Source organism: Schistocerca piceifrons, chromosome 6 (genome assembly GCF_021461385.2).
Source record: "Schistocerca piceifrons isolate TAMUIC-IGC-003096 chromosome 6, iqSchPice1.1, whole genome shotgun sequence".
NCBI classification, from domain to species: Eukaryota; Metazoa; Arthropoda; class Insecta; order Orthoptera; family Acrididae; genus Schistocerca; species Schistocerca piceifrons.
This window is the reverse complement of record NC_060143.1, coordinates 77,596,141-77,740,319: the sequence shown is the minus strand read 5'-3', so window position 1 is coordinate 77,740,319 and position 144,179 is coordinate 77,596,141. Positions and strand designations below refer to the sequence as shown.

The 144,179-nt window shown below is 42.1% G+C and overlaps 1 protein-coding gene across 1 annotated transcript; it reads left to right on the top strand.

The window, feature by feature from the left end:
• Window positions 1-35,105: 35,105 nt before the first annotated feature.
• On the top strand, window positions 35,106-135,355 carry LOC124802946 (vesicular inhibitory amino acid transporter). Its single transcript, XM_047264034.1, has 2 exons — window positions 35,106-36,158; window positions 134,158-135,355. The coding sequence occupies exons 1-2, from the start codon at window positions 35,697-35,699 to the stop codon at window positions 135,322-135,324; spliced, it is 1,629 nt and encodes a 542-aa protein (XP_047119990.1). The 5' UTR covers window positions 35,106-35,696; the 3' UTR covers window positions 135,325-135,355.
• Window positions 135,356-144,179: the final 8,824 nt, after the last annotated feature.

Below are 144,179 nucleotides of genomic sequence, written 5' to 3'. Positions count from 1 at the left end.
AAATTTTTACACTGCGAAAGGACCGTATAGCTTACTGCGTGACGTACGTTTGGACTTGATACTTCAGCTGGTTCCTGAGAAAAAGTTTATGTAACAGTCGGACCGACAGACAGACGGACGGACAACAAAACCATCCTCTAAGGTTTCCGTTTTTACAGGTCGGGGCACAAAACCCTAAAACTTAAAGAAAGCGATATGATTTCATAAATGAAGAAAAACAACTGGATACGAAATTCCTCCCGTTGTTCTAGTTTTAAGCTGGAATGCTACTTCCATAATAACACTCCGATGCAATATATTCTTCTGTATTTCCAGTTGATATTCTCGCTCTAATGACATTTATTCTGCTTTACAGGTCGCCTACATTCACTTTACTTTTTTATTCACTAATAGTTAACTTAATTCTGTTCCTCAAAATTCTGTTTACATCCACTAGAGTCAGGGGCGGCTGACTACTTGAAAAACTCGCATTGTCGGCACGATAATGGCCAGCGAATGTCCGTTTCCCTAAGAAATTGGTCCCCAGTGAATATGGTAGGACTTACAAAATCAAGCGTGACTCTTCCTCTCTTCATTATTTTCCATTTCTTCATTCCCCTTTCTGCAAAGTGTTGGAGTAATTTATCAATATAAAGAGAGTCTCTTTGCTACGACCTCTAGATTACAAACGTTGACAACACAAGTTTTTGCTTTCCTAAAACCGTTCTGCTCTTCCAGGGTTGTAAATTTAATATAATACTCTGCCGGAAAAAAATTACAACACCCTTTTAGAGATTTCCAACTCACTCAAGATTTATTGTTGCAACAGTGCATATGGAGTACATCAAATAATTACATCTGCAAACCAATAGCACCAGTGGTTCTCAGATACCAGGTATCGACCCAAGCTGAAACACCCATATAGGTACATACGAGGGGCGTTTGAGAAGTCCATGCAAAAATAAAAACTACTTACGTGTTTGAGGGTAAACCTTTTTTGTTTTTCGATGTAGTCTCCTTTTAGACTTATACACTTTGTCCAACATTGTTCTAATTTGTTGATCCCTTCCAAATAATAGGAATTGTCCAAGTCTGCAAAATAGCTATTAGTTGCTGCAATCACCTCCTCGTTTGAACAAAATCTTTGTCCCACCAGCCATCTCTTCAAATTGGGGAACAAATAGTAGTCCGAGGGAGCCAAGTCTGGAGAATAGTGGGGATGTGAAAAGAGTTGGTATCCTATTTCCATTAATTTTGCGACCACAACTGCTGAGGTGTGTGCTGGTGCATTGTCATGATGGAAAAGGACTTTTTGCCGTCTAATCGCCGGCATTATTCTTGCAGCTCGGTTTTCAAACTGTCCAATAACGATGAATAATATGCACCTGTAATAGTTTTACCATTTTCCAGATAGTCGATGAGGATTATCCCTTGCGAATCCCAAAAGACAATCGCCATAACCTTTCTGGCCGAAGGAATGGTCTTCTCATTTTTGGTGGAGATTGTTTACACTGTTATCTGGTCTCAGGAGTATAGTAATGTATCCATGTTTCATTCACTGTGATGAAACGAGGCTTAAAGTCCTGTGGATTCTTCCTGAACAGCTGCAAACCATCCTTGCAACACTTCACACGATTCTGTTTCTGGTCAAGCGTGAACAATTGCGGAACCCATCTTGCGGATAGCTTTCTCATGTCCAAATGTTTATGCAAAATATTACATACCCGTTCATTCGAGGTGCTCACAGCACTAACAATCTCACGCACCTTAACTCTTCTGTCATCAATCATCATATCATGGATTTTATCAATGATTTCTGGAGTTGTAACCTCCACAGGGCGTCCAGGACGTTCAGCATCACTTGTGCCCAAATGGCCACTCCGAAAATTTTGAAACCACTTATAAACTATTCTAATCGAAGGTGCAGAGTCACCGTAATGATTATCAAGCCTCTCTTTAGTCTCCTGGGGCGTTTTGCTTTTCATAAAGTAATGTTTAATCACCACAAGAAATTCTTTTTCGTCCATTTTTTTTACAATCACTCGACTTCCTTGATTCAGACGAATGCCAAACACAAAGAAATAGACTAATATGGCTGAAACTTGATGTGCGTTTTTCCAAAGATGCTACTAACTAAACATGACCTTGATACGCGCCGGCGGTGCCATCTCTCGGACTTTGCACGGACTTTTCAGACGCCCCTCGTAGTATAGCTTCCATGGGTGGCAATGCAGGCGCTGCCTCTGGCGTCCAGTCGATCGTACAGAAGGGGAACACCGTTCTGGAATAGCTCATGCCACGTCTGCTTTACCTTTTCACGTACTTCTGTAACAATTGTTGGTTGACGAGTCGCACGAGTCACATCTCATCCCATCGTATCCCACAGGAGCTCTGTAGGAGACAAGTCTGGAGATTTTGCTGGCCATCTAAGTTAGTGCATGTCTTGCAGAGCACGTTGAGTTGGACGGCCAGTGTGTGGGCGAGCATTATTCTGTTGCAACAACACGTCATCTTACTGTTGCAAGAAAGGGAAAAGAACGAGTCTGAAATTACTCTGCACGTACCGATTGCTGGTTAGCGTCCCCTCTGGAAACACCAAAGCTCAACGAGAGTTGTAGCTTATAGCACCCCAGACCATGAGGCCTGGGGTGCGGCCAGTGTGTCTTGAACGAATGCACGCTACGAGACAGTGCTTAAGCTGTTAGCACACGGACCGTGCTGTCGAACGTCAACGTTGAGCGTGCCGAGTTCAACGTGCTGCTGAACGCTCAGGAACGATGCCACTTGTGCATACGGTGCGTGGGCCCCAACTTATTACACTCGATCACAACGCACTCCAGCGGCAGTTGCGGGATGGTTCTAGCTCGTAAATTACACTGTTAACTAAACGGGTGCGCGTAAAATTCCCACATTAACTCTAACAAAACGTACATTTCCTCCATTGCCCATAGGCTAGTCACGATGTTCTATATGTAATATACACAAATAAAAACTTCAGTATCCATGTACATGTTTTAAGACGAAAAAGAAAGTACCATGTCCAATAAGTACGGACACAGGCTTATAAAAGTTCTATTACAAACAGTGCGATACAAATTTGCAATAGTTCTCCGCATAAGATAAGTATTATTCACCATTCCCACATTTTAGTAAAACCCTAAGGTCATCCTCACTTGATCACTGTTCCTACCCAGTAGCAGAATTTTTGCAACATGTGAATTACGAACCGTAAAAGAAAAAGGAGTAAACTATCGTTATACAAGTAGCGCAAGCTGTCCTGTGGATTAAGCCAATCGAACAAACTCACTCCTCAAAAAAGGTGAACTTATATTAACATAACATCAAATACTATAGTATATACTTATATTAAACTAATAATAATGCGTCAGAACCTATTACGCGAATGTTAGGAAAAAAAGTTTTTAGACGTGCCGAGATGTGAACCTTCTGTATTTTATGTAGTTTTTTTTTCAGTATAGTTCGTTGCGTTTGGTCTGTGCGGATGTTCAAGTTGATCGTTGATTCCTGTACTCCGTTCTTTTTTTTTATTACAGAGGACAATCGGCCCTCTGACCGAACACGCTAAATGGCTCTGAGCACTATGGGACTTAACATCTGAGGTCATCAGTCCCCTAGAACTGAGAACTACTTAAACATATCTAACCTAAGGACATCACACACATCCATGCCCGAGGCAGGATTCGAACCTGCGACCGTAGCGGTCGCGTGGGTCCAGACTGAAGCGCCTAGAACCGCTCGGCCGCATCGGCCGGCGAACGCGCTGAGCTACCGTGCCTGCAATGTAGTTCGATGGAAGTCGGAAATATTACTGACTACGCTAAACTGACAACAAACCTCCCACAGCCAATCCTAATATATTACCGCTTGCTAAAAGCTTTAATCGTAGCTATGTTACTAATTGAAGTTTAATTATAACAAATTGTACCAAGAAAAATGCGTTTTTGGTGGATCCTCAGTGAGTCGTTGCCTTTAAATGGCATACTCTCATAACACGCAAGTTCCAATAATACTTTTGCCACGAATAAGATGTTTCTCATTATTTTTTTGCAACGAATCACACAGTTAACAACGGGTTTTCTCAATTTGCTGGTGCTCAGAAACGGCATATATACGTATAGGCTTGAAATGAATGCCAATATGGCGCCTCGCAACTCTGAGCTGAAGGGAGATGGCGTGCATGTGACGTAGGTGGCGTTGTGCCATCTCATTGGTCAACGCTCAGACGGACGCTCAGAATGTCTGACCTGCTACACTCCTGGAAATTGAAATAAGAACACCGTGAATTCATTGTCCCAGGAAGGGGAAACTTTATTGACACATTCCTGGGGTCAGATACATCACATGATCACACTGACAGAACCACAGGCACATAGACACAGGCAACAGAGCATGCACAATGTCGGCACTAGTACAGTGTATATCCACCTTTCGCAGCAATGCAGGCTGCTATTCTCCCATGGAGACGATCGTAGAGATGCTGGATGTAGCCCTGTGGAACGGCTTGCCATGCCATTTCCACCTGGCGCCTCAGTTGGACCAGCGTTCGTGCTGGACGTGCAGACCGCGTGAGACGACGCTTCATCCAGTCCCAAACATGCTCAATGGGGGACAGATCCGGAGATCTTGCTGGCCAGGGTAGTTGACTTACACCTTCTAGAGCACGTTGGGTGGCACGGGATACATGCGGACGTGCATTGTCCTGTTGGAACAGCAAGTTCCCTTGCCGGTCTAGGAATGGTAGAACGATGGGTTCGATGACGGTTTGGATGTACCGTGCACTATTCAGTGTCCCCTCGACGATCACCAGTGGTGTACGGCCAGTGTAGGAGATCGCTCCCCACACCATGATGCCGGGTGTTGGCCCTGTGTGCCTCGGTCGTATGCAGTCCTGATTGTGGCGCTCACCTGCACGGCGCCAAACACGCATACGACCATCATTGGCACCAAGGCAGAAGCGACTCTCATCGCTGAAGACGACACGTCTCCATTCGTCCCTCCATTCACGCCTGTCGCGACACCACTGGAGGAGGGCTGCACGATGTTGGGACGTGAGCGGAAGAAGGCCTAACGGTGTGCGGGACCGTAGCCCAGCTTCATGGAGACGGTTGCGAATGGTCCTCGCCGATACCCCAGGAGCAACAGTGTCCCTAATTTGCTGGGAAGTGGCGGTGCGGTCCCCTACGGCACTGCGTAGGATCCTACGGTCTTGGCGTGCATCCGTGCGTCGCTGCGGTCCGGTCCCAGGTCGACGGGCACGTGCACCTTCCGCCGACCACTGGCGACAACATCGATGTACTGTGTAGACTTCACGCCCCACGTGTTGAGCAATTCGGCGGTACGTCCACCCGGCCTCCCGCATGCCCACTATACGCCCTCGCTCAAAGTCCGTCAACTGCACATACGGTTCACGTCCACGCTGTCGCGGCATGCTACCAGTGTTAAAGACTGCGATGGAGCTCCGTATGCAAACTGGCTGACACTGACGGCGGCGGTGCACAAATGCTGCGCAGCTAGCTAGCGCCATTCGACGGCCAACACCGCGGTTCCTGGTGTGTCCGCTGTGCCGTGCGTGTGATCATTGCTTGTACAGCCCTCTCGCAGTGTCCGGAGCAAGTATGGTGGGTCTGACACACCGGTGTCAATGTGTTCTTTTTTCCATTTCCAGGAGTGTAGATATTGCCCTGCACGTTCGGTCTAACTTGTGTGGCAATTCTCCGATAGGACCATCCTGCCACTCGGAAGGCGACAGTTTGACCCCTTTCAAACTCGCTCATTTGACTGCAGGAAGCACGAATGCGCCTCTGTGGCATGGTGGTCTGCCTGCTTCACACGTTGCACCACACTGAGCCTTCTGGCAGTGAGCATTGCGTATCAGAGGGTAGACATAGACGGCGCTCTGGTAGGTACGCCACTACGCTATCTGTTGGTGGACGACGTTGAAACCATTGTGAGTACATCTACTGTCCCGAAGATACCATATGACATCATAGGATCTTTCCAGGTGTACTAAATATTTTCTGCAGTGTACGAGGGTGAATCAAATGAAAACCTTAAATATTTTTTAAAAATATTATTTATTGTGCAGAAGGGGTACAAAGCTGTATCACTTTTCAACATACTCTCCCCCACGCTCAATGCAAGTCCTCCAGCGCTTACAAATTGCATAAATTCCTTTAGAAAAAAATTTTTTCGGTAGTCCGCGCAACCACTCATGCACCGCGTGGGTACCTCTTTATCAGAACGGAACTTCTTTTCTCCCATTGCGTGGTTCAAATAGCTCTGAGTACTGTGCGACTTAACTTCTGAGGTCATCAGTCACCTAGAGCTTAGAACTAATTAAACTGAACTAACCTAAGGACCATGCCTGAGGCAGGATTCGAACCTGCGACCGTAGCGGTCGCTCAGTTCCAGACTGTAGCACCTAGAACCGCACGGCCACTACGGCGGCCCCATTGCGTCTTTGAGTGGTCCAAATATATGGAAATCACTTGGGGCAAGGTCTGGTGAGTATGGTGGATGAGGAAGACACTCAAAATGCAGATCTGTGATTGTTGCAACTGTTGTACGAGCAGTGTGGGGCCTTGCATTGTCATGTTGCAAAAGGACACCTGCTGACAGCAATCCACGTGGCTTGATTGCAGGCCGCAAATGATTTTTTAGGAGATCTGTGTACGATGAACTGGTGACTGTGGTCACTCTAGGCATGTAACGCTCCAAAATGACGCCTTTTTCGTCCCAAAAGAGTGTCAGCATAACCTTCCCTGCTGATGGTTCTGTTCGAAACTTCTTTGGTTTTGGTGATGAGGAATTGCGCCATTCCCTGCTCGCTCTGTTCGTTTCCGGTTGGTGGAAGTGAACCCAGGTTTCGTCCCCAGTAACGATTCTTGCAAGGAAGCCATCACTTTATCGTTCAAAGAAGTTCTTCACAACCATCAACACATTGTTCTCTCATTTCAGGAGTCAGCTGCCGTGGCACCCATCTTTCAGACACTTTGTGAAACTGGAGCACAACATGCACAATGTGGTGTGCTGAAGCATGACTAATCTGTAAACATGCTGCAATGTCATTCAGTGTCACTCGGCGGTTTTCCTTCACTATGGCTTCAACTGCTGCGATGTTCTGTGGAGTCACAACTCGTTGAGCCTGACCTGGACGAGAAGCATCTTCCACTGAAGTCACACCATTTGCCAATTTCCTATTCCATTCGTAGACTTGCTGCTGTGACAAACATGCATCACCGTACTGAACCTTCATTTGTCAATGAATTTCAATAGGTTTCACACATTCACTACACAAAAAACCTAATAACAGAACGCTGTTCTTCCCTAGTGCAAGTCGCAACTGGGGCGGCCATCTTCATACTGATACTGCGACGGTATGTGTGCATCTGCACTATGGTGCCACGTACAGGTCATTCTGCACGCTGTTTGTAGCACGCTTACCAACTTACAGGATGACGACGCGATATTTCGATTTGTTATTACAAATTTAAGGTTTTCATTTGACTCACCCTCGTATTTTGCATTTTGGTCCGTGTATTGGTGTGAAATTTATCAGCCGCGATTAGTCGATTTACTCCCCAATACTCCTCGCACAAAATTCTGCCCCTTCGTAAAGTCCAAGAAAATTCTAGACAAGTATTTAAGAAAAAGTCTTTCCTATAGCGTTTCACTGTGTGAGCCGATTGTAACCGTGATCTCCCCCACACACTTCTCGTTAACACGTCGCGTGGTCTGCCTGCCTCTCTCTGCTGTCGAGGACGCGGGACGTCGCTTTTCTCGGATCTCCTCCGGACGCCTAAGTTTAGGGGGCTCTCTGCTCCGGCTGCGGCTGGCGTCTTCGACCGCGTAATCGCGGCCCGCCAAGCCGTTTGCGGGTTCCGAAGCCAAATGTCGACCTTCCGTAATTCACCTGTTGAAGCTCTGAATAATGGATGTGCTGCCGATCCGATTTTGGCGAGCTCTGCCGATGGGATGTGGGCTACCTGAATAATTCACCCCTTCCAGGAGGACCAGACCGGCACCGTTGACAAAACGCGCGAGGTCGCAAAGACCAGGCGTCACACACACTGCACAGCCATTTTTGAGCACGGCGAGACACCGTCGCTCGTGATTACTTCGTACGTGTGACTTGAGCGCCTCCAAATGGACGGATGGTCTCTTAGCGGGTGAAGTAATGCTGCATGGGGGCTTAGTTATAAGAATAAGATGCAATAATTTTAGTAGCTGTGTGACCGGTTACGAAGTCTCGTAACCGGTTGGCCCTGACTAGTATTAGCACGCAATCTGACTGCATAAAATAAAAATAAAGAATGACAAGGAATTTCCATTAACACTATTGATTAATTAAGTCCCCTGCAACTATAAAAGCTACGAAACAACAAAGCACAAATGTAACTGTTCTGTGTGTGGTAGTGTGACTCAACGTACATGTATCTGGCTCGGTTCTATCTCAAAACAACAAAATATTTTAAACACCATTTACAATGAACTAATTGAAAAAACAGAAATACTATAATTGCACTTAGAAACCAGAATTACAAGTCTAATACATGCACACGAGCCAGATGCTTTGTTGACTGTACCTGTGACCAAGAGGCAATGTCATTAAAGAAATCTGTAATACCTTTTTACCTCTATATATTGACGAAAATTTTCCATTACACCAGCATCATACATCAAAACCCATCTCCTTTCTCAAATACACTGTGATAATTGCAACATCTTCCATCTATACATTACACCAACCGAACAGCATCTACTCTCTCGCCCAACAGAACAACAACTGCCCTCGACATCCTCTGAACTACTACTACCCCAGTGGAGGCGGCGGAATAATAATCTTTGGCGCAATCTCTGGCGCTGTGACTCAGTATAGCCACCTTTCAATGCTTCGCTGAAACACCGGATTAGCTTTTGGGATGATTTGGTTATGACTACAGTTTGCCTGTCTCGATTTAGGTTATCAGCGATTTTCCGAAACCTGCCCAGTTGCATGGTTGAGTACAATAATTATTCCAGTAGCGTCATAGACTGCCTCTACTGCTGCTGTCGACAGCCTTATCGAAGGTCGATATGATCAGCTCATTTACGAGGGTTGCGATATTTTTGGAAGTCACAGTTTCGCGCCAACTGTCGGGGAATCCAAATTAGGCTGTACACAGAGACCAAGGACTGAGTCAATCGGTGGTGGTCAAGAGTGATGATCGGGCTGCGGCCCAGAAACGAGGACAAAGGATTAATTTTCAAGAATAAATACACACATCAAAAAAAGTTTTGCATCACTTCGGTTCCGAGAGTTCCGGAACCTGTACAGAAAATTGGAATAGAGATCAACATAATTATCATTGCAATTTTGTCATATGATGACATGGTTGGAGACCGTGGCTGTTATTTGAAGACAAATGTTGATGGTGTTGGGATTATCGTGGTGTCGGAATTATCATTTCCTCCCTTTTTATTGCTCATGAAAACCACACACTGCATGTTGTACTACCATGCAGCGAGACCTTCAGAGGTGGTGGTGCAGATTGCTGTCCACATCGGTACCTCTAATACCCAGTGGCATGTCCTCCTGCATTGATGCACCCCTGTATTCGTCGTGACGTACTATCCACAAGTTCATCAAGGCACTTCTGGTACAGATTGTCCCACTCCTCAACGGTGATTCGGCGTGGATCCCTCAGAGTGGATTGTTCAAATGGTTCAAATGGCTCTAAGCACTATGGGACTTAACTTCTGAGGTCATCAGTGCCCTAGAACTTAGAACTACTTAAACCTAACACATCCATGCCCGAGGCAGGATTCGAACCTGCGACCGTAGCGGTTGCGCTGAGAGTGGTTGGTGGACCACGTCGGACGTAAACAGCCCTTTTCAATCCATCCCAGGCATATTCGATGGCGTTCATGACTGGGGAACATGCCGGCTACTTTAGTTGAGCGATGTCGTTATCGTGAAGGAAGTCATTCACAAGATGTGCACGACGGGGACGAGAATTGTCGCCTACGAAGACGTATGCCTCGCCAATATGCTGCTGATGTGGCTGCTTTATCGGTCGGAGGACGGCATTCACGTGTTGCACAGCCATTACGGCGTCTTCCATGACCACCAGCGGCGTACGTCAGCCCGACAAATGCCACCCGCTACCTACGGATTATGCCTCCACCTTGCTGCACTCGCTGAGGATTGCCTCCAAACACGTCTCCGACGATTGTCTGGTTGAAGGTATATGCGACACTCATCGGTGAAGAGAACGTGATGCCAATCCTGAGCTGTCCATTCGACATGTTGTTGGGCCCATCTGTACCGCACTGCATTGGTGTCATGGTTGCAAAGATGGACCTCGCCATGGACGTCGGGAAGAAATTGCGCATCATGCAGCCTATTGCGCACAGTTTAGACGTAACACGATGTCCTGTGCTGCACGAAAAGCATTATTCAACATGGTGGCGTTGCTGTCAGGGTTCCTCCGAGCCATAATCCGTAGGTAGCGGTCATCCACTGCAGTAGTAGCCCTAGGGCGGCCTGACAGACATGTAATCGACATTTCCTGTCTCACTGTGTCTCCTCCATGTCCGAACATCACTTTGGTTCACTCCGAGACGCCTGGACATTTCCCTTGTTGAGAGCCCTTTCTGGCACAAAGTAACAATGCGGACGCGATCCGACCGCGGTATTGATCGACTAGGCATGATTGAAGTACAGACAACAAGAGCTGTGTACCTTCTTCCTGGTGGGATGACTGGAACTGATTGGCTGTCGGACCCCCTCCGTCTAACAGGCGCTGCTCAAGCACGGTTGTTTACATCTTTGGGTGGGTTTAGTGACATCTCTGAACAGTCCAAGGGACTGTGTCTGTGATACAGTATCCACACCAACGTCTACCTCCAGGAGTTCTGGGAACCGGGGTGATGAAAAGCTTTTTTTGATATATGTATTTTGAAAGTGACGAGAAGAAATATTTGAGTCGTGATAGTAATTGAATATTCATGGGAAGTAGTTTTGTGAAGCTAATTCTGAAGAAATGTGTGTTATAAGCAGGTTGAAGATTCAAAAGTGATCGTGTATTGAAGCCATTAGTACAACATGGTAAACTAATGTCTTTATTTGTGACACTATGTAAAAGATGGCTATTGTAAGGAGTCGTAAACGACTTCGGGCGAAGTAACTAAATAACTGAAACATTCCGAACACGAGTTAAATGATAGAAACAAACTTTCGTGGGTAAGCAGAATCAGTTACGTTGCACTTATTGAGAATGATCAAGGCCCATAGACTTGGTCTCTATGAGAAATAAAACCATGTTTACGTGGAGTGATTTTTACCGTTTCAGAACAATAGTTCCCAATAAGCATACAATGCGGTGTACAGGCACTCGTTTCACTTTTATACTTATCCCCGTATCTGATGTAATGAATCCTTTTCATTCGTCTGAGTGCCGCAAAATCGAGTGAATGTTATTACTATTCGAAAATATGTAGAATCCTGCCTCGGGCATGGATGTGTGTGATGTCCTTAGGTTAGTTAGGTTTATGTAGTTCTAAGTTCTAGGGGACTGATGACCTCAGATGTTAGGTCCCATAGCGCTCAGAGCCATTTGAACCATTTTTTGAAAATATATAGGGGATTTACACTCTGAATCAGCAGCCAGTTTTCAACAACTCAATTCTAATTCTAATGGTGGACTCACATTCTGGAGGAAGGGAGCTGAAGTCAATTTGAATGTCCTGATTTACGTGCTCAGTTTCCCTAAGCCATTTCATGAAAATGGCGAGATATTCTTGGAGAGGTTAAGCTAAACTAACGTGCTCTGTCTGATGACCATGGCGTCGACCACACAATCTAAACTAATGTACCGTGCTTGATGGCCACACAATATCTGACTTACGCTCCTACAAACTACAACGAAAACAAGCTCTCATTCTCGTATATACAGTTTCTTCACCCGCGAGGTAGCTAACGCGCGTCTGGCTTGAGGTGGAAGAATTTTTCAGTCATCTTTTCGTCATCAGGGGAAGGAAGTGCGATGCCTTAAATTTCTTGAACTCCAGGTTTGGCGCCAAGCCAGTTATTAAATTACAACACCTCTCGGGAGTAGCTGATGGGGTCTGAGCATGCGACACGATTGGCGGTGACGAGCGTCAGATGGGACTGTTAAGCCCAGCGGCCACCCTGGTGCTATTCGAGAGCAGAAGGCTACGTACCGGCACCGGTTTTCACCCTCTGCCTTTTCCCATCATCATCAAGAACACAAGCTGTGCTCTCCACTGTACGCACGCCCGTTGCAGTCACCTAGAAAAGGTAGTTTCACTTAAGGTACAACTCTCACTCTTCGCGAAAATATTGTGCACGATGGACGGAAAATATTGTTATTCTGTGTTTCGGAGCACACTGCTCAGTGCCCAAGATTCAACAGAGACTCCGTAACAGGCAACCCCCACATCGCCCATCCAAAACATTCCAAGACTTATTTCATTCCTGGCGTTTAAGCGAAATCAGCGCACTGACTCCAGGAGCAGCTAGGACCAACGACTGTAGACAACAGATGTGCATCCGACCAGTCAGTTGCGTGCAGAAAGTGTTCAGTAGTGGACGTGCGGCCGACTGTGTCAACGTTGTGCCACAAATCGCAACCGAGTAACATCTCTCAATCAAGTGTTCGACAATTTCTCCAGAAGAAGAGATAAGTGTGTGCACAACTTGCCCCACATACCTTGACTCCCGAACAAAATCAACGATCCATGGACACCTGCCGCGACTTGATTCAAATGCAAATCACGGACAATTCTTTTCTGCGAAAAAAAATTTGGTATCATCGATACGAACCTACCACAAAACGAAAAAGTGCAGAAATTTACACAAAGGGTCAACGCTTTGACGACGTAACTGACAGTCAAGCCAATGTGACGCTCGATATGAACAACATCGCAAAAGATTTTTCTGTAGTTTTGCTTGATTGCATGAAAGTTCTATGCGGTTGTACTCTAGTGAAGAGGGGGAAAGGGGGAGAGACACTGTAGAAACTGTAGGACACCTGAAACATTAAAAATCAGTGTCTTAACTCTCTATTGCATGACTTTTTTCGGAAACTATTTTCAGTGAAAAAAAAAATATCTGGGGTAGTGTCTGACACACAAAATACTATGTAATAGGTTGAACATAGAAATTTTGATTTATTCAATGTTTTAGATTTATTGCCATACGACAAAAAATCAAAAATATTGATTAATTTTTAACTGTTCAGTTACAGAAACATAATCTGTGCTATAATTTAGCACATTGTACACACCTTATAAGCCTAAAAAGATGTGACCTATGTGGCAGAAATATTTCACTCTTTCAGCTGTTTTCGCGTGTGCTTACGTACACTCGACCTGCAACAACGACTGTCGATTTTGAACTGTTTATGTCAACATAATAACGCTAAACACAGACTAGCTCGATGCAGCCAGACAGTGTGTGTTGCAACATCAGGCATACGGGAGTGGTTTCCTTAACATTATAGGTAAATTTACGATTTGTTGCCAAACACCAACACTGCAACAAACGATTAACTTTTCTCTATTTAGTTAATCCTATAATATCCGATAATTGATATCTATTAAATTAATCGAATCTCGATACTTTTAGGACTGATGGTAAAATAATGGCCCTGGTATACAATGAACACCAGGTTTAGTTGAATTAAGAGAACGCAATTAAGAGTATGCAATTTTTTCATCTTTGCAAGAACTCTTAAATATTTACGAACAAAATAAATTGTGCTTGTTTGAACACAAAACAGTACTGCAGGTAGAAGGCCTGGTATTGGAGAAAGCCGGCCGGAGTGGCCGAGCGGTTCTAGGTGCTACAGTCTGGAACCGCGCGACCGCTACGGTCGCAGGTTCGAATCCTGCCTCGGGCATGGATGTGTGTGACGTTCTTAGGTTAATTAGGTTTAAGTAGTTCTAAGTTCTAGGGGACTGATGACCTCAGAAGTTAAGTCCCATAGTGCTCAGAGCCATTTGAACGATTCTTTACTGGAGAAAACAAAAGCTCTGAATTAAGTGATTGGTGCACTTAGTGCAGAAACAAAGTCCGAATGGAATTAGTTTGAGTCAAAGTTCACAGTGATAAAATATTCTGAGTCTATTGAAGGTGAATTAAAACAAACACTGAAATGTTACAAGTCTGCTGGTCTGTCACTATGTTGGGGCCGCATCTTCTTCTGGACGGCCACTTTGCAGTATCCAGCACGAAAGGACTGGCTCGGACGGCAGTGACAGGGCAGCTATCGTTCAGGAGTGAGCTCATAAGTGAAGAAATGCATAAGCATTTTACGCCTGGTCCAGGAAGCCCACGCGAAGTGAACTGCCTTCTCAGGGCAGTGTGCTAGACTAAGTACAGACCTCGGCTTCAGGATACAGTCGGTCCTGCTTCCTGTCACGTGGCAGGCGTAGGAAAGAGATTTGTGAGGCCAGCAACCTCTGCTGGTGCCTCGGTCGCTGTATGATGGCCATGTGTAGCATGGCGATCCTCGAGGGTCAATTAATTGTAAGAAAGCCGGATGCCTGCATAACTTGGAAGTAACGTGGGTTGCAGGCAGAGTAGGCGTAAATGCCTGATACTGCAAACAGGACAGGTGATTCCATGTTGACTCATCAGTATTGTTAGTTACGACTGCCGAGTGCATGGGGTCATCGAGACTGGTCTGTGGCTCAATGGAAAAGTGTCGCCTCTTCAACGAATCATGTTTCTTGTTACACCAGGTCGATGACTGCTTCCAGATACGCTATTATCCAGGCGGACGGCCGCTCAAAACATGCAATTCACCACAGATGAAGGCTGGTGGGGGCAGTTTTATACTATGGAAACATTCACCTGATATCTCTCCCGGAGGCGATGGCATCCTGTAGCAGGATCACTATCCATATCACACGGAGTGAATCGTGCTACAATGCTTTGAGGGGCATGATAGTAAATATGCGTTGGCGTCTTCCCCACCAAAGTTGCCTGATCTAAATCCTAGGCAACACGTATGGGACACTGTCAGGTGCCAGCTCCGTCCCCACCTACAAACGACAGGTCCATAACTTATGGGAGCTGCATGAGCTTTGCTTAGCCATGTCGTGCTGAGTACCCCTAAGAACTTCCCACGGACTTGTATTGCATTCCAGTGGCTAACCAACACACTTTTCAGCAAGTGCTAATGACGTTTTGTCTCATCAGTGTAATCCTTGTGCAGTTACGAGACAACTCTGATTCATTATTCACGAGTGAAACTCCATTTTAACACCTTGAAGCAACAACTTCACACGAAGTTTGATTAGTATGCTAGCAGAATACCCAGTGGCAGATTAAAACTGTGTGCCGGACCGAGACTCGAACTCGAGACCTTTGCCTTTCGCGGGCTAGTGCTCTAATGTAGTTAGTTGTCGATTGATTTCACATCTCCAGTCCATCATGTGTACCAAGTCTGATTTTTAATTCCTACAGGCGTTCTGTAGCATACGCAGACATACATCCATTTATACATCCCATTTAGGAGAGAGCAAGGAAAAGTAGCCATGGAGGGCAAAGCGGCTACTGAGGTCCCGGGAGCTATGAGGAGTCGGCATAGCGTGGGAAATACCTCAACTTATTCCCCCTGGAGGTCTCAGTCTCTTCGTGAAGCCTAATCTGTCTGCTGTATCGCTATTCGGAATTATAATAATTTCTGTGAACTTGAGCTATCCTGATGTAAGGTAAGTGGTCACTGTGTATTTATTATTGAGAGGGCATGTCCCTTATGACTTTTTAATGAAATTGTGTCGAAAGTGTCCTATCTTGACTTCATTATTATTTATTGAAAGTCCGGTCATGCTATTAGAGGGTACACAGATTTTGTGTAAAGGCGTCAATAAGAGGAAAATGGCCATATGGGTGGTAGTCTGTGGCCACTTTGTGTAGGGGGAAAACGTAACAGCAGCGGCCGAAAGAAGGGCTCCGCGGCGATTATTATACGAAAGTCCTTATAAGAGTAATCTAGAAGTTGTAAAGTAAAAAACAGAAGAAAAAGAAAGTAAAAAGAAGGAACAACGGAAAGCAGCCGTAGAGAGGAAGGGTGTGTGTTGTGGTCTTCAGTCCAGAGACTGGTTTGATGCAACTCTCCATGCTACTCTACCCTGTTCTTCATCTCCAAGTACCTACTGCAAACTACATCCTTCTGAATCTGCTTAGTGTATTCATTTGGACTCCCTCTACGATTTTTACCCTCCACGCTGCCCTCCAATACTAAACTGGTGATCCCTTGATACCTCAGAACATGTCCTACCAACCGATCCCTTCCTCTAGTCAAGTTGTGCCACAAACTTCTCTTCTCCCCAATCCTATTCAATACTTCCTCATTAGTTATGTGATCTACCCATCTAATCTTCAGCATTCTTCTGTAGCACCACATTTCGAAAGCTTCTATTCTCTCTTCTTGTCTAAACTACTTATCGTCCATGTTTCACTTCCATACATGGCTACATTCCTAACAAATACTTTCAGAAAAGACTTCCTGACACTTAAATGTATACTCGATGTTAATAAACTTATCTTCTTCAGATATGCTTTCCTTGCCTTAGCCAGTCTACATTTTATATCCTCTCTACTTTGACCATCATCAGTTGTTTTGCTCCCCAAATAGCAAAACTGATCTACTACTTTAAGAGTCTCATTTCATAATCTAATTCCCACAGCATCACCTGATTTAATTCGACTACACTCCATTATCCTCGTTTAGCTTTTGTTGACGTTCATCTTCTACCGTCCTTTCACTGTCCATTTCGTTCAACTGCTCTTCCGGGTCCTTTACTGTCTGACAGAATTACAATGTCGTAGGCGAACCTCAAAGTTTTCATTTCTACTCCATAGATTTTAATTCCTACTCCAAATTTTTCTTTTGTTTCCTTTACTGCTTGCTCAATATATAGATTGAATAACACCGGGGATAGGCTGCAACCCTGTCTCTCTCCCTTCCCAACCACTGCTTCCCTTTCATGCCCCTCGACTCTTATAACTGCCATCTGGTTTCTGTACAAATTGTAAATTGCCTTTTGCTCCCTGTATCTACCCCTGCCACATTCAGAATTTTAAAGATACTATTTCAGTCAACATTGTCAAAAGCTTTCTCTAAGACTACAAATGATAGAAACGTAGCTTAATTTATCTTCTAAGGTAAGTCGTAGAGTCAGTACTGCCTCGCGTGTTCCAACATTTCTACGGAATCCAAAATGATCTTCCCCGACGTCGGCTTCTACCAGTTTTTCCATTCGTCTGTGAAGAATTCGTGTTAGTATTTTGGAGCCGCGACTTATGAAACTGATAATCCGCTAATTTTTACACCTGTCGACACCTGCTTTCTTTGGAATGGAATTATTATATTCTTCTTGAAGTCTGAAGGTATTTCGCCTCTCTCATACATATTGCTCATCAGATGGTAAGTTTTGTCATGGCTAGCTCTCCCTAGGCTATCAGTAGTTCTAATGGAATCTTGGCTACTCCCAGGGTCTTGTTTCGATTTAGGAAAGGTAGTAAAACTCAACTGCGAAGAGCAGGAAATCCAACCTTAGAAGAAGCCTTTTGACGACAACGACGAAGCAAGAGAGCGCATATATTGTGGGGAAAAATTTCCAAATTCAAGGCCAGAAGGGCAGTGGATTAAGTGCCGATTGTGCTCCCTCTGTGCTCAAGAACTCTGTACTGGAGTCGAGGTATGCAGTTTGACTTATATTTGTGGAGAATGTAATTTGAATCCTGTTCCACAAGAAAATATATTTATTTCTTTGTTAAAACAGTTTTTTTATCCCTTATTTTTGAGTTAAAAAGCTGAATGGCCACTTTGTCCGCTCACGTCGAGCAAAGTGGCCGTTTTTCCAATTGAATTGTTTAAAGTACTTAATTTGACCCTAAAATGATTAAACTATTCCGTATTATGCTTCAATAGTTGTAGTTTATAATCACCGATTTCATGCATTTCCGTCTACTGCTACTCAGCTTAGAAACAGGATTACCATAGCCTGGCCACTTTGCCCGGCTCTCCCCTATTTTACCTGTGAAAATACAGTCTTGGTCCAGAACTTCAGTACCTTGTAGATTACTCCAGCTACAAGGTGTTCATGGAGTCGTGTATAGGACAGCTCAGAGAGGTTTTGAATCTCGTATGTCCACCTGTTGTGACAGTCGGACACGCGATGTTTCCGACGCCTTGAACAAAGCTTTCCACCGCCGCATCGTGTCCCACAAGAAGTCCATGAATGGCTGCAAAAGGTACCCAAGTACCCGAATGTAGCCACTTCCAGTCAATGATCGGTTCAGTTCGACCAGAGGACTCAGTTCATTCCACGAAGACACAACTCACACCATTATGAAGCCAACATCAGCTAGCACAGTGCTGTGTTGACAACTTGGGCCGATGGCTTCGTTGGGTCTGCGCCACACTTGAGCTCTAAGCTCAGCTCTTACCAACCGAAATCGGAACTCAACTGACCAGGCCAAGGTTTTACAGTAGTCTAGGGTCCAATCGATGTGGTCACCAGTCCAGGAGAGGCGTTCTACATCTGCATCTACGTGATTACTCCGCCATTCACAATAAAATTCCTGGTAGAGGGTTCAATGAACCACCTTCAAATTGTCTCTCTACCGTCCCACTCTAGAATGGCGCTCGGGAAAAACGAGCACTTAAATTTTTCTGTGCGAGCCCTGACTTCTCTATTTTAACGTAATGATCATTTCTGCCTATGTAGATAGGTGCCAACAGAATGTTTTCGCAATCGGAGGAGGAAACTGGTGAATGAAATTTTATGAGAAGATCCTGTCGCAACGAAAACCGCCTTTTTAAAAATGATTGTCAATCCAATTCACGTATCATGTCTGTGGCACTATCTTCCCTACTTCGCGATAGTACAAAACGAGCTGCCCTTCTTTGCACTTTTTCGATGTCATCCGTCAGTCCCATCTGATGCGGATCCCACACCGCACAGCAATACTCCAGAATAGGGCGGACAAGCGTAGTGTAAGCAGTCTCTTTAGTAGACCTATAGCACCTTCTAAGTGTTCTGCCAGTGAATCGCAGTCTTTGGTTAGCTCTACCCACAACATTATATATGTTATTGTTCCAATTTATGGTATCTGTAATGGTAATCCCGAACTTTAACTTTACAGCCTTCAGATTTGTGTGACCTATCGCGTAATCGAAATTTAGCGGATTTCTTTTAGTACTCATGTGAATAACGTCAGATTTTTCTTTACTCAGGGTCAATTGCCACTTTTCGCACTATACAGATATCTTATAATGTTACTTAAAATCCGTCTTGATTGCAATTTTTTTTTTATTCATATGACCGGTTTCGGTTCATTCAGAACCATCTTCAGATCTGTAAAAATAATGATACTAATTTACTATTTCACGGAAGCAAATCTTTTTCATCCTATCTAATCAACATCAAATGTACCAGAACGTACCTGATATTTCAGTTACAGGAGTAACCCGTCCAAATCCAGCAACTTTCACATGCTACGTCACATAAAATTGGTTGGCAGAGTGCACGTCATTTATATTAATTATAACACTATAACCGACAGGTGGTGTCTGGTACCAGACACTCTGCCAACCAATTTTATGTGACGTAGCATGTGAAAGTTGCTGGATTTGGACGGATTACTCCTGTAACTGAAATATCAGGTACGTTCTGGTACATTTGATGTTGATTAGATAGGATGAAAAAGATTTGCTTCCGTGAAATAGTAAATTAGTATCATTATTTTTACAGATCTGAAGATGGTTCTGAATGAACCGCAACCGGTCATATGAATAAAAAAAAAAATAAAAAAATTTGCAATCAAGACGGTTTTTAAGTAACATTATAAAATCACTGATTGCTGTTATCCCATAAGACATTATGTCTATTTTTGCAAATACAGATATCTTACCTAAATCATTTCGCAATTCGTTTTGGTCATCTGATGACTATACAAGTTGGCAAATGACAGCATAATCTGCAAACAATCTAAGACGGCTCCTCAGATTGTCTTCTATGTCGTTAATGTAGATCAGGAACAATAGAGGGACTATAACACTTCCTTGGGGAATGCCGGATATTATTTCTGTTTTACTGGATAACTTTCCGTCTGTTACTACGAACTGTGACCTTTCTGACAGGAAATCACGAATGCAGTCGCACAACTGAGGCGATATTCCATAGGTACGCAGTTTGGTTAGAAGACGCTTGTGAGGAACGGTGTCGAAAGCCTTCTGGGAATCTAAAAATATGGAATCAATTTGACATCTCCTGTCGATATCACTCATTACTTCATGAGTATAAAGAGCTAGTTGTGTTTCACAAGAACGATATTTTCTGAATCCGTGCTGACTACGTGTCAATAAATCGTTTTCTTCGAGGTACTTCATAATGTTCGGATACAGTATATGTTCCAAAACCCTACTGCGATGTTGCAGCCGATGTCGTGCTATTAGCAAAGGCACTTGCGTCGGCCGTCTGCTGCCATAGCCCATAAACGCCAAATTTCGCCACACTGTTCTAACGGATACGTTAGTCGTACGTCCCACACTGGTTTTTGCGGTCATTTCACGCAGTGTTGCTGGTCTTTTAGCATTGACAACTCTACGGAAACGCCACTGTTCTCAGTCGTTCAGTGAAAGCCGTCGGCCACTGCGTTATCCGTGGTGAGAGGTAATACCTGAAATTTGGTATCCTTGGGACACTCTTGACCCGGTGAATCTCGGAATATTGAGTTGCCTAACGATATTCGAAATGGAATGTCCCATGCCTCTAGCTGCAACTACCATTTCACGTTTTCAGCTAAGTCCCGTCGTGCGGTCATAATCACATGGGAAACCAAATGAATCACCTGAGTACAAAATGGTTCAAATGGCTCTGAGCACTATGGGACTTAACTTCTGAGGTCATCTGTCCCCTAGAACTTAGAACTACTTAAACCTAACTAACCTAAGGACATCACACCTGAGTACAAATGACAGCTCCGGCAAAGCACTGCCCTTTTACACCTCGTTTAACCAATAGTGCCTCCATCTGCATTTCGCTGCCCCATGAGTTTTGTCACCTCAATGTAAATTCCAAACATCTCTGCAGTGCGCCGTGGAGTGAGGAAACGCCACACTGTTGATAGCTTATATGGATATGGTCTATGTTCTTTCGGACATGTCCGAAAGAACAGACACCATACCCATACAAGTATATAGCTCTGGCAATACCGGCCATGACCTTCTGCTTCTGCAGGATGCACACATATTCCTCGAACCCTTACGGGACTTGGTAAGAATGTCTTCCACGAGTAATGAGTGTGTTGGGGTGGGACACTACGAATGTAGTGTGTGTACATACATGTGAGTCTCGCGGGAGGCGTGCGCGAGATAGTCCCTGCAGTCGCACTGTCCTCTGTGGCTCAGATGGATAGAGCGTCTGCCATGTGAGCAGGAGATCCCAGATTCGAGTCCTGGTCGGGGCACACATTTTCACCTGTCCCCGTTGATACATATCAACACCCGTTAGCAGCGGAATGTATTAATATAATTCTAATTTCGTTAAAACTGTTGATAGCAGTCCGCCCATCGGATGGGAACCTTATGTCTGGCGCTATCCTTGGTGCTCTTCGAGAGGCTTTCCCTGCTCTCGTCGTCATTTAACACAAACATGACAGCTCACTCCACACACACATCCGTTACGCTCACTCTCAACAAAAAAATGGCTCTGAGTACTATGGGACTCAACTGCTGAGGTCATTAGTCCCCTAGAACTTAGAACTAGTTAAACCTAACTAACCTAAGGACATGACAAACATCCATGCCCGAGGCAGGATTCGAACCTGCGACCGTAGCGGTCTTGCGGTTCCAGACTGCAGCGCCTTTAACCGCACGGCCACTTCGGCCGGCCACTCTCAACACTTTCACGTAATACACAACCCTCGTACACTACGTGGAAAGGGGACAGTGCGTTCTGAGGAAGATAGACATTTCCCGTTAGACTGCTGAGCAAAACTACCGCATCGTCGCATCGTCCATCCGAAAAACAGCACGACTCTTTCTTTCTCTTTCACATAATATAGGAAAATGCTTTATTACAAAAAATGGTTCAAATGGCTCTGAGCACTATGGGACTTAACTTTTAAGGTCATCAATCCCCTAAAACTTAAAACTAATTAAACCTAACTATCCTAAGGACATCAAACACATCCATGCCCGAGGCATGATTCGAACCTGCGACCATAGCGGTCGCGCGGTTCCAGACTGTAGCGCCTAGAACCGCTCGGCCACCCCGGCCGCCGATTTATTACAAATTTTCTGATGCACACACTGCACAGTCACATACTGATAGCCGGCCGCGGTGGCCGAGCAGTTCTAGGCGCTCAGTCCGGAACCGCGCGACTGCTACGGTCGCAGGTTCGAATCCTGCCTCGGGCATGGATGTGTGTGATGTCCTTAGGTTAGTTAGGTTTAAGTAGTTCTAAGTTCTAGGGGACTGATGACCACAGATGTTAAGTCCCATAGTGCTCAGAGCCATTTGAACCAATTTTTTGAACCACATACTGATAACATGGATCAGACAGGCCAGTAAATTACGTCTGATAAACAGCAGTCTGGCTATTTGAAAACAATGGAAAAACTCCCAGAAGGGCTAATGCAAATTGCAGCAATAGCTGTGAGAGAACTTCATTCGCTAGCACGTACTACGCGGCTGGTCAACGCCACGAAACAAATACGTACACTAGGCACAATTTTGCAACAAAAATCACGAACTCATTCAATTTTACAACAAAGGTTTTACTATGTTTGAGATTACAATCCCAGTGACCATAACAGTAATAGACAAATTCTCTTTCTCCTATCGATCATGTTGTTGCTCAGTCATTCCTAACAAAGGAAGAAAGGAAAGTCTCAAGACAAAGTGGGAACCCATTTAAGAGAAATGTTATATACCAGTTGTCTCTCCTAACAGTCGTCAGGCGCATTTTCTCTGGTGTTTCTGCAGTTATTTTACAGTTTCGTTTTTGCATGGTGTAGCTGTAGTCAGCCAAAACAAATAGTAGTCATCACGTCATCCATGCGACACCAAGTGGACGGAAAGCGTCGGTTTGTTTCCCGTTACAAGCAAAATGAGTTTTAAAGCGGAATTTTGCATGCCCATTGGATAGAGCGCTCTCAGATTCGTCTAGTCTGATATTCGGTTTGTCCATATGCCTTAAGAGAGACAGTAAAACACAAAGAATAAACAACATTTCAGCAACGGCTCTCCAGAGCTGCGTGTTTGGCGGCAGCGGTCAGTGCGAACCAGCGCAGTGTTGTCACTGCTGGAGTGCTGATTATTCTTTGCATCTTACTCGTCCTGTTAATACACGTCGATAAAACAAATATCACATTAAACTAACAAGGGACCGCTCCATCGAACGGGCAAATAAAGTTCCGTTTTAAAAATAATTTTGTTTGTGATGGGAAACAAGCCGGCGCTTCTCGTTGACAACGGGGCGTCGCATGAAAGACGTCATCAGCACTATTTCTTTGGGTTGACTCCAGACACACAGCGCAGGAGTCCAAATATCTGCTGAAACACCAGAGAAAATGCTCCTAACGGCTCTTAGGAACTACAGTCTGTATAAACTAGACAAATATTTATGGGAAGATCAAGTGAATACTGTTGGTTTGATCCAAAAGGTATACTCAAGCGTGGCGTATTTCTAAGCCACATCACAAACAAAATATTTTAAAATAGGGTAAAAAGTGGAACCAACTATGGGACGTAAATATGGGATGAATAATATGACTAAGGGTGAAAAAAGAAGGAAAAAATCAAGAATCATCAGAAGTATGGGAGACAGACCGGACAGACTACATTGGTACTACTTGCAAACGACAAGCGCCACCACTTCTCGCCCAGCTGCGCTCAACCACCGGTTCCGGAAAGGTAATTCAGGTCCTGAGCGCCCCCTTGACCTCAGTGAAAACTCTGCAGAGCGTATTCCAGTTTGTCAAACGTACCAGGTGGCCACAATCGACAGCGATGTTATACGACACGGCTCAGTGACAGAGATAAATAGACAGACAGATAGATAGATAGATAGACAGGCAGGGAGAGAGAGAGAGAGAGAGAGAGAGAGAGAGAGAGAGAGATGCAGACAGACAGAAGCAGAAACATACTAACTTAAATAAAATAGATGAAATTAATGAAGCTGACTCCATTTGTGGTACTGACTGCTACACTCCAGTAGTTGGCGTTGTCCTCTTCATACCATATGGGAAAATTACTATCAATTCCACGAAAGCAAGTCATCACTAAACACAGCTTTGCGCCATTCATCTTTCCAGTTCGCCTTTCTCTAGCCACTGGAGCCGGGCAGCACGGCTGGTCTGTGAGAGGAAAGCTGGTGAACAGCTGAGCAGCGATGTACCTGGTGATAAAACTTCCAACAAACGCTCTCGGAGGTTAGCTCTGGGAGAAACACCGGTACCAAACGTAAAATATTGTAGGTGGTAAGCCGGCGACATGTTCTTATTCAGACATCTGACACAGTACTTGGCGATACGACTCCTCTTTTGGGATCTTTTTACAGGAAGCTTCTCGTGTATAATTAGCTTAACTCCCCAACCAATCGGCTGAACCATAAGATTCCTGAAGAATATCCTAGCAGTGGAGTCGAAACGTCTCGTACAAAAGCAAAAGATTGAAGAGATACACGAAGCGCTCTAATCGTCCACAGGATTGTACTCATGGCAACGAAATTGTGCAGACTTGAAATTATGTGCCGAAACATTATGACCGCCTGCGTCATGGGATGTTTGTCCACCTTTGGAACACAATACAGCAGCAATTCCACTTGACATGGCATTCGACCAAGTCCTTGGTAGGTTTCCGACGGTATGTGGCCCCAGATGTCTGTCTATAGCTCACAAAATTCCCGTACATTACGGGCCGGTGCTTTGTGAGTACAGATGCTGGTGCCCTGTATCATCCCAGATATTTTACGTCGGGTTTTGATCGGGCGAATTTGGTGACCAAGACATCGACGTGAGTTCACTGTCAAGTTTCTCAAACCACTGTAGCATGATTCCGGTTTTGTGAAACGGACAGTTTACAAAGTACGAACTATACTGAACGTAATTAAGCCATAAAAATTTTAAAATTTTTGATGAAACTATACATCGAAAAATATCGATATTGTCATGGTGCAAGATGCTACTGTCTTTGGAACCGCTTAAACGAATGTTGACGATATAAACTGAAATAGAAATTAGAATATAGTACAAACTGTTATTATAAAAATGTTAGTGACTGCAATACTGCCAGGGAATTGAAGTCCGTTCGCACAGAGGTCGGTTTGCACACGGCGTGGACGTGGCTCGTTCTCGGTTCTAGGCGCTTCAGTCCGCAACCGCGGTGCTGCTACGGTCGCAGGTTCGAATCCTGCCTCGGGCATGGATGTGTGCGATGTCCTTAGGTTAGTTAGGTTTAAGTAGTTCCCCCCATGCCAGAGGAGCCGGTCCGGGGCAAGAGACGGGCTCCCAACTTTTTCACTCGTCAAACAAATCATGGCTGACCAAGAGACGAGTGAGTCGAGTGTTATTTCGAGGTGTTCGACACTTACTGTTCCCACCCCTGAAGAGGGCCTGGGGCAGAACGCAGAAAACGTGACAGAATGGCATACTAAAATAAATCAATTGTTAGACAATAGTATCAAAAATGGTAAAATAAGTAACACAGCAGTACTCTCAATTAAGAAGGAGCTCGCCGCCTGGGCTATCGCTAGCGCGAAGCTCGAGGGACGACTCGAGGAATTGGAAAAGGAAAATGAACGACTGCGGAAACAGCCCACCAAAACGTGGGCAGGAGTGGTCGCACAAGCGGCCACCAAAACACAAACCACAAAAGAGACTATTGAAAAGGTATCCAAAAGGCCTGACACGGCTGTCTTCTTAAGACCCCTGCCAGGCCAGGATATCAAAAAAGTACAGGAATTATTTACAACTACTATAAACCCGGCAGCAGATAAAATAAAAATAAATAAGGTAAAGGCAACAAAGAACGTTGTTATAGTAGATGTTGCCACTGAAGAAGACCGGGACAAAATACTAAATCATGAGAAACTCAAAAAGGTTGTTAAGTGTGAACCGCCCAAAAAGCGGAATCCCTTAGTAATCCTATACGACGTGCCCACTGTAATAAATGAGAACGACATCTATGAGACAATAAATCAACAAAATTTTGAGAACATGAGTCTGGACAATTTCAAAAAAGAGTTCAAATTACGCTTTAGAACTGGACCCAGAGAGCGCGATGTTGTACACTATGTAGCTGAAGTTTCGGGGAATATGTGGCGTAAGCTCACTACTATGGGCAGAATCTACATGGGGTTCCACTCGATAAACGTTAGGGACTACCTTGTAGTTCCCCGGTGTCATAATTGTGGAGACCTCGACCACGTTCACAAACACTGTGAGCGAAAGCCGGCTTGCTCCAGGTGTGCCGCAGAAGATCACACCAGGAAAACCTGTGGCAAAACAGGGATATGTATCCCTTGTACAAGACGAGGAAAAAAGAACTGTAATGCCACGGGAAGACATTGCCCCACATATAGGTTATTAGAACAAAGACTTATCTCGAGAACTGATTATGGCTGAATCCATATCAGGCGGCAGGAAGCCTAAGAGAAAGTCTCCGAGCAAAAGGGTGAGGGATGCACTAAGGGCCAGCAGATTTAGGGAGTTCTTACAAGGAGCTACCAATATCCGAATCATAAAAGTAGATACAAAAGATGCTGGTGTACAAACGGACCCCTGTGGTTATATTGGTGCTTCCTCTCCCCTAAGACGGGGACTAAGGTCGCTTAAAGAGCTAGAACGACCAAAAGGGCATCCTGTGGCAAATCAACAGACGAAAGCACCAGAAAAACAAGACATACAAGTCAACATAATAAACAGTACATCTTCCTCTACCAACTCTGGCATACAAAAAGGTTTGGGCGTAGATCCCAATAGGGTATACCCCAACCTAGAACACGCTCTGCAACTAGCACGCCTGGAGGAGCCGGCGGTCCTCACCACAGCCCTGAGGCACGTGGTACGTGTCGGTCACGAGTACGGCAGAGACGTCACCTTCTCGGTGATGGAGGCTGTCGACAGAATACAGCTGAAGACAATGAATCTCCCCACCGACTTTGGAGCCCTGCGTGACCTGATCAAAAAAGTATTTGATAGACGAAATGAGAAATTCGATCTAGATGAACTTTACAGTCAATCTGTCATAACAAATGGAAGAATAGCTCACGACTGGAGCAAGAACTGGCCCGAATCGCATATTCGAACATATTATGCACGAGACCCATTTAAACGTAGGACAGATTAACTCACATAACAGCAAATTAGTCATGCAGGAACTCCGTGGAGGAGAGGAGTCTGGATGTGCTCTGTTTGCAGGAACCATACTCCCTGGCTGGGCGAATCCCATTTGCGGCAGCTAGCTGGCAAGTCATTCATAGCGGAGTAGAACCCAGAGCAGCTATAATGATCATCAATAAAGCGCTAAGAGCCACAGTTCTCTCCCAGTTCTTCGATGACCACTGCAACGTCGTGGAACTACAAACACCAGTTGGAGTACTATATATCATAAACATGTATTTCCAGTACGGCCGGACAATAGATGAGTTCCTAGACAAGCTCACACAAGTAACCACGGCGTTGCGAGGACGTCGATGTGTTATTACAGCAGACATAAATGCCAAGTCCCCCCTGTGGTTCAGCGGCACACGAGATGACCGAGGAGAAAAGGCTGAAGAGACCATCATGGCGCTACAGCTAATGGTCGCCAACAAGCAAGGAAACCCGCCCACCTACGCAGGAGGAGGGGGCGAGGGTACTAACATTGATGTTACACTGGTCACGCCCAATCTCGCCACCAGAGTAACAAACTGGATGGTCTGGGATCAGGTAACAACCAGTGATCACAATCTCATCACATTCTCATTGGGAGACGAGGAATGCCGCTGGGACATGGGGTGGGAGATACAGCTAAACTACAACAGAGCTGACTGGGATCGCCTGGCGAGGGAGTGTGAAATACCGACATTGCCCGACGGTGACGAAAATATCGAAGGATACGCAGAGGAGCTGGTGAAAGCAGTCGTAAGGGCGGTGAAGGCCGCCGTACCAACCAGGAGGAGAGCCGTAGCGGCCTCTCCATCACCATGGTCAACCGAACTGGGACAGATGCGCCAGTCGGTCAGGAGAGCCAGGAGGTACTACAAGCGGAGTGTCATCTGGGAAGAAAAGCAACAATGGCTGTTGAGATATAGAGAGGCTAAGGAGCACTTCCAGCAAGAGCTTAAAGCAGTGAGGCTACAGAGCTGGGAAAAATATGTACAAACGCAACTAGCTACAGACCCATGGGGTGTACCATACAAGTTAGTACGGGAAAAGATTAGGTCACCCATGGTGTTGTCCACCGTCAGGGATCAGGGCAGGATGACGGAAACCTGGCAGGAGACTGCTGAGGTCCTCCTCCGTGTCCTGCTGCCTGACGATGGCGAAAATGATGACTCTGCAGCACAACAGCAGATTCGGAGACAAGATCTAGAGGAATACCGAAACAACAATATGGTATATCCCTTCTCCGAGGAAGAAGTAGCTACACAAATAAAAGCCCTTAAAGGAGGCAAGACTCCAGGCCCAGACGGCATCACCGCAGAGGTGGTGCAATTCCTGGCTCCCCAATTGGTGGCACCTCTCACAAAGTTGTACAACGAGTGTCTGCGGCTCGGGAAATTCCCCCAAATATGGAAAAGGGCTACAGTTGTAATAATCAAGAAAAGTCCAGACAAAGATCCACGAGAACCCAAATCCTACAGGCCCATCTGTCTATTAGACACACTGGGGAAACTTTTTGAGAGGTTGCTAGCAGACAGACTGGCAGCACATCGAGTTTTGTGCGGGATGAGTGACAGACAGTTCGGCTTCAGGACCGGGAGATCGGCGTCTGACGCCATCGCCCTGGCTGCGGAGGTCTGCGCCTCTACCCCGCACAAATACGTGGTCGGCATCATGGTGGATATCAGTGGCGCCTTTGACAACCTGTGGTGGCCCTCGCTCTTCTCTCGACTGCGAGAGAAGGAGTGCCCAGAGTCGCTATATGGCTGTCTCAGGAGCTATTGTGAGAATAGGGAGGTCTGGCTATCGTCCCCTAGCGGAAGAGTAAGCAAAAAGATCACCAAGGGGTGTCCACAGGGGTCAGTCCTGGGGCCACTCTTTTGGGATGTTAATATGGAACCTCTTTTGGACAACCTTCAGAACAGTGACGATGTGCTAGAGGGCATAGCCTACGCGGACGACCTCCTCCTGCTGGTTGGTGGCCGTAGCCGCGAAGACTTAGAGCCAAAAATTGAAAGGGCCATAACAATCCTAAGTACATGGTGCCACCTGTCCAAAATGAAGATTTCTCCAACAAAATCTACATATCTACTCCTAAAAGGACAACTAGTTAGGAATCCAACTGTGAGGATAGACGGCTCACCAGTTCTTCGACGCCATGAAGCGCGATACCTGGGCGTAGTCGTCGATGAGAGGTGGACTTATGCATCACACATAGACACTGTCACACAAAAATCTTTAGAAACATTAAATCATCTCATTGCAATTGGACATAAGCGATTCCACTTACCACCAGAACTAATCAAATTATACCATAATAGCATATTGACTTCAATTGTAGGATATGGATCAGGAATCTGGGCCCACAGACTCACGAGGGTTATGCCTGCCATGGCTGTGAGAAGAGTGCAGCGGAGCATGTTACTAAGATCAGTGGGAGCATACAGAACTACACCTGGAGGAGCCCTAACAGTGCTGATGGGGCTCTGCCCACTCGACATTAAAATTCGGGAACAGGCCGCATGGTACTGGATAAAAAGGGGAAACAGGGACAAAGTAGTTGACTTGATGGGGATATACGTGGGGAACAAAATTGAAATCAAACGAAGGGGGGAAGAACTTTGGCAAGAACAATGGGATAACGAGGAAACCGGTCGGCGAACACATGAACTGCTGCCCAATATTAGGGAAAGGTTACAACTAAAACACTTCACACCATCACGAGGACTGCTGCACTTCCTCACAGGTCATGGACCCTACCCGGCATACCTATGCCGGTTCGGGAAACAGGCGACACCAGCGTGTGACTGTGTGGCCACACCAGGCACCCCGGAACACGTGGTGTATGAGTGCCACCTCTTCGACGATGTAGCCGCGCAATTTCGTCAGCAATTACCAAACCATGACACGTATCACCTGCTCAGGCATGAGGACCACTTTACAATCCTGAATAAATTAGCCAACGAAATTTCACTTAAAGTGATAAGGGACTATTTAAGGGACAACAATTAAGATCTAACTATTCCCAAATTAGACTCCGCGCACCTGACCTGTTCCGCCGAGGCGAGGACTTGGCCAGCCACTTTACGGCTGGAATCCGCCATGCCTAGGATTAGGAGGTGGGGTGCGCCCAACTACCGATTTGAGACACTCACTAACTTTGACACTAGGTTAAGATAGAGTAGACGTAGGATAAGCTAGGATAGAAATCATTAGTATAGTACTGCAGCGTACCATAACTTCGGCCAGCCCGGTGCCAGGGGCACGTTCACCGGGATTAGCTCGGTGAACAGGGCCAACAATGTAGGTTTATACTATTCTGGCACAAATGTGAACGCTGCAGGTAGAAGTAGCTTAGCATAAGTAGAATAAAACAACGTAGGAAGATAGACAGAAGTGCCCATAGTGTGAGCAACAGAGAAGTAATAGATTGTGTTAGCTGTAGTACTAATATAAAATATAAATGTATCAAATAGGACCCACTAATTGCATAAGGTGGTGGGTTGTTTGTATCACATAAAATATTGAGAATAAAGATTTTTTTTAAAAAAAAAAAGTTCTAGGGCACTGATGACCCATAGTGCTCAGAGCCATTTGAACATTTCTGGCTTGTTCTTGACGCGATTCCATGCCATTCGACTGCCCTTGTAAGTAAATGGTTGGCTGCTAGCAGGTCCCCTTGCAATCGTCTCGTAATCGTCTCTAAGCCGTTGCGGGCGAAGGTCGTTTCTTGCGTCCTGAAGTGCAAGGAGAATTTGGAGGGTGACAAGCGGATCGCACGTCATGAAGGTAATTTACCTTGTATTTGACCACCATTTTCTTTGCATTTCGAATGCGTAGAACACTTAATAGATCATGAGATCTACGTGCAATGACTGAAATGAACTTTTAATAAATAAACAAATAAGTATGTATATAATATATAATGTCATGAAGCAAAAGCACAAATTTCCTCAGAATCAACAAGCAATAGTTTCATTGAATATGTGCCAACAGAGTCAAATCCCACGGTGAATAATAACTATTCAACAATTACCATCAAGTTTCTACACACAGTGTTCAGAACCGCGGAATTATAAGGTCAATAGCAATAGAAATGAACTTCTTCTTCTTCTTCTAATGGTTCAACACCAGTTTTGTGGGAGAAGTGGAGAAACGTCTTAAGCTATACCATTACACCCTCCAAGAATATTCATGGAGGGATTTTACAGGTAAAACGTGGTATGAGGTTCCCAAAGAAGTAAACTTATCAGGTATTTATATACAGCTTTAATTTCACTGTATACTTTTTCAAAAAATGGTTCAAATGGCTCTGAGCACTATGGGACTTAACATCTGTGGTCATCAGTCCCCTAGAACTTAGAGCTACTTAAACCTAACTAACCTAAGGACATCATACAATCCATGCCCGAGGCAGGATTCGAACCTGTGACCGTAGCGGTCGCGCGGTTCTAGACTGAAGCGCCTAGAACCGCACGGCCACACCGGCCGGCTATACTTTTTCCATGGCCCAGTACGTAATTAAATAGAAACAAAGCATATACAAATAATGACGATTGAAATAAAAAAAAACAATCGAGCACGATGAGCAAGCACTTAAACCCATACGTATCTGTGAAATGCAACCCACTGCTGAGACAGTGGTAACATTGAAGTCAGAAAATAATTTGCTAAATAACCTCTAATAGAATTAGTGATAGAATGGTTGTTTATTGTGACTCGAAGTGGTACGTAAAGCCAGAGGGATTTGCAGAACCAGTGATGTTGACATTTTGGTACACTTGTAGCACAGTATACTGACACCCTTCTCTCTTTCCAACATATGTTTCTTATTTCTCAACAACACAGATCACAAAAAAATTTCAGTATTATTTATTTTAGGCGCACTATGTTACGGCGTAATGTGAAACGCCGGCATGCCAGTCGGGAACCATAGAGAAGAGATGGCCGTGAGAAGACATCAGCCAATTGCATGCTGACCGACCCATCTCCAGGACGGCAACGCGACAACAGCGATCCCTATGGAAGAGGACGTAAGTGCCACCACCGAATAGTGACGGCCCAGTTCCATAGCAGCTTCAAGATTAGCGAGTTCGGATAGCAGCGTCAACTCTAAATCACTTCGCTTGTACACTCTGCGTCGCACAGACTAGGAATTGCTAGGATGAAAAAGATTGCTTATTTCGTGTGTCGCTTTGCTTCCGACACATCTGCGTAGTTGCAAAAGTTAAGTACTGGAATTCACTTTTTGTAATAAAACTCATTAATACGACTATTTGATTGTTTGTCTAGCGAACGGAGTATGGAGGCTTCCTAGACACCACACACTGAAGTCACAGTATAATTTTTATTTGGCACGAACTATCATAATACAGACAGACACAGACAGCTGCAGAGATTCGCACCCAAGTACCCACGTAATTGTGACTTACTTAGTTTCATAACCGAGAAAAGGCCTCTCAGACGAATATGTCGGTCGAAATATTGTAGCACTTTTGGAACTTCATTAGGGAGAATTGGAAAATCTACCTGAGGAAAGCAACGTCGACGTCCTGGGTAGTTTTGAAGTAAAAAGATTTGTCATTGAAACTGGAATTACAGTGCAGATCAATCACTTCCATCTGCACATGCGCTGTGTGCTTTCAACCGAAACGGCAAATAGTCTGGAAAACAGCCCGAACAGATGTGAGATTCCAGAATGAGATTTCCACCCTGCGGCGGAGTGTGCGCTGATATGAAACTTCCTAGCAGATTAAAACTAAGAGACTAGGTACTGGCGGAAGTAAAACTGTGAGGACGGGCCTTGGCTCGTGTTTGGGTAGCTCAGTTGGTAGAGCACTTGCTCGCGAAAGGCAAAGGTCCCGAGTTCGAGTCTCGGTCCGGCACACAGTTTTAATCTGCTAGGAAGTTTCAGATGTAAGATTGACAGTGTCCTCAAATCCTTCATAAAACTATCCTTGTTATTGTTTAAGGCCACAATGAATTCTTCAAACCTCGCTTTTTCTTTAACGCCATTAAACATAGGGGCCCCATGACTGCAAATTTAACACAAAGTGCTTTTTGACGCACAGAACAATGAATCCCATCTGTGGTTCTTTCACTGACAGCTAAATCTTTAAATGCATGATATTGTATTGTCGTTTAGTAGCAAATATGCAGTACCCAGCGCTTATGCAAATTGGGAATTCTCATCCCTCTCTTCTGTCATTCCCAAGTATTGTAAATAATTGTGACGATAGATCGCTAAACTGCTGTTTTTGTACAAACAGCCACTGAAGCTGTGAACGTCTTTCATAGAACGAACAAATAGTGGACGGTAAACAGCGCTGACACCAGAATTCTGTCGAGTTTAGAGAGTTGTGCCGAGCGAAAAATGTCGCACCGGATTGCTAAATGAAATGTATCGGATGATCAAAAAGTCAGTATAAATCTGAAAACTTAATAAAGCACAGAATAATGTATATAGAGAGGTAAAAATTGACACACATGCTTGGAATGACATGGGGTTTTATTAGAATAAAAAAAAACACCCAATATTGCTAGACGCGTGAAAGATCTCTTGCGCGCGTCGTTTGGTGATGATCGTGTGCTCAGCCGCCACTTTCGTCATGCTTGGCCTCCCAGGTCCCCAGACCTCAGTCCGTGCGATTATAGGCTTTGGTGTTACCTGAAGTCGCAAGTGTATCGTGATCGACTGACATCTCTAGGGATTCTGAAAGACAACATCCGACGCCAATGCCTCACCATAACTCCGGACATGTTTTACAGTGCTGTTCACAACATTATTCCTTGGCTACAGCTATTGCTGAGGAATTATGGTGGACATATTGAGCATTTCCTGTAAAGAACATCATCTTTGCTTTTTCTTACTTTGTTATGCTAATTATTGCTATTCTGATCAAATGAAGCGCCATCTGTCGGACATTTTTTGAACGTTTGTATTTTTTTGGTTCTAATAAAACCCCATGTCATTCCTAGCATGTGTGTCAATTTGTACCTCTCCATCTACATTATTCCGTGATTTATTCAGTTTTCAAATTTATACTGACTTTTTGATCACCCGGTACTTGGGAGACGACCGCGCAAAGTCGAGTGACAGGCCGGGCCTGGGTCCGCGCGCGCTGCACGCTCGGCCGGCCCTGGTATAGGGTGTAATGCCCGCTCGCGAAAAGGGCAGCGTGTGCGTTTCGGGCAAGTATGGGGGTGGTTTGACGCGTCATAAGGGTGACGCAGACCGGGAGAGCGGGGGCGGAGCTACGCCACTAAATGGGACTAGCAGGGGCGCGTGGGCGTCCGCGGACGATTAACGGCGACAGAGATTGTGGGTTTTGGTGGCGCTGGCGATGAGAGAAAGAGGTGGCGCGGGGGTAGGGGCTCGGAGGGGAGAGGAAGTAAGAGAAAGGGGCGGCGTAGGAGGCGACGGGGTTGTGTGGAGGCGGCGGAAAGAGGGCGAAAGCGAGGGGGGGAGGGCGCAAGTTGCCGGTCCAGCGGCCAGGCGGCGCTGGCGGCGCGGCGGCGGCGCCATTGATCGGCAGGCCCGGCTCCACAGGAGAGGCGAGAGGCTGCGAGGCGCGAGAGCAGCTGCAGCCGCAGTGCCGTCCCGACGTCCGCGAGCTCCGCCGCCGGCCGCCCCCGCCATTCGCGCCGCCCGTCACCTCGAGCCGTCACCTCGGCCTGCCGGTGGTCGGGGAATCGTCCAGGGGTCGCCCCTGCCGCAGGCGAACGCATTCAGTGAGTAGCAACGTAACAGTGCCGGCGCCGCCGTCGGCCCCCGGTGCGCGCTAACGGCTGCCTCCGCCGCTTAACCGCCCCCGAGCGCCACCGCAGCCGCGTAGAAATGGGTCCCGGTGTGGCGGACGAAACGAGGCCTAACCGCGCGCTGTCCTCGGCCGTCGAGCAGCAGTGAGGAGCGCGCGAGAGCGAGGAGCGGCAGCGGCCTATCGATCTGAAAAAGGAAGCCGGCACCGCGACCGTTTGTCGAGGCCACGGCGCCGCACCGCTTGCCGTTCGTGTTTCCTCCCGCTAACCCTCGACAAATCGATGTATCGACAGCGGAGGAGGAGCAGCGGCGCGTTTAAGATCTCGTCAGCCGCGCCGCAAGCAGCAGGCACTGACAGGGAGGCGGCTCCACAGCAGTGACAGCCGGCACGAACAGTAGCGAACCTCGCGGAAAGCGACCGACACGACTGTAAGAGGAGGAGCTGGGAGCGAAGAGGACGGCCAAGACAGGTGGAGGAAGGTAGCGGAGCGCGCAGATGCTGACGTAGACTGCCCGAGAGAGACCGGTGAGCGCTACGCGGCAGGATGGCGCAGTTCGGCAGATTCCGCATCCCGACGCTGGGGGCGGCCGTCAACGTGGCGTGGGAGACGCTGAAGGCGACGGTGCCCGAGTCGAGCCCGTGCCTCGACCTGATCCGCGGCGGGGGCGGCGGCGCCGGGGGCGGCGGGGGCGCCGACCGGAGGGGCGGCGGCGGGGGCGGCGGCGGGGGCGGCGAGCGCGTGCGGTTCGCGCAGTTCGGCGGCCCGGGGGCGGCGGCCGGCGCCGAGACGACGGAGCTGGCCACCATGTCCGGCGGGCCGCAGGCCGACGGCGCCGCGCCCGCCGTCGCCGAGGACGGCTTCGGCTACCAGCGCGCCGACAGCTTCGCCAGCGTCGACTTCGCCGAGGGCGGCGGCGGGGGCGGCGAGAGCGGCTACGAGGGCGGCGGCGGGAAGCACAGGATCAACGAGTGGCAGGCCGCCTGGAACGTCACCAACGCCATACAGGTAGGTAGGCCGCTGCCGCTGCCGGCGTACCTGTCTCTGCCCTGGAAGTCACAATGCAGCTTGTCTCTGTCTCTGATATTCTGACCCTGGCGGCAGCACAATTCTCCAGACATTTACTTCACCACTACAGCAATTTATATACCAACACAATACACTTTTACCTCAGATCCCTACACCCACACCTACGAGCGACGATCAATAAGTAATACAACACATTTTTTTCTTGGCCAGTTTCTGTTGAAAGGTGCTGAATTAGATGTGGGACATCGTGGAATATTCCCGCTTCAGCCCCCATAGTTTCATGAAGTTCGGACAGGTCGCGCCGCTGTACGCAGCCTTCAAAATGGCGTCTGTGACGGAGGTGCGTTTCAAGCATTGACTTTCTTTTGGCGGAAAACCAGAGCATCACAGATATTCACAGGCACTTACAGGACGTCTACGGAGACCTGGCAATGACCAGAAGCACAGTGAGTCATTGGGCAAGTGTCTGTTTTCATCGCAGCGAGGTCGCACAAACCTGTACGATTTTCCGCGTGCCCGTCCGATCTCCCGCTTCCGGCCAGCCGCTCGCAGCTGTGACTCCTGCAATGTTCGAACGTGCGGATACTCTCAATCGAGTTTGTCGACAGATCACAATCACACTACGCGCTGCGCAACTGGGGAGGTTAATGATGCAGAGAGACGTTCGCTGCGACGTCGACCAGCAGAGTGGTACAGGCCTTCCCTGTAAGGTGGCGCTAGGCTGTCGCATTGAACGGAGATTATGTTGAAAAATAAGGTTTTGTAGCGAAAAGAATGGAGAATAATGTGGCTTATTGGAATCCCAATTAAAACGATCCTACTTTCAGAAATAGATACGTTGCGTTACTTATTGAAAGGCCCTCGTATAACTCTTTCCTTCATTTCAGTACTAACACAATGTTCTACACGTCCGCCGAATTCATCTTCACTTGTGTCATCCTCTCTGTGTGATGCAGTACCACAACTGTTTGTTCACAGTCCATTATTGGCCAGAACATTCTCGTCAATTTTTTAACCTGACTGAATAATTCTCGTTCTGTCTGTCACGCTACTTTCTTGTTACACAACACTTCGTCGCGATTAATTTCTCCTTGTGTAAATCACTTCTGAAATTTTTATTTTAGGTTTTTGATGTCGAAATTCTGCAATCTCCTCTCTTGTTCCCACGAACCGTGGGCCTTGATTAGATGGGTTGTGTGCCTCACTGTACGGACAGCAGTATAGCAAATGCAACAACATCGGAGGAGTATCTGTAGAGACAAACACGTGCTCCTTGAACGAGGGGCAGCAGACTTTTCAGAAGTTGCAGAGACAACAGTTTGGATGATTGAGCTGATCTGGGCTTGTAACACCAACCAACATGGCCTTGCTGTGCTGCTACTGTCCAAGGCTGAGAGCTAGGGAAACTACAGCCTTTACTTTTCCCGAGAACATGCGGATCTTCTGTGTGGACAAAACATCAATGAATCGTCTTGAGTAAAATATTCCAGAGGTAAAATAATACCCTCCATTTGAGTCTCTAGGTAGGTACTACTCAGGAGGAGCCTTCATCAGGAGAAACAAAAATAGCACTCTATGCATCGGAGCGTGGAATATTAATTTCGCTAATTGGATTGGTAGATTTCAGAATTTAATAATAAAAAAGACAGATGTAATGGTAATTAGTGAAGTGACGTATCAAAATCTATAGCACTTCTGGTCAAAAGAGGGTGTTCTAGAAGTGACTCTAATAATGAATAAGAAAATTGTAGTGGAGATAACCCACTAAGAAATAGCACAGTAAACGCTTTATCGTGATCAAGATAGATACAAAGCCAACACCCACAATAATTGCTAAGGTCTGTATGCTAAGTAGATCCACAGTTGATGATGAGATTGAAAAAAATATATCCTTCGATAACAGAAATCAGCCAGATAGGGATTAGAAGGGAGAAGAAAATTTAGTTGAGATAGGGGACTGGAATTCGGTACTAGGAAAAGGAAGAGAAGGAAAAGTTGCAGGTGAAGATGGACTAGGGGAACGAAATGAAAGACAAAATCGCCTGGTAAAATCCGGCGCTGAGTACAACATAATCATCGTTATCACTTACTTTAAGAATCATGAGAGAAGGATGTATAAGTGAAAGAGACTTGGGGACACCGGAACGTGGATTCTGACCATAATTTATCGCTCATGAGCTGCAGAACAAAACTGAACAAATTGCAGAAAGGGGAGGAATTATTGAGTTACACCTTGGATAGGTTGAAAGAAGCAGAGGTTTTTGAGAGTTTCAAAGGAAACATTTGGCAACTATTGACTGAAACAGGAAAAAGGAATTCAATGGAAAACGAATGGATAATTTTTGAGAAATGAAACGGTGAAGAGAGCACAGGATCAAATAAGCAATAAGACAAGGCCCAATAGACATCTTTTGATAAGACACTAGATATTAAACCCAACGGCGAAAGGTGAAATTATAAAAACGCAGCAAACTGAGCGTGCAAAAACAAATAGGTACAGATGTTTACAAAAATGAGACTGCCAGAAAGTGCAAAATGGAAAAGGAAAATAGACTGGAAGAATAACGAAAGGCATGAATGACTGGCGGAAACATAGGTGCTGCCTGTAGGAAAGTTAAGGGATAAAGAGTCCTTTAGAATATTGTGCACATTAAGGGGACATTGTAAGTGAAATTCGTGGAAATTTGACATTTTATGTTTTCTACTCTATAATGTACTTTGGACTTTCCTGAACATTTTGGTATATAATACATTAAAATCAGACAATTGTGAAACCTTCAAATAATATCTTGAATGTTGATGCGTGACTCAAATTTCGCGGCTATGCATATACTGCCACAGTTGAGCAGTCATGTCTTGGGAACTACACAGTCTAGAAGGCTGTGAATTACTTTGTTTTGTGCCTACTGCTACGTCCCAGAAGTTGGCATTGCGAATAAACAAATCAGTCCTTCGTTTCTGATGCTAGTTTTCGTTAAAAGTAGCGTGATTATCGGCTATTTTTGCAGTAAGCTAACTTCTATTGCTTTTTATGCGTCAATAAAATGACTAAGCGAAAAAGTAACTTCAAGAAAAGCTAATTTGCGGGTAACAGATATGTGAGACCTGTATTTTCTTCTGAAGTACTTGAAAACATGGATACTAGCAGTGAAGGAAACCACGATAATGTTTCTGAAGTGATCACGCCCCCTAGTGCATCGAAAAGGAAAGTAACTTTAGAAATGGGTGACAGTGGTAAAGGTAATGATATTATCTACAACGTCATTATTGATCTGCAAATCCTTGCACAAGTTCTTGTTGAAACTGTCTCTTGCTATCTTTGTGGTGGTGAAGTTACACTTTACGAGGAATTGGAGCTAGAACAGATGTTGTGTCTAAATTAATTATTAAATGTCAGAAGTGCTAAAACGGAAAATCATTTCATACTTCAACAAAGTGTTCAGGTAATGAATTGTATGAAACCAATGTGAGACTGTTTATGGCCGAAGAAGCATGCAAAGGCTGTTAATGTTCTCTGCACTGTGTTGAATTTGCCAAAACCACCTTCTAGGTACACGAAATATGTAACAGCAATTGGGGACTCTGTAAATGCTGTGGCTGAAGATTCAATGGTTGCTACTACATCAGAAGCTGTTGAAAAAATGAGGGTGACGCAGACATCAGCACTGCTGTGGATGGGTCCTGGCAAAAGCGTGGGTTTAGTTCTAAAAATGGTTTTACATCTGCAGTAAGTATTGACACTGTAAAAGTTTTGGATTTTGAAGTTCTCAGTAAGTATTGCCAAGGTTGTACAGTGAACCAGAAGAACAGACTACTTCATAAGCAGCAGTGTATAAAAAATTATGATAGCACAAGTGGAGGAATGGAGGTAAAAGGAGCAGTTAACATTTTCCAGCGTTCACAGGAGAGGTGTTAGATATGTGAATTACAGGCGATGGAGACAGCAAGTCTTTCATTGCAGTACAAAACAGTAAGCCATATGATGTTCGTATACAAAAACTTGAGTGTGTAGGACATGTCAAGAGAAGGACGGGAGCACGTCTGCATAACCTAAAAATCAAGCTGGGTAACACAAAACTGCCTGATGACAAGACAATAAAATGTGCTGGAAGACTAATGGACAAAGTAATTGATGAATTACAGGAATATTATGGCGAGGCCATTAGAGATAACTGTGACAATTTGGAGAAGATGAAAAGAGCTGTGTGGAGCACTTTCTTTCATCGAATATCAACCGATGAAAAGACATGTCATGCTTTGTGTTCACCTCCACCAAACATTTGGTGTAAATATAGGCAAGCTGAATTTTCTGCCATCCTGCGTGAATTTACACATAAACATTCTCTTCCTTTGGCAGTAATGGAGGCAATCAAACCTATTTACGGAGATTTGGCAAATCCTGAGCTACTAAAGAAGTGTTTACATGGGAAGACCCAGGATGTGAATGAGTCCTTCAATAATGTTTTGTTGCGCCGTGTGCCTAAAAATGTATTTGTTGACCTTCTGACTCTAACGTTAGCAGTGTCTGATGCTGTAAGAACTTTTAATGCTGGGAACAATGAAAGACTTAATATTCTGGAGAAGATAGGGATAAGATCTGGAAAGAACACAGCTAAAGGACTGCGGGTACTGGATGAGCTTCGCGTACGTGAAACAGAGTTAGCTGCTCAGAAAATGACAAAAGAAGCAAGAATGAAAAGGAGGAGGCAAGCACTGGGCTGTTGTGACACTGAAGAAGACATGAACTATGGGCTAGGGCAATTCTAGTGTATAAAAGACGCAGAAATGTAAGTCTGTATAAGAATTTGTAATAAAAAAAGTATTAAGCCTCAGTATCTCTGAACTACATTTTTTCCAATAAATGACCCGTTTTCTAAAAAAGTACTGATGTTAGAGACATGAAATTTTCTTAGCATGCCAAGTGTGAGATTCAACACATATGTAACTAGAATAATTAAAATATCCTGAGTTGTTTTGTTTTTATGTTCAATTATTTACAAAATTCTGTCAAAAATTTGAGTGCTGGAAAAAAAAGATAACATGCCCAACAGTATAATTTTAATAATAATTCTGTTTCAGCGTATCTAGAAATGTGAATTCAATAGTTATGGAAAATTGTAAGTTGGTGTCTTAAAACGTTTCCAAGATAATGGCTCACAAAATTCTATAATTTAACATTGGCGCCATAGGACATCCAATGTCCCCTTAAAAGATCAGAGGGAAAATCAATACTAAGCGCAGAAGGGAAGGCTGAAAGATGTAAGGAGTATATCAGGGGTCTATATAAAGGAAATATATTTGAAGACAATATTGTTGAAAGAAAAGAGAAAGTAGACGAAGATGAGGGATATGATACTGAGAGAAGAATTTGACAGGGTACTGAAAGAGCCAATTCGATACAAGTCACTGGAGTAGACGACATTCCTCTAGAATTATCGACTTCCTTGTGAGAGCCAGCCATGACAAAACTGTTTCACCATGAGACAGGCAGAATACCATCAGACTTCAATGCGACCATCGTCTTTGTTCGGCGACAACGTGCAACAACCTCTCACAGGCGGCAGCTGGCAGCACCAGCAGTGGAGGGTATATAAAGCGTGTCGGGGAAACACGGAATACAGCGCAATCGTTATTGTAATGAGGGAATGGAACGTTTTATCTGACGTCCAAAAGAGCATGATGATTGGCTTTCGCGCCTTGGGTGGAAGTACTTGGGAAACGGCCAGTTTTGTAAACTGTTCTCATGCCGTCATGATTAAAGTGTACCGTGCATGGTAAAATGGCGCTAAGCAAAACCGGAACCGAGGCAACTGTGGTACATTATAGGTCGTAGGTGACAGGGAGGAATGATCGCAACGGAGATGCATACGCACGAGTAAACGTGCAACTGTTGAGTAACTGACTGCGCGGATGAACCGAGGGGCTAACAACAGCGTCTCCTCAACTGTTGTTCAGCGCCCATGCTGACCATTGGCGATGAAGGCTGGTATTTGCACGCCAATATTGCAACTGGACGTCCATTAAGTGGCGACAGGTTTCCTTTTAGGGTGACAGATGGCCATTGGCGTGTACGGTATGAAACGTCTGAACGCAATCATCTGCAACAATCGTCTGAATGATCCCAGCTAGAGGAGGGAGCGTTATAGTCTGGGGAATGGTTTCGTGGCATTCTCTGGGTGGTCTCGTCATACTGGAAGGTACAGTGGATCAATAAATGTATGCTCTGTCATTGGGGGCCATGTCCATCCCTACATGCAGATTTTTTTTCACTCGACACGATGGCATCTACCAGCAGAACAGAGCAACGTGTCACACAGTTCACGGGGTGTGTGCCTGCTTCGAAGAGCACCAGGATGAGTTCACCGAATTCTCCTGATCACTAAACTCCCTATATTTAAAACCAATAGAGAATCTGTTGGGATCACCTCACTCGGGCTGTTCGCACCAAGAGTCCTCGACCGAGAAGCCTAGCGCAGCTGGCCGGGAACGCCCCAAATCCCTGACGATACCTTCCAGAACCTCTTGACATTCTTCCCGCATGTTTCGCCGCGGTTTGCACTGCAGAAGGTGGTTATTCAGGTTTTGGACAGGTGGTCACATTACTCTGACTGGACAGTATGTTATACTGCAAGGTAACAAGTCTTGGTCAGTTCAGGTGTAGGCTTTACTGTGAACAAGAAAATTAGAACCATTTTTACAGATACTGAAGTAAATCAGACAAAATAAAGAGACTTTCATTCAAAATAAACATAAAGATATTCCATGGAAATCATTCAAATCCGTGCACTAATGTGCTGTAATCTGAAAAGAAGGTAGACATTGTCTACGAAGAGTTACAGAAACTTACAAATAGCAGAAAATCCCTCAACAAAATCTCAATGGAAGATTGTAACTAGAAAGTAAGATCCTTCAGGTGAATAATTCGAATATGTTATGAGAAGTAACGCTGACCTTACGTTTGTAAAAGTTGCCAAAAGGAGCAACATACTTTCCTTAAAGCTTTTTCTCATAGGAAAAGTGCTAGAAATTAGGCTCGCCAAGAAACAAACGGAAGTTAAAATGAAATTAACTTGTTTGTATTAGACAACATAGGAAATGGTACAGGATGCGATGATCTTAACCTGTTTTAAAACATAATGTGATCATAGAGTCGTAAACAACAGAACAGAAACAGATAAAAGTAACACATTTATTAGGTAGGAAGTAAGAGATGGAGATTATGAGAATTCAGTTAAGCAAAAACCTCAGCATCTTAGGAAATGAAAGTTATACACAGACAAAAGCAGCAGTTGTTTAGTGAAATTACTTATGAAGGCAGTGAAAGATGTTGCATGAATAAAGAAAAGAAAATCTCGAATGGAAGAAGGCTACGACTGAAGAGAAGGTGAGAGTTTAGAGCAGTCCATAAGAGGAACACGAAACAATATGCTAACTTAAGAAGAACTATTTGATAGTACCTTCGAAAGAATGCAAGAAGGTGTAATGAAGAAAATTTGGCAATAGAAGTAACCGAATACAATGAAACGTTTTTCTGCAGCCTCTTCATCTCAGAGTAACACTTGTATAGGAAGCCCTCAATTACTTGTTGTATATATTCCGATTTCTGTTTCCCCTCCCAATCATCCTGCCTCTTCCCGTAATCAGTGTTTCCTACACATTTCTTTCCTCGTCTTTTCTGCAAAGAACCTACTCATTCCTCATTTAATAAGTTCATTTAATTTTCAGTATATTTCTGTAACTTCATCTTTGGATATGTATCGGCAACTGGATGGTTGCGACCACATGACATACTTCACCCCGTCCATCGCTATGATATTAGGCATTCAACGTTCTTCTGTTACACAAAGTCTCAATCCTTCTAGCCTCTTACTTCCCAGTTTGCCCACAGTCCATGAATCACTTTGACACAGCGGTGAGTTCTATATTTTCAGAAATTTCGTCCTCAGATGAACGCCTAAGTTTGACACCAGCAAATGCCCTCTTTGCCTGGTTTAGTTTTGTATATCCCCTGCTTTAGAGGTAGCAGAGTTTCTTCAGTTCGTTCTAAGTAGTTCCCAATTTTGGTGTTAAGTTTGTCTGTAATCTCTCTTTTACTAATCTTGATTACTTTCGTATTTCTTCAGTTTGCTCTCAGTCCATACTCTGCGCTCATAGGACTGTTCGTTGTGTTCAATCCGCTGCAGAATTATGGAACATGTTTTATGCTCACGTACTGTGACGTTTTTGGAGAACGAAAATTTCCCCTGTAAAAGTCACCATAGATTCCGAAAACACCTACTCCGAACTTTGCTTCTGTTTCCTTTACTGCTTGCTCAATATACAGATTGAATAACATCGGGGAGAGGCGACAACCCTGTCTCACTCCCTTCCCAACCACTGCTTCCCTTTCATACCCCTCGACTCTTATAACTGCCATCTGGTTTCTGTACAAATTGTAAATAGCCTTTCGCTCCCTGTATTTTACCCCTGCCACCTTCAGAATTTGAAAGAGAGTAATCCAATCAACATTGTCAAAAGCTTTCTCTACGTCTACAAATGCTAGTCTCAGTATGCTGTACAATCCGGTCCTCCAAATCTGGTGTACGCACAGTCCCCGCTTCCCTACACGTTCGTCTGTCTGAAAGGTTCCATGATCACACAAACGCCCAAAAACGACTTGAAATGTTGTGTGATGTGGTTGGTGTCTGTGAGGGTACATGTTTTGGTGCAGCCTTGCTGCCTCTCTATCGATTCCAACTGCTTGGCCATAGACAGACACCATCTCGGCTTGTTCCCGACGCGAATACCAGACCATTCTGATGCTTACAGTACGCTGCATCAATCACAGAGCCTGAAACATACAAGGAACGCAGGGCACGTAGTCAGAGGAACTGTCATCCGTCAGGGGCGCTATCTACCGTGGCAACGATACGTTTCCGGACCTACGTTCATAGGACCTTTTTTCTTCCATTTCCAGTCAGGAATCCGTCTCTGCAATGTGTCGGTTTTATTAATGTTCACTCTGCGTATGGCAGTGCTGAATCTGGATAGTAGGAAATTCAGAATTCAAACAGAAGTCATGCACGGAGGTATTCTATCATCATAACTATTCTGAGAAGATGTACAGGGACGTTTTACGTTCTTAAATTGCAAAAACGAAGGAGAGATACATGCTAATGGAAAGTACCGGCAGCAGTTTCATTTTGCTGATGAAGCAGCTAATACCATGTAACGCCACCTCTAGCTTTGATAAGCGTCCGTTCGACGAGAAAGAGAACAGACTAGTTTCCTCAGGTATGCCACATCCAGCTGAATCTATTCACTGACGATTAGATATTGTACAGCCACCAAATTGTGGGGATGTTGACTGCCATGTTCCACCCACTGTTCAGAATAGTCCCAGATATATTCCATAGAGCGGATCAGTCAGCGGACCACTCGATGGGCGTTAGGGTGCCTGGGCATTCGTCAAACAGAGAACATCGTGGTCCATGTCCACAGTAACATGAAGAGTGAGCCCAACCACGAAACAACAGAGAACTATACTCATGCTCATAAATGAAGGATAATGCTGATACATGCTGTGGTGGGCGGTTTGCGGGTTTAAATCACCTCGGGGATGACCATGCGGTGCACCTGACCTGCGGTCGTGTCACGGTGGCGCTGGCAGCAGTCCACAAACGTAGAGGTGTATCGGAGCATGTCAGAATACGGTGCAGCGAGTAAGTGTGCAGACGTTTTCAGACGTGCTAATGGTGACTGTGTGTTGAAAATGGCTCAAAGAACACATATTGATGACGTTATGAGGGGTAGAATACTAGGGCGACTGGAGGCTGGTCAAACACAGCAGGTCGTAGCATGGACCTTCCTTGTGCCACAAAGTGTTATCTCAAGATTATGGCAACAATTCTAGCAGACAGGAAACGTGTCCAGGCGCTACAGTAAGGGACGTCCACAGTGTACAACACCACACGAAGACCGATATCTCACCACTTGTGCCCGCATACCGCCACGGAGTACTGCAGCAAGCCTTGCTCGGGACCTTACAGCAGCCACTGGAACAGTTGTCTCCATACAAATAGTCTACAGACGACTGAACGGGCATGGTTTATTCGCCCGGAGACCTGCAAGGTGCATTCCACTGACTCCTGGCCATAGGCGAAAAGCCTGGTGTCAAGAACACAATACATGGTCATTGGAACAGTAGTCCCAGGTTACGTTCAGGTATAGTCTGAACAGTGATTCTCGCCGGGTTTTCATCTGGCGTGAACCAGGAACGAGATACCAACCCCTTAATATCCTTTAAACTGACCTGTATGGTGGTAATGGTTTGATGGTGTGGGGTGGGATTATGATTGGTGCACGTACATCCCCGCATGTCTTTCACAGAGGAACTGTAACAGGTCAGGTGTATCGGGACGTCATTTTGCACCAGTATGTCCGCCTTTCCAGGAATGCTGTGGGTCCCACCTTCCACCTGATGGATGATAACGCACGGCCCCACCGAGCTGCCATCGTGGTGGAGTACCTTGAAACGGAAGATATCAGGCGAATCGAGTGGCCTGCCTGTTCTTCAGAGTGGAATGTCCCGTTTCATGGCGCGATCACGCATTTGAGGAGAGATATACCAGCGCACTCGCATATTAACTGCCATGAGTCGTGCAAGGAGGAGCACATTATAACCTACCTACCTGAAGCACTGTCAATGCCTCTTTAAGAGTCTCGCGTTCAGGAAGTGTTTGAATCATAGCATTAAAGTCTAGTTGCCTTGCCAAATTATATTCAGTTTCCAAGGTTCCTGAACATGTGAGATGTTGCTGATGTATAGTCGATCTGAGAAAACTTTTGCCACGAGTCAGAGTGCTGAAAGACCTCTCTTCACTGAAGAGTGTAAAAGACGCGCATATATACACATACATTCGGAAGCAAGCTTACGATTATAAGCTTGTACATCTTATTCATGAGACCTAATGGTTCCAAAGTAATGTATTCAGAGTTTGAGGCATGAGTTGTTTTCAAATATTTAATTTCCTCTTCTGAGTCTCTTGTGACATAATGTAATTCACCGATAAATAACTTGCATGCCTCAGCGATCTGATTGTCAATCGTCTTTAAGTATTTCCATAAAGCCAAAATCTTTCATCTAAAATCTTCATCTAAAATATTTACTGTTTCGTATCGGGCTTTCAAGTTAGACACTATATTGTCAATAATGGCATAAAATACATTTATCTTGAATATATTTTCTGAATTCACATCTGCTACTTCATTCCTGGCTTCAGTATGAAATGACTTTCTCTTCTTAGTGCGTACCTGCGGAAATCAAGGATCGATGTTAATTGCATTGGCAACAACTTTAGATCAGGGAAATGGAGTTCCAAGTTTCGCGAAGACATTTAAATCATTTAACAAGCTCTCAAAATGTCTTAGCTCAACATGAACAGTAGTATTTCGAGCCTATACTGACATGCTTCTGTAGTCAACTGATACCTACAACTTTAGCTAAACTGATGCCATGGTTAAACACTTGAATGATATCAAATGATCCAAAACACTCCATACCACATAATGTGTTTCCGCTGACAAATTTAGCTTACTGAGAATTTCAGCGGCGGTGGCAATCTCATCCAAATGAGTTGCAGTTGGTATTGCTGCGACAACCCAAGCAATCCAGCGGGTATCAGACATCGAATACAAAGAACTTCAACACTGTTTCGGAACGTGTGGACTGCTACTAAACAGATTGTAAAGAAGTTGAATTACTCCGAGAAAGGTATCTGCTTCACGACAGCTCTGGACTGCACGTACTCCACATAACGCTACAAGTACACAATTTTCTGAGCTGAACATCTGAAGGCCAAGACTCTTTGACCAAGAAATAATGTCACATCAAGTCACATGAAAGCGCCCATGTCAGTTGGCTATTATACGGACGAACAAAAGAAGATTACCGGTACACCTTTTCTCCCGTGCATCAACATGGCCAATCGACATCTTTCATGTCATTTCATTTCTTCAGTTTCGCTGTTCATTCAGGAGAACTATTTACAAACAGAAATGTTTTACGTTGTGTTTACTCTTGAAGGCAGAATATTTTCTGTGTGCTACTATAAAATCATCATGTGTTGGAATCGGAACTACGTTACGTCTGAATTATAACAACGTCCACAGATGTTTCCGTGTACATTTTTTGGGGAAACGTTTTGGTAGGGTTCCCAGCGACGTTTAAAGATAGCGCATTTTCGAATCCATCAGCGAGTAGTTTTAGTACACCATTCTAAAGACGGTATTGTGCATTCAAGATTGAACATGAAATAGAGTTGTATACAGTTGGCCTATGTGGGTCATAAAACTGAAGTGGAAGGGAAAAGCTGGAATGGTTATGCTGGTGCTGGGGTAATGTTCATTAATTTATAACATGATGCAAAAAATGGTTTTACAGTAGCATGTTGATTTTTACCAACGTAGCACCCTGGGGGATCCGAACCATTGAGAGACTTCCCCAGGAGGCTTGGGCCTCGGGGATTCCCTCCCCCCCTCGCTGCCCCCCTCTCTCGTCGTCTATGCCATATACTGGTAAGCATCTGAATCGCAGGCGACAGTTGCTTTGAACAGGGTGTGGTGGTGCAGTAATCGGTGATCTCGGAGTAACGTCGTCAGACATCCTGCTGTGACCAGGTCCGGCCACATCGACGGCCAGGTCTCAACGACCCGGCACTTGAGGTATATACTACGTGCTTCCAGTCGTGTCCATGTCCTGAGGCTACACGCCAGCTCGACCGCCTGTTTGTTGGCTCGGGCAACAAGACCAAGAATGACTACAGTACTCGGGGAACTCTGCATCGAAGAGCTCAGTACTGGGTGGTTCAGATTCCACAGCGGATCGATGTGGCACAGTGTAGAAAGGCGACTCGTCATTTCAATGCAGAACAGTGATAACAGGTAAGTAATGGCCCAGTTGACACCTCCTCCCTCCGGAGTATAGGAGAGGTGTACAGTATTTCGATTTCATCTGCTAGCTACACGTTAAAGAATTTACAGATATCTCCTGGAACCACTGGACCCTTATTCTGGGAGGCATTTAGATTCCCATCACGCCATAGGATTTGGAAATCCTGATTTCCGTGGTTACTTGAAACCGCTTAGGCCAGAGACGGGGGTAGTACCTTTCCCTTACTTTCCCAATCCAAAGTCCCATGTGTAATCACCTCGGCGGGAGGCTAAAGCCTAATCTTCCTTCTTTGTCGAATGCTTGCGCCGCTCCCCCTCCGCCTTCTAAAGGATGAGTAGTGCGAAAAATCACGTCGACTGATGGTGCCCTGTGATGGAGGAGTACGTGTGTTGAATATCACCTTACATTCTCCATTCCTCCTGCCAGAAATGCACATTTCACATTGCCAGGAATTAGGAGTATGCTCGTACGGAGAATGTGTACGTGGCGTCTACATTTACATATGCACTCTGAAAACCCTAATGAAGTGCATATTTCACATTCACCTGCATGTGAGGGTTTCTTCCCGTTTGCTTGGCCGTACGAGGAACGACTGCTTAAATGCGTGATTGAGCGCTGTAAGTAGTCTGTTCTTCTCCTCATGGTCGTGGTGTATTAACATTCCAGATTCCTCATTTAATAATGTTAATACTCGTTCTATGACTTTGTAAGAAGGATTTCACAAGATATTTGACACCACTCTTAAAGCGTCTGCCAATTTGTAGGAAGTAGAGGCAGCAGGCGGTAAAATGGTGAGTGAACCCCAAGAAATACTGAGAAGATGGGAAGAATATATAGAGTGGCTATACGCTGCAGACAGCCGACGAAGTGAAGAAGACCTTGGGATAGAAGAAGAAGATAAAGTTGCAGATAATGACAAAGGAAATGCAATACTAACTAATGAGATTGATGAATCTATGAATGTATGAAGGAGATGAAAAATGGAAAGGCAATGGGAATTGATGAGGTTTCTTCGGAACTGTTAAAGTTATTGGAGAAAGAAGGGAAAAGGGAGTTGATTGAATTGTGTAATCAAATATACATGACAGGAAAATGGCCAAAGGACTTTACAGAAAGTATCTTAATACCTATATAAAAGAAAAAGAACAGCAAAAAGTGTGAGGAACGTAGAACAGTGAGCCTGATATCGCATGCAGCCAAAGTCTTGCTGAGGACGCTCGACAGAAAGCTGAATTGCGTAATAGGAGATGGTTTCAGGCGAGAAGTGGGAACTCGAGGTGCCACTGGGCTAATGAGAGTGATAGGGGAGAGGTACATGGAGAAGAAAGGAAGATATATGTTGTGTTCATTGATCTTGAAAAGACTTTTGACTGTGTCAGATGGGACAAACTGACGGAAATCCTGAGGAAACATGGAGGTGACTGGAGGGATAGACGGCTAATTAGAAATTTATATTTGAACCAGAGAGAAAGAGTAAGAATAGTAGGTGTGATGAGTGAAGAAATAGAACTGGGAAGAGGTGTAAGACAAGGTTGTTGTTTATCACCAACACTATTCAATATATATCTGGAGGAAATCATTAGTGAAGGTTTTGATGGAAGGAGAGGAGCTTGTATAGGGGATCGGAGAGTGGAGTGTATAAGATTTGCAGACGACATGGTTGTGATGGCAGAGAGCGCAAGAGAAATGGAACAAATGTTAGATGATATAAACATAAAAATAGAAGAATATGGAATGAAGATTAACAAGAAGAAAACGAAAAGTATGGGAATTGGAGGAAAGGGGAAAAAAATGCTGTATGAAAATATTGGGAGAGGAAATAGAGCAAGTGAATAACTTCAATTGCTTGGCGCCCGAAAAGCCCCCTCTTCAATTACTTGGGAAGTGTAATAATGGATGATAAGTATTGCTCAACAGAAATTAGGAAAAGAGTTGAATGGCAAAAGAAGGATTCAAGTGGAAACAGAAATTATTTTGAGGACCACTAAACAAAGACCTGAGGAAAAGACTTGCCAAATGTTACTTCTGGAGTGTTGCACTATATGGTGTGGAGACCTGGACATTGAGGAAGGAAGATGAAAGAAGACTGGAGGCACTAGAGATGTGGATATGGAGAAGAATGGAAAAGGTGAAATGGGAAGACCGAGTAAGGAATGAAGAAGTATTAAGTAGAGTTGGAGAAGAAAGAAACATACTGAAAGTTATTAGAAAGAGAAAACGGAACTGGATTGGACATTGTTTGAGGAGGGACTGTTTATTGAAGGAAGGAATAGAAGAAATGGAGGAGGGAAACAGGGGAAGAGGAAAAAGAAGATATTAAATGTTGGACAATATAAAAGGAGACAAATATTCAGACATGAAAAGACTGGCTATGGACAGACAAACGTGGAAGAGGCTTAACCCGTGACAAAAGCTGCCGTAAGGCAGTATACCATACTACTACTACTACTACTACAATTTGTAGCTTAGAGAACTTTCCTGATCCGATGCCGTGAGTCAAACAAACAGGCGACACCATTCCATGTATCTTTGTGCACCTCCTATGTCCCTTTTTAGTCCTATTTGGTACAGGGATAAGCCGCATGAGAGTTTCCTGAGCGACCTCATTTGTAGACTGACTGCACTTTCCCAGTATTCTACCACGGAACCGATTTCTGCCACCTGCCTTACCTACGTGTGAGCCTATTGGAGAGGGACTGCCGGTAAGTGAGAAGTTGTCACTGGTAGGCGGGCGAAAGGTTGGCAGACCTGCGAGCAGGTGGAGCGGCTCCTCTCTTCAGGTACTGCGTGCCAGTAGAGTGCTGTACCTAAGACAAGAGAGTGCGACGCGAAATGTTTGGGAGAGCTTTGTTTGCGTTCGCCCTTCTCGTACTTGCCTGCCCCGCGCCGTCAAACAACCTAAGTCCCGAGGAGAACATCTGGGTCGGCGGAGAGAGGTACTCGCCCTGTGCGAGCCTTGAACGGCTGAGCGGAATCAGCCAGGGATTACGAGGGCAGCTGCCAGCGCGTTTCGTCCGGTCTGGTGGGGCCTCAGAACAGGGGACAACAGGTGGCCGCCCGACCTCCGCTGGCGCCGCAAGGGACCTGCTGCTGCTGCTGGCTCTGTGTGTCTGCCAGGGCTGGGTCAGTGTGGCAGAGAACGAAAATCCCTACAGGACAGCGACGGTGTTGTAGCGGTCGTCAGTCCAGAGGCTGGTTTGATGCAGCTTATCCATCCTGTGTGGGGCTCATCAACTCTACATAGCAGCTGGAACATACATTCATTTGAATGTATTTCGAGCCATCTTCCTCCCCCCTCCCTCCACTCCCTGCCACACACACACACACACACACACACACACACACACACACTCTTCCCTCTGTTAAAAATGTTTCAGGATGTGAAATGTCAACCGATTCCAAAATGTCTCAACCTTCTTTTACTAAAGTTGTGCCATATAGCCTTTTCTCCTCAATTCCATTCAGCATCTCCTTGCTAATTACTGTATTCAATTTACCCATCTAAGACATCCTGAGTCATGTTAGTCAATCTTCATATAATACTATAACATAATGTCGTGTGACTATGGCCTCCCGTCGGGTAGACCGTTCGCCAGGTGCAAGTCTTTCGATGTGATCTCACTTCGGTGACTTGCGCGTCGATGGGGAAGAAATGATGATGATTAGGACGGCACAATACCCAGCCCCTGAGCGGACAAAATCTATGACCCAGCCGGGAATCGAACCCGGGCCCTTAGAATTGACATTCTGTCAACGAGCATCAAAACCGAGTCAGGGATTAGTGAACACAGTGTTGTCGTAGCGAGATTGAATATTTAATCCCCAAATCCTCGAAAAATAAGCGAAAATTATACCTATTCAAAAAAGCAGATAAAAATTCACTTGATCCCTTCCTAAGAGACAATCTCCACTCATTCCAAATTAATAATTTAAGTGCAGACCAGATGTGGCTTAAATTCAAAGAAATAGTATCGGCAGCAATTGAGAGATTTATATCAAATAAATTAACAAACGACGGAGCTGATCCTCCTTGGTACACAAAACGCGTTAGAACACTGTTGCAGAAACAACGAAACAAACATGCCAAATTTAAACAGACGCAAAATCGCCAAGATTGGGGATATTTTACAGAAGCTCGAAATTTAGCGCGGACTTCAATGCGAGATGCCTATAACAGTTCCCACAACGAAACTTTGTCTCGAAACCTGGCAGAAAATCCAAAGAGATTCTGGTGGTATGTTAAGTATGTTAGCGGCAAGAAACAATCAATGCCTTCTCTGCGCAATAGCAATGGAGATACTATCGAAGACAGTGCAACCAAAGTAGAGTTACTAAACACAGTCTTCCGAAATGCCTTCACAAAAGAAGACGAAGTAAATATTCCAGAATTCGAATCGAGAACAGCTGCCAACATGAGTAACGTAGAAGTACATATCCCCGGAGTAGTGAAGCAACTTAAATCACTTAATAAAAGCAAGTCTTCTGGTGCAGACTGTATACCAATTAGGTTCCTTTCGGATGCATTAGCTCCATACTTAACTATCATATACAACCGTTCTCTCGACGAAAGATCCGTACCCACAGACTGGAAAGTTGCACAGGTTACACCAATATTCAAGAAATGTAGTGGAAGTAATCCACTAAATTACAGGCCAATATCGTTAACGTCGATATGCAGCAGGATTTTACAGCATATATTGTGTTCAAACATTACGAATTACCTCGATGGAAACGGTCTATTGACACACAGTCAACATGGGTTTAGAAAACATCGTTCCTGTGAAACACAACTAGTTCTTTATGCACATGAAGTTTTGAGTGCTATTGACAAGGGAATTCAGATCGATTCCGTATTTCTGGATTTCCGGAAGGCTTTTGACACTGTACCACACAAGCGGCTCGTAGTGAAATTGCGTGCTTAAGGAATATCGTCTCAGTTATGTGACTGGATTTGTGATTTCCTGTCAGAGAGGTCACAGTTCGTAGTAATTGACGGATAGTCGTCGAGTAAAACAGAAGTGATTTCTGGCGTCCCCCAAGGTAGTGTTACAGGCCCTTTGCTTTTCCTTATCTATATAAACGATTTGGGAGATAATCTGAGCAACCGTATTCGGTTGTTTGCAGATGACGCTGTCGTTTATCGACTAATAAAGTCATAAGAAGATCAAAACAAATTGCGGAACGATTTACAAAAGATATCTGAATGGTGCGAAAAGTGGCAGTTGACCTTAAATAAAGAAAAGTGTGAGGTCATCCACATGAGTGCTAAAAGGAACTCGTTAAACTTCGTTTACACGATAAATCAGTCTAATCTAAAAGCCGTAAATTCAACCAAACACCTAGGTATTACAATTACGAACAACTTAAATTGGAAAGAGCACATAGAAAATGTTATGGGGAAGGCTAACCAAAGAGTGCGTTTCATTGGCAGGACAGTTAGAAAATGTAACAGACCTACTAAGGAGACTGCCTACACTACGCTTGTCCGTCCTCTTTTAGAATACTGCTGCGGAGTGTGGGATGTTTATCAGATAGGACTGACAGAGTACATCGAAAAAATAAAGGCAGCACGTTTTGTATTATCGCGAAATATGGGAGAGAGTGTCACAGAAATTATGCAGGATTTGGGCTGGAAATCGTTAAAAGAAAGGCGTTTTTCGTTGCGACGGAATCTTCTCACGAAATTCTAATCACCAACTTTCTCCTCTGAATGCGAAAATATTTTGTTGACACCGACATACATAGGGTGAACGATCACCACGATAAGATAACGGGAATGAGAGCTCATACGGAAAGATATAGGTGTTCATTCTTTCCGCGCGCTACGAGATTGGAATAATAGAGAATTATGAAGGTGGTTCGATGAACCCTCTGCCAGGCACTTGAATGTGATTTGCAACGTATCAATGTAGATGTAGATGTACTCAAGTCGTGCCATAAGGTTCTTTTCTCCTCAATGCCATCCAGCATCTCCTTACTAATTATTCAGTTTGCCCATCTGCCGGCACGGTAACTCAACGTGTTCGGTCAGAAGGTTAGCTGCCCCCTGTAATAAAAAAAAAAAAATGAGTTAATGGATCAATGACGAACTGAAACGGGTGTCTTGCGACGTCCGCTCCTAGCAGATACAACGAACGAAAACGAACAAAATGAGATTTGAAAAAAAGTGTTCAGCGCGACAGACTGTCAATCCTAAGGGCCCGGGTTCGATTCCTGGCTGGGTCGGAGATTTTCTCCGCTCAGAGACTGGGTATTGTGTCGTCCTAATCATCATCATTTCATCCCCATCGACGCGCAAGTCGCAAAGTGGCGTCAGATCGAAAGGCTTGCGTCCGGCGAACGGTCTACCTGACGGGAGGCCCTACTCACGCGACATTTACATTTTACGTCTGGTTGATAGGCTATGGAGACTGAGTAACGTGATGCAGTATGAAAATTTATTCTGTTTGACGCCACAATAAGATCGTTGCTATGCAGGCTTTTTTGTGATGCCTGAAGATAATCACTAGTTCGAAACAGACAGTAAGTATAGAATAATTTTATCAGCATCTCTTGTGATACGACCTTCTTCAAATATTTACTGGTCTGCGTCCGCAGCTCTGTTGTCAGCATTTCTGGCTGCTACTCACAGGTTGCGGGTTCGATTCCCTGCACTGCCAGGGATTTTTTCCTTGGTGGGAGGGGTGTAACGGAGTTTGCCTCGTGATGCAAAGTGAGGAACAGCCTGAGTGAGAAGCAGCGGGTTGAAGCTCAAGAAAGCCGACAACGGCTGGGTGAGCAGTGTGCTGACAACACGCTCCTCCATACTGCATCCAGTGATGTCACAGGCAGAGGATGACACGGCGTTCGGTCGGTCCCAAATGGTGCACAAAGCGAAAGGGCGGAGCTTTGCTTTGCAAATATTTACGGGCTGTGGTCCACCAATTGTCCAACACTGGCCGAAATATTGGAATAGCATCGGAAGACAATATAAGATTAATAAAAGCTCACTAGATTACACGCTACGATTATAAATCAATCTGCTATTTTTAAAAATATTTCATCTCTAAATAGATGTTTTAGCGTATTAGAAATATGAGCATGAGTTTATCCACGATGAAGTTCATTGACGCACTGATAAGCGTAACTCCCTTTTCTCTCCTCAATAAATACCATCAACAGCCAATATATTTCTCCGACTGCCTTTCAGATAGCGGAAAGATGTTTGCTATAATGCTTCACTCTAAGGTCGTAGGAGACATGCGGAAAACAACGCTACAGCAATAATTGCATCCTTCATCCAGAAAGGGCAACGAAAGTCGAGAGTGGATGACAACATTTAGCGCCAAGTTGCAGACAGGTAGTTTTTCAAGTCTACATCTCGATAACCCTGTTACACAAACTTTGCAGCAATGAGTCCCGGTATCTTCAACAACTCGAGTTTGGAATTTAAAGAAGCTGCGTCGCTCTAGCAAGATACTGAGAGGACTTCCTCATGATGCACTAGAACGGGACAAAATCAACTATCTTATACTGCAAGGTGGCACACTATTACTGCCAGCAACTCAAGTACTGCATGCGCCCGAAACTCTGGTCGAAACGCAAAACTAACACTCGACTGTGATGCGTATGATGGTGTCAAAAATGTAGCTTATTTTTTCAATGTGCACCTTCAAGGCAAGCAACTTAATTTATTGGACTAGAAGATAACAATCTAAAGTAACAAAATGGCATTTCCGATATCGTCCGAGTGGGTATATGGAACTATGATTTTCTTTTCATTCATCATTTTTGCAATACGGAATTACGAACATTAAGTAAGCGAAGAACTTTTAGGAGGCAAGAAAAATTAGCAAAGCGACCTTTTTAAATTTTTGGGCAATGAAAGGTAGCATCAAACTAAAATGCAAGATTTCACTTCCAAAAGCCAAAAATATTTTTCAGCAATATATCCCAAATCTCAAGCTGATATGTAGAATGGTTTAAGCGTTACCTTACGTTAGTTGAACCTTTTCTCGTTCTTTTAATTAGGGAACGACAATCGTTCGTTTACTTTGGTGTTGACCACATTCTTCTGTAACCCGCAAAACGGAGGCTAAAACTTCGACAGAAGCAGTCACAAAATTCTCCAACACGCTATGTTGAATTCCCTGGGTCCAATGGAGAGGGGGCACTGTGTTTTGCAAAGAAGTCATGGTAGCACATTTTGCAAGTGCACTATAGTAAAATTTCTTAACATTATGAAATATTAATGTATTACAGTATGAAATAACTGAAAACATTAAATTTAACAGATTCTGTGAAGAGGTTGTTTAGTGAAGTAGAAGCAGTTATCCAACAGAAAAATCCCTAATTCCGTCTTAAAGCTCCACCACATTTCTCACGAGATATTTATTATTACCAGGCAAGTGGTTGAATATACAGGGTGGTCGGAAATTCCCGTTACTTCTAGGACTTGTAGAGGCGAGTGAGTACATCGTATTTTGAATAGGAATCCAAGTCCGGAAACGTCATCCAACGAGACTACAGACCGTCAAAGTTACAGGCGCGGGCGTCTGTAAATGTACTTATAGACTGGGTGATTCCGTGATGATGTTACAGACTTTCTAGGATGATGGAGGACGATAAATGTATTAATATGAAGTAAGGATCCCTGTACCGGATACGAAGGAGTCGAAAGTTATAAACGAAAACCGTTCTGATAACTCTGACAGTGGAATACATGTACCGGTTCTTGTGTTGCGAAGAGTGTAGCGCTGGTAACTTTCAGTGGTGGTAGTGTGGAGAAAAACGAAAAAAAATGTCCAATAAACGTGGGCTCTAAATTGCAAACCTGAAGAGCTATGAACATTCGTTCATCTTCGCTAACATGAAACACATCTCCTCTACTGAATAAGTGTTCATAGCTGTTAAGGTACGCACTTTAGAGCCCACGTTTATTGGTCATTTTTTCTCGTTTTTTTCCACGCTACCACCACTGAAAGTTAACAACTGTACACTCTTCGCAACACAAGTCCTAGAAGTTTGTAACGGGTATTTCCGACCACCCTGTATGGTGCCAAAGTTACTCTTTTCTGCACGCGTGATAATCCACTGAAGTCGTTGTAGAGATTGTTTCTGACCCTAGTGTTATATTCACGCTTTGCAGTACTGTTTTAGAAAATCCAATGTTGGCAACGACGCAGGACTTAAGCGACTAAATGTATTGTGAGGCAGCTACCAATACATCAAGTTATTTTAAAATGTGTGTGGAGGATGTTCTAAAATTAACGCTAGACATAGTTCTTGTAGTACCCCTCGGTGTTCTGAAAGTATTATCAGTGTATACTGTATTTCCCCAAAAACTTATTCTGTAACTCATTTGTGAATGGAAATATGAAGAAGAAATTAGATTTTTCATTTTTAAATCGCATGTAGCAGTAATAATGTGTACTGTAAATGTGTCTGAACTAACGTCCTTCGTTAATTCCAGGATTTGTGTTTTCTAATTGGGTTCGAAATGCTTAACTCTTTCTGTTTCTTGTCTTTCACTCTTTGAGTGGACGATTTTTGTAGATTGTGCAGAGTTTTGTCGAAATCCAATGATAATCCACTTGCCTTCAACATACTTTTGACGTATTCGTCTATTTCGTTAGCTGCGTTTGCAGTAAAGTACTTTTACTACTTTATTGTTCCTACACTTGTATAATTTGCAAAAATGATGAAAGTTAAGCTTTCTGTCAGTGCAAACTGAAGAACATTTATGTATGTCAGAACAACAGAGGATCCGAAGTGGAACTCTGTGGTACACAATGTGGGTTTGCTTCAAGTAATAAGCGCCCATTGCTATGTGATCGATATGGAACTAATACATTATGCTTTCCCTGACTGCAAAGCTGCACATCAAAGCAGTCCGGTAGATGTATTATTATCTGAATTGTGAAGAGCACTTGGCTCAGTACCATGACAACCATTACTAACGAAAGAACGATTATATTGGGCTTTCAAACGAAATTCGTGACTAGATAGTGGATTTCGTAGTATGGACGACACAGCATGTTATTTTCGATTTTCCACAAACGTGGAAGCAGCTTCAGGTGTGCCCAAAGAAAGTTTATTGGAACACTCAATGTTCATATTGTAATGACCTGCCGCACAATATTAATAATAAGTTCAAACACTTTGCAGATGATGCAGTTGCCTGGAATGAAGTACTGTATGAAAAAAAGCTGCACAAATATCTAGTCAGATCTTGTTAATATTTTAAATTAGGGCAAAGACTGGTAACTTGCGTTAAATGTTCAAAAATATAAGACAGCACTCCTTGCAAAATGAAAAAATATTGTGTCCTTTAATTACAATGTCAGTGAGTCACAGTTTGAATCAGTCAACTCGTACAAATCCTTGGGTTTAACCATGGTCTGTCCCTGAGTGCGTACCTGCCCCTGATGTAGGCAACGTGCACTAACAAAATGTGCCAGAAACCGCCTTGCCCCCCTACTCATAGGCTCAGTCGTGGGTAAAACAGGTGGCTGAATTTCGTTCATCGTTAGAATTCATAGAAGGGAAAATGCAGTGAGTCTCAATAGGAGTGTCTTTACAAGACACTCGTACGAAAAATCGTTAATATTGCTCAAGTTTTCAGGACTAGCAAAGGATATTGAATGTATACACAGAAGGGCACCACGAATGGTCACTGGTTTGTTTGATTCACGAGAGAGGAACACTGAAATGTTGAAAGAGCTGAATTGGTTAGATACTGAAGAAAGACACCAATTATCCCGTCAAAGCGTATTTAGAAAGTTACAAGATGCAATTTTAAGTGAGATGTTTTGAAGTGTACTGCATCTCGTACATACCACTCCACAGGGAGCGCAAAGGCAAGATTAATTAGAGCATGCTTATAATCGATCATACTTCCAGAGTTCCATAAGCGAATGGAATGGAAACAAACCCTATAATGTGGTAGCATGCCAAATACCCTCTATCATGTACTTCACAGCGGATTGCGGAGTATAGACGTAGATGTAGATAAGACAAAGACGAGAAACCTGCTGTGTCTACTAGTTCATCAATATTTTACCTTTTGCACGAAGAAATCAAAGTTCACACTAACAGAAGCATCATCTTAGTCACAAAATGTTCAACATAAAATTAACTTATGATTCGTAGAATCTAAAACATCGCCTGCGAAGGTAAATGCAGCCTATTCAGTTGACTGTAGCTTTTGAAAGCCGAATTCATTGCCAGTGACTCTTTTCCTGTACTAAGTGTGTAGAGTGTGAGGCAGCTAAGACAGGGCGCCCCAGAGCTGTTAGTTTCCATGCCAAAAGGAATACAATCGAGAGCATTCTTGCCCGTGACCATTGCCAGTGACTCTTTTCCTGTACTAAGTGTATAGAGTGTGAGGCAGCTAAGACAGGCCGCCTCAGAGCTGTTATTTTCCATACGAAAAGAAATACAATCGAGAGCATTCTTGCCCGTGGGGGTCACACCTCAAACTGATCTTTGTGATAGACGACAATCGCGAATTTAATGAAAGTTTAGCCATTCACGAGGGCTATTCAGAAAGTAAGGTCCTATCGATCGCGGAATGGAAACTGTGGTGTCACCGCCAGACACCACACTTGCTAGGTGGTAGCCTTTAAATCGGCCGCGGTCCGTTAGTATACGTCGAACCCGCGTGTCGCCACTGTCAGTGATTGCAGACCGAGCGCCGCCACACGGCAGGTCTAGAGAGACATTCTAGCACTCGGCCCCAGTTGTACAGCCGACGTTCATAGCAATGGTTCACTGACAATTACGCTCTCATTTGCCGAGACGATAGTTAGCATAGCCTTCAGCTACGTCATTTGCTACGACCTAGCAAGGCGCCATAGCATTTGATAATTAATATTGTGAAGCATGTACAGTAACGAGAGATGTTCTACAATTGTGGATTAAAGTTAAGTATTACATCCACTACGTACTTTATTTGCTACTATACATTCCCTTAACTGTTCCAGACCTCACGCCAATCTGCGTGAGCTTAACGCGTGCCTTTCGGCTATCTCCGAGTGGCTTGGCTGTCTTGTCACGCCACTACAGAAACTATAGTGAAACTCCAATGAAGCTTTGCGTGGACGTGTTGGACAGTGTCTTTAGTATGCCTGTCGATAGCGGCATATTGCCCTTTTTAGTTCTGAGCGCGCAGTGAGCACGTAAGGATGCCTAGGAAGCAGTATCTCCCGCCAAGTATGAGAGTCTGTGAGAGATTTCGCCCGATTTCATGCAGCCCACACAACATAACTGTCATGCATTTCCTCCTTCATCGCAGTTGTCGACCACACACTGCAGGGACAATGTGGACGCTCCTGCAGCGTTTTCGATGTGCAGTGTTTGATCGCCTACCATACAGCCAGGATTTCGGTCCCTCTGATTTTCATCTCTACTCAGATAAACCGCTGGCTATGAAGACAACATTTTGGTATAGATAACAAGCTGGTGATCAGCGTAGAAATTGGCAAAAAGCACTGGCGGCTGCCTCCTATGACAAGAGTTGGATGGACCGATCGGACCTTACTTTCGGAAAAGCCCTCGTAATACTCGTTTACGTGATGAGCATGTAGACAAATGCTTTTTGATGTAACATTTTCGTTTCCGTCAGTTTATTTCTCTGTCAATACATCTGAATTTTTTTTATTTTTGACGCATATTCCTTAAGAGGAAGGTGATTTTACAGGGAAGTCGTGGTACGGGTCGGTAACAGAACACATCCTAAGAGTAACTCAATGTACGAAGAGCTTAAAACATGCTCAGAATACTGTGAGGCAGGGATGTCTCGTCCACAATAATCGACAAAGTTTGGGAGGCCAAGACGGCTTATGAAGGAGGTCCAGGGCAGTCTAAGAACTGTGTACAGCTGTGCTTCTTTCCCTTCTGACCGTGCTAGTGGCCTGTAACAAGTGTGGGACGACACCTGGGCGCGCGGTTCCGCCCTCGAGGCTGCGTCGCTATGGCGACGCCTGCTGGTCTGCAGGCGGGAGGCGCTGGCGCTCCGTGTCGCGCCGTGTAGAGCGCAGCTACAGCTACAACTGCGCCGCTGTCTCCGGTCGCATCCCTCCGTATTGATCCACCCGCGGCCACTGTCTCTCATGCGCTCACCCTTCATCCCTCAACTGATACTACGCTTAATAAAAGCGTCCAGTCTGTGTCCGCAGGTACACTACTGGCCATTAAAATTGCTACACCATGAAGATTACGTGCTATAGACGCGAAACTTAACCGACAGGAGTGCTATAGACGCGAAACTTAACCGACAGGAAGAAGATGCTGTGATATGCAAACGGTTAGCTTTTCAGAGCATTCACACAAGGTCGGCACCGGTGGCGACACCTACAACGTGCTGACACGAGGAAAGTTTCCAACCGATTTCTCATACACAAACACCAGTTGACCGGCATTGCATGGTGAAACGTTATTGTGATGCCTCGTGTAGGGAGGAGAAATGCATACCATCACGTTTCCGACTTTGATAAAAGGTCGGATTGTAGCCTATCGCGATTACGGTTTATCGTATCGCGACAATGCTGCTCGCGTTGGTCGAGATCCAATGACTGTTACCAAAATATGGAATCGGTGGGTTCAGAAGGGTAATACGGAACGCCGTGCTGGATCCCAATGGCCTCGTATCACTAGCAGGCGAGATGACAGCCATCTTATCCGCATGGCTGTAACGGATCGTGCAGCCACGTCTCGATCCCTGAGTCAACAGATGGGGACCTTTGCAAGACAACAACCATCTGCACGAACAGTTCGACGACGTTTGCAGCAGCGTGGACTATGAGCTCGGAGACCGTGGCTGCGGTTACCCTTGACGCTGTACCTCAGATCACAGACAGGTGCGCCTGCGATGGTGTACTCGACGACGAACCTGGCTGCACGAATGGCAAAACGTCATTTTTTTCGGATGAATCCAGGTTCTGTTTACAGCATCGTGATGGTCGCATCCGTGTTTGGCGACATCGCGGTGAACGCACATTGAAAGCGTGTATTCGTCATCGCCATACTGGCGTATCACCCGGCGTGATGGTATGGGGTGCCATTGGTTACACGTCTCGGTCACCTCTTGTTCGCATTGACGGCACTTTGAACAGTGGACGTTAAATTTCAGATGTGTTACGACCTGTGGCTCTACCCTTCATTCGATCCCTGCGAAACCCTACATTTCAGCAGGATAATGCACGACCGCATGTTGCAGGTCCTGTACGGGCCTTTCTGGACACAGAAAATGTTCGACTGCCGCCCTGGCCAGGACGTTTTCCAGATCTCTCACCGATTGAAGACGTCTGTCAATGATGCCCGGGCAACTGGCTCGTCTCAATACGCCAGTCACTACTCTTGATGAACTGTGGTATCGTGTTGAAGCTGCATGGGCAGCTGTACCTGTGCACGCCATCTTAGCTCTGTTTCACTCAATGCCCAGGCGTATGAAGGCCGTTATTACGGCCAGAGGTGGTTGTTCTGGGTACTGATTTCTCAGGATCTATGCACCCAAATTGTGTGAAAATGTAATGACGTGTCAGTTCTAGTATAATATATTTGTCCAATGAATACCCGTTAATCATCTGCATTTCTTCTTGGTATAGCAATTTTAATGGCCAGTAGTGTATTATAATTTCAAGCTGTGCGGGGCACAGTAGGGGGCGATTATGACTTTTCCAAGATCACTAGCTTTCTCACATGCGTAGGATTTCTATTCGTTTACCAACCAAAATAATTAGTCCTTGTACAGTTGACGTCCTTTACAATGCGAAATCACGTAGCATAGATTATAATAACATTTAATGTTTCATGCTTCAACTCCCCACTACCACCGCCACCACCATCATGATCACCTTCATAATGCTCCAGTCATAGGCCAATAGTCCCGTTCCTTCTTCAAGGGATGCTATCCTCCCACGTACTGAGTGCTCTTTCTTCATTTTGTTCTCCTCTTGGCATTAACTCCTTTAAGCTCCTTGAAATCCTGCTGTAAATTCGTCCAGTGTGTTCTTGCCGTATATAAATGGTGTTTCAAAATGAATAAACGGATTTTAAAGCTTTGTAACATTTATGAGATGCAATTTACAATTATGAACAATACAGCAATTGAAAGAGCAACTCAAACAGTTTTGTCTGAATACCTGGCGCAAAAAGAAGAGTATGGAATGGCCAAGAGTCTTTCATGCGTAGCCCAAGAAATCATTTCGGGAGGTCAGTTCTGAATTAGCAACTCCAATGATGTCTGTGTGAGACTTTTAGGAAGTCGCTTACAATTACTTGTCCTTGTACAATTTACGTCCTTATTTGCAGCTGTTACAAGCTCTAATGCCTAGAGACTACGGTTTACGTGCCAACTTTGCAAACGAAATGTTGCTGCATGAGGATGAAGATCGTGTCGTCTTCAGTAGTGAATCGACATTTCACCTAAATGGGAATATAAACATGCATTATATGCCCATCTGAGTGTCACAAAATTCCTCCGAGATGCTGCAGTTGCAGCGAGACACCCCGAAATCAAATATTTTTTGTACAATATCCCTGCGGAAAGTTCATGAGCCTTTCTTTCTCAGTGAATCATTTGTGTTATTTCTTATCTCGATGCGCTAGAAATATGGCTCTTTCCTTAATTGGAAGAAGCTAAACCACAGAACGTATTTGGCAACAAGATGGAGCGCCGCCTCAATGGCATAAATCAGTATACAACTGGTTAAACGACGTTTTACCCGACCACTGGCTTGGCCGCAGGGGGCCGGATGTCAGAGCTTGTTTTACATGACTTCCACGTTCACACACAACGTGACGCCATGTGATTTTCGCCTTTAGGGCTTCATAAAGGATCATGTGAATGTGCTCCGTGCCAGCTGATCTATCCGACTTTTGGAAACAGCATTGTTGCAAAAGTTTCTCCAGACATACTGATCAAGGTTTGGGAAGAACTCGCCTATCGACTCGATCTGTGACGAATGATGCTCACATTGAACACTTGTAAACTGAATGTACTAAATGCTATAAAGCCTTAAAACCTGTATCTTCATTTTAGATCATACTGCATTTTACGGCTAAGGATCTGTATTTTGGTTTTTCAGATTTTTATTTCTGATGCCTATTTCAGAGAAAAAGTTTTTTCGTTAGGCTTCCAAATATCACTGGAGCCTTCTAATGTTCTTTTGTCTGATCTGTTTAATGTCCAGCATTCTCTGCCGTACGTTAAGAAAAGGGTTGCCACAACTTATAGAGCTTTATCTGTGCTGATTTCTAAGTTTTCCCAATTAATGTCCATTCTCTGAAATTTGTTTATTTTATTTGTAAGGAAAAACTGATAGAAACCGACATCGGGGAAGATGGGTTTGGTTTCGAAGAGATGTACGAACACGTGAGGCAGTACTGATCCTACAACTCTTCTTAGAAGGTAGATTAAACAAAGCCAATCCTACGTTTATAGCTTTTGTAGATTTGGAGAATGCTTTTGACAGTGTCGATTGCAACACACTCTTTGAGATTCTGATGATAGCAGGTACAAAATATTTGGAGCCACAGATCACATACAGCTTGAGGGGAATGGAATGGAAGCGGTGGCTGAGAAGGGAGTGAGACAGGTTTGCAGCCTATCCCTGATGTTGTTCGATAAGCACACTGAGCAAGCACTAAAAGAAAGCGAAGAAAAATAAAACAAAAACGTTGAGGTTTGCCAATGGCATTGGAGTTCTGTCAGAGGCAGCAAAGGACTCTGAAGAACAATTGAACGGAATGGACAGTGTCTTGAAAGAAAGATATAAATGAACATCAAGAAAAACAAAACAAGGATAATGGAAAATAGTCGAATTAAATCAGGCGATGCTGGAGGAATTGGATTAGGAAACGAGACACATAAAGTTGTGGATGAGTTTTACTATTTGGGCAACAAAAAACTGATGATGGCTGAAGTAGAGAGGATATAAATGAAGATTGGTAATGGCAAGAAAAGAACTTATGAAGGAGAGTAATTTGTTAACTTTGGATATAGATTTAAGTGTTAAAAAATCTTTTCTGAAGGTATTTATCCGGAATGTAGCCTTGAAGAAGTGAAACATGGACGTAGTCAGTTCAGACAAGAAGAGAATAGAAGCGCTTGAAATGTAATGCTGCAGAAGAATGCTGAAGATTACACAGGTTATCATGTAAGGAGGTACTGAATAGAATTGGGGGGGGGGGGGGGGAAATAAATTTATGGCTCAGATTGACTAAAAGAAGGAATCGGTTGATAGGACACATTCTGAGACATTGATGATTCACTAATTTATTACTGGAGGAAAGTATGAGGCATAAAAATTCTAGAGGGAGCCCAAGACATGATTACACTGAACAGGTGCAAACAGATGTAGGTTGCAGAAGTTATTCGGAGATTAAGGGGCTTGTACAGAATAAGAGTAGCGTGGAGAGCCGCATCAAACAGTCTTCGGACTGTAGACTACAACAACAACATGCAGCTAATCCCTATTCTCTCGCAATAAGAAACATTGTGTACTAAGTAACTGAATTTGAGTACATGGACTATAATTTTGTCAGTATAGCTACTTTAGTTCTCAATGTTTGTTTCTCGTGTAAGCCAAATGCACCGATATTTTTCAGTCCACCGTTGAGTCCTGTATAATGAAGTACCAGTGGACACAAGTGACATGTATCGTAAGGGCCAGGAATAATGAATTTCACGTCGCCAAGGCTTGAGACTCAGCCTTCACGGCAGTTGGTGGGCAAGTTATCGAGCTAGCTTTATCCTAAATCCCAAATGAGACGCCTACAAACTGCCAGTGCGGCAACCCGTAACACAGAGCAGCACCGCTGGGCAGTATCATTAACAGCAGGCGTTGGAAACATCATGATGCTTTCCTGTAGCTCTGTGATTTCATGTTACACACATCCGTTACTCATTATCACTATTAACATGGATATGGATAACGCAAGGTAAAGCACGGACTGTTCAAATCCCCATCCAGTATCCCAGATTTAGGTTTTCTGTTATTTCCTTAAATGCCTTAACGCCAGTAAATTTCCTTAATAAGGACGCCGTCGATCTGCTTCCCTGTCCTTCTGCTTTCCGAGCTTGTGTTTCGTTTTTAATGCCATTAAATTCTACTCACAAGGGTCTTTAGTTCTAGTGGTGTACCAAAAGTGCGTTAAGCATTGTTGTGAATTCTGGAAAGTGTTTTATTTTGACCCCCTATAGCATTTGTTCCCTTTCCAGTCAATTAGACTTTTAATGTCCCTCGACAACTCAAAATATCAAAGTATCTTTTCGACAAAACTTATCTTTTTTGCATTAAGTGTTGCACTTCGACACACGACTATTTAGAAAAACATCAAAGTATTTGCAGTTTTATTTTTAATATGCAACATGAAGATTTTATTTGTTTATGATTTAATTTATCCCAAACAACACTTTCCACCTTAAAATTGCTTTTGATCATCCCACACCGTCAAAATAAATCAGTTTAACGTCTCATTGATATAATGAGTATAACAGAATGATCTCCTCCATTCTAATCAGCAAGGATTACAAAAACATCAGTTTTGCGAAAATCGTCTAGCACTTGTCTCGCGCGGCGTGCTTAAGTCCATGCATCTAGACAATGACTTGTATGCAGTATTTCTTGGCTTCCAACAAGCATTTGACTCGATACCACGACAACAACAAAAGTGCAATTATTGCGGTGTCAAACGAAATTTGTAACTGGACTCAGGATTACTTGGCAGGAAAGGAGCAGCAAGTAACCTTGGACGGAGAATTCTTGACAGAATAGAACTTCAGGAGTGTCCCAGAGAAGTGTGTTTAGCACTTTTGCTGTTCACTGAGTTTACTTATGACTGGGTAAGCAATATGAATGAGAAACCTCTGGCTTTTTGCAGATGATGCACCTTTCGGTAATGAAGTATTGCCTGAAGGAACCTGCACAAATATCCATTCAGATGTTGAAAACATTTCGAAGTGGTGCAAAGACTGTAAACTTTTTTCGTGTTCAGAAATGTAACATTGTGTAGTTCACTGAACGTGGTAACGTAGTATGGACATCTGCATACATACTCCGCAAGCCACCGGACGGCGAAGGCTACCTTGTACCACTGTCATTTTCTTTCCTCTGCCACTCTCAGAGCGTGGGAAAAACGACTGTTTCTAAGCGTCTGTACATACTCTAATTTCTCTCATCTTATCTTCGTGGCCCTTAAGTCAAATATACGTTGGAGGCAATAGAATCATTCTGCAGTCAGCCTCAAATGCCAGTTCTCTAAATTTCGTCAATAGTGCCTCGTGAAAATAATGTTTTCTTCCCTCCAGAGATTCCCATTTTAGTTCACGAAGCATTTCCGTAATACTTGGCTCCTGATCGAACGTACCGGTAACGAATTTAGCAGCACGCCTGTGAATTGCTTCAATGTGATCTTTTAATCGGACATGGTGGGAGTCCCAAATACTCGAACAGTACTCACGAATGGCTCGCACTAGTGTCCCACGCGCCGTCTCCTTTATGAATAAGCTGCACTTTCCCAAAATGCTCACAATAAAACGAAGTCGAACATACACCTTTCCTAGTACCAATCTGACGTGCTCATTCCATTTCATGTCGCTTTGCAACGTTACGTCTAGATATTTAATCGATGTGGCTGTGTCAAGCAGCACACTACTAATGCTTTATTCAAACATTATGGTATTGTTTTTTCTACTCACCTGCGTTAACTTACATATTTCTACGTTTAGGGCTAGCTGCCATTCATCACACCAACTAGAAATTTTGCACAAGTTATCTTGTATCCTCCTACAGTTACTCAATTTCGACGCCTCACTGTACAGCACAGCATCATTAGCAAATAACTGCAGATTGTTGCTGCCCTTCTTGTTCGCCAAATCATTTATGTATACAGAGAATAATAGCGGTTCTATCACATTTCCGCGCGGCACCCTTGTCAATATCCTTGTCTCTGATGAACACTAGCCGTCGTCAGCAAGTACTATGTGCTATTACTTAACAAGTCTTCCAGCCACTCACAATCTAAGATTCCAGTCCTTATGCTCGGATCTTCGTCAGCAATCTGCATATATATATATATATATATAAATCTCATTTTCTTAACTCAAAACATATTGATACAAAATCCTCCTTAAATCATGCTGCCTCCTCTAAATGGCATGCCAGCTTCCGAATACATAGCCAGACTGTCTAACACACACTGCCTGCCACTCTCTTCATAAGAGGTAACCCCTCTGACCAACATCTGTGGTCTGGGACGTAGAGAGAATATGGATATAACGATACTGCGGAGGTTGAGTATATTTATCAAATTCTTAACTTCCTTTACGTTTATGGTCAAAACTTCTTGAAAATCGGCGTGTCAAATAAGGTAGACCACTTTCACGCTATAGAGCATTGACTGGCATCAAGCATTTTGGAATTCAGTGTGTATAAAAGACGAGAAACCTCAGACCGAACAACAGCTCAGTTAGGCACGTTCCGCACGCCAGATGAGCAACACCCTCCTGTCCACACATTACGATTTGTCCGCGCTGGTGTGATTTGCGCCCACAGATTTTTAGCGATTTTTCTGAAACCTCCAACTTCAACTGCCAGGTTTGCGCACATCGTACGTCTGTGCAGATTTTAGAACCATACGCTATGATTTGGCTGTGTAGACGTGATGTCCGCAAACATTTCCTCAGACAAATCGTAGTGTGTGTTCCGGCCTTTAGCCATTCGGATTAATTAGTCTGTTATCAGCTGCCAAAAGTATTTGTACTTTAATTTTGGTAGCAACGGCGGGGTTATTTATTTTGCATAAAATGGATTAGAAAATTTATATAAAATTATGTTGTACGAAGTGATAAAGTATATCAAAGTTTTAGAAACGTTAAATATTTATTTTGGTGTGTCTACTATGAGGTAAACAAGGGTTTAAGAATGGTACAAGCGTTTCAAAGATAGCCATGAAGACGTTGAATATAGCGAGCGTCCTGGACGGCGCAGTACATCAACCAATGAAAACCTGGAAAACGTGAAAGAAGTGATTATGAATAATCGACGAATCACAGTCAGAGAAGTCTCTGATGCTTATAGCATATCAGTTCGCTCACGCCATGGGTCTTTTCGGGTGTTTTGGATATGTAACGAGTGACAGCAAAACCTGTCTCAAAACAGTTGAATTTTGAACAAAAACGGCGGGGAATACAGCTTTCCCAGGAGTTACTAGATGAACAGTGATGTAGAATGGCTGAAACGTGTCATAACAGCTGATGAAACATGAATTTACGGATGTGATATCGAAACTAAGGTTCAATCGTTCCAGTGGAAGAATTCTAGATCGCCAATCACGGAAAGAATCTGACAAGTGCGGTCGAAAGTGAAGGTTGTACTCACTGTGTTCTTCGATTTTATCGACATAGTACATCATGAGTTCTCACCACTATGCCGAACGATCAGCAAGGAGCACTGATTAGAAGTTCAACACTATTTGCATGGAGCAATAAAAAAAAAAAACGGATTTGTGACGAAACAAACCGTTGCTTTCGTGCCACAATACTGGACTTCTCACACGTCGTTGCTTGTTTACCATAATTTGGGCAAAAACAATACCGTAATGTTGCCCCAGCCTCCATATTCGCCAGCCTTGGCTCCATATGAGCTCTTTCTGATTTCAAAAAGAAAGAAAATCTTTAAGGCCCGTCGTTTTACAAATAGAGAAGGGATTAAAAACGCATAGCAGAGAGAGCTAAAGCTATCCCAAAAATCGTGTTCCATAGGTGCTTCATGGACAGGAAATGTCTGACGTAAGTGTATAATAGGCCTACGTAATGGGCACTGTTTTGAAGGGGATAACATTAATATAGACCAGAAAACAAAAATCCCCATTATTCCTTGAACACACCTCACACCTCACATATAAAGACGTAAACGTTTCTACAAGTATTTGCTGGGTCATGATCTGTCCTTTCATGTAGTGAGTGTTTTAAGTGTGCACTTCAGTTTCAGCAGTGTTCTGCAACACCTTATCATAAACGCTTCGATTCTCTTCTCGCGTTGTTTTACCGCGCTCTACGATTCACCCCCACCCCCACACCCCAATCAGTGCTGTGATCCAGACGTACTTTCTCAGAAATTTCTCAAACTAATTCCAATGTTTGATATTAGATGACTTCTTTTGGCCAATAATGACGTATTTGCCTGCGCAAGTCTGCTTCTGATATTCTCCTTGTAACGCCTGCAGTGTGTTACTTAGCTTCCACGCCAGCAGAATTCCCTCACTCCGTCTACTACCTAGTGCACAATGTTGATGCTAAGTTTATCGCTAATCTCATTTCTGCCATTTTCATTACTTTCGTCTTTCTTTGATTTACTCTCATTACATAGTTCGTTCTTCTGAACAGGTCCTGTAATTTCTCCTCACTTTCACAAAAGATAACAGGATCGTCAGGTAATCTTATCGCTAATGTCCGTCCACCCTGAATTTTAATCGCTCTTCTGAACACTTTCTTTTATTTCCTTTGCCACTTCTTTGATGTGCAGACTGAACAGCGCGGGAGACGGACTTCATCCGTACCTCACGCCGTTTTTAATCTGAGCACTTCTCCTTTGGCCCCCGACTCTTAGTTCTAGTTTATTAATAGAAGTTTTTAGGTACGTCTTGCCTTGTTACAACGAATAAAAGACGCGCTTGATACTTTATTTCCTCTAGCCGTAATTAATGGGTGATGGTTGTTGGACGATGTATGGATCTGTTGTTTTACCTACTAGCGATGTATCTGAACATGCCGGCCAAAGGACGGGAGCCACAGCGGTTCTATGTTTGAGCGAGATCTTGCGTTATCTTGCGGGAATGCAAGATTCTTAATTTATTGTATGTGTCTAAAACAAACAATTATCAACGAGTCCAGCTCGAGGTAACATGCCGTAACTATAGTAGTTTTTCTGAGGATTCGTTAGTGACCAACGACTTCCAGGTAGTGTACTCTGTCGTGCTAATTGAGGTTCGCTCTCTGATCTGTGATTCACCAGCCTCCCTCTCTAACCCATTTTTCTCTATGAGAGCGCGATACTACCAAGAAAATCACCGCTCGTAGGTATAATCATTACTCGAAACACAGATATTTCTACCACACTTCGTAAGTTTTATTCTGTAGAAAACTCATAATTTTTGCCATGATATTAAATGCACGGTATGTAATGAGACTGGAAACAAGGTAAAAATCACGATTGAACCTGAGGCTTAACTTTGAAAGGGCAGAGGAACGTTTTGATTAAACTCAGTAAAATGTTCTCTACATGGATTACCAAGAAAATTTATAAAAGTCACGTTCCCGAGGGTAATGCTTCCATCTCCTGTGTGGCACTGTAAATTCGTTTTCGTAGGTAATTTCAAAGAAGTACTGAGATCTTCCTGAACCATCGATTACTTATCTTGAACAGTCGACTGAAATTAATATCGTGCAGCGAAATACGGCACTTAAAACGTATCTCAGTTGTCGCCTGCTACTAATGCAACTGTCGCTGATGAAGTTTGTGATAGATCTTTGATCACTGTGAAGTCAACAATCTTCCCGATTGCCACTCTCGTGCTGCTTTGTCTTGTTTGTTTTAGCCTCAAACATTTAGCAACAAAAATGCCACAAGGACATCTGCGCTTGCATCTGTTCTCTGCAGATACCTGCGAAGGACGCAACAGTGGATACTTCTCATATACCCAACAGTGTTAAGAACTACTGTGGTTGCACCTGCAAGCAGAGCGTGTTTATCCGCGAACTGTGTTTAATCTGACATATTTTTCCGAAATTCTTGCAATACAGTTGTAGATACTTGACAAGAAAAGTGTTTTACAAATTTTGAACGCTTTGTTGTTGTGGACTCCAGTCGTAAGACTGGTTTGATGTGCTCTGCACGCAGGCCACTTCATCGCTGCATACCCACTGCGACCTAGCTAAGCGACTGAACCTGGGTTCGATTCCCGGCCGGGTCGGAGAGTTTCTCCGCAGGGGGACTGGATGTTGCGTTCTCCTTACTATTGTGTCGTCATAATTGACATTACAATTGAGATGAGTCAATGGGCATTGCCTGGAAGTCAATTTAAAAAAATCAAAGAGATACTGCGACCTAAATCAATTTCAATCTGCTTTCTGTAGTCAATCTGTGGTCTCTCCCTACAATTTTTAACTACCCTCCTCAGACACACACCACTACATTCCATTGCATCCATTACTGACTTATCGATCCCGTGACGAAAGGCACTGCTCTTCGCTGGTTCTTCTATCTCTCTCTCTGTCTTTCTCTTTCTTTCTTCTATTAATTCTACTAAGTAAGGACCCCAGAGTGATGAGTAATACTCAAGAATCAGTCGAACAAGTGTTTTGTAAGCCACTTCTTTCGTGAATGAATTACATTATCTTAAGACTCGTCTTATGAATCTCAGTCTGGGATCTGCTTTCTCTAGTATTTGTCTTATGTGGTCATTCCGCTTCAGGTCACTCTAGACGATTACTCCTAGGTATTTTACGGTAGCTACTGTTTCCAGCAATTTGTCACCAATAGCGTAACTGTACAACAGTGGACTTCTTCTCGTATGTATGCGCAATACTTTGTATCTACGTAAGTTCAAGGTCAACCGCCAGCCCCTGCACCATTCATCGATCTTCTGCAGGTCTTCATGCGGTTCGCTACAAACTTCTGGCGCTGCCACCTTCTTGCATACAACCACATCATCTGCGAACAGTTTTAAAGAGCCTGGACGTTATCTAGTAGATAATTTATGTATATTGTTGTGGTGTGTGTACTGTAAGACCTTCGGTACACACACCATCAGATTATTTGACTTGTCGCTCTAGCGAAGTAGGCGAGTGTCAGCAATATGTCTCGTGGCCTTATCGTCGCGTGTTTATCTTCTGCCGTTAGGTCAGACGATAGAAATGCCACTTGCACGCTTAGAGTAGCAGATTGACGGTGACCAACTTTAAACAGAACTTGACTAATTTTCACAGACATTTATTAAAATAATAAAAATCATAGACATTACGTGACTTGATTCTGGATGCTGTTTACAATTGACAATCTGAAGTTCCTTTGGTCTTGGTACGTTAATCTTATTCTCATATATCCCTGATACTTGACAAAGTGTCTAGTCATTTATCTTCATGGCTATGTACAGGAATATGGTAATCTTATTAGGCGCAGACTGAAACTTGACTATAGACTGGTACAGACAAATGTAGACTAATGCAGACTGACAAGTCGGAGGTCTGTACACTCGTTATAATACCTCGAGCGTTCAGGTATCACTGCGAGAGTGTGACCCGTGAGGAGAAAAGGTTCTACGTTAGCAGCTATCTCATTGGCTGCGTTACATATTAATACGTGGATCGGCGGAAGCAGAATTTGGTCCGTCTCTAAGACAGCGCCATCTCGTAGTGCGGAGACGGAGCCGGCCGGAGTGGCCGAGCGGTTAAAGGTGCTACAGTCTGGAACCGCACGACCGCTACGGTCGCAGGTTCGAATCCTGCCTCGGGCATGGATGTGTGTGATGTCCTTAGGTTAGTTAGGTTTAAGTAGTTCTAAGTTCTAGGGGACTTATGACCACAGCAGTTGAGTCCCATAGTGCTCAGAGCCATTTGAACCATATTTTTTTTTTTTTTTTTTTGCGGAGACGGACGAGCGCTGCGCCTGCGCTGTTGTGCTTAGCGGGGCGCACTCTAGTGGGCAAGTTGCGTACGCGCTGACTACGCGGAACTATGTACACAACAATTGTAAACAGTAACTGCCCTATCACACTTCCTTGGGATAATCCGGAAATTACCTTTATATCTATCGATTTAGTTCCGTTAAGGACGACATACTGAGTTCAGCCCGCGAGGAGGTCTTGAATGGAGCCGAAAATCTAGTCCAGTACTCTATAAGCTCGTTTTTTTCACTAAACGGTAGTGCGAGAATGTAGCGAATGCCTCTCTGAAGTCAAGGAACACGACATCAACCTGAGCGCCGTTGTCTACAGTGCTGTGGATCTCATGAAGGGACAGAGCGAGCTGAGATTCGCAAGTTGCGGAATCCATGTTGATTTTTATGGAGGAGATTTTCTTTCTCCAGGAACATCATAATTCTTGAGCATAAACATGTCCCAAAATTCTACAACAGATTGATGTCAGCGGTATAGATCTTTAATTACGCGCGTCTGTCCTACGACCCGTCTTGAAAACGGGAATGATCTTCGCTTTTTGGTCGCTAGTCACCCTTCGCTGCTCCAGCAACCTACGATAAAATGCTACTAGAAGGGAAGCAAGTACTTAGGCATAATATCTGCAGAATCTTACAGGTATCTGACCTGCTCCAGATGCCTTTCCACTACAAAGCGATTGTAGTTGCTTTTCTATTTAGCGATAACTTAATATATGCCAATTTGGTGTTCGTGCTTTGATTGAAATAAGGGGCCGTATTAAAATCTTCCGCGCTGAAACAGTTTCGGGTTTCGAATTCAGTGTTTCGACCTTCCCTCTGGTACTGTTCTGGTACCAGTATGGTTACCGAGTGACTGAATAGATGATGTATTTAATGATTTTACATGAGGGCAGTATTTCTTAGGGTCTTATTTTTGGCAAAATGTTACTCTCATATCCACTGATAGCCTCTCATATTGTTCCTCTAACTCTAATTTTCACGTAGCACAAAAAAATGGCTCTGAGCACTATGGGACTTACCTGTTGAGGTCATCAGTCCCCTAGAACTTAGAACTACTTAAACCTAACTAACCTAAGGACATCACACACATCCATGCCCGAGGCAGGATTCGAACCTGCGACCGTAGCGGTCGCGCAGTTTCAGACTGTAGCGCCTAGAACCGCTCGGCCACCCCGGCCGGCTCACTTAGCACAGATTTTGTTTGTCAACTAGACATTGAGTTCCCTGAAATCTGTGATGGAGCTGTCTTTGCTTCTGCAGCAGCATTCTAAGGCCAGAGATGTCACATTCGCATGAGAAGGCTTCACACTTCACAGATATTGGTCGTTCGTCTTTGGGGCATACGTTCTTACTCTGTGACAGCATCAGTCCAGCCACACCTCGAATACTGCTATAATGTATTCAGTTCGGTTACAGCTGTTTAAATAGCACATCAACAAAACTTCAGACATAAGAACCGAAGTGGTAATTCGAAGACTCGAGTGCTGCCGAATTACGTAGAATCACTTGACAATAGTTTAGTGTAGCAATAAACGTAGTTGTAGAGAACTGCATGATCCCCAAGCTTGAGGAATCCCAGGACTGCTGTTGCAGAACAAGGCAGAGGCTGTTCTGGTGGTAGTTTTTTCTTTCAGTTCTACTTTACTCTTCTTCCTCTTCTTTTATTTCCGCAATTTTCTGTCAGTAAAGCTGTGCAGTTTACCTGTAGACGTTCAATACTATGCAGTGTCGTATTGGAAGAAAATATGAAATGTTTAGATTGTAACTACTCACCTTAGAATTATAAAACGACAGAGCTGGTTGTAGCAGCAAGAAATAAATAAAAATACGAAGTGCGTGAGACAGCAATGGGACTATTTACTTATCTACCAAATTTTTTATTTTTTTTATTTTTTCAAAGCAGTCCCCTTCGGCAGCTATACAACGTGGGGGTCGTTGTTCCCAGTCATGGTAGCAGCAGTGAGAGGTTTCGCCTGGTGGGGTCTTTAAAATGCCAATCACATTCTTCTGAATGTTCTCCGGAGTTCCAAAATTACGTCCTTTTAAGACGGAAAGTCATCGAATAAAACAGAAGTAATATCCGGCGTTCCCCAAGGAAGTGTTGTGGCCCTTTATTGTTCCTGATCTATATTAAAGACACAGTAGACAATCTGCGTATCCCTCTTAGATTATTTGCAGATGATGCTGTCATTTACCGTCTTGTAAAGTAATCAGATAAACGAATTGCAAAATGATTTAGATAAGATATCTGTATGGTGCGAAAAGTGGCAATTGACCCTGAACAGCCGGCCGCTGTGGCCGAGCGGTTCTAGGCGCTTCAGTCCGGAACCACGTGGCTGCTACGGTCGCAGGTTCAAATCCTGCCTCGGGCATGGATGTGTGTGATGTCCTTAGGTTTAAGTAGTTCTAATCTAGGGGACTGATGACGCAGATGTTAAGACCTATAGTGCTTAAGATCATTTGACCCTGAATAAAGAAAAATGTGAAGTTATTCATTTGAATACTAAAAGATCCGCTAAATTTCGATTACGTGATAAGTCACACAAATCTGTAGGCTGTAAATTCAACTAAATACTTAGGGATTACAACTACAGATAACCTTAATTGGAACGATCACATAGGTAATGTTGTGGGTAGAGCAAACCAAAGACTGCGATTCATTGGAGTTAGAAGTTGCAACAGATCTACTAAAGAGATTGCTTACACTACAGTTGTCCGCCCTAGTCTGGAGTATTGCTGTGCGGTGTGGGATCCGTATCGGGTGGGACTGGCGGATGACATCGAAAGAGTTGAAAGAAGGGCGGCTCGTTTTGTATTATCGAGAAATAGGGGAGATAGTGCCACAGATGTAATACGTGAATTGGAGTGGCTATCATTAAAACAAAGACTTTTTCGTTGCGACGGGATCTTCTCATGAAATTTCAATCACCAGTCTTCTCCTCCGATTGCGAAAAAATTCTGTTGGTTCAAAAGGTTCTGAGCACTATGCGACTTAACTGCTGAGGTCATCAGTCGCCTAGAACTTAGAAATAATTAAACCTAACTAACCTAAGGACATCACACACATCCATGCCCGAGGCAGCATTCGAATCTGCGACCGTAGCGGTCGCTCGGTTCCAGACTGTAGCGCCTAGAGCCGCACGGCCACTCCGGCCGGCCATTCTGTTGGCACCCTCCTACATAGGGAGAAATGATCATCACGATAAAATAAGAGAAATCAGGGCTCGCACAGAAAAATTTAAGCTCTCGTTTTTCCCGCGCGCCGTTCGAGAGTGGAACGGTAGAGTGAAAGCTTGAAGGTCGTTCATTGAATCCTCTGCCAGGCACGTAATTATGAATAGCGGAGTGATCACGTAGACGTAGAAATTTTTCAGTTTGGGAAAAGAAAAAGTCACAAGGACTCAGATCAGGTGAATGTTGGTGAGGGGGGTCTAGGTTCACTCGATTCGCCCTTTGCCTGACCCTTTCAAGGACATCTTCGTAAAATACTGGTTTGACAGTTTGTCCTGGAGGAACAAATTCTTTATGCACGATACCCCTAGCGCCAAAAAAGGAAATCAGCATTGTTTTGATCTTTGATTTGCTCATTCGAGCTTTTTTCGTTCGAGAAAATGTCTCGGTGTGCCATTCCTCACTTTGCCGCTTTGTCTCAGGAATCTATTATTCATCACCTGTGATCACACGTCTGAACCATTCGTGGTCATTGGCAGTCCTCTCAATAAGATCAACGCAGATCTTTCTTTGATTACCCTTCAGCTCAGTTCTACATCTAGATCTATACTCTGCAAATTACCGTAAGGTGCATGGCAGAAGATACGTACCATTGTACTAGTCATTAGGGTTTCTTCCCTTTCCATTCGCGTATGGACTGTAGGAAGAATGATCGTTTGCACGCTTCTGTGCGTGCAGTAATTATTCTAATCTTATCTTCACGTTCCCTATGTGAGTGATTCGTAGGGGGTTGTAGTATACTCCCAGAGCATTAAAGTCTGTTCTTGAAACATTGTTAATAGACTTTCCAGGGATAGTTTACGTTTATCTTCAAGAGTCTTCCAGTTCGATTCCTTCAGTATCTCTGTGGCACTCTTCCACAGATCAAACATCTCTGTTACCGTTCGTGCTGCCCTTCTCTGTATACGTTGAATATCCCCAGCTGGACCCGTTGGTACAGGTCCCACACACATGAGCATATTCTAGGCGTTTGTGAAACTTTTCAGCACTGTTTTGGCAGAAACCTCTCACATGTGCAAATCTTCGGTCTAAATTTGATGTGCATGAAAGTGTTTAACATGTCACACATCATTCTTATCTCACAACAGCGCGTACACGTTCGACGTGTTCGTCGGTTTTTGAAGTTGAAGGCCCCCTGAGCGAGGTTCATCTTCAACGTGTACTCGGCCTTCCAAAAATGATTGTGTCAGCGAAAAACTTGTGCTCTTGATAAGGAATGTTCCCAATAGGCCTGTTTCAGCTTTTCAAAGGTAATCTCGCGGATTCTCCAAGTTTAACTCAAAACTTGATGGCATAACGTTGTTGTAAATTCCGCTGTTCCGTTTTCGTAACACACAACGAAAACACAGCTTCACTGATGGCGCTTCCAGAAATCACTTGATGGACTGAGCATCTAGAAGGGATTAATGTACCGGTCTATACAAGAAAAACAACACAGCGTTGCCAGAACACTCGCGGTGTTACTTTTCTCGCACACCTCGTACACTCTGTATAATAAAAGTGGTAACAGTACACTTCCCTGAGGTGTACCGGAAATTATTCCCTTGCCTATCGATGCAACTTAGTAAGTCGGTATTGTAATTGCGGTAGGAATGTGTGTGAAATTTGTGATAAATCTATTCCCGTAATTCCGGAGACGAGGCCGCATTATCGGCGGCTGTGCGGCCATATGCAGTATGGCAGCGAGCGCGCCGCGCTGTCAGATGCTCAAGCTTGAGGCTCGGGGCGCGCCTGCGGGTATCGATTAGCGAGCCGCCGGCAAAATGCCAGCCAGCTAGCAGCGCCCAACACACGACACGGCACAGCCGCAAGTTACTACTCCTCCGCCAGTGCAGTAAATCCCCTAGCACCTGATCGGCTGCTCGATAAATTTATTCGCGTTGCGAACGATTTTTAGGATGTACTCAGAACATTCGCAGCATCTCTGTCTTTAACAGACGGCCATATTGTGCAACTGGTGGTTCTTTTAAGCGTATCCCTCCCAAATCCGGGCTATAACTAAAAGCTCAATAGCCCGCACGCAGCCTCTGCCAGGTGACGTCGCCCTCAACATTGACAACCACTGTCTACATTTACGAGGGGTTACCCAAAAAGACCGGAATAACATGGCCGTGGGCGGAGCTTGTGTAGTACGCATTTCTGCCGCTAGGCGTGTGTAGCGCAACTCATTGCCAGTTCTAGAGATGGGCAAACTGAAACACTTAACTGTTTCGAAACAAATGAAACAGTACAATGTAATGCTTCGATACGCTGTTTCGATACAGTGACACAGTTTGTGTTTTGTAATCTAATAAACCTACACATTTTATACTGTATAAGTATGTCCATATAAACACAAATGAGGTGCGAGAGCGGTAATCATATCTCAGAAAGTATGAAACTATCACTTGGGCGTCTTGGCAGTTTCGTATTTCCTGCAGCAAATGCGCTGCTTTCGTGTCGTGTGACTTTCATACTTTTCAATTGGCTGAGGACAGCTGTAGCTGAAGACAGAAGAACCACCACGAACGGTACTGGAAGTGGGAGCAAACTGCAGAAACAACGGATATGCTACTCGGATTCCCACATTCCGCTAGTTTGGCTAATATACCCATCCTGTGCTAATTTCCATGCACACAAAGGGAATCATTGTGGATAATAGGCACAGTGACTATAGACTCACAAATAACGCCAAATAATTCGAATAAATAACAAAATATACAGAAAAAAATTGTCTTTCAAGGTGTTTCGAACCGTTACTATAAATTCACCATGCTTCCCAGCCCTCCCCGTTCACCATTACACTATAAGAGATGTGTCAAACAGATTGCTTGCAATTATACCTACATCAAATTTATGTATATGTCTAATAACTGTCACTCTACGTCTTTTTTTTTATTCAAAATGTTGTAGGCTTACTTGCGTTTCTTAATATGATTACTGTACATGACCAGAGAAGCGTATGTCATAAAAAAGTGTAATTTAATCTAATGATTTTCACATATTTATTATTTTGAATGTGAATAGTATGCGTTGTTTTATTGTTTGGTTAGTGTTTATAAAGCAGATGTTACTCCATTTCGTAATAGGACAGTCAGCTAGAAACGAAGCTTTATTTTCGGATATCTTAAGCTTCATTCTGTTGCTTGTCAAAAAGATTTCGACACACTTGAAAGTGTTTCATGAAGTGGTATGTTGTGTTTCAGTACCTGTGCCGAGCCCGAATCTCGTCCGACACAGAGCGGAATGAAACATCACTGTTTCGATACAGTTAGTCCGTTCCAAGCACAGGTGGACTGAAACAGCCCTATTTTGAAACAACGATACAGTTTCTGTGTCTGGCTCGAGATCGAATCTGGTGCGGTTATCCGAAACAGGGGCGGAATTAAACACCACTGTTTCGAAACAGTGAACCACAACCGTTCCGAAACACTGAAACAGTTCCACGTATCGATACACTGTATCGAAACATAGAAACAGTGGCCAAGTCTAGCCAGTTCAGTGCCGCCTGTGTAGTCGACCTGGCTTGTGCTGCTAATCTGAAGTGAGCGTTTTTGCTAGCGCTCTTTTGTTCTTGTTTCGTTTTTTACGATGGAAAGTTTAAGCGAACAGCGTGCAGCTGTGAAATTTTGTTTTCTACTCGGTAAAAATGCTGCTGAAACTGTTTTAATGTTGAAAACAGCTTACCAAGACGACGCTATGGGAAAAACTCAAGCCTATCACTTTTTTGGTCGATTTAAGAATGGCGGCTTGTCGGTTGATGGCACACGTCATTCTCGTTCTGGAGGTCTGTCACCTGCGTGAATCGATGAACATATTGAAAAAATTCCAGAGCTTGTGCTCACAGACCATCGACAGACAATTGATCAACTCTCAGAGATTAGTGGGTTATCTTGGAGCTCTGTTCAGCGGATTTTAACGGAAGATTTGGGAATGAAAAGGGCTGCTGCCAAGCTTCTTCCTTGGGTTGTGAATGACAATCAAAAGGAACGTCGAGTTGAAACACATCGTACTTTGAAATAACAGCTTGTAACTGATCCATATTTTCTGCCAAAGGTTGTTACTAGTGATGAGTCATTGTGCTATGGTTACGACCCAGAAACAAAGCAACAGTCAAGCCAATGGAAGACGTCATCAACACCTCATCCAGAAAAACGTCGTCAAGCCAAATCAAATAACAAAACAATGCTGATTTGCTTTTTTGATGCCACGGGCGTAGTTCATTCAGAGCTTGTTCCCCTAGGTCAGATCGTCAATCAAACCTTTTATTTGAAAATTTTAAAAAGATTGCACAACAGTTATTGTCAAAAAAGACCCGATTTGTGGCAGACATGAAACTGCTTCTTCCACCACGACAATACATAAGCACACATAGCCATCTCTGTTAGTTTTTGGCTAAAAATGGTTCCGGTGCCCCACGCGCCTTCACTCTGTGCGTTTTTTTTTATTTCCACGCATGAAAAGGGGCATGAAAGGACACCGACTTGACAAAACTAAAGTAGTCGAGAAAAAAACGAGGTAGAAGACGTCGGCCATTTCTAAAGATCACTATAAAATTGCTTCGAGCAGTGTAAGCACCGGTGGGACAATTGTATTAGTTTTAATGGAGAGTATTTTGAAAGGGATAAGATTGTTTTGTAGACAATTTGAAAATATATAACTTTAAAAAAGTAATTCCGGCCTTTTTGCGTACCCCCTTGTACATCTACACTCTGCAAATGAATGTGATGTGGGTAGTAGATGTACTTCTCATTGTTCTATGTACTAGGGTTTGTTCCCGTACCACTCGAGTGTGGATCGCGAGAAGAATGGCTGCATAAACGCCTCTCTGCTAGGGATGACGTTTATCGCCAGAACAACCGGGTCTCAGTTACTCCGGTACTCTTCGTCTCCAGTGTAACCTGCTCACTATAACCTGTTTCTGAAATAACAGATTTTCGATTTTAATTGGTATCACTTTCAGCAATAAACGTAAACTTCGAAGAAACATTGAAAAATTATAATGAAGCCGATGGAGTACGAGATCTCGATCTATATCGGGCTGAGGCTGCAGCATAAATCTGTGTTATTGTCTTTAGCAAAGATTGCGATAGTGAATGAACCGGGTGCGGCAACAGCTTCCCTGCATCGTCACTTTTGGATGGTATCAATTTTTCAACCTAAAGCAATCAAGGGTTCAGTTATTATATCAAGTTTATAGCTCGTCAATTAAATTTTAGGTACATCAACTTTGTCTTCCAAGGAACTCTGGCTGTCTTTTTATTTTTTCGCCTTACAAGTGTTGCAAGTTTGTTGTGGTTCCTGTTATCCCTTTAATATTTTAAAGCAAGTGGAGCATTATAGTTCACTGCTACCGCACTCTGTATAACACTTCCCAACTAGGGATGGTACCATTGCGCAACGAGAAGAAACTATCTTATGGACCAGGTGCGGCAAGTTTCGCGCGCTGCACACACATGTGTACCGTCTAATACGCCACGCCATTACAATGATGCGCTATTGTCTCAGCAATGTTGTACGGATTGTAATGTGTTTGTTGCTAATTTATAACTGTAGGCGTTGCTAGTAAAACAGTACTGATCGCTTTTCTAAATTTCTATAGCAAATAAATGTCGTGTGACTAGGGGGCCCTCCCGTCGGGTAGACCGTTCGCCGTGTGCAAGTCTTTCAATTTGACGCCATTTGTCCGCAGCTCGTGGTCGTGCGGTAGCGTTCTCGCTTCCCGCGCCCGGGTTCCGGTTTCGATTCCAGGCGGGGTCAGGGATTTTCTCTGCCTCGTGATGACTGGGTGTTGTGTGATGTCCTTAGGTTAGTTAGGTTTAAGTAGTTCTAAGTTCTAGGGGACTGATGACCATAGATGTTAAGTCCCATAGTGCTCAGAGCCATATGAACCATTTTTTTGACGCCACTTCGGTGACTTGCGCGTCGATGGGGATGAAATGATGATGAGTAAAACAACACAACAGCCAGTCCCTGAGCAGAGAAAAATCTCCGACCCAGACGGCAATCAAACTAGGAGCCATAAGAGTGACATTCTGTCACGCTGACCATTCAGCTACCGGGGAGGACAATTTCTATAATAATCCAATATTGTAAAGCAATAGAAATTTCACGAATAAAGATTACTCGGTTTTTTAAAAAGAAATTTATTTAGAAACAAAGAATTTTAGCACTGCTGCTATGGAAAATTGAGATGCCGTTTTTAACTCAGTTATTAGTTAAAATTGAAAAAAAACCTGTTATGACCGAGATCAAACAAACACCAAAAATTATCCTGTTATTCAGAACCAAAATAATGGTGTCGGCTTCAACCAGTCGGTTTTCCCATTCCTATTCTGTGCATGCTGAAGTCAGACCAATCTTGTCTTCGCAGTCCCAACGGGACTGTTGTACCCTCCTAGATTCCTCCTTTAATACTTGAAAATGTGTTAACAGGCTTGCGATGTATAGTTTTGGGTTTTCCTTTAAGCATTGACAGTTCAGGCCTGAAACACTTATGCAGTATTCTGAGGCACACAAGCTAACTTTAAGCAATTTCCCTTCTTAACAGAGAGAATTTTGACAGTATCCAACCAATCAACCAATGAACCGAAATAAACTACCTACCTTACCTACCACTGAGCGTATGTGTTTATTTCGTACCCCCCCCCCCTCCCTCCCTCGAAAATTGTGTTGATACGTAGTCGTACGATTGTACGTTTTATGAAGAGCAAAATTTTACATATATGAATATTGAAAACAAGTTTTCATGCCTTGCACCACTTTGAAATTTTATCAATATCTGAGTGAATATTTGTACAGCTTTTTTTGGACAATATTTCATTACATATAACTTCATTATCCTTACATATAACTGCATTATCCGGGAAAAATCTCAGGCTACTATTCCTACATTTAATCCAACCACAAATACCCTTTCATACCGATACCATCGAAGCTTAATACTATAACCAACACATTGAAATATCTCCAAATACCTGTCAGCGGGAACTAATCTGTAGCTCCCTCCTATTAACCATCCAACATAAACCGTGCAGTAGATTATACAATCTGCATCCTTCCACGATCCTTTGCGCTTCTAGAGTTTTGTTCCGACTCATCATCTGCTACGGAAACGTGATCTGGGTTTCTGATCTTTCTAAATCCCTGACCACTGTGCTTTTCACCTTGTTAGCCGCATCCACTTACACCATCCAACAAGAACCCTTTACCAGCACCTGACCAGCACTTGACCTGCTCGCAGTCCGGATCCTCACCAGTGCTACTGTCATGCTGTCTGGTCGAGTAATCACTGGTCAGCATTTGCAACTCGTATTCGGCAACACAGCTGTTCCAATCCCCATCCGACCATTCTGATTTAAGTTTTTCCCTGGCTTCTCTAAAATATAGACGCAAGTGACGGTGTGTTTCCTATGATAATGCCACTGTCATCGACAAGTCGAGAAGACTAATGTTCCTCCCTTTCTCCTTTTGCAAAGCAATATCAACGGATTCCGCTTTCAAATCACAGAATTATCTCAAAAAATTATCCTCCCCATCAGATCTAACCACCACCCTTCTGCCCTCTACTGTTCCCCATACAAAATCTCCCATCACTTCATTTTCCTTTCTCTCAATAGCCTTGGCCCAACCTCCGTGCTGTTAAACCGTATCCCGAGCACTTTCCGACGACACACCGCCCTACATTACACCCCATTCCACCTACTGACCTGCTGGTCTACATCGCCTGCAGCCTCAGAACCACTCAAGCTAACGACCCTCTCCCTGTCTGTCCCGCCCCATTGTGGCACTGCGTGCATTGTCTATTTACTTCGTTTCAAAAGACAACACTGCCACCATGTGTTTTCGACGCACCGTCTCTACAATCACTTCGTTTACATATAAACATTTATCCCTTTCTTAAAGTATTTAAAACTTGTATTTGCTTTGGAACTCTTTTCTACGAAGAGTAACACTGTGTGACATGAGGAATGTCGGAAAAAATTGGAATTGAGTAGAAAATCCTTGCAGTCCAACGAAATACTACGCATAATATCCTCGAGTCCATTCCAAACCACCCCTACTATTCTACAACCATGATCCTCAACGCTATGTAACCTCCCTCACCCTTTGCTTCTAAGGTTCCCACACGTGTGCTGTAAGTTCTTTGTGGCAAATCAAGAAATATTAGATCACCATCATTTTCACCTTTCGCAATAACAACAAGCAAGCCACCCCATTGCTGCTGGTAAAACATCACTAAAATTGCATCACTAACATTTACAGGCTAAACTCATAAATCCTCATTTTTAATTTAAAAGCATATATTCACATTTTGTGAAAGACACTCAGTTTAACTTAATACAGGTATTTGTTGTTGTGGTCTTCAGTCCTAAGACTGGTTTGGCGCAGCTCTCCAAGTTAGTATATCTATTGCAAGCCTCTTCATCTCTGAATGACTACTGCAACCAATACCCATTTCAGCCAGCTTACCCAATTCATCCCTTGGTTTCTCCCCACCCTCGACCCAAACTCACACACTTCCTTCCGTTAGCAAGGTGACTATTCCTTGATGCCTCGTTACGTATCCTATCAATCGATCCCTTGTTTCTTCCCTCTTTGTTCACTAACATTTCACTAATTATTCATCTACCCATCTAATCTCCAGGATTTTTTTTGTTGCTCAACATATCGAAAGCTTTTATACTCTTCTGTCCGCAACTCGTGGTCTCGCGGCAGCGTTCTCGCTTCCCGAGCGCGGGATCCCGGATTCGATTCCCGGTGGGGCCAGGGATTATCACCTGCCTCGAGATGACTGGGTGTTGTTGTGTCGTCTTCATCATCTCCATCATTCATCCCCATTACAGTCGGAGGAAGGCAATGGTAAACCACGTCCATTAGGACCTAGCCTAGTGCGGCGGTGCGGGTCTCCCGCATCGTTCCCCTACGCTCTGTGAAGGAGTGTGGGACTTCATCATCATCATTCTCTTCTTGTCTCAACTGTTCGTTGTCCACGTTTCACGTCCGTACAAGGCTACATCTCATATAAATACCTTCGGAAAAGACTTCTTAACACTCAAATTTATATTCGATGTTAACAAATTTCTCTGGATTTTACTTTCTCTTTACTTCAAACATCGTCAGTTATTTTTCTGCCAAGTAGCAAGTGTCTTATTTCCTAATCTAAATCTCTCAGCATGACTTAAATCAATTCGACTATATTTCATTGTATTTGATTTGGTTTCGTTAATGTTCGTCTTTTAACGTCGTTCGAGACGCAGCCCATTCCGTTTAACCCCTCTTCCAAGCAAAGAGGCCCTTACGACAGTCTGAAGGCGGGGCCTAGACCTGGGGGTTTGGAGTATTTTTAATATTTTGGAAGACGAATGGCAATTTGTAAATACCCACAAAAAGTTCCAATTCTGTTCCTGCTACAACCTACATAATACCGACTTTTCTTGAAAGATAAACGACCGATTACACTTAAGTTTTGCGATTCCTTGAGAGCTAGAGGGGCCGCTCCACTCCCTACCCCTGGCTATGAGCGCCCTTGTTTCCAAGACCTTTGGCGTCTCTGACAGAATTACAATGTCATCGGCAGTCCTAATGTTTTTAGTCCGTAAACTTTAATTCCCCCCTCCAAAATTCTCCTCGGTTTCCTTCACTTCTTACTCAGCGTACAGATTAAACACGTTTGTACAGATTAAATACGTTTCTGGATAGATTACGGGAGTGAATGAAATATAAACGGGACAAGAACTTGGCAGAGCAGTGAAAATACCCAAGTTGGAACAATGCACCTGGAGTAGACGACATTCCCTCAGAATTGGTTCAAATGGCTCTGAGCACTATGGGACTAAACTTCTGAGGTCATCAGTCGCCTAGTACTTAGAACTAATTAAACCTGACTAACCTAGGGACATTACACACATCCATGCCCGAGGCAGGTTTCGAACCTGCGACCGTAGCGGTCACGCGGTTCCAGACTGAAGCGCTTAGAACCGCACGGCCACGCCGGCCGGCCCCTCAGAATTACGGAGATCTTGAAGATAACATATCATAACTGAACAATTTCACCTGGTATGCAAGATAGATCAGACAGGCGAAATACTATCGAACTTAAAGATGAGTGCAGTAATTCCATATGAAAAGAAGGCAGATGCTGATAGGTGTGAATACCATGGAACCATCAGTTTAATAACTGATTGTTACAAAATTTTGACACGGATTATTTGCTTAAGTATGAAAAAATTGGAAGAAGCCGACCTCGGGAAAGATCGCTAACGGTTCTACCGAAATTTAGAAACATCCAAGGCAGTACTGACCGTACGATATATTTTAGGACGCAGACTGAGTAGAGGAAAACCTACGTTTACAACGTTTGTAGATTTAGAGAAGGCTTTTCACAATGTTGACCCGAACACATTCTTTGAAATTCTGAAGATAGTAGGGATAACATACAGAGAGTTAACATTTATCTTCAACTTGGACAGACACCAGACAGCGGCTATGAGAGTGGAACGTCGTGAAAGGGAAGCATTAGCTGAGAAGGAAGTAAGATGGGTTGTAAGAGGGTGAGTCAAATATAGACCGGAACTTAATTTTATAAGTTTATTTAAGCTCCAGAAAAATTCATACGTATGACCTTATTTTTCTACATCGGTTCCTGAATGGGAAACACAGTTTTCCCAGAGGATAGGCAGTTTCTTGATGCCGTTTTCGTAAAATGAATGTTTCACACGTCTTTTTGTAAACGGAGAGCGATGTAATCTCTGCTCATTGTTGTTTTCGTTTCCGGTGATTGTTCTCCACAGCTAAAATATTGTCTTACCGTTTCTTTAGTCAGAATCACAATGTCAGGGCAAGAGGCACCGTCATCTGCTGTGCAATGCATTTCAATCAAGTTTCTCAGAACAGACGCAAAACCGTCTGAAATTTTGAACAGACATGTGGCACAGTTCGGTGGCCACACCCCGAAAAGGACTGATGAGTATACATGACACACACAATTTTTACGAAGACAGTCGGCAGCTGAGAATCCAGCTCAGCGATGTCGCCCCAGGACCAGCATGACTGAGGTAAATATTCGCCATAATCTTTCTTTGTTTTAAAGCAGTTCTTCTCATACATTTTCTGCGCGAACGCCGTACTGTGAACGCTGCAAACTACTGCCAACTTTCGGACCAAACAAAACTCACATATCGTCAGAAAAGGCGCGCATTCCCATTCTGCGACCTGATCCTGCTTCATGACGACGCTCGACACCACACAGCTGCCCGGACTCAACAAAGATTCAGCTTAAATAAACTTATAAACAGAAGTTCCGGTCTATATTTGACTCACCCTCTTACTTCCTTTTCAACTAATGCTTCCCTTTCATGACGTTCCACTCTTATAGCCGCTGTCTGATGTCTGTCCAAGTTGAAGATAAATTCTAACTCTCTGTATGTTATCCCTGCTACCTTCAGAATTTCTGTGTTCGAGTCAACATCGTGAAAAGCTTTCGCTAAAACTACAAATGCTCTAAGTGTAGGTTTGCCTCTACTCAGTCTGCCTCCTGAAATATATCGTACGGTCAGTATTGCCTTGCGTGTTCCTAAATTTCGGCAGAACCCAAACTAATCTTTCCCGAAGTCGGCTTCTACCAATTTTTCCATTCTTCTGCAAATAATCCGTGTCAAACTTTGGTAACAATGAGCTATTAAACTGATGGTTCCGCGGTATTCACACCTATCAGCATCTGCCTTCTTTTCAGTTGGAATTACTACACTCATCTTTAAGTCTGATAGTATTTCGCCTGTCTGATCTATCTTGCATACCAGGTGAAACTGTTGACGCTAGTACCCTGCAGCAACACCTCCATCCAGTCTGGACAGTCGCGTCAGATCAGTGAGGAAAAGGGCTCGTGAGATACTTCAGGTATGCCATATCCAGATGAAGCTAATTGATGATCAGATCCCACAGCGCTTTCAGTCGGGGGAGACGGTGATCGATAGGTTCCACCCACTGTTCCATATAATCCCAGACTTTTTTTATGGGACTGAGATCGGATGATTAAGCAGTCCAGACGGGGCACATCTCGCGCAGCCTGGAGCCTGTATTTCCAGCCCCGTAAACACGGCTGTTGGTAGCTAGGAAAACGGGACTGTCCTCAGTGTTGCACAGTCGCTTTAGTCGTCACCTCCCCTCATTTGAAAAGATGCAAAATTGCGACTAACGGACCACACCACATGCTCCAGTCATCTAGTGTCGAGTTTCTGCTCTGATTGACACATTGAAGACGTGAAACTTTATGTGTCGGTGCGTACAATGGGCTTTTTCGAGGTACCCGCATCCAATTTTCTACCGCATGCCTCGCTAGAGAATTAGTTGAAGAATACCTGCATTCACTGATAGCGGCAATTCCTATCGGGTTTGTAAGGGATCGTCATTGATAAAGTGTGACACTCGTCTGCAGTCCTCACTGGTAAGAATATTTCTACAGCCGCTCAGTGGCTGCACATCAGTTGTTCAGTGAGCCCCTGGAAAGAAAAGTAGACTGTGCAGATTATACATGTACGAGGACTATTCGAAAAGTAACGTCCGATCGGCACGAAATGGAAACCCTAGATGTGTTGGTCAGTGTCTTTTGTGCGCCCGTCGATGGCGTCACGTAGCTCTTTTCAGTTCTGAGCTCACAGTGTCCGACCCCAGCAGCTGAGTGGTCAGCGAGACAGAATGTCAATCCTAAGCGTCTGGGTTCGATTCCCGGCTGGGTCGGAGATTTTCTCCGCTCAGGGACTGCATGTTGTGTTGTCTTAATCATCATCATTTCATCCCCATCGACGAACAAGTCGCCGAAGTGGCGTCAAATCGAAAGACTTGCAGCCGGCGACGGGAGGCCCTAGTCACACGACATCGAGCTCACAGTGTCCTTCTAAAGATTTCTAGAAAATAGTGTCTCCCGCCAAGTGTGAGAGCCTGGTGAGAGATTTCGCCTGGTGTCATGCAGCCCACATAACATGACTGTCATGCAATTTATTTTTCGTGACAATTCTCGGCCGCACTCTGCAGAAATGATGAAGATGCTCCTGCACCGTTTTCAATGGAAAGTGTTCGATACCTACAGATTTCCCATGAATGGGTACATAGGGAATTCTAAGAAATAATAATAAAGCACATTTTACTCACTTTAATGTTAATAAATAATATTTTCAACATGATCTCCATGCTTTTGAATAACCCACCAGGGTAGCCGAGAACACTAACGTGCTGCTTCCTGGACTCGGGTAGATGCGCCGGTCCCGGATCGAATCCGCCCGGCGGATTCAAGACGAGGGCCGATGTGCCGGCCAGCCTGGATGTGGTTTTTAAGCGGTTTTCCACATCCCGCTAGGTGAATATCCGGGCTGGTCCCCATGTTCCGCCTCAGTTACAAGGCTCGCAGACATCTGAAGACTTCCGCACTATTCCATGGACTACACTCGACGCAGACAATTGGGGTACACTAATTCCATCCCGGGAGGTACGGGGTGGCGGCAGGAAGGGCATCCGGCCACCCCCTAAACATTTACATGCCAAATCCGATTAACAATCGTTGACCCTGCGTAACTGCAGGACAAGGCTCAAGCGATAGAATAGATAGATAGATCTCCATGCTTTTGAATGCATAATTTGACGCGCTTTGCAAGGTTAAGATGAACTCAATGGAATATGTCTGACCTGATTTCGTTTTCAGTACAATGACTGGTAATGCGTTCTGTCAGGTGGTTTAATTTTTTAAACTTCATCTAGTAAACTTTCTCTTTTAGCATACCCCAGAAAAAGAAATCAATTGGAGAATCCGGCGAACGAGGGGATCACTCCACGTGACCTCTTCTCCTAATCTAGTGAGGAACATTGTCATTCAACCAATCTATAACAGCTGCACTAAAATGAGCCGGTGCTTCATTCTGCTGAAATCAGTCTGGAAGTCCCTCACCCAAACGCTCAATTTGAAGCATTAATTTGTCTGTTAGCATGTTCAGGTAAGTCTCACACTTGACATGTTCACCAAAGAAGAAAGCACATGATCTCTCGACAAACCACACCACACCATCATCTTTTGGGAGCCCTGCTGTTCGGACGGACTCATCCAATGTGGATTGCCTTGAGGCCAGTATCGAAGATTTTATTTGTTCACTTCACCACTGACATAAAACACAGCTTCCTCACTGAACAACACACAGTCTTTAGTGAAATTGATATTTTCATCCAATTTATCTGCAATCCAATTACACATCTGTATGCGTCTATCGGTGTCATCTTCATTTAAGTGATGCAATACATGTAACTTTTACGAATGAAATCTCTTCTCTGCCAGGATTTTTTGGATGATTGATCTTGGAACACCCAAGTCCATGGATGTCCAACGAAGCGATTTATTTGGGCCATCATAAACCTTGGCCAAGACAGCCTCTTCGGTTTTATCTGAAGTCTCTGGCCCTCAGGAACGGGATTTGTACAACACGCTGCCTATTTCTATAAACACAGTGATTAATTTCTCGACGGAAATAAAAAAAATCGGTTGGCGATGAGGGTGTAGAAGGTTAAATACTTCCGCAGTTTTGCGACACGACCACCCTCGTCCACAGAGTACGAGCTCCACTCGATCTTCTTTAGACATTCAATCTGGGAAAAACAAAATTTATTAGAATCATTAGAACTTATTTTATTATTATTATTCATTTATTTATATTTATAGAATATTTATTAGAATTCTCTATCTACCCAGACTTTGTGGACACCCTGTACAATACAGTTCGTAATTGGCTCCCCTGAGTTTATCTCTGCTAACATGAAGCGCTGGCTAGGACAACATTTTGGCACAGGTAACACACTGTAGAACAGCTTAGAGAATTGGAGGAAAATACATGCGACAGTCTTCTATGACGATGTGCGGCTGATCCCGGCGGAGGTTCGAGTCCTCCCTCAGGCATGGGTGTGTGTGTTTGTCCTTAGGTTAATTTAGGTTAAGTAGTGTGTAAGCTTAGGGACTGATGACCTTAGCAGTTAAGTCCCATAAGATTTCACACACATTTGAACATTTTTCCTTCTATGACGAGATTATTAGAAAGCGGATGCCTACATAGACAAGTAGCTGGAATCTGTAGCTAACTGTTGCAAATAAAACATTTTTGATTTTGATTGTGGTTTTCATTTCTCGACCGATCGGAACTTTCTTTCCGAATAGCCCTCGTCTATATTTAAACAATCATTCTTCGTTTCTTTCTCTTATTAGATCATTTTACATGCATTTTCAAAGTGTTTTTATCATACAAGATACATTTAAGTCGTTCAGATAGCACGCAACATGCCCAGGCATTGCCGAGGTCCAGTTTTTCTTCTGAAGCCGGCCGGTGTGGCCGTGCGGTTCTAGGCGCTTCAGCCTGGAACCGCGTGACCGCTACGGTCGCAGGTTCGAATCCTGCCTCGGGCATGGATGTGTGTGATGTCCTTAGGTTAGTTAGGTTCAAGTAGTTCTAAGTTCTAGGGGACTGATGACCACAGATGTTAAGTCCCATAGTGCTCAGAGCCATTTTTTTCTTCTGAATATCCGTGAGTAAGCTTCAAGGCGTTCCTTCGGCAGGGAAGGGCAATGCGAAAGTCGGTAGTTAACAAGTGCATTTGCGCTGGTGGAAAGACCAGCTCAAATGCGAGTAGGACTCTGACGGAAACGCACGAATTGACCAGAATTGGAAGGCTGCAGCTAACAACTGAAGCAGTTAGCACGTGTGTCTCCATCGTAATGGAGTGGTTTTCTTCCAGCCGCGTAACAGCGTGTTCAGTTATTTATTGTGCTTTAGTGTTCGTGTGCTTATTCATCTGCTCTTGGAATGTGTTTTCAAAGAAGAATGAACAACGTTCAGTATCTTTTAGAAACAAATTTCTCAGCTTTATGGTTGGTAGAGAAATGTAGGACATTATACAGGTAAAATATATATAAAAGATATAGCTGGATTTGAGGCTACATTTCTACAAATAAACTAGTCTGTTCTCCGTGTTTGCTGTTTGCTAACAGTAAAGATACAAGCTGGACATGCACTGGCGTCTCATATCTAAGGCATAAACACAGAAGGTGAAGAAGCATGAGGAATCTGTTGCATTTAGGTTTATTTAGACTTATCAGTCTTCGGAAAAACAGAAATTAGGCAACAGCTTAGCTCAGCTTTCAGACAGAATATAGAAACACACAATGACAACGTAAGGAAAAATCGTTACGTTCTTTTCAAAACAATTGACTCTATTAAGTTCTGGGGCCAGTATGAATTTGCCTTACGTGGACATGACGAATGTAACAATACAGGAACAATCAGAGGGCTAATAAATTTCACTTCAGCTTTAGATGCAGTTGTAAAAGAGCACGTGAACAAAGATACTGTCTTTAAGAATACATCCAAGGATATATAAAACTATTTACTAGAGCGTGTCATGAGGAATTTAATGCAGAAAGAAATAAGGCAGATTTTGTGCCTATGATAGCAGATGAAGCTTCTCATGTTCTAACATTCCGCGTGGTTTCTGTTTGTTCTATGTCGTGTCTCCCAACCACTTTCCCGCAACGACGCTCTGAGCGTGTTTTTTAGGGAATTGACTAGTTTGAACCTGGGACCTGTTGCTGGTAAGAGGACGCCAGACCACACATGACATGTAGAGTTCAGAAGAGTTCAGTGAGACTAGCGATGATATAACCAAACACTTAATGATTTCAGCGTCAGCTCCACTGCACTCCCTGTAAAAGAATCTTAATACTAACTAAATTTAGTGGAAGGGGTTCAAGCCTTTCCTATTTTTAGTTAGCTGATAAAATAACGTCGAAAAAGCAGTTAAGTTTACCATTGGAAATTTTATTCTACTCACAAAACATTGTTTATAAATTGCACTATTGATAAAAGGAAATGTTTTAATGCAGGATGATAAAAACCAACTGCATTCAACAAAAATGTGAACGAATATTCCCTGAATGGGTTTCCAAGTTCTACAATGGATCGAAGGATGATCTATGCCATATCCCATCTATAATCTAAGTTTAAATTAAGTTTCACAAAACAGAAAACTATCAAAATGGTCTACAGTGACCCTCAATTATCTTTAATTACTTATCTAACTTGTCGTAAATTACAGTGGCTGATGTGGCTTCTCAATAATTATATAACAGAAAAATCATCGCGTTTCAGATTTTAACTTACGTAGCAAATGTTAATACCATGCGATTTAATTGACGATCGACACTAGTATTACTTAAAAAGCGGATGTAACAGATGAGACTTCTGGAGTTCTGAGTGAAGCCTTATGCGCTCAAAAATGCGGCATCGCGTGCGTTCATTACCTTGTCGGTGTTCGTCAGGGGGCGGCGGCCGGCGCAGCTCCATCCAGCTCGCCGTCTCCGAAGCAACTCTCTCCTAACTTCACCTTACTACAATTTACCGAAGTTGGTTAAAAAAAAAAAAACTATCTGGCTGTGTTTTCATCTGACCAGTCAGGGTCTCAATGTTAACCTTAAGCTCCGCCTACAAAAATTCTGTCTATCCAATGAGAAACATTATACTTTTCATGGTGGGGCAATGTTTTTAAAGTTTGCAACGTAACAGAGACGCGAAAAAGTCTCACGCTAAAACTTGCAGCTGGTGTGGCCCTTTTAGTGTTATCGTAAGACCTATACTGTTCTTCTGGAGGGCTCTATCTTTTAACATGAGCTGGGGGGTGGTCCTGGCAGTTACTTTTCGTGGTGGGGCAATGTTTTTAACGTTTGCAACGTAACAGAGACGCGAAAAAGTCTCACGCTAAAACTTGCGGCTGGTGTGGCCCTTTTTGTGTTATCGTAAGATCTATACTGTTCTTCTGGAGGGCTCTAGCTTTTAACATGGGCTGGGGGGTGGTCCTGGTGGTTAGATGGAGACGTGGGTCTCCGCCCCTTATCGTAGGGCCTTCTAGCTTAACACGGTCCTGCTCTCGGCTTCTGTTCTCGTTTCTCCCCTCGGAACTGCGTCTGTCTCACCGTGGGAAGGTATGACATGCATTTAGGCATTCTTGTGTTAGTCTGTGGTATTCCATTTGCTCACTCGTTACTTGTATTACTTTGGTTGATTTAATGTCACGATTTATTCGGAGCTATGTGACATACTACTGGATTTGCTTATCATGTCACGGTTTTCATGGAAGGTGTTGGATTTGCCTGACAACTTACAATGTATCTTATAAATTTCATTTGGTTGTGGTATTTCGTTAGCTATTATCTACCAGAGAGCCTGATGAAAGATTCTGAACATTTTTAAATGCATCTGGTAATGATACTTCCTCCTTAGCAGCGTATTATCTTGTCCGCTTCCGTAGAGCAGCGGTAGCGTTACAGCCAACCACGCAAGGTGGCCCGTGTTCGATTCCCGGCGGGGGACTGGGTGTTATATGTCTTTCGTCGTCATTGGCACGCAAGTCGCCGAAGTGGTGTCAACTAAAAGGACTTGCAATACGGCGACCGAACCCCGAAGGGGATATCCCGGCCAATAAATGCCATATGATCATTTCATTTCATGAGAATAAAGAGGCCATTCTAGAATGTCTTCAACACAGTGAACATACAAGCAACCAGACGACAACTGTGAATCAGGCGTATGGTTGAAACTGCAACACCGAAAATTTTCCTCTCGGTTAGAGGTATTTTATTAAATAAATCCCCACCTGGAAACCTTGTACTGATCCCATCACAACAAACCGAAAACAAAATTTTGAATATTAGAGAGAATGTTGATTATATCATAATCGAGGAAGACCCAAATGTAGCAAAAAGAAGATGCGAGAGCATATACACAACAAGGAATGTAGCGGCGAAGACAGTATGTGACATAATAATTCAGCAGAGCGAACAGAGGTTTGAATTCTCCAGCCACTTATCGGCCTCTAGTTTACTTTACCTGCACTTCTTCCCTTGACTGAAAAACAAATTTCTTGAAAAAATTATTTCCGCCGTTGTGCATATTTAAACAAAGCCAAGCTAGAAACAGAACCACAGATCATTTATTCTCAAAACGATTTTCAAGGCATGAAAAAGCAACAGTCCTTCCAAAGTTTTTAATTGAAAATAACCTGCAAGAACCTTTGGTTGACGTTATGAAATTTTTGAAATTGGTAGCTACTATCCCAGTGGTAAAGCGTGAAGCATAGAGGTGTTTCTCCATTCTGTCACGGATCAAAACGCTTCTTAGAAGAACCTTGGGCGAAGATACGCTTTCTGCTCTTGCCATGCCACCTATCGAAACAGAAATGATCCACAGGCCTCCAGATTTCGACGAGACAGTCATGAACATATTATCCACGAAAAAGGGAAGGAGGATGGATTTCCTCCAATAATATAGCCCATGAACAAATATAACCCATGAACGCCGTCAGGCTCATTTTAAGGTAACGTTAGAATCACAGAAATATTTTAAGTAGTGTAGACAATTTAATTATGTGGAATGGTAAAGAATATGGTGCAGTAAAAATAGTGAACCATCATTCATTTTAGGCACCTCCTGCCATTGCAATCACTGTTCTTACGCCATATTATGAGGGGGTTTCAAAAAGTAACGCAGTACATTTTTTCTCGTAAAGCAGGTTGATTTTATTCAGGATTCCAATACACCATATTATTCTCTACTCTTTTCGTTACGAAACACTATACTTCAAGATTATCTTCGTTCAGTGCGACGGCCTTACACCACCTTACTGTATGCCCGCATGGTACCACTCTACTGGTCGACGTCTGAGCCAACGTCTCGCTGCATCAATAACTTCCCCATCATCCATGTACTGCTTCCCACGGAATGCATCTTTCACTGGGCCAAACAAATGGAAGTCGGGAGGTCCGGGGCCAGGACTGCGGGGTGGATGAGGAAGAATTGTCCAATGAAAGTTTTGTGGGCTTCTCTCAGGTCCACAGAGATGTGTGACGTCTTACGTTGTCATGGGTCAGAAGATCTGTGGCGACGAACACGCTGAAGTTCGTTCTTCAGTTTCTTGAGGGTAGCACAAAACATTTAGGAGTTGATTGTTGCACCATGCGGACGTAAGAGTTCCAGAAGACTGTCACCATGATTTTGCCAACTGAGGATGCGGCTCTGAACTTTTTCTTCGGGGGAGAAGAGGTTTGGGGCCACTCCCTGTTCGAATGGATGAACCCGTGATTCACAGCCTGTGAGATGTTCGACAAAACATTTTCACGATCAGCCTCGTAACGCGCAAACAATTCTGCACAGATGATCCTTCGTTACTCTTTAAGATCCTCTGTTAGGTGGTGAGGGACCCAGTGAGCTCACATCTTTCAGTGACCCAATTGGTGGACGAGTGAGTCAGAACTACCAAAAGAGACGTTCAGTTGTGCATCGAGATGTTTGATTGTGATCCGTCCATCACCTAGAATGAGAGTTTCCGCACGTTCCAACATTTGCAGGAATCGCAGCTGTATGCGGTCGGACAGCACGCAGGAGATCGAACAGGCTTGCACGACCTCTTTGCGATGATAACCGACGCATCACACAACGACTCACAGTGCTTTTGTTCACTGCCAGCTCTCCGTAGACATTATGCAAACGCCACCGAATACCTGCGATGCCTCCGTTTTCCACCTGAAGGAACTCAATAACAGTACAAATAGTCTACAAAAACCAGCAGAGTCCTCTAACTGGAGAGGATCAAGCATGGTGTCCCACAGGGTTCAGTCTTGGGTCCATCATTGTTCTTAATATATATTAACGACTTGCCACTCTATATTCATGAAGATGCAAAGTTAGTTCTTTTTGCTGATGATACAAGTATAGTAATCACACCCAAGAAGTAAGAATCAGCTGAGGAAATTGCAAATAATGTCTTTCAGAAAATTATTAAGTGGATCTCTGCAAATGGACTCTCAATAAATTTTGAGAAAACACAGTTTATACAATTCTGTACAATAAATGGCATAACACAATTGATAAATATAGACTATGAATGGAAGTCTGTTGCTAAGGTAGAATACTCAAAATTTCTTGGTGTGTGCATTGATGAGAAATTGAATTGGAAGAAACACATTGATGATGGCTCAGCTACTTATGCTGGTAGTGTTATTGCAAATTTTGGTGATAAACATATCAGTAAATTAGCCTATTATGCCTATTTCATTCACTGTTTTCATATGGCATCATATTCTGGGGCAATTCGTCATTAAGAGAGAAAGTATTCATTGCACAAAAGCGTGTAATCAGAATAATAGCTGGAGCCCACCCAAGATCACCTTGCAGACATTTATTTAAGGAACTCGGGATATTCACAGTACCTTCGCAATACATATATTCACTTATGAAATTTGTCATTAATAACCCATCCCATTTCAAAAATAACAGCGTAGTGCATAGCTACAGCACTAGAAGAAAGGATAATATTCACTATTCTGGATTAAATCTCACTTCGGCACAGAAAGGGGTGAATTATGCTGCCACAAAAATCTTTGGTCATTTACCAAATAGTATTAAAAGTCTGACAGATAGCCAACCAACATTTAAAAGCAAATTAAAAGACTTTCTGAATGACAACTCCTTCTACTCAATAGATGAATTCCATTTACCAAATAGTATTACAAGTCTGACAGATAGCCAACCAACATTTAAAAGCAAATTAAAAGACTTTCTGAATGACAACTCCTTCTACTCAATAGATGAATTCTTAGATATGAAGTAGTAACTGTAATAAAAATTAATTAATTAATTATTTTGTGTAAAGAAAACATATGTTAAAGTGACGCGTTCCACATAATTACGAAATGTAGTATTCATGACTATGGAACGAGGATTAATGAATGAATGAATGCTCTCTGTCTGGAATACACCTCCGTTCCAGACGCCATTTTGAAGGCTACGTATAGCCTGTCGGAACTTTTTTGAAAATATAGCTACTGAAGCGGAAATATTCCACGACGGTCCATAAGAAATTCTGGAGTTTTGCAACTGAAATTGGTGAATGCCCTTCGTACCCCTACAGGAGATTCAACCCCATGAATGTCTTCAGGCTCATTTTAAGGTAATTTTAGGGCCACAGAAATATGTAAAGTAATTTAGAAAATTAAATTTTTTGGATAGGTGAAGTTTATAGAGCAGTAAAAGTAGCGAATTCCAATTTAATTTAGGTACCAGCCGCCATTGAAATCACTGTTCTTAGTCCGTATTACATGGCTGCAAGTGGTACATCATGCCCTGTACATGCGTTAGACAGTCTGCGTTGATACATCAACGAATACGGTAACTTGATTCACGGTGTCGTCATGGCCATGTCTTAACGCAGTATCTCCTTTCTGTCATTCTATCACGTCTCCAAATCGACCCATCTTATTGCCTTGATTCCATACAACCGGCTGGCACGTACTCCCCATTTGACTGCCAAGGCTTACGTCAGGCGTGGAGGCTGACATGAGTTCCCGGCGCCAGTCTTGCACCGTCTATGGCGCCGCAAACCGGCCAGTGGACTTTCCAAGGCGGTGAATAATTTCTTGTCCGGTGAGCTTATAGCTTATTTGAGTGATTGAAGTACTCTAATATCTGTAACTGTAATTGTATTGTTGAACCTTTTGATTAACGTACCACAGCCACCAGCTTTGTCTCTCTAATACATTTACGGATTATTTAATGGTCATCATGGATTTATCGCATATTCCCGTATCCGTGAGGCAATGTACAGGCGGCCATATTTGTTGTGGAGTCAACAGCTAGATTAAGCAACGAGGGAATGGTGGAACGTGCTCGTAATGTTTGACGAATGACTCTCCTCGCCAGTTCGTCTACAGCGGAAAGGTCAGTTACTGAAATATTAGGACCATGTTGGAAGGAAAAGAGTTTGTTATTTCTAGTACGACCGGCGTGGCGAACCAACAGACAATATGGCAGGTGTACACTCAGTGACGATTATATTGTGTGTTGCATGACTGGTGTCGCTTTAGCTCTCGTTTTACGGAAGACTGACTCGCAGGGAGTGGTGTTCGCATCGCTGTTATGATTTTAAAGTGCAGTTATACGAGGTGTGTCAAAAAGTAGCGAGATTTTTTTTTAATTTCACGAGCTTTATACATCCGATTTTCAATTTTTTTGACCCTGTTGATTCACACGTTCCTGATGTATGTTTGCATTTTCAGCTGTTTTTAATATTTAGTTTATTGTTGACAGTCGAAAAGGTTATAAGTGATTTCGAGTAATCTTCGAACTTTTATTTTCCAAAAAGATAGATCAAAGAATTAGTTCATTATTTGGATTTGCAGCTCCTTGTGTTAACCGTGTTTGCTGTTAAAATTGTAGGATGTGAGGTCCGCCAGTTACGCAAAACACCGTTTTTTCTCAGTACCCAAACATGTTTCTGCACCACTGTGCCATCATCAGTGGGTTTCCATTTGATTTATTCTGTAATGTGAACATTTTCATTAACTGATTACAAAATTCCGTGGATGTTTGGTTCAAACAATAGTTTGTTTCTTTTTGTTGGTGTTCATGATTTTTCCGGATCACATGCTGAATTTCGACCAAAAACGACGTCGCGTACACATAGCTCAGGAATTGTTGAATGAAGTTGACAATGATACTGAACTTCTGATGAAGTTAATAACAGGCGACGGAACATGGATATACAGGTATAACATCGAAAGCAACTCCCAATCGTCCCAATTGAGACCGCCTGGAGAACCAAGATCGCAAAAAATTCGACAAGTTCCACATATGAAGGTTCTTCCCAATGTTTTGTTCGATTTCACTGAGACAGTGCACAATGAGCTCCTGCCTTATGGTCGTTAAATCAATAAGAGCTACTGCCTAGAAGTTATCCACCGTTTTTGTGCAGCAGTCCGATGCAAACGACCGGAATTGCGGCAAAACCGCTCGTGGAAATTCCATTACGATAATGGTTCCACTCACACCCCAATTCTTGTTCGTGGTTTTTTGGCAAAAAACAAAGTCGTTATGTTCCTCAGCCATCGTATTCGGCGGACTTGACCCCGTGTGATTTCATTCTATTCCCGAGGGTGAAGAGAATCGTGATAACCCGTTGCCAGCGATGTGGAAATCGTAGGATACTCTTAGCAGTACTAGATGTGTTGACAGTTCGAGCGGCGCGGTCTATTGCCCGACGAATTAGTAGCAGTTCTGAAGCGAATGCCGTGAAGTGTTTCCTTCAACTTAGAAATCGAATTGAACTCATGAGGGCTTAAGTCAGGGGAGTGCAATCAGCCCCATCAGTCAAACAAATCAGTAACAGCTTGCACTGTACGTGTTTGAGCATTGTCCTGCAAAATAATAGTCAGGTCCTGCAGAAAGCGTCATCACTTCTGTCTCTAAGTTGGTCGTAGGCTGTGTTCCAAAAACGAACAACATAGAGACAGAAGTGATGACACTTTCTGCAGGACCTGACCATCATTTTGCAGGACAATGCTCAAGCACGTACAGTGCAAGCTGTTACTGATTTGTTTGACTGATGGGGCTGCTAAGTGCTATATCACCTATTGCACTCACGTGACTTAAGACCTCGTGAGTTCAACTCGATTTCTAAACTGAAGGAAACACTTCGCGCCATTCGCTTCAGAACTGCTACAAATTCGTCGGGCAATAGACCGCGCCGCTCGAACTGTCAACACAACTGGCACTGCTAAGAGTATCCTACGACTTCCACATCGCAGGCGACGTGCTATACACAATGCTGGTGACTACTTTGAAGGTCAGTAAAACTTTGAAACACGTACCGGTATCTATTTTGTACGAGCTGTAAATATATAGTTGCCACTATTAAAGTTTCAACCCTCGTATTTACCTTATTTACCATCATTCTGGTATGTTTTGGCGTGATTACGGTTATGCGTAACTTCTACATGACTTAAAGCAATTCAGAGTAATTGCCAATGTCTTGACCAGTGGCGGCTCGTTAGTATACATTTGGGATGTTCACAAATTTTACCATTAAAAGTAGCTCGGAAGTGTGAAATATCACATGCTGTATAACCGTTATGATTTGAGCAAGTTGATACAACTGCAGCCGCTGTCAGTAATAATAATAATAATATGCACAACTTGGTGGCGAACGGTTCTGGGCGCTGCAGTCTGGAACCGCGCGACCGCTACGGTCGCAGGTTCGAATCCTGCCTCGGGCATGGATGTGTGTGATGTTCTTAGGTTAGTTAGGTTTAACTAGTCCTAAGTTCTAGGGGACTGATGACCTCAGAAGTTAAGTCCCATAGTGCTCAGAGCCATTTGAACCATTTTGCACAGCTTGTTTCACGAAAGAAACAATTGGTTTTGTGGAACTTTGTCGGTTTGTACATAATTCAGTACAGTTTAGGGCAAGAATGACATAATGTGAAGCTTTCGCTACTCTCAGTTTCGCCAGCCAAATATTAACAACGTATTACTAAAGTATTACCTCTCATCAAGTCTCACTTTCTAAAGCAGGAAAATAGCATAATTTCCTCTTATGAAATTTCCTGCTATTCCATGTAGTGCACACAAAAGTTAATGTTAATACACGTTACACTGCATGTTAAATTAAAATAAAAAAACATATTGCAGCATGACTAACACTGCATATTTGTAAAGAAAAGCCAATCGTCCATTTTTAAATCGTGCAGATGTCTCAATCACGCTATGATTGAAGTATTTAGTATCACTCACAACCTTTTTCTCAATTGCAAACATTGAACAATGTCGAAAGACTAATCTCCGTCATTTTTTTAATTACATCATACCAGTTGCGCAAGCGCAAAAGCTCCTTAAAACGTGCACAACTGAAGGTGTGCTCGCGGCCCTGATGCCAAGTTTCACGAAACAAATCAGTGTAGATTTAAGTGTCATGTATTTCAGATTACCGCATCTGTGTTACGTTTAACAGCATTCAAAGAAAAATAACTAATAAATGCGCAAATGTCAGAATTTACGGTGTTCACATGTTCTTACACAGCAGCCGCCACTGGTCTTGACAGTGGAAGTTCATTATAAAGTTAAAACTTTAGACCAGATGCTGTAAAGTTAACGTTCAAGTAAAACTGGACAGCGGTTCACTACAGCGCACCGTTATCTAACATGACACAATGAATTTCTTTATAGCTCCTGCCAAACAGATTCCCTAATAACCTTCTTTTCAATAATACATTTCTGGTTTGCTATCGATGGGCAGAGTACCATTTTCACGACTTTTAAGGCAGTCAAAAGTCCGAAGAATCTAACGGAAAATTACGTGACCGTTTCCCAAACATTCCATTTTAACTGAAGACGACTAAAACAACCCGAACAGAAAGTTTTAAGTGAAGAGAAATTGTTGAACGAGTGAGATTGTTTGATTCATTAAGTGAATCAGGAATGCCTTTCATGTGCGTCACGTGCATACAAGACGGTTCACGGCTTGTACGTTCGCTAAGTGGAAGGTAGCTAATGAGGTAGCTACCGAGCATGAAGTCAGTGCACTTCGTGACGTCGTTTCAGCGTTACAACAAAAAAGCGAGTCCATTATGTATCCACGCTGTAAAGTTCGAGGTCATTATCGCAGAGTGCGAATCCGTGTCCTAATTCCAGACAGTGGGTGAGCAATGCTTTCTATACAGCAAGAGGAAAACGTAACTACGCGATCGTCACAATATTCATGCCAAAAGTCTATAAGAAAAGGCATGCGTACCCAGGTGAGGATGGGCGAGTAACAGACATGCTATTGAATAAATAAGTCATAAATAAAAATATTACTGCTTGTGATTTATTATAATCAGATCTAAGAAAGATAATACGTTTCTTGTGCACTAGATGCAATAGAAACTCAGACAGCACTTTGATGAACTACGTGTTTTTTGTGGTATAGAGGAGCATTCGACATTCCCAAAAGAGCTTTACTCCAGACAGATTGGACAAGTTGGCATTCTCTTCGAGAAGACAAAACTGCGCTGGAAATCTCGAAATTTGTGCTACAGAGTTCATTCTAACCTAAAAAAACAAGAGCAATACACGACAAAACCTAATATAGCAGCATATTGTATCTACCACATAATACGTTTATGGTACGTATAAAAAGAAAGGCCACTGAAGATGCTTCCCAAATAAAGGAAGCGAAACGTGTATGGCAATAAACAAACTGCCTTCAATTAGTTGCATAGACGTAACATACCTCCACGAGTATAAAGCAACTAAGGAAAGACGGAAAACAGAAAAAAATGACGATAAAACTGCAAGTTTCGTGTTTCAGTTGGAAGCGCGACAAAAAATATTAGTGGCCAGCAGTTGTGCCGCCGACGTAGATTAAGCAACATGATAGAATCTGGGGAACAATGTCTATTAACTACAGTAGGTTTAGGTATTTCGTCAAAGATTCTCGGAAATATGGAAAAAAATGCACACTCTTTTGGAAATAAAGTGACAACTTACGTTTTTATTTTTTATATTTTTTACGACACAATCAAATGAACATTTTTCAATGCAGTTACAGCCAGGTTTCCACCAGCCAGTAATCATCTTCAGATTGCCAGAATATATACAGAACACAAAGAATCTGTACAATCTGTCTATTGATAAAGATGAATAAAATCATACCTCATGTAGCATACTGAAAGCGTTACGGTTACGTTGTCAACAATACTAAAGGTAACAACAGTAGGCAGAGGTTGAGGTTTTGTTGGCTGCACAGAGTGATTCAAGAGGAATCTCACATAATTTGTGATGTGACTCTACGTGCGAAAATAAACCGAAAAAGTCCTATGAACATGTGTCCGATTTTTGATCGTTACGAAACTGGAGCATGTAGAAGGCTACACATATCCATGAATGATTATAAAGACAGGTGTGAATACTACTTACCATAATGCTGTGTTGGCGCTGTGGTGAACAGAATAATGGTGGGATATATGTCTGATCCATCCTACAAGAGGTGTTCAAAAAGTCCCCCACCATCTCAATGCACATGTCAATGAGGGACGGTGTGCTGCGTTGATATCGAACATCAACTCGGCAGGTTTTAATGCGGACAGTAGCGTCGGTGATGCGAGCGACACGTTCTTCGTGTGTATCCACCTTCGTAGTGTATACATCCCCCCTTAACCAGCCCCATAAACATAAGTCTAATGGGGCTACTTCGCGTGATCTGGCAGGCTAGTTAATGGGTCTGCCACGGCCAGTCCACCGTTGAGGAAATGTGTTCTTCGGATACTGGGATACTTGCCCAGTACATTGCTCTATCTTGTTGCAGGTACATCAGCTGTCATTGCTCTAATGTAACGTCTTCCAAAAATGGAGACAGGTTTCTATCAGGAAATGTACGTAAGCTGTGGCTGTTATGCGATTTGGCAGGAACACAGGCCCTATCATCAGGTCATCAGTCGTACCACATCAGATGTTCACCGAGAACCTAACTTAGAATCTTGATTCTGTAATATCACGTGGATTCTCCATCGCCCATGTATGAGAATTGCAGATGTTCATAATACCGTTGCACGTAAATGTAGCCACCTCATCTGTAAATAACGTGCATTGCACAACATTTCTGTGTACAATCAACTATTCACAAAATTATTATCTGTTTACTGAGTCATCTGGATGCAGATGTTGTATGGGCTGCACATGGAGTGGGTACAAGCCCTTGGAAGGTAATGCACACCACACTTGCTATTGTGGAATATCGAGGTGACGGCTAATGCACCATGTACTGGTGGTGGGACTCTGTTTTACAATTGCAATGATACCTTTCCTTTCCTCATCTGACTGGACGGCCTCACGTTCCAATGCTATGTATATACTGAGTAGTGTTGCAGATTCATGTGATGTTTTAAAAACCCTGGTACAGGGGGTTCGTTGATCAAGTAAACGTCTCTGGACTTTGTTACAGCCACACAGGCACTGCCATTACAGCACCCTACGCAAACATGTCTGCGTATTCTACAGAGGTGAAGTATGCAGACACAATGGACTTGCTCAATTAAACAACAGTCAAGCACGACACGCACATGGCCTGACGACTGCTCAGCTCACTGATCCAACGCACGATTGCGCACTAGGTATGCCTACAGCTGTTGCACCAGTGCGATGTCACAGTGCTGCCATCTGTTGGAGAACACTCGCATCTCTTGTAGGATGGATCAGTCATCTGTCCCGCCAGTGTTCTGTCCACCAAAGCGCCTACACAGCATTTTGGTCATTAATAGTCACACATGTCTTCATATTCATCCATGTGTGTAGTCTTTGACCCATTCCAGTTCCGTAACGATCGAAAATCGGACACATGTTCATACGACTTTTTCGATTTATTTTCACTTGTAGAATCGCTCCCCAAGTTGTGTAGCATTCCTCATGAATCGTCCTTCATCTTCGTGGATCACGGTTGGGTGAACGACTTTTGTTACAGACAAAATGTCTGCTAATGCTTCCCAGTGACATAAGATGTCGTTTAATATTGGTTATGACCCTGAGAAGTAGCGGGGCACAGCAGTGGGGGAGACATATGAGGGGCGCCCCCCCCCCCCTCCCCACGCATCCCCTTGCGGGGCCACCCGCATTGTCACCTGCACCGCCCCCGCCAGTCAGCTCGCACGCTATTCGTTCGCTTCTTTCGTCAGTCAACTCTACCGAATCGCGTTATCGAGTAGTTGTACTTTCCTATGTAGCACATGCGTCCTTGTCATCGTATATCATTTGTTTCTGTCTGGCACACAGATAGCTAACACATACCTACGAGAAAAGTCGCGGCCATTCTAGTGATCTCGATACATTATTCTGTCTGGAATTTGTTCTAGAAAAGTCGCGGATATGCTACTGTTTTCTTGTACAGAGAACCTTCGATACGTAACGTTATAAAAACGGAACATTCGCACAATAGAAACCTAGTTTACATTCAGAAGCAGAAATATTAAGACTGAAGAATGCATAAGTAAAAAGCTCTAATTGTAGCAAATGCAAGTGTGAAGATTTTTCAAAAGTGAGAGTGATCAGTTGATTGTGAAGTGTTAATAATAATTGTGAAAAGTATTAATAATTATTAATCAGTTTAAATAAAACCTTCTTACACTTTGCATGTGACTTAATTATTTTTTATTATGATAAAAGTAAACGTAGATCAAGATATCTTTAGTGTCCCCTCCTTGAGGTTTTTCTGTATCCGCTACTAGGGCATAGGCACTCTGTGGCATTCATATGCGATGTGTGATGCCTATAACTTGAGTTATCTGCTCTGTAATACGCTTTTGAAATGGCCTTGTAGTTTTACGTTACATTCTTTGGACTTCTGACTGCCTTAAAATTCATGAAAATGATATTTTGATCGTCGGTAGCAAACTAGAGATGTATCAATTAAACAGAAGATTCGTGAAAAATGGTGGACTTTGGAAAATTGAAGTTCCTGATTCACTTCTGAAATATTTCTCTCCACAAACTGGCATTCATTCTTATGGCTTTCTTATTGAAAATCGCAATATCAGCCTATTGGTGTAGGTAGAATGCCGCACACCTGCAGACCCTATTGATTTGGTAACAATTGGTCATCCCCAGGCTACCGTATACCGAAAATTGTAGCGAAATGCAGGAAGATCTGCAGCGGATAAGCACTTAGTGCAGGGAGTGGCAACTGACCCTTAACATAGACAAATGTAATGTATTGCGAATACATAGAAAGAAGGATCATTTATTGTATGATTATATGATAGTGGAACAAACACTGGTAGCAGTTACTTCTGTAAAATATCTAGGAGTATGCTTGCAGAACGATTTGAAGTGGAATGATCATATAAAATTAATTGTTGGTAAGGCGGGTACCAGGTTGAGATTCATTGGGAGAGTCCTTAGAAAATGTAGTCCATCAACAAAGGAGATGGCTTACAAAACACTCGTTCGACCTATACTTGAGTATTGCTCATCAGTGTGGGATCCGTACCAGATTGGGTTGACGGAGGAGATAGAGAAGATCCAAAGAAGAGCGGCGCGTTTCGTCACAGGGTTATTTGGTAAGCGTGATATCGTTACGGAGATGTTTAGCAAACTCAAGTGGCAGACTCTGCAAGAGAGGCGCTCTGCATCACGGTGTAGCTTGCTGTCCAGGTTACGAGAAGGTGCGTTTCTGGATGAGGTATCGAATATATTGCTTCCCCCTACTTATACCTCCCGAGGAGATCATAAATGTAAAATTAGAGATATTCGAGGGCGCACGAAGGCTTTCCGGCAATCGTTCTTCCCGCGAACCATACGTGACTGGAACAGGAAAGGGAGGTAATGACAGTGGCACATAAAGTGCCCTCCGCCACACACCATTGGGTGGCTTGCGGAGTATAAATGTAGCTGTAGATGTATTAAACACTAAGGGACGCATAGCATCGCTGGGAAGCACCAGCTAACATTTTGTCCGCAAAGAAAGTTGTTCCCATGACGTGATCTGTATACTGATGTGCTAATCTTAAGAATGAAAGTAACTTTCATATGATGTGTCACTTCTAAATACCATAGCGTTATGGATCTTGGACCTTACATAGAAAGAACTGCTACAGTATAGTACAGAAGTTAACTGAAGCAAATATGCAATGGGATGAATAGAAGTGACACTTTTATTCATAGACAATAATTACGCATTACAAAAGATGGTACATTGTTCTTAGTAAGGTGTGTGACTACCACAGAGGGAGGTGCTTGCTCTGCAAGATGTTCCCATGCTGGCTGCAAGGTTGATAAGGAGTTCTTGTGGTTGGGTGTGCCATTCCTCCATCAGTGCGTTTGATAACTGCTAGATCATCCTTGGTGCATGTGGATGTATTGCAATATGCCTCTCCGACGAATTCCACATGTGCTCGATGAGATTCAAGTCTAGGAAATGGGAGGCCTGTCCATTCGCTGAACATCCTCCAACAGCTCCTCCAACTGCTCTGTTCAATGTGGTCGCACATTGTCATCCATTAAAAATTAAGTCAGGGCAAAATGCACCCCTGAAAAGATATACATGGAGAAGGAGTCCAGTGTCACAACAGTGCTGGCCAGTGAGTGTAGCGTGCTCAAAGATTTGGAGGTGTACACCCACGCAACATTATGTCTCCCTACTCCATAACTCCTGGACCATCAAAACAATCATGTTCTACAGTGCTGGATGTACCCTCATATGGCGAGAGGTGGAATCATGTATCGCACCCAAGGCCATAGTCAAACATGATTACATGATCGTTTTGATGGTCCAGGTGCTGTGGGGAGGCATAGTTTTGCATGGGCACAATGACCTCCAAATCTTTGAATACTGTACACTCACTCGTCAAATTCGAGTGCATGGTTAGCTGCACCATCAATCAACTTATTTTCACAGAACCTGAACTGGTGCGGGCTGAGCCTCAGGAGCCATCTGGGATTCTGTAATCGGTTACACCGCTGGACCTTAGCCAAGGTGTTGGTCAAGAAAACTGACATGTATGGCTTCAGAATGGCCAAGTCTTCTTCTTCTGATTTCTTGTTGATTAATGTACTTAATAACTTCCAGACTGCAGGTACTCTTCATTTATTGTCTCAGTTAAAAACTGGATAGCCTTTGGTGCTAAACTATGTGATGAAAAGTATCAGGACACCCCCAGAAACATACGTTTTATATATTAGATGCATTGTGCTGCCACCTACTGCCAGGTTCTCCATATCAGCGACCTCAGGAGTCATTAGACATCATGAGAGAGCAGAATGGGGCGCTCCACAGAACTCATGGACTTAGAACATGTTCAGGTGATTGGGTGTCACTTGTGTTATACGTCTGATTGCGAGATTTCCACGCTCCTAAGCATCCCTAGGTCCACTGTTTTCGATATGATAGTGAAGTGGAAACGTGAAGGGACACAGACAGCACAAAAACGTGCAGGCCGACCTCGTCTGTTGACTGACAGAGGCCACCAACAGCTAAAGAGGGTCTGTAATGTGTAATAGGCAGACATCTATCCAGGCCATCACACAAGAATTCCAAACTGCATCAGGATCCACTGCAAGTATTATGACAGTTAGGTGGGAGGCGAGAAAACTTGGATTTCATGGTCGAACAGCTGCTCATAAGCCACACATCACACTGGTAAATGCCAAATGACACCTCACTTGGTATAAGGAGCATAAACATTGGACGACTGAACAGTGTAAAAACGTTATGTGAAGTGATGAATCATGGTAAACAATGTGGCGATCCAATGGCAGGGTGTGGGTATGGCGAACGCCCGGTGAATGTCATCTGCCAGCGTGTGTAGTGCCAACAGTAAAATTTGGGGGCGGTGGTCTTATGGTGTGGTCGTCTTTTTCATGTATGGGGCTTGCACCCCTTGTTGTTTTGCGTTGCACTATCACAGCACAGACCTACATTGATGTTTTAAGCACCTTCTTGCTTCCCGCTCTTGAAGAGCAATCCGGGGATGGCACCTGTTCATAACTCACGGCCTGTGGTGGAGTGGTTGGTTACACGACAATAACATGCCTGTAATGGACTGACCTGCACAGAGTCCTGACCTGATCCTATAGAACATCTTTGGGATGGTTTGGAACGCAAACTTCGTGCCAGGCCTCAGCAACCAACATCGATACCTCTCCTCAGTGCAGCACTCCGTGAAGAATGGGTTGCCATTCCCCAAGAAACCTTCCAGCACCTGATTGAACATATGCCTGCGAGAGTGGAAGCTGTCATCAAGGCTAAGGGTGGGCCATAACCATGCTGAATTCCAGCATTACCGATGGAGGGCGCCACGAACTTGTAACTCATTTTAGCCAGGTGTCCGGATACTTTTGATCACTTAGTGTATTTGTTTCAGTGTCTGAGAGTGAATGCTGTCTGGGCCTGGTGCTTTTGTAACTTTTAGTTTTGCTGTGGCTATCGCCACCTCTTCCCTTGCGAAGGGGTAGGTGATGGTCTCCATTGTGTATTCTGTCTGTATTAGAGCTCTTAAACTGGTGTGGTGTGGATCGTCTGTGTTGTGTTTGTCATCAGGAAGGAGCTTGTAAAGCAAAATTACTCCGTACTTATCCATTCCTGTGTGAAGTTTCCGTCTTCCCCCCTAAATGTAGCTAGAACAAAAGGTGTTTTTACTCTCTCGGTCATTAGTTTTTATGGTCCTGTGCATAAATAGCCACTTAACTGTGTTTCAAAGTATTAGTCCCAATTGCGTCTCTTTGTTTGCAATAGCAGGTACTTGTATTGTCACTTCACCTCCCTAAACTGTTCCAATCGTATTTTTCTCTCTATAGCAGTTAATGCCATATGGTCGTATCTGCATTTGCTTCTCGAGTCACTTTTGATTCTACTGAGTTGTTTGACCAAGGACAGTAATACTGAAATGCGATGGTGCACCATCCTGTTGAAACGACAACTCCTCATGGACAATATAAAGTACAATCGCCAACAACTGTGCTAGCATGTCTCGATGAACATTCCATTATGTGTATCATTTACATTAGCTGCAGCAGCATGTCTGGTTGTATCAGCTGATCTTGTACAACTCCAGACCAGGCATTGATAGAAAATCGTTGCTGGCGACCTGGGATGAGCATGACATGAGTGTATGCAGCACTCCAGCGTTGGCAGAAGAAAAGTTGGAAACATCATCATCCATGAACAGTGCAGCCTGTTAACAAGTTCTGCATAGCAGAATCGTGCTGAATGGGTTCAAAATCACATGGCCTCGTCACTTCTTCCCACTGCGCACTTCACTGTAAGATGGCGGGCACTTATAGATGAATCTTCTCCCACATGAGCCATTGCCATCTCGTCAAATTCTACTGTGTGAACTATTGTTGCTAGAGTGTGTTAGCCACTGGTCTATGGCTTGAAGGATTCCATTTCCCATAAGATTCTGCCAACGGCGCTAGATTTCTTCAAGGTAGGTGATATGTGTTGAGATTTTCTTTTTTTGTTTTTTTTTGTTTTGGTACTTTTGTTTGATTTCCTGCTACATCACACAATAGTCTGTAATTTCGCGTGACAAGTAATGATCCATGTTCGACAACCAGTCATGGACTACAAACATTGGCAAAGTCCACCTTGGACACATGACACACAGTTGCGTATTGTCTATCTAGGTAGCTCCACTAACGTCGATGTGGCAGGCTGGCGGAACACTAAGTGACTTACCATCAGGCACCACTTGTTCGTTCAAGATCCCATGTCTCTTGACATATTCATTTCCAACTGTGGTTGCCTGTTTCAAAGGACCTCCTATTGTGAACATGTAATTGTGACCGTAGAGAATCAGCACACCCAGTGTAAACGTAATACTCTCTCTGAGTTTCGAATTGACTTGTGGTGTGTAGTGACTGCCTCTGTGATGGCTATAGTTTCTACTGTCAGGTTGTCCTCGACACTCTGGTTTAGTTCCACAACCCTTCCAAAGTGACTCAAGAATCACAGGGTGAGGCCATGTTGATGGTGACTCCCCAGCAGAATACTGCACTGAGCTCCGCAATGACCGTTTGTCGTTTTCCCAGGTGCCAGCACTGGTTACACCCAATTTATCCCCTGCCTCCAGACCAGAGTTACGTCCCGCCCCCTAGATACCATAAACTGAAAGTGGAATTTACAGTGGCGAACAAGACAAGCATACATGCGAGGCCAGAAAATAGTGTGTTAAAAATTAGTTGCTGTGAACCAGATATTGGCCTGTGCAGCACGTCTCTAAGCTGTGCCAGGTATGGTTGCACTTGAACCCTTGATTAGTATGCTTGTGCCACCAGCAAACACAGCTATTAAAATTTCCTTAATTGCACTCTGTTATTAAATCTGATGTCAACGCGGCTATAAAATCCAGTCTCTCCTCCTTCAAAATAACTGGATTTGCACAGGGATCGAACTTAATGCGAGATAATCACACACAGTCACACAGAGCATAATTTGCATTGGGCAATATTTCGGCCGCCATGTTTTTTTTTTTTTTTTTTACGAACTATACAGGCATACATCTCGAGCACTACAGACAAGTCACGAAGAACATAAACGGCTGGACGGAGTTTCTTCACCAACAGGTATCTCCTATCTCAAGAGCTGCACTAACTTGGTCGGTGAAATCGCAGCCATTACACGGGTATGTATGCAGCTCTCTCTGTACTGCATTTCCGCTCCCTTGCCTTCAGCCAAGTCCACGTCTTCTGCTGAAAAGCCAAGTCCGAGGGGTCGATTCGCATTATTCCCTAGACAATGCTTGCTGGCGCGCCGTTTCAATAAATGTACACATTTGCGAAGTTCTTTTTGTTTCTGTCGCCTGTCTCCAGAGCCTTTCCATTGTTTTTCTCGTTCTTTGTAATGACGAGACTTGCATCCGTTTTCGGCTGCACCCTTTGTCTTCTTAATATTACCGCAATGGCTCTACTTCCAGGCTGCTGAAAAGTATAATAATGTAGTCTTTCAGCTTCCGAAAAACAAAACATTTCAAAATATTTTGCCGCACAAATGTAGCTAAGCGATCAGATTTTTGTAACTGAAATTTTAGAAGCATTTTCTTTGGTGCTGATAGTGATATTGTGTCTACTGAGCTAAAAAAGAAATCAGAGTGGGAGAACGAATTCTGAAGTTTCCCAGCGTGACACACAACAAATAAACGAGACACTTCAGTCTCACATTCATAAGAAACAGTCATCGTGTGGCTCCATGATGAGGATAAATCCATCTCAGTTCCAGTCATGAGAATACTACGATTAGCATGAAGCAGGAAAAGCGTCAGTCAATTTTGGGCGCTCTCACCATCAGTGTTATTTGACACCCATTGGTAGATAAAGTCGTCCAGTGGTCTCTTTACAGACTTGAGCTGTACCCATCCCCATTCCTGGTGCAAGCTCTGCATCTGCTTATCTTCCATTAGGTCGTCGTCTTGATGTTTCTTTAACTTCTAGAATTCGGGAACGGCCTTCCTATCTAGACGTAACTGTACTGAGCGATATTTTTGGATTTACTACACAAAACTAACTGTAGGAAAAGCAGGTGCTAGGCTAAGATCCATTGGAAAAATCTTTAGTAAAAGTAATTCATCCACAAAAGAAGTGAGTTAAAAACACTTCTAAGTGAAAGAGCCAAAGTAAAGTTACTCATTCGCTTCTACAATATCTTCCTCCACTTAGAAATATTAAATCTTAAGGTTCACTGATAAAAATCACTCCATCAGTTTACTGAGGGAAATGGTATGCAGATGCACAACGTTTAGTTAGTAGAACCTGTTAGTTTGGTGAAATCTTGTAGTCCCAGGACCAGTGAATTCAATAAAAGGACCCCTCTAGCTTCAGCAATCATTTTGCTTCTAATAAATGTTGTTCCCCATGACATGATCTGATTCTCCTAGATGTTTGATGCAAAGACTTTGAAACACCTTCTATATGTATATGCAGATGTAGGTCCATTTACCCAGTTACATATGCCACCACTCTTCACTTCATTTTTACTGTGATCATAATTTCATTTACCACTCTAGTCTGTTCCCCTAATTTGTTTGTCTTTGTAGCTCTCCTAGAAGTCCACATGTCATTCCAATGCTATCCGAACAATCCTTGCTAAAGCACTTCAGAACCACTTGGGAATTGTTGCAGGCCGCAGTCCACTGTGGAATAAACTGACTGTCACACTGCAGACTGTCACCTGACGAGAGTGCTGTCATTCCTTGAGTACTCATGATTGTTTGTGTTTATTGTTTCATAGGAAATCTCTTTCACAACAGCCTGCTGACCACAGGGAATCATTGCATGCAGCCACCTGTGTAAAGCAGTTCAGTACAGCACTCAATATCTAAGGTTTTAAATGGGTTAATGAGGCTTGTGTAGACTGCTGCTCAGTTTGCAAATATTCCTTGAATGGTCTGTTTGAGCTTAAACCATGTGCACAATGCCACTTTATGGCAAGAAGAGTTGCTGGTACGGGAAGTGGCCTGCGAAGTCGATGTACACCACAGTGATGTCATTCAAAGATTCAACTGCTATTGCAAGACACAAAATATTTAAGATATGTTCATTAATGATCTACTACGGTCAACAACAGCAGCTGTTGACTGATGCCTATAAATTGTGCCGTGTAGGTGCCCTGAGGAGACTGTAACAGAACTGTAGTATGATTTTTGGGGGGCAACTCTGGCAGCTGTTACAGCCCAGACACTGTGCGACCACCTCCAATGCAATCAATTTAACCACTAGGCGTCCACCACAAGTGACGGCACAATAACAGCAGCACTTTTTCATGCGAGAAAGGTGGGCAAGGGAAGACCTGGAATGAGATCTGCAGCATGGCATTGCATTCTCTTCACCGATGAGTGTAGGGTTTGCTCGATGGCTGATGAGCATTATACAAGGCTATGGTGGTGGCTACATGCCAATCTTCATGTCAGGTGTGCTGTCTCACGTGTTCAGCAGGCAATCATGTTTTGGGCCAACATCACATATTGGACAACTTGAGGGCTTTACACTATTGGGATAAGACCCTCCAATTTGCAGTTCAGACCTGCAGCCAGCATTTTGATGATATGTTCATCTCTCAGGATGATAATGAATGATCATACAGCACCCATCCCATTAGTATCTTCCTCTGGGAGACAGGAACCAACAAAATGCAGTGGGTTGCAGTATCTGATGACGTGAACCCGATTCAGTGCTCCTGGGACCAGTTGAGACTTGCAGTGTGTCATCACAGAAACCCTCCTCAAATGCTGCATGACATTAGGAGGGCAGTTGTCAAAAAGTGTAAGAGGGCAGAGCAGTAGCAGCTCAACCTAATACCATTATAGCAGCACGTCTCTGAATTCTTTGGACCTACACTATATTGTTGTGCCTATTTGATAAGCACTCCAGACACTGAAACAACACTCTACAATTGGTCTTGTGCGTGATTCATTTTGGAGCCATTCTACTTCCATAAGTATTGATCAAAATATTATTTTTACCTGCTTAATACTGCTTGAAAATTCTGTAACTGTGGTTGTTGAAAGATACAGAGTTGTAAGATTTTTCCTTATCCATTCCCTCATCAACACTGTATTGAGTATCTGCTTGATGTATCTTCCAATAGCCTGCATTTTTACGAATGGGCAAAATGTTAGCATTCTAATAAAGGAAAGGTATACTCAAAACTTCTAATTTTCTCTTTGGTGTGATGAACTCCAAATAGTTTTCGGCAAGCTTTTATGAAACTGGACTTACAGATAGTCAAAGACTACTTCAGACTAAGAAATAAGCTCAGATGCAGACGCAGCCATCTGAGTTAGTGTAAAGACGTAATAATAAAAATTTACAAGGTATTGTTAAAATGTTTACACAAATAACCTTAAAACTAATGTTACAAGTTCACAAAAGTTTTGGTACAATGTTAAACTTTAAAAATCAGCAGAAAATGTGTATGATATAAAAAGAATTTTGTTGAAATTTAGTTTTCAATACAAATTTTGGAAAACTCAATTTGCAAACACTTAGTTGAAATTAACATTACGTTATTTTTTATGTAATTGTCTTAAATGCTAACATTTATGGGATAAATTAGATACTATCAGGTTCTTTCTCCTTGTTATGGCACTGTCTTATATCTGTCCACATTTAAAGACAGCTGATATTTGCTACACCAAGCGGAAATTTTGTCCATATGTTTTAGCATTTCCTTATGAACATCCAATGATGATACTTTCCTATGAACAACAGCATCAACAAACAACCTTGTAGCTCTGCTGATCTTATGTGATAAATCTTTTATGCACAGTGAAAAAAAACAAAGTCCTATTATGCTCTCCATGGGGCACATGCTATGATAGTTTTGCGCCATTGCATTAGCTACATACATGCCGTTTCAGTGTCTTTTAGCTCCATGTACATTTTAATGTGATAACTTTTACGTCTAATCAGGTTCCAATGGAAATGTTTTTAATGGATTTTATTTGGTTTTACTGATGGCCACACATACCACTTTACTTACCATGAGCTGCTTTGCTCTGAAACTTGTTGTCACCAGTATGTGGTTTTTTGCGTTCATGGACTTCTGAAAAAGACAATTTTACAGTCATTGAAACCATAGTCAAAGGTTGTTAATAAACCTTTATATCAGCAGCTAGTTGGATGATTTTCTCAAATCATTCATGTACATTACTTTTTATTCTGAAATGGATGGAGTGGAGACATGAAACTCATCTCAGTCTCTGTTGATTAGCAACTTTTTACAACCACTGTTCTTACACTTTGTTACATGGCTGGAAGTAATATAGGATTCCTTGTAGACATGTTGGAAAGGCCTCATTGATAAACTAAAAAAAATCATCAACTGTGTGGTCATGGGCAGTTCCAAATATGACAGATCCTTGTAACCAGTCTGTCATATCTCCGCACCAACCTGTCTTAATGCACTGATCCCATACAACTGACCAGCACACATCCACACCATTTCATCACCATGAGTTACATCAGCAGTGGTAGGTCACATGATTGCCTGCAGTTCAACACCACCTAACGTGCTCTGAAGTGACTTATGTGCTGTTTCAAGGGTGACTTATATTTTGTCATCTGAGATTATGTTTTATCTCATCAGTTCAGAGCTTAAGCAAAATATCATCACAATGAAACTTCATTTTCCAGTGGATGTGAGAAGGGTTTGAAGATCAGACCACAAAAAGAGACAAATAAAATGTAATAGTCTGATGTTCTTCTGCAGGGCATGAGTATAGCAAGTGATTAGCCTAACAGTTGGCATTATTTTGTGGATGAAAATGGTACATTTGTTCCACACCTTTACAACACATTGTCAAATAGAATTTTGTGCCTGTATTTGAAATTTTTGGTTGTAATTTCTCATTATTTGACTCATTCATTTATTAAGTCACCATATTCTGTAAATCCCATCACAAATGGCAGCCTTCAGGGGTGTGGAATGTGTCAAATCATACATAATTGGCAGGGTCAGCCAAGACAAACCACTTCTGTAAAAACAGCCAATTACAGTTTGTGCTACTCTACTCGTTTGATAGTTATGGGATTTACTGCTACATTATTGATATGTATATTAGGTGAAAAACAGTTACTTTGGAAAAGAGCTATTGGTTTTTCTCTTATACCACTAAGCTTCTATTTTCAGCTGATGAATCAAACAAGGCACATGTGTAACATTACATAGAACACTGGTTAAGTCAAAGTGTGTTCAGAGTAAACATTGGTGTTAACTGGAATTTACATTCACGAGACCAAATATTCTGATAAATTTGTTGAAAGAGTGCCTAATGAGTTATGCTTGTACATTCCTTTTCAGATAGCTGAGTATTTCCAATGTCCTACCTAACATCTACTGTCAACCTGTTAAAAACCCCTAATTTGAGATTCATAGTTTATATCGAAATTATTCTTGCTTCTAATATAGTTGTTGTTAATTTTACAGCTCATTCTAAGTTCCTTGTCATTATTAACACAAAAGCTGTTAGGGGTACATGTATTGGCATGTAAGTGCATGTATCCCAGGTCTCTGTAGAGCATTCTGCAAAAGGTTTGCTTATCGACTTAATACAACATTATTGTTGTTTGCTTCTGTAGAATAATACTTTTTTATCTTAGGTGCATTTTCCCAAAGACTGTGCTATAAGACAGCACTGAGTGCAAGAATGTCAAGTATACCAAAAATCACGTCATCCTATTAACACCGTCAGAGGGATGTGTAGTGCAAATCAGGCAGAACTGAGCTTTTTGGTTGATGTATCCATGTGCTGCTGCCCTCTCAGTTTGTCATCCATCTGGCAGCCTAAAAAATTCTCAATGTCTTATTAAATGTGTACCCATTGATATCTGGTACTTTAAAATGAGTCTTTTTTTTTAAGAAAAAAAGAAAGATCATATTGCTGCAACCTGTAGGATAGTCTTATATTATGTAACTAGTTGATGCAGAACAAAGATGGGTAAAGCCCAAGCTTTGTCACTGTGACTCATTGATATTGTAGTATAGGATCATCTTGCAAATGTTGCAGTTCTTCTCATTTCTATGGCTGCTAAGAAAATTGGAGAAGAATACTGCCTTATGCAATACACTGTTTTGTAGTTTTGTTTTTTCTCAGACACATTTCAGCACTTTTTGTGCTATCTTCATTGGGATTAGTTGCTTATTTTATTTCTCACTTGAGGCTACTGCTTGTTTGTGCTGGTAGCGTTAGCTGCCCTACATAGTCCACAGCTTATCACAAGTTTTGGTGAAATGGTGTTTTTTCTTCGTTTGTGTCAAGGTAACACACTTATTTCTTTCACTGTGGTTATTACACATGTGTTACCTAACGTTTGTTTACCAAACATAGAGTTTCCACCTCCATTACATGTTGTTATAACAGATGCAAAAACTCTGTGCTTGAAAAACAAATCTTAAGATTCGAGTGTAACAATCACTGTGAAAGAAGTTAGCATTTTACTTCAAGACAAAACTATGCAAGCTGTAAATTGTATAGCAGATCTAAAGCGCCCAGCATAATCAACAGTAGCCCCATAGAGAAAGAAAACAAACTAGTTATAGCACAAAAAAGCTGAAATGTGTCTGGGTGAAAACAAAATTACAAAACAATATCTTGCATAAGATGGAATTCGTCTCCATTAGGATATTATGTTTAATTGCTTTTTTGAAGTGTGCAATTTGACATTTATGTACATTTTAAGGGAATATGCCCTCTTTACACCACTTTGAACTCTTATTCAGATCTGCCAGATATTTTTGGGATTTTTTTTTTCAGGTAGTTCATTATAGATTCTCATTGGGCATTCATCAACTCCACAGATTACTTACTGCTGTTACACTGTTTGTAGCAGAGTTTTTCCACAACAGTAGGTTACTGGACTATCCCATTCAATTATGATTTTGAAACAGTAACAATAACTGGAACACCAATTTAGTTCCCTACAGTGAACACCTCCACGAATTCATACATTTTTTGAAACTTTTTGTGTTGGAAATCTGCCAGTAAAATGAATAAAAACAATGAAATTTTTTACAAAAATAAGTCAACAATGGACTCAATGCGCTGATCAATGCATCCACCTCAGTGCAGTTTCCACCCCACTATTCTATGGTCCTCAATCAAACTAGTGAAACCACCATCTCCTGGGTAGTAATAAACTTCACATTAAACACATTCCACATGATTTCTCCCCATCTAGTTCATTATAAATCATGACAAGCATCATCTAATGGCATTTCTTTTAAGGGCTCCTGAATGTGATTGTAAAAATTATGTCTTTTTGTTTGAATGACATCTTCTAAAAGAAAATTGACAGCATTTGTTGACTTACTCATTTCATTCCAAGTTCAGCATTTCTGAAAAGACTTCACCTATACCATTCCATGTCAGTGCATTGTCACTGATTTCACCTGTACTTGGTCCATTAATGTCATTTCCGTGAATTTAATTCAACTGATATATCTCCCTATGGAAGGAAACGCCAGAGTCATTCACCACATCTGTGCTCCTACTGTGTATATAGCCTTTGGGATAGGCCCTGGTTCTTGCATTTGGAAGTAATTATAGGGAACATTAATGAAACTGAAGGTTTGGGATAGATTCGGATGGATGCTGAGGTAATCTAATGTTTAAGCTGACTGTTAGTAATAAACAGCAGATTTAGATTCAACTTCCTGTCGAAATGTTTGGTTTTCTCTGCACTCTTTATTAAAAATATTGTAAGATACACACAGAATAAACTCCATAACTTATTTTACAGCCAGCTTTGTTCAACACAGACTACAGATATGTGTTATTCATTCTCATCAATAACTCATATTTTGGTTCTTATTCTGGTTGCCAACCTCTAACAAAACATACAGCAAAGATTGTCTTTTACCAACACTTCAACATTTTTAACACTCTCCTTAAAATACAGTATCTGTTTTCAATAATTCTAAGTCAAAAGCTTTACATTTTTACTTAATCACATAGAAAACAGTTATTATTTAATATTGTTTCAAATAAGAAGGTATTCTAATTGTTTCATAACAGCATTTCTAAGTTTCTCAAACTTTGACCTTGGTAGGGCTTTGGTACATACATCTGCCAATTGTTCTTCTGTACTACAGTACTTTAACCCAAGCAAACCTTCTCTGTATTGCTCCCTGATATAATGGAATTTCACATCTATATATTTGCTTCATCTAATTAACTGCCCTGATTTGATTATCTGGATTGCACTTTGACTGTCTACATGATGAATGAATGGTCTTCACTTCCGTTCTGGATAGCTCTTGTCATAGAGTCTTGATGTGTGTTTCTTTTTTATCTTTGGTACGTTCTGCTGCTAAAATGAGTTCTGTTTCAGTCAATGAAATAACTGTAACACGTTGTATCTTAGAACACTGACTAATGGGAGCATTATTAGGAACTCTTCCTGTCTCTCAAGTCCTGTTTCTTGTAGAAAAGATATAATTCTTGAGGTCATGTAGATATCTCAGAATTATTTTTGGCAACTCACCACAGCCAAGTGAATGACCTGTGAGGTGCAGGAAACCTGTCTTTCACAAGGATTTTTGGTACCTCACCAGTACACAGAGTAGAATATGACATCACAAAATGTAAATACAGCTGCAACCAGTTCTCATCCTAGTCATCTGCAGACTTTAAGCCTAAACATTCAATGTCTTAGAAATAAATCATTAGAAATTGAAGTAACAGGGAATGGTGTAAATATTGACTGCATGTGCATTTTGAAGCATAAGTGCAGAAATTTTGCACTACGTAGCATTAACATTCATCCATATGAGTTGGCAAGTCAGTTTTGTAGAAAAAAATTCCAAAAATGGAGGTACATATATCTTTACCAAATCAAGTATTGGGTGTAAAAGAAGGTGTGAAGATGAATCATTGAGTATGGGAAATCATTTTGAAGCAAAAACTACACTGTTGTATAAAATACAGGGAAAAGTCATAGTCATAGCAATATACAGACCACCTACTGGGAATACAGATGCATTCATTAATCAACTAGAAACACTATTTAACATTCTATTTACTGAAAGCCCCACTGTAGATGAGTTTGGGGACTTCACTATAAATCTAATGAATGAAGTAAGGCTAAAAGATCAGTTCTTAAATCTGTTGTGAAGTTTTAAACTATTTCCTCACATACATGAACCCACAATTATAACATATGACACAGACAACACCATGGACACTGTATTTTCAAATGACAAATCTGTATAAATAGAGGTTACTAATACTGATTTAAAAAATACGTGTAATAAGAGAAGAGACAACCACTTATTTATAGACGATTGGTGCATGGTGCACAGAGACACATAACAGAAAACAGTTAACACAGGCTTTCTGGCTCAGGCTCTCTAGTAGGAGTACACATATACACAACCACATAGAAATCCAAAAGTACATGTTCACACTAGCAGTGAAACTGATTATTGAAGAATTGATTATCAAAAGTAGGTGCCTGGTGGCAAGGGGATAGGGAAGAATGCATGAGGTAGGGTGTGGGTAGCAGGGTAGAGTGAAGCAGGTCTCTTGCCAGATGATTTAGCGGCTGCAGAACAAGAAGAAGAAAAAAGTTCAGAGGGTTGAGCATATAAGGGATAGAGGTGAGAAGGGGGGGGGGGGGAGGGGAGGAAAAGAGAGGAAGATTGTGGTGAAGACGGAGGCAGGGAGGAGAGAGAGTAAGGGAGAGGGGTGGAAGGAAGGGGGGAGCAGTGGAGTTTGAGAAATAAAGAAAGAACGTGTCTGCATAGGGAGGGAGGGGGAGGGGGAGGAGGAAGAGTGGTGGGAGAAGTCAGTAAACTATATGGATGGGGGAGGAATGATGTGGACAGAAAAGGGAAGAGGAGAGGTAAGGGAGGCAGTGGGAAACAAGTTAGCAGAAATTTAGGCCAGGGTGATTGCAAGAGTGCAGGATATGCTGGAGAGACAATCCCATATATGTAGTTCAGAGAAACTTATGCTGGAAGGAAGTAACCAAATGGTCCATGTAGTGAAGCAGCTGTTGAAGTCATTAGAGTTGTTGTGTGCAGCATGTTCTGCTACTTGATGGTCACATTCGTTGTTTACCACACTTTGGAGATGGCTTTATGTGAATGGACAGTTGATTACTTGTCATGCCCACACAGAATGCTGTACAATAATTGCAGAATAACTGATACATAGCACGGCTGCCTTCACATGTGGTCCTGACTTTTATTGGGTAGTAGATGCCCGTGACTGGACTGTGGTAGGAGATCTTGGGTGGATGTATGGGACAGGTCTTGCACACGGGACAGGTGTCGCACCTGGGTCAACCGCAAGGGTGCAGTATTGGGAGCAGGATTGGAACAGGGATGGACAAGAATATTCTCTAGATGGGTGGGTGGCAGAACACTATCATATGACCCAGAGTAGTGCCTTATGAAAAATAGACTGAGATTTTATAACACCAAAGCATACAAGTATATGAAGTTATGTTAAAATGTATTGTGTGACCATGCTTTACTTTGCTCATACTTTTTTATGTATATATTTGTATTTCTATTTCTTTGCAATGGTTTCACATTCATTTACATGGGCATTTGAACAACATCCACACAATACCGTACAATACTTGTCTTCGCCTCTTGCACTCATGTTGAATGTTACCAGGACTTACTTCACGTACTGTTCTTGATGCAGAAATATTCCATCCTCAAGCTTCATTGCTTGAAGGTCTCTCGGGCATGCAGCCAGGTTTACTGGTCATTGTAGAACGAATTTTCGATGGCGTAACGTGCCATCATCATCAGGTTACTCCTAATGATTGATGTCCTAGGCCGGTGGGTGGTATGATGTATATACCTGTCGCCTCTCCCCTCCACTGACTCCGCGTATGGACCGAGGGATGTGCAGGCTGCGGTGGTGGGGGTAGCTTGTGCTGACGAGATGACTGATGGGGGTCAGTACGCATGCCGCCTTCAGCGAGTGTGGTGCCCCATTTCCGCTGCTCCTGCAGAACTTTTATTGCTGGATTCCACGCTTGGCTGAGTTGAAATCCGTTGTCCTTGTTAATAAGGTTCTCGCGCAGCCGGATTTCAATTGCTTCCTTGTATACACAGTCCCAAAAGCGGGATGTGTTGTGCAGGACTTCTGTGTTCCCATATTTCATACGATGATTTGTCTCGAGGCAATGTCTTGCGATTGCAGATTTTGTAGGCTGTTGGAGCCTTGGTGTGTCGTTTGTGTTCAGTTCACCTTTCCTCGATTGTGCGAATCGTTTGCCCCACATTTGCTCTGCCACACTCGCACCGTATGAAATAAACTCCAGATTTCTGGAGTCCTAAATTGTTCTTCACTGTCCCTACAAGGGACTTGATCTTTGGCTGCAGGCGGTAGATGCATTTGATGTTATGATGTCCTAGAATCCTGCCTATTTTTCCAGATACATTGCCTGCATATGGTATGTAGGCTGTCGCTTTCATCAGGTGTCGGCTGTGGTGTTGTCTTCTGCTTGATGGCACATCAAATTTGGTGGTCACAACAGCCGTTCTTCTGGAACACATCCTTGAGGTGGTCTAGTTCCAGTTTTAAGCGTTCTTCATCAGAGATCACAAGAGCTCTGTGAACCAAAGTATTTAGTACTCCTTCCCTTTGTGATGGGTGATGACAACTGGAGGTGTGAAGGTAAAGATCCGTGTGACAACCCACACGGATCTTTATCTTCACGCCTCCAGCTGTCATCACCCATATGTGATGACAACCCACATCACCCGTATGTGATGATAACCCACACGCATCTTTACCTTCACACCTCCAGCTGTCATCACCCGTATGTGATGACAACCCACATCACCCGTATGTGATGACAACCCACACGGATCTTTACCTTTATGCCTCCAGCTGTCATCACCCATAAATGAATCCAGAAATAAACATAATAAATAGTACTAAATTGTGTAATTAATAACAGAAATTTTAAGTGTGTCAAATATTTCATAATTTTAAATATTTCTAAAAATAAAAATAAAAATAAAAATAATTTCAGCTGTACATTCAGAGCTAGAACATACTGACTGTAACAAAGGAAATAAAGTAATTTCTTTTTACAGATTTTAGCCTGAAATATAACACATTGTCTACAAAATCATACCAAATTCTTTTAGAAAAACAGCTGAGATAATATTAATCTGTTCAAAATACTAAAATATTTCAGGTATCAACTACTTCTGTTGAGGAAAAGTAATGCTAGAGAAGGGCGGCCCTTTACAATATTTTGTGATTTAGTATAGAGTTTGCCAAACAGTGTACAAAACGATGCCAAAAGATGGAATACAGAAATATAGAAGTACCTGATACATAGTGTATTACAGAAAACATTCAAAAAATATCTACTATAAAAGTCATAATTTATACATATATCAGAACATGGCATTCATATTTTCAGATCTGTGCAACATTCTGTCACCAGACAAATAATACAAAGTCAAAACTACAACATTACTACACTAAACTATAGAAATAAGTGCAGAGCCAAAGTGAATTACTAGAATTACAGATTTCAACTTTACATCTATAAAGTCACACCTTCAAAATCTTCAAAAGAGAACAGAAAAAAATTCAGAGCCTAAATGTCTGAGGAGTGAGCTGACCCGATAAACTCACAATGACATGTACAGACCAAAAGAATATACTCAATCATGAGTAGGAATATAGTACAAAATCAGTCAGTCACATAAACCAGAGTGTTCAAGGATATGTTGACTCATGAAAGGACACAATAATGAAAAAAATATTAGGGTGTAAGCTTACGATGTGGGGACTGACCCATGAATCCAAACCAGATGAAATGTTTTGACACAACAAAATGAATAAAGTTCATAATCATATCAATAAGTTCAATCATATGTAAAGAGTAATTATAAGATGCATCTAACTTCAGTCAATAGTTACACAGTCGCAATGACCGGGGGTACCCAAAACAGAGTGAAGCATGAGTTTGCCCACAACTCTAGTTCCAATGAGATACAATATTTTAGTACTCAGGATAAATACAGGTAATCAGAATCATAAAAAGCTTTGAATGATGACATAATTGAGTAGCTTGAGGACCAAAATCAGTGTATGAAATCAGACATGTGTGCATTTGTTATACTGTCTATAGTAGTAAATGTCTTCCACACTATTTGCTAATTGTTCATACAAACATAGTACATAGTGGCCTAGAAGATTCATTTACAATTGATAAAAAATTGCAGAATGTACTAGGAAGAATCTCCCTACTTGAGAAGACACACATTTATGTTGATTAACACTGTCCATGCCAGTAACTGTTTTTCTAAAAAAAAAAACCAGTTTCATGAATTCTTAATATAGGATGATTTCTTGGCGAATAATTTACAAATCTCAGTCACAACATTCATGATTTGATTAGATTAGATTTACTTACATTCCAATTGATCCATAGTGAAGAAGTCCTCCAGGATGTAGAACATGTCAGAAAAACAATAATACATGACAAATGTTTACAATTGAAACAAATAAGCTAATGTACCTTCCACAGGTCCTAAGTGGTATGATCGTCATTTTTTTTAATGAACACTATATCAAGGAATTATTTTACGAACATTCATTTACTAAGATCACATTAATGTACTGAATTTAAAATTTAGAAATTTTTATTTATTTATAAGGTAATAAAGATATAATAGAAATACTACAATACGTATTTGCAATGAACAAATTACTGCACTGAAATGGTGCAGAAGTTAGTTTGTACTTACCCACACACACACACACACACACACACACACACACACACTCACTCACACACACTTATTTACTACGAACATGTTATTGCACTGAAATGATGCAGAAGTTAGATCGTACTGATTTGTGTATGTATATGCACATCAGTTGGCTCTACTGAGAAATTCATCAGTGAAGTAGAAGGAGTTGGCCACCAATAAATCCTTTAGGTAGGCTTCTCTTAAACTTGATTTCATTGGTTGTTAAGCTTTTTATGGCTGCTGGCAAGTTATTGAAAATGTGTGTTCCTGAATAATACAAACTTTTTTGTACAAGAGTAAGTTACTTTAAATCCTTGTGAAGATTATTCTTATTTCTAGTATTGATTCCATGAATTGAGCTATTGGTTTGAAAAGTGATATATTTTTAATGACAAATTTCATTAAGGAAAAAATAGATTAGGAAGCAGTAGTTAGTATCCCTAGCTCCCTACACAGGCTTGTGCAGGATGTTCTTGAGTTCACACCACATGTAACTCTTATTGCACGTTTTTGTGCCTGGAAAACTTTATTTTGGCTTGATGAATTACCCCAAAAAATAGTCCCATATGACATTATGGAATGAAACTAGTCATAGTATGCCAGCTTTTTCGTTCTTATATCCCCTATGTCTGACACAATTTGCATTGAAAATAGAGATTTGTTAAGACACTTCAGCAGTTCTGTGGTGTGCTCCTCCCAGTTGAATTTATTATCAAGCTGTAATCCTAAGAATTTAACACTGTCCACTTCTTCTATCTGCTTGTCATCATATGTTAGACATATACTCGTGCAATACCGCTTACGGGTTCTGAACTGCATTTAATGTGTTTTTTCAAAGTTTAGTGACAAAGAATTGGCTAGGAACCAGCGATTAATGTCCACAAATATTTTATTAGCTGATCTTTGTAAGACTACACTTGATTTGCTATTTATTGCAATGTTTGTATCATTGGCAAACAAAACGAACTTGGCATCTGGTAATGTTACTGATGAAAGGTCGTTGATACACACAAGAAAAAGTAAGGGCCCTAACATGAAACCTTGTGGGACCCCACATGTAATTAGTTCCCAGTTGGATGATGCCTGATTGCTTAATACATGTCTCTTTCCTAATAACACCTTTTGTTTCCTGCCAGAGATATAAGATTTGAACCATTTTGCAGCATTTCCTGTTACACCATAATATTCTAATTTACTTAAAAGGATATTGTGATTTACACTGTCAAATGCCTTTGACAGATCACAAAATATACCAATTGCCTGCAATGAATTAAGTACATTTTCACTTAGCCTTCTCAATATCAGAACCCTTTAGAAATCCGAACTGCGACTTTGACAGTATGTTATTTATGATAGGATAGTTATAGAGCCAATTGTACATTACCTTTTCCAAAATTTTTGAGAATGCTGGCAAAAGTGAAACTGGACGGAAATTTGATGCTATTTCTTTATCTCCTTTCTTAAACAGTGTCTTAACTTCAGCATATTTCAACCATTCAGGAAATATTCCACTGATAAGTGACTGGTTACACAGATAGCTTAATATGTTACTTAACTCAGAATCACATTCTTTAATTAACTTTGTTGATATTTCATCATACCCACTAGATGTTTTTGATTTTAAAGATTTTATGATGGACATTATTTCTGCTGGGGTAGTGAGGGTAAAATTCATATTATGGAAGTTACTTGAAATGTCTGGTCTGAGGTATTCTGTAGCAGCATTTACAGAACCTGACAACCCCATCTTTCCAGTAACCGTTATAAAATGTTTGTTAAAAAGTTCTGCCACACTATACACATCTGTCACCAATGTATCATTTACTCTTAATGCTATTTGTCCCTCTTCATGTTGGGTTCTATTGGTCTCCTCCTTCACTATATCCCATATTGTCTTTATTTTGTCATCTGATATGTCTATCTTTTCCTTGTAATATATTTGCTTTGATGTCCGTATTACACTCTTTAATATTTTGCAGTGTTTCTTGAAATATGCTATAGCATCAACATCAGAACTTTTTCCAATTGACAGATACAGTTTTCTATTTGTTTTACAAGATACCCCTATTCGTTGAGTAATCCATGGCTTTTTTGTATACTTTGCTCTAACCTTGGTTAGTTTTGGGGGAAAACAGTGTTCAGATAAGATAAGCACTTCATTAGCAGAAGTGTTATATTTTTCATTCATGCCATGAGCACTGTAAACATCATGTCTCCGAGCAGTGTCTTAAAATAATCAATTTTTTGCTTATTGATTACCCTCTTGAGCTCAGATTTAACAGATCTTATATCCTGTTCAGTATTAACATTTAACAGAAGGAACTGCATGTCATGGTCTGAGAGGCTATTGACTATTGGTTTTGTAATATAATTTTGTTCTTTGTACTTTTCTATAAAGATATTATCAATGGCTGTTTGTGAGCAATTGGCTATCCTAGTGGGGAACTTTACAGTGGGAATTAGGTTGAATGATAGTGTTACTAACTAAAATAAGTTCTTATTGGGAAAGTCTTTAAGGAAATCTACATTGAAATCACCAGCAACCACTATTTCTTTGTTTTTGGTTGTTAAATGGACCAGTACAGCTTCATGGTGGTTTATGAACAGATTAAAGTTACCTGCAGGTGCTCAAAATACACTTAATACTATGAAGGATTTTTTGTGAAATTCTACTTCTGTTGCACAGTCTTCTACATGCTGTTCTAGGCAAAATACATGAATGTCTATGTTCTTAAATTTATGTCAGTTCCTGATGAATGTGGCAACTCCTCCTTTCTCCATTTCTGCTCTACACAAGTGAGATGCTAACCTAAATCCTGTAAGTTCTATACCAGTGGTCACATGATGTTCAGAGAGGCAAATTATGTCAGCTGGGTTTGAGGACTCTAATTCATCTATGCAGATAATTAAGTCATTAATTTTATTTCTCAGTCCTCAAGTATTTTGATGCAATAAAGATAGCTGACATTTCACATTGACTGAGTTAAAATTGGGTAGAGTTGAAATATCTGCTGATTGTTGCAAATTCTTAACCAATAGCTGTTTATGCTGATGTAAAAAGCTAGAATTATGTTTTTTGGTTTCTTTCTCAAACTGAAGGTTTGTCTCAATCCTAACCTCCCTTAAAACGTGGTTTCTTTCTGTCCTCCCTACCCTAAAAAAGGATCTTTTCTGAACCCTAGTTCTGTAGTTGACAGATGCCTGAGTACATTACCCATCACCCATGATCTCTTGTAAGCTGACTGGATCAGCACGGTACAGCCATACAGCAGTGTGGTAGTGGATCCATCCACATATTTAAGTTTCCTCACTAAATTTCTCATCACATAGTCCAATGGATAGGTAGCTTCTTGTCTAGCATTCACATCAAATCCTGAAACATTATTTTGTGTACTAAATATGCTGTTCGATACCTTCCTCACATCACACGGCATATGCTCTCCCTATTTATATTGCAAAAGCAAGTATATAGGATTTACATAAGATATAATTAAAAATTGTTCACATATTAAACTTTAATAAACAGAGTTAAATGCAATGAAAAAATGAACTAGTAAGGTGATAAAGCACAAATCTATTGCAAAACAATTTGTATAGTTGTATGAACATCCAAACATAGTGTATCATAGAATTAAACTCAGTCAATAGATAAGACAGAACTTTAGAAATCACACGATCTTACATACTATATTCCTGACAAACAAAAAAACAATTATATAGTCATATAAATCTGCAAACATAATGTATATTTTCTTCCAGACTAGGTATCATTATGCAGCCATGTTTGAAGGTCTTGTCTTCTATACTAAAAGTTAGCAGTACTTGACATTTTACCAATTTGCTTTGCTTACCAGTAGCTCCTCTTATCTTTACACGTACGATAGACATTTCCAAAAAATTCTTACTATACTTGATCTTGTCTCTAAATTGTTCACATATACCACAAATCAGGCTTCCTGTATCAGTCAAATAGTTACCTTCCCACTGATCAATCTTAATCTTAATGTAAAGACACCCAAAATCTGAATCATCTCCTCCGTTGTCCAATACTTCAGGCAGAAGATCACTTTCAATTTCATCAAATGCTACATCCACACTGTCTTTACTTGGTTTTATCAACTTTACTGGTATCATAGCACAACTTTGTTTACTCATGTTATCAGGTAAAGATTGAACACAATGAATGGATTCCATGGCACAACAAATATCACTTGTTACATAAGGAACACAAAATATGTTACTGTCAAAATTACACTTCCTTCTTAGATCTTCTTTCACTTCATTCCACCAATTTGATACAAATTCTGACTAACCATAGCTAACTTATTCCAGAATGCACATTTATCTATGTTATCATCAATTTGGTCCCAAACAAACTTCAAAAAGTTTTCACCTTTATTCTCTAGACTCACAGGTAACTCACCTTTACTGTTTGGATCTTTACTCTGCATGACATTAATGAAAAACTGTTTTGACTGGACTGGTATTCCACGACTCACATTTATAATATTACATATGTCACTTACCTTACCTGAATTGTCCACATCATTCACAGATAACTTGAAACTTCCTTATTCTTAAATGCCACAAATACCTGATACTCATCATCATCATATTTCTCTAAAATTACTCCAGCAGAAACATTACTAACAATACAAGTCTCATCTCCATCAAAGTCACTTACCTCACCTACATTCATTTGCAATAAACTACCAGTCTCTGAGTTATGAATGTCAGTTATTTCACAGCTCTCATTCACATCTGCATCAAAAATATCACCTAGTTCAGATCCAATACAGTCATCGCCTGCCTTACATAAATCAATGGCACTGTTTTCCAACCAAGAGAAGAAATCATTAGTACATACTACATCAAAATTCACTCTTATCACATTCTGTTTTGTGATTAGTACCTACATCACCATAATTAAACATAGTATCCCAAAACTTTTGATCAAAACATAAATGAGAAATCTGATATTCCTTCTGTTCAGTTTTAGATACATGAGTCATATCATTATCACTGTTATTACTGTCTAATTGCAAATATAACTTGGAGGTCCTGTGCTTGTTGTGTTTCCTTGCCTCAAAACTGTGGACTTTCATTGAGGTGAACTGCTGTCTCTTCTACCAAAATGCCAATGGTTATCCCCATTATTCCCATCCCACTGATGTTCAAAATTTCTCTCTCAATGTACACTTTGATCCTGGTAGAAGTTACCATTATCTCCATTTCTGTAATTATTCCCATTGTGATTTCTATCATTCCAATTATTGTGGTACATACTTCTTCCTACTGCCCTGTCTAGCGTGTCAACATAGTGTAAAAATTGTTCAAGACAATCGTCAGGTCAATGTATTAAATCCCACCACAACCTTTCTGGTAATCTTCTTTTAAGTGCATCAGTGAATCTCATTTCATCAAATTGTTTGCCAAGGTGTTGTGATACACAAACCCCACAACAGGCTACAGCATTCCACTCACCCCACTGCTGCCCCACACTGCACCCAGGGTTATTGTGAGGTTCGGCCCCAGTGGATGCCTCCCCCTCCCCCCCTCCCCCAGGAACATCTCATTCCAGATGAGTGTAACCCCAATGTTTGAATGGTATAGTAATGACGGTGTAGGCATACATGGAGACAGTGTTTGCACAGCTATTGCTGACGTAGTGGAACTGAGGCAGAATAAGGGGAACCAGCCTGCATTCTCTGATGCAGATGGAAAACCACCTTAAAAAGCCATCCACAGGCTGGCTGACACACTGGACCTCGACACTAATCCACCAGGTGGATTCGTGCCGGGGACTGGCACGCCTCCCTGCTCAGGAAGCGGTGTGTTAGACTGCATGGCTAGCTGGGCAGGCGAACCATCATGGTACAAATGTTTGCAAAGGAAATTCATCATACATATGTTCATACCTACAACGCAAGAGGAAAAAATAACATTTATTATCCATTACTAAAACTGTCAGTGGCTCAGAAAGAGTTCAATATACACCAACAAAAAGTTTTGATGATTTGCCCAGTACCATAAAATGTCTGACAGGTAGCAGTTTTAAATCTAACCTATAGTCATTTCTCCTGGACAGTGCCTTCTATCCCATGGACTTAAAAAACTATATGTACATTAATGTTAATACTAATCACATATACATACCCTGTAAACTGACTCATTCTACATCATTCCAACAAAAGAATCATTCAAATGATCTGCAGAACACATAACTAACTAATTGTAATAGAAAGTTCTGGTATACCCACTATAACTGCAGATTATTGTTGGTTTCTGTTTCCTATTTGTATGATATGAGCTGAAACATTTTAAAGTAACATGTGTTTCTCCCTTGTTCTGTTGTATGCCATTTGAGTACAATGAGCAGAATATTCATAAATTTTGGAACTCGAGAAAAGTACATAATAGTTTACTTAGTAGTACCAATAATTTATATACATTCTGCTAATGATATTTATTCTTTTAAATATTTACCTTTAACTAATTTGCTACATTACTAAGTATTTTGGAATGATGATGGAGAACATAATCACCATAAAACAATGTTATTTTTCAGGGAATGTTCATCGTGTCACTACCATTCGCAGTGCTCCGTGGTGGCTACTGGGCAATTGTTGCCATGATAGGCATTGCATATATCTGCTGCTACACGGGCAAGATCCTGGTGGACTGCCTGTACGAGGATGGGGTGCGCGTGCGGGACTCCTACGTCTCAATCGCGAGTGAGTGCTTCGGGCCCAAGTGGGGGGCACGAGCTGTCAATGTGGCACAGATCATCGAGCTGTTGATGACGTGCATCCTGTATGTGGTGGTCTGCGGCGACCTTATGGTGGGCACCTTTCCGGAGGGTGCCATCGACACGCGTAGCTGGATGATGCTGATCGGCATACTGCTCGTGCCGCTCGGCTTCCTCAAGTCACTGCACCACGTCTCCATGCTCAGCTTCTGGTGCACTATGTCCCATCTTGTTATCAATGCCGTCATCCTCGGTTACTGCCTGCTGTACATCGGAGACTGGGGATGGTCCAAGGTCAAGTGGAGCATTGACTTCGAAAACTTCCCCATCTCCCTGGGTGTCATCGTGTTCAGTTACACGTCACAGATCTTCCTGCCAACACTCGAGGGCAACCTCATAGACCCCTCCAAGTTCAACTGGATGCTCAACTGGAGCCATATTGCTGCTGCCATCTTCAAGTCCCTGTTTGGTTATGTGTGCTTTCTGACCTTCCAGAATAATACGCAGCAGGTCATCACCAATAACTTACATTCCCAGGGCTTCAAGGGCTTTGTTAACTTCTTTTTGGTGGTGAAGGCAGTGCTATCTTACCCACTGCCATACTATGCTGCTTGTGAGCTCCTGGAACGTGCCTTCTTCCGTGGCCGACCCGAGACTCTGTTCCCGACCATCTGGGCACTTGATGGTGAGCTCAAGGTATGGGGCTTGGCCTTCCGTGTTGGTGTTGTCACCTTCACTATTCTTATGGCCATCTCCATTCCACACTTTGCCATACTAATGGGTTTCATTGGCAGCTTCACAGGCACGATGTTGTCTTTCATCTGGCCGTGCTACTTCCATCTGAAACTGAAGAGGCCGATGCTGGACTGGGGTACAGTTGCCTATGACTGCTTTGTCATTTTCCTTGGGGTCCTCTTTGGTATTATTGGAGTATATGATTCTGGCTCTGCTCTAATCAAGGCCTTTGAAATAGGCCTGCCATTCTGAAGTTGTAGTGAGTCTGTCAGTAGCCAGCTAAATGTGGTCTGCCGAAAATATTGTATAATATATTATACATATAAATATGTATATGCACTAATTTTAATGTATTTAATTAACAAGTTGTAATTTTAATACAAAGCCTGAAAACAGGAGTCACTGAGTGCTGTTGACAATAATAAAGATATATGTTGGGCTACCTGTGGAATCTGACATTTGGAAAGCAGAACTGAAGACACAATATTGTAAGCTGAATGTGGCACATTTTGTGTGTTGCTTTTTGCATCTTATCACATTGAAGTGGAGGCATTCAACCCAATTTGTTAAGGCATACAAAAAAAAACTGGGAGAAATTTTGATAAAACATAAGAGAGCAAATGTAGTAGTGATTAATATTTTTCATAATGCATTTTACAGGTTATGCTTCATATACAGGTTACCCACTATTTCATTTTCTTTCCCTGTGTAGCAAAATGAAAATATAATCCATTGTTCCAATTTATGAACATCACATTTGCAGCCAGAGTTAAATTCAATGAAATTCTTCTGTGAATATAACTGCATCACTACGCAAATGGAAGAGGCACTTTTGATACTGTTGCAGACAGCTTTCATCAGAGTTAGTCCCTTGTAGCTGAGGCATTGGTTTACTTTGTATATCACATCATGTTCCCACAGCTATGAATTTACTTAACTACTAAGAAATTTACAAGGTCTGCCATAGATGGCAAAATAAACTACAGTATCCATAACATATGTTTATGCTGAAGCAGAAGGACACTACTCAGAAATTAAGTGCTTACAAGGTTATTCACAGGAGATATTTATTTGAATAAGGACATTTTTTTCATGTTTCTCTCCACTTGCTCGCTATATATACCACAATTTTGAGCTCTAAGGGACATATTTCTTCTTTTCCATATTCCATGTTCCTAATTACATAGACCATACTTTCTCATTTCTGTTTATTTCCTGAATAAGATAGTTAAGTCTATGCAGATAAAAAGTTAAAGATGTAAATCATATTTCATAGATCAGCTACTAGCTCTTTATCTGTTGTCATTGTGTGCAGATAATTTACTTGAAGGGGAAACAGTAAGACAGCTCCACAGAACAATTTGTATCTTTTCAATTAAGGTGACTCCACATTTACCTCCATATATCTACATGTTATTTGATTGTTTTTATTCCAGCAGAGATACAATATGACTGACTCCATACCTTGAATAAGACTTACCAGAGAGAAAAGGAGAACAGATTTCTAACTTGTCCATTGTATAATTATATAAGTCTACTTTGCAAATGTCAGATTGCCAGTACAGGTCTTCAGTATTATCTCAAGTCTTCCATTTTATTAGCAGTTACACTATAAGTGACTATTTATGATAAATAAGTAGGTGAATGTATACAACTGCTTTGATAAAAGAATATATTATAGCATTTTATGCAGGAAGCCATTATCTGATGAACTGCGATGAAAAAAAAAAAAGTAATACAATTTCAATAATTGTGGCTATTAGATAACGGTTGGAGTGTTGTATGGTTATATGCATTTTTGGTGTTGGAGACTGATCATATGTATAATACCTTTTAAGAGTATTTTTCAGATGGACAAAAAACATGCTGAAAACCTCAAGCAAACAAGGTGTGATACATTGAAGTAAATGTCGTGCAAAATAATAAGATAATATAGATGTTCTTCGCGGTGTAAATATAATAAAAACCAAGATATAATGTGTTCATTTTAGAATGGTTTGGCTTCAATTCTTTTTCAGAACATAGTAAGCAACTGATAATGTATATGTTGGACATTCTAACGTTTCTTCTGTTAATAACAATGCAGTTTTCTAAATAATTTTTCACATTTGTGATAAATGTTTATGTAAATGATTCTCTAGGTTCAATAAGTTATTTAACAGTTATGTTTCTATAATGAATTGGAATAGGCAAACATTTTGATATTTAATTTTAATTTAACAGCTATGTGGGCAGATTATGTAACACATGTGAAATGTGGTTGTAGGAAAAGAAGTGTACTAAGAGAAGTTTTTGAATTTTTTTACAGATGGACACACAGAGAAGAGTTGAATTATTCTTAAAGGATAGTGATTCCTCTAAAGTAAATCTTTCCTGATTTTCAATATGTCATTATTTTTCTTTTTAATTTTGCTTTTATCTTATTCTTTCGCACAGAAATTACACACAGTTATTATGTAAGTTGAAGTTTTTGCTGCTTTATGATTTCAATGGAATTTTTTCAATTTCCTCTTTCATCTGTATCTTGCATGCATGGTACGACAGTCCCATAATACAAAAAACCACTCCAATAGACATCTCAAGAAGTGACAAAGAAATCTAGTCTCCAGTTCTTTTCTTCTTTTGGCCACATTATTAAAAAATTATATAAGTTTTCACTGACAGTAATTTGGAAAATTACATACCACTTAACTGCAAAGATAAGAATGTCATGATTTTTTTTTCATTCTTTCTCAATGAACACTTTATTTCCCTACATACTGTGCATGAAATTCTTAGTTCTGTAAATAATAATCATGAATGCCTTCATCACTTTCTTTGAAATGTACACTTACTGACAGACATACTTTCTTCTGTATTTTAGAATTACAGTTTACATGAATTACTAACTAATAAAAAAACCATGCAGTCCACCCTCTTACTTGCATGAATACATGCTTTTATTTCCAAATCATATTATTTCTAACTCAATTTATTTCTCTTTTATTTAATTAAGAACACATTTGTGTATAATCTGGACTGTGAATGTGGCTATGTACAGTACACAGTTGTAATACATTCTGGTTGTGCTTTTGTAGATAACATTCATTTCTAACAGATGGCTTATGTTTTTAATGCAATAAGAACTTCATTTTCAACAGAGGAATCCACAAAAAAATCCTTTCCATAACATTTGTAGTAATGTAGAGACTCATTTGATCACAGAATTCTTACATCAGGGAACTGCTCTTGTCATGTGAAACTAGAACCTAGTTAGTGATAACATGAACACTTGAGGAACTTTCACATGTATAGGTATCTTTTCAATTTTGCTACATTTCTTGGAATTGGCCTGACACAAATCTGAAATTCTTTGTTGTTACTGACTTTCACCAGGAATGATACAAAACAAAACAGTAATGTAAATGTAGATCTTTAGGATCACTCCATGTTTCTTTTAAAATAATATTCTATAAACTGCACAAAAAAAACAAATTTTGCTAAAATGTTCAGGTGTGATATGTCTTCCTATTGTTAGGATATAACAGCTTCTGCAGAAGCAATAAAATTAAGACTATGTATGACTGCCCACAAAAAATCTAGTCTTCCATTGCAATGTTTACATTTCATAATGCATACATAATATATTCCATCAAACAATGTGTGATAGATGTGTATCATATTATGCCATTAATATTGTGTGATCAAATTATTACAAATATATGTGATATATCTTTCACTTGTACGTCTTCCAGAATATGGTCAATTTGTTGTTTGCAGTGACTGATGATGTCTTCCATATGCTGTTAAAATATTTACAAAGAAAATAGCTTGTTTTTGTAGATATAGGGAAGTGTTACAAAATGAACAATAGCCTATGTCACATTGTCTTCCATTTAAACTGTGCCATATTTCATATAATGATATGATATTTTTTGTGTTATGTGAAAGAAAGAATAGTGCTCAGGATGAATTCATGTGACAGACATCGATTTTAATACATAAACATTTTTTAACACAGCTGACAAATAATATAATGTGTGTAATTCTGTAAAAGTCATCAGATATGTAACAACTGTGTTTCCAGCAAACATAAAATGAGGGTGCACCTTCTACTCTGCCTGGGTAAAAATCCTAACATACTGAATAGCACTTATTTTAAGATGAAGTGGTATAATGTACATAGAAGTTAATGTTAGAATTAAAATAGATTTCTGTATTTAATATTACAGCGTGTCTCTCCACATGATGAGAGTTTTGGAAGCACAGCTTGCATGTAGAGCTTCCTTTCCAGTTGTTGCTGCAAAAGTTGTCATGAAATTATTGGTGTTGTTAAGTGCAATAGAATGCAGAAAGAAAGTGGTTGATAGTATTTCCATGTAAATAACAATGTAATGACAGTGAGATGTAATCCATGTTGAGCTAAGTATTACATTCATAGACTGAGCTATTAGTACTAATCTGTTTACGTGGATGGAATTGATGTTATTGTATTTGAGCTAAAGCAAGGGGGGTAAAAATGTTTAAAAATGATACTTTATCCATTCATGTGTTATAATTATATCCAATGAAAATGGACTGTATATTTTTATATTGTTGTGAAGTTACATTGTACTTTAATTTGCATCTATTGGGGGAGACTATTGAAGCAATATTCCATTGACAATTACTGAAATTAATCCAAAATAATTACTGCAAACATTCATTATTAACAGCAATGACTGATTGAAGTTCGAAGTAACAAACTGATAACTATAGCCATTGTGAACATTTTATGATTCCAATTTTCACTATAAAGGGAAAATGAAACAAAGCAGGTGGCTTGGAGTTATTGTTATTTTAGTCTCATTATTTGCTGAAACTGCCTGCTACTGAAAAGGAGAACTTTCTGAAATCTTGCAGCAATTGCAGTGCTGTCTCTGCACCATGTCGTTAGTTTTATTAGGACTTCTGTTTTCTATTGTGTATAGATTTCTTGATGTGCTCATAATGATAAGATCAGCAGTTGTCATACTTGCACATGTGTCAAATACACAGCTACTATTTTCATCCCAGATTAACCACCATTAAGTCATTCCCCATTCCAATCAAATCATGAGTATAACATTAAATTTAAAAGAACCAATACAATCAAAATAATGGTTTGTATGCAAAAAGTGCACAACTTGTCATTTGATGAGTGGACTACATTGTGAATACTACATTCAGATGAAGACAGTTACCAAACTTATTATCCAAAGATAAAACAAATTATTTATTATATTTGGAAAATAATTGTAATGGAAATTGATTTGACAGTCCACTTATATTACAGTCTGATATATCTTATAAGTAAATAGGAGAAGGCTTACTAGCAACCACAAACACACACTAAACAGCAAAAGAAAATAAGATCCCTTGGATGTTGCGAATGTTCAAAAACTTTGTTTGCTTTGTGTATTTTGGAGACTAATTGGGGTAATAGGAAATTTGAGTTATGGCCTAGCCTAGGACAGAAAATACTTGTATTCTGGTTCATTTAAGGTGTAGGAGGAAAGCTGTGATATTGGAAATGCAGTCATTTTTTTATTTCCCCATTTTTTATCTTGAATATTTCTCACAAAACCTTTATTAATGTAAGAAGGAAATTAGGTCTGATTTGATATGTCATATTTATATTCTGAAGTTGTACTAAACTCTCTTCCTACATTACAGCATTTATATTCTTTCCTAATCCATTTAAATACTCTCAAACAAGTCATCATATTACATCCAGACTGGTTTTAAATCAAATCTAATGCAAGTTGCTATTACAACAACAGGTTCTTTTGAAAAATCTACTGAGAATTGGTGAAATGGACATTTTTAGATAAAACTCTTTGTGGATAAACTATATCAATCTAAACTGAATGTTATAACAGAACTTAAAACTGAGATTCAAACATATATAAAATTTTCTGCTACGGAGTATATGTAAATATGTTTAATACAATGTCAGATAAATCTGGGAGGAATATAAGCAATGTAATATGGAAATACATCATCTAACCACATAAACAAGGCACTGGACATTGGATAGGTACATAAAATATTGTACACAGTAACTCAGCTATAAAAGTCTTGTGTTCTTCACCAGAGAGAGAGGAAGTTTTGGGAATGAGAGCAAATCATGGATAGGTGTGTGAGTGGGGATAGTGAGTTATTGTCTTCCTCCATATAACTACACACACACACACACACATCTGTGCATCTACATTGTGTTGGCTGTACATATGCAGTGCTGGGATTGAAGTTTGACAGGGGAACTGGGCTGAGGGTTATGTCAGATGAGGTGGGTAGATGGAGAAAGAGGCGGTAAGCAGGGAGAGGGGGTGTGGGGAGGTAATTAGCATCTTGGAGGGAGGAAGCAGGTGTGCAGGATAAGCATATCAAAGGGAGGGGTGGCCGGCTCATGAGTTATGGATGTGGCACATGGGTACTGGAGCCAATGAGGTGTTATACACAATGAAAATGACATAGAGGCATGAACTGGGAAGGAGTAACAGGACAGAGGAAGGGAAGACTGTTTTTTTAGAGTATATGGGGACAATTTCCACTTTCTCTGTCATTTCAGCCCCTCTCAATCCACACTATCACACCATCTTCGTCATGCACCACACGTCACTGGTTCCTAAAGGAAAGAGAGAGGAACAGTGTAAGTGCCATTTATCTCATGGAGAGGTGGAAACCTAATAAATAATTACTTCATTTTCTTTGTTTGGACCAACAGTCAACTTAAAACTGCTCTCAATAGTCAATGAACATAAAAATTGTTTTGTGTTGACTGGAATACTTTCTGCCACCGAATATTACCATGCAACACAATAAAAAGTCAAACACCATTCCACAGTAACTGGATTAAGGCCCCCACAGCATAGTTTATTGCAAAGGTTGGGAAAACATTGCAAACATGTCCTGCTTGACTATAGTCTTCTGTCTCCTGTTAGTTCTCAACTATGGAGTGCAAAGCTGAAGAAAAGAATTTAAAAAAGGCTATGATTGTCCATTCTTAAAGGAAAAGCATCTCCATGACATTTTTCTCCTAGTTATCATTCCTGTAGCTTTCATTTGTTTTGCTTATTTTCACAAGATCATAGTACTTTTGAAACTATAATTTAAAGCAACTTATTAATGCCCTGTAGGCCTATCTTTTACACAATCTGTAGCCATTTATTTGAGAATAAATGTGGGAGATATTTGTGTTTCCAATATCACAGCACAATTTTGGGGACAAATTTGATCTAATTTCTTTCCCATAATTTCTTTGTTATACAGTACCAAATTTTCTAATGTTTAAAAATTGTTGCTACTACTATAATCATTTTTATACCACCAGGCTCATGATAAGAAGTTAAGAATTGTCAGATTTGGATTTCCTGTACTTCTGTATATCCATTCTCTTTTCTTTGCAATGGTAATAACACATAAACTGGAGTGTATTTACATTGTAACAACCAACAACTCCATAGCACACTGGTTTATTTCCATGAATGGTTTCAGCTAGTGGCTCATTATCATTAGCTTGTATAATAAGCTGCACTTGCATTGGAAATACAATGTCATTATTTATGTTCACAGTTAACTAAAAATAAAACAAAATACATGTAGCAAGTATACATTATGTATGAAGTTCACATATAACTTCTGTACCATCACAGTAGCCAGAACAGTTTCATATTGTAGTCAATGACCAAATAGTTTACACCATTACCAAGGTCTGCTTATGTAGCTCAAAAACAGATAATAGTTTGTGTGATAGATTCATTGTTCATTGCCACATCATAGATAAAAAATATTTTAACAAAAACTTATAACAGGCAGATGGAACCCTCAAAGAATTATTTCATAATCAGTGTTTAAATAGCCGTTTTTAAAGTGTGTGAAGATGTATCATTGTGTTGATGAGCAATGCTGAATAGATGCATGGATTACAAGTAAATTTTATGCAGGTGTGTATTTGCTACACATAATTTCTTACATTTGTTGTACACTGTGAGTAGAAACAGGGACTACTTTATTTGTAACGCAGGTTCAATTCCTTATATGACCTAATGATAGCTAATAATTAGCTGATACCACTTGTAGGATCAAACCAACATGGAGCTGGAACTGTTGTTTGACCATAACATTGGTACTGTTAAGGACACGTTTGTGTCTTACAAAACAGTCATTTGATACACACTTCAAAAATACTGTTTTACGTTTGAATTTATTTACAGATATATGTTCCCCATTATTGTGTAAAACATACTTTTTTATATTTTATATTCTTGTGAACAAAAATGAATCATACTACTTTAAATATTAACTGAAAAGATATCTATTATGAGCCTTCTATTGGAAAATGTAATTTTATACTCATTTCTTAGTAAGTGATGAATCCACTGTCTTCCAAAAAAAAGCAAGTGTGGTAGTTTCATAAATAAGACAATATACAGTTGATACACACTTATTTTTCACACACCGTTCAAAGTTATTTTACACAAAGTTACCAGATATATGTATATATTTATTGCAATGAAATGGGAGCAATGCATCTTTTATTTGCAAACACAGAAGAACTATGTGTTATTTTAAATGTCAGTTACAAATTTCTTTTAATTTATGTGTAGTTTTTACTAGCTACACAGAGAAAGGTATTACTAACATAAAAGGAATAGCTTTGATATTAAATCTAAATGAGTTAATTTTGAACTTAAACAATTTTCAATAATACATTAAGAAAAATAAAATTATTTTTCATGAGGTAGCAAACTAAAAGACTAATTATCTATTTCAGCTTTCTTAGTACATATTTCTCCTTCCTACCCAAAAATACGCTACTGAATTCAGTATCGCTATATTTAAATGTTGCATAAAATAGAAGGCATTATTTTTCTTTCATGACTTACAGTTTCTTTCAGTTACAATGACATGAAAATAACGTGACTGCCCTTACTAAAAACACATTTCTTTGTATTTAGATTAACATCAATTGTGGGTAGCTTATGTTTGCTGTTGACAGTGATCAGCATTTAAATTACAAAATTGTACTAATTACCAAAAGAGCTGAAACACAGCAGATATGTACATGTGCAGCACTGCTACATTGCTTGATAATTTGTGTGTGT

Excerpts from the sequence above, each read along its gene's own strand:
- LOC124802946 (XM_047264034.1), top strand. The coding sequence starts at position 35,697 with ATGGCGCAGTTCGGCAGATTCCGCATCCCGACGCTGGGGGCGGCCGTC. Across the intron at positions 36,159-134,157 it reads ACGTCACCAACGCCATACAG|GGAATGTTCATCGTGTCACT; the intron begins GTAGGTAGGCCG and ends GTTATTTTTCAG.